We start from the raw sequence: 144,179 nt of genomic DNA on the forward strand, positions 1-144,179 counted from the left end.
TACCATTGTCATAATGGGTATTATTATGTATGAGCTCATACAGGAGTGGGTTGGAGGAAGTCTTTTTCCCGCAGATGTGGCTTATGACTTTATGTATAATTGGCTCATGTATTACTCTGGAGAGATTATTTGCAAAATTATTCCAGTATTTATATTTAGCATCTATTATAGTCCTATTTAGATTAGATTCTGCTTTTAATTTTTTTATATATGTGGTAGATGATGGTTTTTTTTATGAATTCTGTCCTAGCTGCCTTTTTTATCCTCCATTTATTTAGGCACTCATTTGTCCACCATGCCTTAGGAATTTGTTTAGGGAATGTTTCCTTAGGTGTTGTCCTGGGGATAGCATGATTAGCTGTATTTATTAGTAAAGATGTCAAGGCTTCAGCATGTGTGTCAACTGTTGTGTTTGAAATGCATGAACTTTGGGTGAAACTTGTAATTTGATCATTTAGCTTATTTCGGAAAATAGACCAATATGCTTTGGTCTTTATATATTTGGAGGTATGCGAATAAGTTTCAGCAGGTTTATTTAGGGAGGAAACTAAAGTAATGATGTCTGTACATAGACCATCCATTCTATTTATGTAAATTTTGTTAGAGAAAATTAATGACACAATTCGTAGGTCAATTGTGGCGACTTTACTACATTTGGGGTTGAAATGTTTATTCAGGTCTGTAGGTTTAGCAACAGCTAATTCATCATTATTTGAAGTCATATGCTCAATAAATTTACCAGCTTTATTTACTGGTTTATTCCCCCACAAAAGGCTGTGGGCATTGAAATCACCACAAATAATGATATTATTTAACATATTAGAATTAGTCATATAATTAAAGAAATTCTTGGCATCTGTGGTTTGACCATTAGGGTTATAAAAGCTTATTATGTAGGTTTTTAAATTATTCAGCCAAATACTGATACCAATTACATCAACATCATTTTCAAAATCTGGAAAATTGATGCCACAAAATTTTATATTATTATTTACTAATAAAGCTACCTCACCTTCTTTTCTCTCTGAAGGTCTATCCTTTCTCAGGATAGTATATCCCAGAGATTTAATTTTTTGATTTTGGGTTAACTGAGTTTCCTGGAGGCAAGCAATATTAATCGAATTATCATTCATAAATGATATTAGTTCATTTAGCTTATTTCCTGTGAGTGATCTTACATTCCATTGGAGTATTGATAAATGTTGTGTTGTTGATTTATTCTTCATATGACTGTGTATCAATGTTCAGCTTTGTTAAAAGTAAAGCAAGATCTTTTTTGCTCTAATGAGCATATCATCTGGGATGTAGATTTTTGCCAATTCTGCAATAATTTTTGTTTTCTGTAGTTGATGTATGTTAATGGCCTGAACTGCATTACAGTTTAGAATGAATAAGCATATATTTGGGGATTGCATTTTTGGTTGTGCATCCTGTTTGTTGGTTAAGGGATTGATACCTGGTAGTGTTTCTGGTTTGTTTCTTCTTGGGAGGGGGGGCCAGGCTGACCTCATCTCACCGGACAAGAAGGCTTGTTGGGTTGGTGAGTCCTTCTGATAGGGAATTATCTAGGGGGCTTAGAAGATGGTGTTTTATATGGGGTGCTTGATGCATTGGGGGCATTTGACTTGGGGGTTTTGGTTGGTTTCATTACAGGCTTTATTTGGTATCGTTGGGCAGCATTTGCTTCCATTGCTGCAAAGGGGTACAGGATGGCCTATTCTGTTGATATTTGGAGTGTTAGAGCTCTTTTCTTGTATGCAGGGCATAATGATTTATTTGTAGATTCATGTGGGCCTTTGCAATTGATGCATGTAGGCTGAGTGTTGTTGCAAGTTGTCAGCTCTTTAGGATAGAAAACTTTACAATTACTACACTCTCGGAGAATTTCATTACATTTGTTTGTTGTGTGTCCCAGTTTGAAACACTTCTGACACTGGATAGGCTTAGGTTTGTATTCCTTGTGTGGTTTGATTTGCCCAAATAGGAATAATTTTTCTGGGATATCAATTTTATCCTTCAGTATGAATAAGAAGGATCTACTAGTTTTTAGGCCATTGGAGTTAGGTTTTCCAAGTTGAATAACATCCCCAACTGGGGTTGTATTTCCTGCCCTAGCTGAAAGCCCCTCTTTTAACTCCTGAGTAGACATTTCTGGGGCGCCATTATAAACTACTATTTTTGTGGAGGATTGTTTTCGGTTCCAATTATATGCACTGATAAGAGTATTCAGAAGGAAGCTTAGATTAATAATTGTATCTGCTGATTTCTGATCTTCTACAGCTATTAGTAGAGATCCAGCACGGTTAATATTAAGAGAGAACATTGATTTTATCAATTTAAAAATTACAACTCTTATTGCAGTGATCATTTTTATTTCAAACTGGGTAGTGGGATTAATTTTAAGTTAAATTCCCAAGTCTTAGGAGGGAGGATCTTAGGCAGGGAGAGGGGAAATGCTTTAAATTGGGGAGATTTTTTTCCTTTTTTTAGAGCTTCTAGAGAAGACCTCTTGAAACTCATCATTATCATCATTTATGGTTACATTAGCCCCTACACTTATCATTGTCCTATTCTCCAAATTGGAGCTATCATTAGAACTTTCAGATAATGTGCTTGACCAGCCAGGATGGGTATCTTTCACTATGACACATTCAGTGGAATTTGATTTGGGATCTGGGGGGACTTTTTTTTGGAGGACTTCTAAACATTGCCTATTGGAAAAAGCTTTAAACACAAAAATAAAACTAAAAAAAAGAAGGGAAAAATAGAATGATACCAAACCGTCTGCACTATACTCTGGGGAGGATAAACACCACAGTATAGCCCTGAGGATGAGTTGAGCAGGATTGGTTTGGTACAACTGCTGATTAGAAGCGATAATATACACAAGAAAATATATTTTAATTTTCTTATAAGGTTGCTGTTGAGCAAAATTGCTGTTCTGCCTTTCAAGTGGGGCCATTTCTTCCACATCCATTTCTTCTATTGGTTCATCAATAGTATTGAATTCTCTTTCCACTTCATCTGCAAATTTATCAAAAATTTTTATGCAAATTTTAGTGATTCCTCCCGAGATAAGATCAAGAAATAATGAATCCTCGTCATCCATTTTTTGCAAGCAGGTTGTTGTTGTTGTGCAAGCGGGTTAAGTTGCCAATATTCTTCTTCTTCTATTTAAACAGCAGGCGGGCTTTTCAGTGATACTCACTTTAATTGTTGCCTCTCAATAGGCCTGCTTTTTCACTCATCAATGTGCTAAGATCTTACATCTTTTGTCAGCAAACGCTTAAAAGTGAAATCTTTAAACAAAGATCTAACATCTTTGGTCGTGTTTTTGCAAACGTCTTTCATCATTCTGCTCTGATCAGCGGTCTGACAACAATGATGAGTAGATCATCAAAGTTCTCTCATCAGTGTTCTATATTGCAGAACAGTGGCGGTCTTCACACTTTTTGCTAACATCAGTGAGCTGTAAGATCTTAGAAGAAAGATGAGTTAAAAAACGATAATCTTTGCAGAAAGATGTAAGATCTTAGTGCTAAAAAACGGGCCTAATTACTTGGACTATAGGCCCGTTTTTTCACTCATCAATGTGCTAAGATCTTACATCTTTTGTCAGAAAACGCTTAAAAGTGAAATCTTTGAACAAAGATCTTACATCTTTGGTCGTTTTTGTGCAAACGTCTCTTAGTGCTAAAAAACGGGCCTTATCTGTCTTGGCTTTTCTCTGTCTACAATTACCCAGCCCAGTCTTGATGCAACCTATTGCAAAATACTTGATAACTTCAATTCAAAATCAATTGATAACTTCAATTTTTACCTCATGCATCTAGAAACTTCTATGCGTCAACCAGTTTTTTAAAAACCTTTAAGGAATTTGCTATAGGATTTTTTCAAAATCCTATGCGTCTGAACATAGCATATGACAAATCTTCCATTTCTGAATCCGTATCCATTTTCCTACTTTTCAGTAGAAAAAAAAAAAGATCTGCTATAAAGGAAGATTGTCTGTTCTTTTTTAGATTGAAGCTGAGTTGTATTAATTATTGTTGTATTGAAAGTATTTGCAGCTAATGGCATTGTGCTGAGAAGGAAGAAAATTAGTCATATTGAAAGGAGTCTCAACTGACATTGCTGTCAAGAGGAGACTCAAATCTCTCAGATCAGAGCAGATGACAAAAAAATATTATTGCGACTACTGTGAAAAGTCTATACCTGATAATAGAGAAGCCCGTCTTCGGCATAACAATGGACAAGTTCATAAATTAAATAAACAGATGTATTGGAACAAACCTGGCACCCATCAAAAAGTGCATCACTCAGGTAGGCCAAGGGAAGTAGTTCTAGTCAAGCTTGGGGGTAAATACTAAATATATTTATCATTCCATCAAGAATTCACTTTGGTACTTAGGCTAGCCTAGAGCTATATTTTTCTGGTAAAAATTTGCCAGATTTAATTATGCCTAGCCTACTGAAATAGGCCTAGGCTAGAGACAAGGTTAATGCACTACTTGATTCTACTTTTGCACTCTTTCTAAATAAAATAATTTGCCTACATGACAGGTACCTATTGAAATTTTAACAAAACAACATTTCACCTAAATTTTCAGTTGTCAGTTTCTTTTTCTCTGCCTTTAGTTCTGAAAATCTAATTCCTGTTATTTGAGCAGAATTTTAAGCCATAGCCTATTGATGTTTTTTTTTTTTAAGTTTAAGAAATGTATTTGCATATCTGTAAAACCTTAAAAATTGGGATTGAGCAAAGTTGTGAAGGTGACTTTTGACTTTTCTGTTCATAGTAGCCTATTGACTTACAAATAAAGTGAACATACCACTTGATACCTTTTTTATGCTCTTTACAAATATAATAATTGCTTTTCTTGCAAATTCAGATTTAGATAAAATTCTTCTTTAGCTACTTTTGGCTATCTTAGAAAGGGGTTAGGAAAATGAAACTTTCAGGGATGGGTGTATAGGCTAAAGCATGTCCTGGGAAGGTGTTTTGAAGTACCTACCTCCAGTCCTTCTCCCTCTAGAGGATCCTGACCTTTGATGACCTTTAAGAATCTTTGAGCTATAAAAGTGAAACCTTGCAAAATAGATCTTCTGCTTAAATGATGTAGATGTGACCCCAAAGCTGATGGGACAGCAATAGGATCTGGGGTTGAAATTAAGGGGGGTGAAGCTGAGGGTGAATTTTGATGTTCTGGAGAAACAGAGGAATCCCTTTCAATGCATGTAAAAATTAATTTGTAAAATTAATATTGTCTGCAACACATGGAAAGAGCCCAGTTGCACAAAACGCATTTTTACAAGTACTTTCTTTCATTATTTTCCAAATTATTCATGGATGAGCTTTGAAATTTTTTTTTTATTTCTCTTGGATGGTCACCAACTCTTTCCAATAGTGCAATCCCATTCTTGTCACAAATACCAGTCTTATATTCACTAATATGGTGTTTCCATGCTCCTTTCAAGGGGCCAAAAATACTAGCATCAGCTGGTTGTAATATATGGGTTGCATTTGGAAAGAAGCACAGCAATTAAATTTTATTCTCTAAACTGAATCTGGACAATTCATAATTTATGTGTGACCTGTGTCCATCAAAAGTTAAGACAACTTTGTTGTTGTTTAGGCCCTTTTCTTGTAACCATGGCACAAATATATCTCGGATATACCTTAGTAAGGCTGAGGCCTGCATCCAACCTGAGTTGGTGAAGTCTACTGCCAACTCTTGCGGTACAGAGTTTGCTAAAGCACAGTTTCTTGTTTGCCTTTAAAAAGAATGAGGGGTTGTGGACACTCCTTTTGAATTAAAACAGTGGAGGAGTGTGACCCCACTTTTTTCATTATTTGCCTAAAGGTAGACAACTTGGCTACAACTTAGCAAGTACTTTGTTTTTTTGGCTGCATTGGGGTTAAAATATAACATGGTTTTGTCTAAGTTAAACCACCAACTCTGGTTATCAAATACTTCTCAGGGAAGTACCCCTTCCAATTGCAATTTGGCATTTGTATGCCAATTCCTTAGATTGGTCTTGCTCACAGCAGTAGCACCAGCATCAATTATTTTGACAGCTCTTTTGGAAATAGTCTGGCTGTGCCTTTTCTTGAACTGCCAAGCACACTTTCTGCTTGGGATACTGCCATTCAAAGATCTTGCTGATACATCAGTACCAGCCATACTAGCAAGCTGAGTGGCAGTCTTTTGTAAGTTCAATGTAGTTATTGGGAACCCCCTTACCTGGCTTGAATGAATGAAATTTATTAGTGCTGCTTTGATTTCTACTCCCAGTGCTGGATGAGGCCCTGTGTTCAGAGCCTCCCAGGTGCCAGGCAATAAGCATTGTATAATGTTGACCTGGGGATCCCATATTTGATTGATGTTGCATTAACAGTTTGGCCTTGGCATATCTCTGCCATGGCTTGCTCCTTTTGCAAAGGATTCATACGGAAAAAAAGAAAAGAATAAGTTTCTGCTATAAAGACCAAATTGAAACAAAAAAAGACAGTGTCTTTAAGTTAATTAGATAAATTATGTGCAGTAAAGGCGTTTTACACTAAATTGTATACCCTTTTACAGTAGCATAATGCTAAGAAATTCAAAGTTCGGAAAGAAGTGTGTCCGTAACATACTCAACCAAGCCACCAATTCTTGTTTAGGGAGGGGAAGGGGTACTAAGATTTTTTTAGTTTGGACAGGGTTTTGAGAGTTTTCCAACCCTTAATTACTTGGTTAAATGTTTTCTGGAAACCCTTCTCTAGCTCTACAAATAATTTTGCACTACATGGTTTACCCTTTAGTTTATAATACAGGGTTTTTAAAAAGCCTGCAATAGGAACAAGAAAACTGCTTATTATATTTGAGTGATTTTTTTCACATCATGGACCACCAAAATCTCAGTTTGAAAAAATGGTTGGTTTTCTGTTTATGAACTGTTAGTTTAATAAACAATGTTGTCAACCAGAAACAATTTAGCTACCAAGGCTATGGATTACTTGTGAATGGAAGTGGCCTAAACATTGATTTTTGGTCAGGCATGTGTCTAGACATGGCGTTTTAGCTACATATGCATGTTAATGCCACTTGATAGTAACTGGAGCTCTAATAAAATTAAGTTTTGATTGAAATATATACATAAAATATCTACTTTTATGTTAATGCTAATATTTAAAAGTCATTAAGTTTAAGGTTACATGTCAAAAATAATAATCCTCATAAAATTTGCATGATTTACTGGAAAAGGGAAAACATCACTAAGTATCTAGGATTAATGAAAAAAAACCATCATACTCAGCACATCAGAGAACCTTGATTGGGGAATTTCAAGTTCTCATCTACCATAATACCAAATTTTGCATTATTTTTCTTGACTTTTTGAGAAGACAATTTATAAGAGTATGTATTCGTTTTTATTTTTATCCCAGAGCCTATCACAATAAACCACTGGTCCTAGAAAATCAAGAGAAGGCTCATCTGAATAGAAAACAAAAGTTCTAGCTTCCTTCTAAGTATGCCTAGCTTAGGCAAAAAGATTGCACCTCAGTAAAGTGGCGTTTTCTGTCTTTTTGTTGCACCAAACTACACTTTTGTCCCAAATAGGGTAAAGGTGATACCAATTGAAAATTCTGAGGAAGTCAATAGATTTAAAATGATTAACAAATCATATAATAAGATTTGTTGTTTCCAGTTACGTATTTACTTAGAGTATAAACTTAGCTTGTAACTTATAAACTTAAGTAGCTATGAACTTAGCCCAAGGAATTGAATAGTCCAGTCAGCAATTATTCAAGATTAAACACTTGATATTATTCGTTTATTAATATACTAATAAAACTTACTGAGAGAATTGCATGTCTTACATGGAACAGTACTGGTTCTTTAAAGTTTAATGTCACTCTTTAATTAAAAAAAAAAAAAAAAAAAAAAAAAAAAAAAAGGAAAAAGATAGATTTATCAGACATCCTGATAACAAGTGTATTTTTGCAAAGGTTGTGAGTAAAGGCAATTCAAGGTCAATATATTAAGCAGACTAGGGGCAGAGGAATGCCCAATGGAAGCAAGAGGAAATTTGCAATGACAAAAGACTTGAGTTGACAACTTAGGGGAGCTGGGGGAGCAGGCCGGATGGTGCGCTAACAAGCGTATATAAAGGTACATTTTCCAAGGTAGATGGCCAAAGTTATCAACCAAATGAAGGGGAGGATACAATGTCAATCAACATTTACAACAAATGATAGGCACATGTGACTTGGTGGTCTGTACATGGCCTTACAATACCACGGGTCCCTTTTTTGAGCAGGGACAGTAATTCAGGTTTATTTTCACCTTGACCAAATTTTTAATTTTTCATTTCGTTTTTTTTTGCCTATATTTTAGTCAGGAGGAGGGTGCTGAATTTAATCCTTCCCTGGGTACCACAAAAGCTAGTGACAGTCTTGTTGGATCTATGCACAATAAGCAGATGTGCTAGGCTCATGTGACCTGTGCATCTGCACAGGTTTTTGTACCACCACAGGCCCTGTATTTAAGCAGGGCCATTAATTTGTGAAAATGTCATCACTAAAAACCACAATAACATGTATTTTGAGTAAAGAGCTATAAATTAGTTTTGAACCCCTGATACTCCCTATTATTTGGCACCCTCTTTATGCCAATAATACTGACATGGTTGTTCTGCAATCTGATTGGAGCAAATAAAAGACAAAATAACTTAAGTTATATCTAGATATAATTAATTCTCTTACCTCAAACAAGTTGTCTGTCTCCTGAACTTAAGGACTTGTATCTCTCCTTGCTCTGCCTAGAGTCTTGTCTTGCTCTCAAATGTCAAAGAAAAAGTTAATCTTTAAAAAGACAAAACTTTAAATCTCTGCTCCTAGAGTGTTAAAAAATTGAGATAACAACCTAATCTTTAAAAAGACAAAGATTTAAATCAATTGAGTATTATATTTCTTCACTGGTTGATAATCTTCACTGGTAATTTTGATAATTTTTATTACAGTGGTTCGTTTTGCAGTTGCAGGTTCATATATAGATCAGCAACCGCCATACCCATGTTAACATTTCTTTCATGAGCTTACAGGGTGAAAATGAACAAATCTGTGTTTGTTGCTGGCGGTTTAAATAGACATTTGAAAATGAAGGAGAACTGAGATTTTTGATTTGAAACCTAATTAATGCTCTAGAAAATTTTTGCTGTGTGCTCATATTTTTTTCAGATCCAACAATTGTTCAGGGGTCCTTCAAATTGGAAAATTTGGCCTCATCTACATCTTTCAAATTATTCATGAAAGCTCTATTAGAGCTTTAGATATATATACTTTAGATATATATCTAAAGCTCTATTAGATATACATATATTGCTATTTTCTAATGTGTAGCCTATATTTTGAATATTTGTTAAGTTTTTACTGTGGATAATTGAATTATGAATACACTTCTCAATTTGTAAACTTTTCCTTGTTTCTTTTTTTTAATTCTTTTAGTACATACTAATTTTATAACTGCTGCAAAAGTTGGAAAAAAAAGAAATACGCTATTCATTTCAATATTGAATGCTCTTTCCAATCATGTTTTTTTTTTCAAATGCCTTATATTCTCAGGGATCATGGTATGCTGCCAACTGAAGTAATTTGTCCCTGCTGTCAGACCCCCTGTTTGCACTTATGTGTAATAGCTCAGTTGCAATCCCAAAAACAAAAAAGAGGAAACAATACAACTTCTCTGTAAGTGATAGGAAGAAAAGTTTTATACATGGCACCAGGCTTCCACCAAACATAGACATTATGTTCATTACATTCTATTTGATTGGCATGTGGGAGGATTGTTCTATAATGCTAGAACTGGGGATTAGCATAAGAACAAGTGTGGACTGGAGGTCAATGTATATTGAGGTGCTTGAACATTGGATTGGACACTAGCAGCCAATAGGAGTTGAGGGTATTGTTGTTGAAATAGACAAAAGTATATTGGCCTGATAGAAATATAATAGGGGGAGACCTCTTAGCCAGGTTTGGGTATATGGAGGAACTGAGAGGGTCAGCAAGAGATAGTTTGTAATTCTTCTCTTGGATGGTGGTGAGACTCTGAGAAGGGATAAAGAAACTCTAATCCCTCTCATACAAAGATACACAAGGCTGGGTTCAAAAATTATGAACAACTGCTGGGCAGCATACTCTAGTCTGTCAGAACTTGGCTTTACTCACCACCACATAAATCACTTGAACAACTTTGTTGACCCTGAGGATGTTACCATCCATATCCTATGTATGGGAAAGCGTCAGGACATCAACACATCAGGCCCACTACCATCAGGATATCAACAAAATTTGTCATAAAATTGACAAAAAATCTGTCAGAACATCAACACATCAGGAGATTGACAGTCATAACATTGACACATCAGGACATCAACAGTCGCAATTGCTACCTGTCAGAACATCAACTTGTCTGTTCATCAACAGTCACAATCACTACCTGTCAGAACATCAACAGTCATAACATCAACATGTCAGTTTGTTGACAGTCAATCACTACCCATCAGAATGTTGACAGTCATAACATCAGCACGTCATAACATCAAAAATTTTTCATAATGAAAATCTGTCAGAACATTGACAGTCATAACATTGACACATCATAACATTTAAAATTTTTTTATAACATCTAAAATTTTAAAACTTTAGTTTTTTGGGGTTTAGGGGGGAAAGGTACCTAGGTTAGGTTACATATTTAATATTTGCTATGCTTTACCTGTACCCCCCTGATGTGCAAATATATGGCCGAAATTTGTTTCTAAACTATTATATCCTTATTACTATTATATAAACTTATAATTTTTTTTTACATAATGAAAAATCCATCAGAACCACTAACCATCAGAAAACGTCAACAGTCATAACATCAACACATCATAACATCTACATTTTTTTAGATGTTATGACGTGTTGATGTTATGACTGTCGACGTTCTGACGGGTAGCAATTGTGACTGTCAATGAACTGACGTGTCAATGTTACGACTGTCGACGTTCTGACGGGTAGCAATTGTGACTGTAGATGAACTGATGTGTCAATGTCCTGATATGTCAATATTATGACTGTCAATGTTCTGATGGATTTTCCTTGTCGACAAAATGATGTTTAGTGCTTGTGATGGTTAAATGAAATGGTAGCACCCCTATGTATTGAGAGGCTATACTGCTCCCTGAAGAAATATTGCAAAAGGTTGGGGATGAAGAGTCTGTACTTGAGGCAGTACATTGCTAGATTTCTCTTCCCTGAAACCTATGAGCTAGAAGGGAGCCTACATCATTTTTTTTATTGAAGCTAGAAAGCTTTACCCCCCTGAGTCAGAGCCCTCACCTCCCAGAGCAATGGAGGCTGAAGCCACACAAGTAGTATATTCTAATGAAGATTCAAATGAAGGGGATGTCTAGCTGGTTTTGGTTTCTGAGGTTTTCAACTGCAATAATAAAGGTATTATGTTTTCTGTTTTCATGAAATAACATTCAATGTTTTAATGTTTTTCTGCATTAACTATTGTTATGTTAAACAAATTTTGACACTGAGAAAACATAGTACTTTATTTTACAAAAATGCACACTTCAATAGAACATTTAGCATCAAGGAAGAAGAAAAGCTATAACTTTACCAAAATTATTTATCCAACTTAATTGTAGAAAATCAGTGCTTGTTGATTATAAAACTTAAAAAAATGTATTTATAATCAAATAGTAAGTTTGAGCCAATGTTTTAAGCCTTTTTTGTACTCAAAAACTAGAAATTGTTTGTCATTTTCTGTGGTTCAAAAAGGGCTTAAATTGGAATTTCTTCACTTTGAACAATAAGCTAAATAACAATGCTCCAGCAAGAAAAGCGATTATTATATTTGTAACATGTTTCCTTATATACTGCTGGAATCCTAGGCTTGTACCATGCAGACTACTTCACTTTACCCCCTAATGTGCAAACATATAGTCCAAATTATATAAGCTTATTGAACTTTCTTTAGTGCAACTCCTTTCTTCTGATGATTGTTTACCTTCTTATCAAATTAGAAAGAAAAGAGTTGCAAAATTGGAAATTCATAAGCCTATAGTGTATTATATAATTTGGGCTATTTGTTTGCCCATAATGATTATGGAGAGGGGTTTTAAAGTAAGCAGTCTACTTTCAGAAATAATATTAGTATGTACTTTTAGAATATTTTCAAGTAGCTTCCAGAATGATGATGTCACCATAGGGTCCGGTTAAGGCATTTAAATTTTATTTGCAAATGAAAAAATTATTATATTGAGAAAGAGATAAAGTAGGGTAAGGTAAGGTACATAGTAATCAGAAATCTAATCACTGCTTCAAGGCTTAAATCAGTGTATTTTTTTAAACACAATAATAAAAAGAAGGCCTAAAAGGGCACTTGTCTATTACATAAAATACACTCAAGAAGTGAAGTATGGCGAATGCTATTGAAATAAAACTAAATTATGATGAAAATATAATAGTTTAGAAACAAATTTGGGCTGTATATTTGCACACTAAGGGGGGGGGGGTGAAGCATAGACTATGTTAAATACATAACCTAAACAAACATATTTTAACCTAAATAAACATATTTTAACCTAATCAAACCTATTTAACATAATGAAAAAAAATGATGAAAATAGAATACTTTATTAGCAAAACTGTGAAAGCTACAGCTTGCAAATGTGCTCCCATAATGCAGAAATGTCCTCAAGAATCACGTTAAAATGAACTCTGCCTTCTGTTTTTACTGCTGCATGCGACATGTACTCTACCAAGTATGAATGTAAATGATGGTGGGATGTACCTTGGAGCCATTTGTTTCTCCACTTTGCAGAACCCCACATTCGCTCTATTTTTTTGGGTAGAGGTGCTGGTTTCTGGGTTGACAGAATTATTTTTATGGTTCTCTTTCAAATGAGTAAATCCTGCTTGTTCCAGCTCAGTTGTGTTGTAGTCCTTCCAGAAATCTGCAAATGATTCTGGAACATCCATGGTGAGACACTATATTCTATCATTAGTCAAAGCAAACTAAGCGGTGTCCTCAAGAATCGCAGTAATAATGAACTAAAATAAACTAGGTCAAGAATCGTGTTAATAATGAACTTTTCTTTGTCTTTAAGACAGCCAGCCGACGCCAAAGCTCACAATTTAATAATTCACAAATGGCCTTCACAATTTTGCTAATAAAGTATTCTATAAGAATTCCAAATAGGGATAGGTCCTTTTATTAGACAGTGAAACGAAAATATAAAACAAAGACTCTAAATATTTCGATGACACAGCTTTGACCCTTGCTTTGACCCGGTACTGCTTTGGTAACTTGCTTTGACCCGGAAGTGATTATTTTGTTTAGTATAAAAGCAGTTTGTTTTAATTTTGATAAATTAGTATCTCTACTGATGATGATGACCGACTGTGTCATCGAAATATTTAGAGTCTTTGTTTTATATTTTCGTTTCACTGTCTAATAAAAGGACCTATCCCTATTTGGAATTCTTATTGATTTCATCGTAGAAAAGGCAGTGTGGTCATGGAGAATAATAGTAACGTCGTATATATGGGGATGACAGACCAACTTCAGAATCAGCAACATTTGTTTTGCTATTAGAAGAATAAAATGATAAATTTAGCACCTGTAAATTCAGCATTATTTCATTTTTAATTAGAAGAATATTCAACGCAGTATTACAAAATTCAAGAACAGTTAGTGAACTTTCTAAGTTAATGGACCGGTAACCTGCTTTGACCTGCAATTTCGAAGAAACTTGTACCACCTTTACTCAACGCAGTATTAAAAAATTCAAGAACAGTTAGTGAACTTTTTAAGTCAATGGACCGGTAACTTGCTTTGACCCGGAAGTGATTATTTTGTTTAGTATAAAAGCAGTTTGTTTTAATTTTGATAAATTAGTATCTCTACTGATGATGATGACCGACTGTGTCATCGAAATATTTAGAGTCTTTGTTTTATATTTTCGTTTCGCTGTCTAATAAAAGGACCTATCCCTATTTGGAATTCTTCTTGATTTCGTCATAGAAAAGGCAGTGTGGTCATGGAGAATAATAGTAAAGTATTCTATATTCATCATATTTTATTGTCACCAAACTTCACTTCTTGACTGTGTTTTATATAATGGACAAGTACCCCTAAAAGTATTAACTTAAAGTAATAAAAAGTAAAAGTAATAACAAGTAGCTTTAACTTGGAAACAAATTTAAAGCTTAAACTTTATCTTGGAAAAAGCAGTCTTATCTTGAACACAGGGTCTTAAAGCTAGAACAAAGTATCTAAATTATAGACACACTCAAACTTGGACAGATTGAATCTAAAGCTGTGTTTCTCTTAAAGTTCGCGCGGATGACCGACCTATTGCGGAGCTCCAAAAAGTTGTTTTTCTTGCAGCGTCTAGTACCATAGCGTTCGTCAGCCTACGGTATTAGAAAACGCCAAGCAGCGGCGGACTAAGCGGACTATTCAAATCCAAGAAAACGCTGAAAGGTTTAAGTAAATACTTGTAAGCATGAAATTATTCAACGACGAAGACTGTTCAAATGTTCCTTAATAATTTATCGTTAAATCACCCTATAAAATACATTTCTGTAAGGGTACTAGCCTTGGTCTACATGCGTGTATACCTTTAAAATATAATACATGAAACTTTCAATATTTTAAGAAAACTCGGATTAGTTTTCTGTAAAACCAAGCTAATCTTTAAGGATAAATGGACAAGATTTTCAATTGTCAGCTTTAATAGGTTTTGAATTAAGCGCTTCTTTCCTTTGATCTGACGAGGGTCTGCACCTTTGTCTGCGGAGAAAAAATTAGCAGGCCAGTGGACGACATAGGGAGGCAGAATCAAGAAAAACGACTTCAGAGATCCGACGGACAAAAGAAAAACGATATTTATCTCCAAAGTAGTCTGCACGTGGGTTCGCTGAGACAAGAGAAACACAGCTTAAGACAAGTGTTGTAAAGCAGAATATTTAGGCTACATTTAAATAGGCTACGCTATAGGGATAACTTTTGTCTAAATTTAAATGTAGAAAAACAAAGTTTTGCAAGACTATAATCAGCCAACTCTTAACTAGCCTAGGTCTAGTCCCAATTATCAGCCAATCCTGACCATCTAAACCTACATACATAATGTTCAAGGTTAGAAGTATATTGTCCAGATTCTGAAAGATAAAACTACATTTTAATCAGAGCTGTTCAATGTTCAAGGGGGGGGGGCAACTAGGGCGTGCAGCCCCATGTGCCATGGCTGGTGTCCAGCAGCCGGGGGTTTGCCCTGTTGAACTAAATCAAAACATGTTATGTATATACGGATTGCCAAAAGGGTGACACAGGAATAATTGAGTATATTAATTTGGAAAATTCAGGAAATGATAAGGGAGATGATCAGAAAGGCAATATTTACACGCTACCAATACTACTACTACCACACTGCTCCATTTACAGTATTGAGGGGAAATTTAATTAATTCTTAACATTGTAGGTGTATACTCATTGTCGAAATTGCGTATCTCAAGAATTTATTTGGGTATTCAGTTGGAACTTTCAGAGAAAGCTTAAAGGGAAGATCTTCTTACCAAAAGGCAATATATGCACACTACCGCTAATACTACAGTTACTGCAACATTTACTACTATTAATACTACTACTACTAATTCTACTCCTGCTTCTGTTGCAACTACTTGTAGGGCTAAGAGCATTGACCAAAATTTCTATAACTATATGAACATACAGGTTATCAAAAGGACATATCTTTAATATCATAGCAATGGCTAAATGTATTAAGTTGAAACTCCTAGGACTTGATGAGAAGGATGTTCTACTGACCAAAAGACAATATGTTAATACCACTGCTGCTAGTTGTACTACTGCTATTCAATACTATTACTACTGTTGTTACTATTACAACTATGCCTAAGGGGTATGAAGGTGAAACTTTCAAGGAATTTTGAGGGGGGAAGGTGAACTGAAAAGCGAAACGCTGTCTGTATGCAGATTGTCCAAAGGTTGTAACAGCAATATTAGGAACAGTTTGGTACATGAAGTTGAAACTAACAGGGCTTGTTGTGAGGGATGTTGAACTAACCACAAGAAAATATTTGCATACTAATGCTACTGCTTCTACTCATACTTATTACTACATACTTATTAATAAGTATATACATAATTATTAAGGTTACTATTATTACTACTACTGTCACTAAAGCTAAGGTACTACAATTCATTCTACTGCTACTACTACTACTGCTATTAAAACTAAGGATATTAAGATGAAAAACTTGGGATATATAGAAACTGTAGGGAATTAATTCCAAACACACTATGCCCACATAGGTTGTCTAGTGGACGGATCAGAAGTGCTTCAGGAATGGTTGATAGTATTAAGCTGAAACTTTCAGTGTGTGTTGAAAGGGATGTTGAAGAAACCAAAGGTGTTCTGTACATACTGCTACTAATGCTGCTACAACTATTGCTACTTTGCAAGCTGAGGGTATTAAAGTGAAGTTTTTAAGGAGTATTTAGGCAGATGCTGAACAAACTATGAGTATGTGGGCTTTCAAAAAGGTGACAAAGCAATATCTGAAGAACAACTTATATTATTAAGTTAGACCTTTAAAGGTAAGTTGTGGGGATTTTGAACTAGCCAGAAGGTACGGTACTATGTGTATACTTTAAATACTACCACTACATATAATGTAACTAATGATGCTATGGATAGTAAGGTTATACTTTTAGGGAAAGCTTAGGAGATTCAATTAATCAAAAAAGTTGTATACATGTAGGCATTCAGAAGGGCATATAAGCAATATCATACGCAGCACCACTCTATAATAGCTACAGATATCATTGAAAAATTTAAAAGAGCTAATTCGATTCAAAATTAAAAGTTTTGGTGCCCTTTTTAAGAGTAAAAAGAGATTGAAGGGGAAGTCCTTCTCTCAAGCCCATTCATTTTCCAAGCACACCCAGTCAAACTTTTATGACAGCTATTTTGTTCAGCATAGTAGAACAGGCCAGTAAGTATGTCTTCAGGGATATTGGGCATTTCAACCCTCCCGTCCCCCCCCCACAATTATGCAATTTGCCTATTATTCTTATACCGTATGTACAGAACGACTGGGGGTATTAAGTTGAAACTTTTAGGGCTACTTCTATTACAGGGCTGCCACAAAGTCCTTAAAATCGAGTGAAGGTCGCTATTGGTCCCTTAAATTGATAAAGGTCACTAAAATCCCTTTTCTTGCTTTGGTTTAAAGCTCTGTATCTTGAAGGCTACCAATACCTGTGAGTATACAGTTTTTTGTATTTTTTTTTCAATTGAGATTCTTGGAACCTTTTTTGGCTTGTCTAAGAAAGACAAAATATGTTGTTACATAGCCTACAGCGCTACTGTCTGGATAGAGCAAACAGACTAGTAATGAAAAGGGGTGACCCCCTTTTGCCTCTGGAGTCAATAGGCAAGGATGTGGCAGGGTTTGGTTGGCTTTGTTAATTACTTAGAAAACTCTTTTCTGGGTGTCACTGTTACACACAGAGAGAAAAAAATTAAGAGAATGGGTCCAAGCACAAAATACGAAGGAGACGGTGTTAATCAGGTTTCTTGCACGATTTTAAGCTTACATACATTTCTTGAACAATTAGATTACTTCCTAGCGTCCTTTTTTATTTGAATGCATTTCTGGTAATGGCCTATATATTTTTCTACTATCTTCTTTTGTTATTTTAAGGTTTAGGGTTTGACTGTTCTATCTTCAATACATCGCTTGTCTGCCATAAGGGTTCCTACGCTTTACTGCAGCACGCCAGAACTGCTGAACATAAGAAGGGTGTTACATAAAGCTAACGCTGAATCAGCTTCGTCTCTCGGTAGCATCTTCCATGGAGAGTGGTTAAATGGCAAAACTGATCATGCTCTTAGGTGCTTATCTAGAGCGGGATGAAACAACAGTTGCATAAATTACATGGGCTCTAAAGATGATTGAGTCTGACTATTCTGGGGAATCCGCGGACGGAATAGCAGATTTACTAGGACAAATTTTCAGAGATACAGTGTTCAAAAACTTCTTCTTCGGGAGAACTAAGTTCGCTTACTGTTCCCCATTTCCGGAAGATGACTCTTGATGAAGTCGGCAACAGTTATTATGTTGTCAAGTTTAGCGAAACCACAAACTCAGAAAGTATGAAACAGCTTCACATGAGGATCGGATTCTGGTCCGAAAAGAATGAAACGAGTGGTAGATAGACATCTGAAAACTGCGTTTATCGGACATGCCACAGCTGAAGTCAGAAATAGCCATAACAATCGATGAATGTGGTTTTTCTATCTCTAAAATATTAGTGTTAATTTGTGATGCTCCGAGCGTGAACAAAAACTTCTCCGACTGATTGACAGTGAAAAAGTGAATTGACAGGTAGCGAAGGTCTCCATGATATTGGTACCTGCAAAATACCTTTGGTACCCAAAGCTTTTCCGAAGAGTTTGCAGGAAATAGACGAAAATTGTTCCAATCTGATCATCAAAGGGTAGTACTTGTTTAGTGGCTGGCCGACTAGACAAGAAGACTAGGGGAAGATTCAAGAGAAAACTGGCGTTCCTAAGACGTGCTTGAAAGACGTGCCCAGCAGATGGTTAACAATAGGACATGCTGCTTCGACGCTAAGGTAACAGATGCTAGCTCTGTCTGAGTACTTCGTTGTCTATATTCCGAAGAAAAACCCTAGTCTCAAAAAATCAAATGTGTACAAAGAGATAATCTGGCTGATCAAACAACCGACCATGAAAGCAGAGGGTCAGTTTGTTGTTGATAGTTCGAACCTCCTCATACGTTTCACCAAAAATTTTTAACAGGAAGAGCTCCTAGTGCATGAACTCCAACGGAGCTGAGTCTGCCGTTCTTGACATTGGCTGGACGAATTTTAAAACCCGAAGTGACCGAAGAGCTTAGGGATGAACTAACGCTTGAACCATTCGGAGATGAAAAGAACTTTGTGCCACTGCTACGGACAGTTGTGAGTGACAAGAATGTCGACTGTCTCGAGTCAGTAGACGAGCTTCCAAAACACTCGTTCATGCAGCGTCTTTAGAAGTATTATTCTGGGGCCGCAAGATATGTCCTAAGGCAAACACTGGGCGGAGATTTTTGCAGTTGCTGGAAGCGTTAACTTTTCTGCATCCCATTGAAGTTTCAAAGCCTGTTTCTGCTCAGAATTTATTACATGTTGCCAGGAAGTTATCCATCGTGACGCAAAAGGACATGCTAGTTGAAGAGTTTAAGCTAGTCCAATTATCCGGACTTCCACTGGAGCCAGGAAGGATCTACGACAAGTGGAACAACGTGATTCAGGGAGGGAAATATTCAAACTTATCTAAAGTTGTAAAAAGTACTTTGATCATTACACACGGGTCTGACAGTATTGAGCAGGGTTGACCATTACACACGGGTCTGCCAGTATTGAGCGGTGTTTCTACCTTCCGGGCGAGTTCTCAGTGAAGAAAGAGCTTCGATGAATGAACGAACTTTGAATGCAAAACTGTTTGTGAAAGACGGGTTGGGCAGATTTGGAGGACGTGCGCAAAATGTTGCTGTCACAGAAGACTTGATAAAACTATCCAAATCTGCTAGAAAGAGCCATGATTTATGCCTACTGCAGGAAAAAGTCATGAAAGAAAAAAACGAGATAGAGCGACAGGATTTGGAGGAAAGAGAACAGCTGAGAGAGCTGCAGCTCGCTGAAACCTATTTGAAAAGACAGACAATAGAGACTCTTGAAAAATATTTCAAAGGAAAAAAAAAGAAGTGTTTGGTTCCAAGGAACAGCCCGCAGATGAGATGCTGAAAGAAGCCCATAACCGGCTGGAAAAAGGCACTGAAAAGAAGGACATGGGCGAGATACAGCTAGCGCAGGCCATGATAGATAGGACTCTGTCGATGCATAATGAACAAAAAGAGGGTAGCTGCTACTTTTGAAACCGCCCAGGAGCAGTTAGAGTAAAAAAAAAAAAAAAACAGTTTCTGATCTCATCTCAGTTCAAGCAGAAGGCAGTGCAGAAAAGGGAAACAAATAGGCCGTGTCTCCTAGTTACCGTATCCTTATCTCTTTTATCATATTTTTAAATCTAATTTTTGTATTCGAAAGTGAAGCGTTCAGAAAAAGCTCCTTCCATGACGTGATGAATCTCATGTGGTGATCTGTTTCTTAATTATCACTTAGCCTCAGATCATGGAGAGATGTCTGCAAATGATACTTCCCATCTTGTTTTCTTTGTCAAGTGTCATTTGCTGTTGTGTCACTGCTTTTTCTTTCAAAAGCTTTCTCAAAATTGAGTTTTGAGGTCGATTTTGCGTCCGGAATGGTCCCTAGAGAGGTCCCTTTTTCGGCTAAAAAGAGGTCCCAGAGTCCGTATTTTTTACCATTTGAACCCGTGGCAGCCCTGCTATGACTGCTTCTGCTCTTATAATTTAAGTAAATAAAAAGACTGGAGGTGTGTCCAGGTTGTCAAAGAGCATAGATAGAATCCTTTGAGAATAATATTAAGTTTTATTTTTCAGGTCAACTTCAAGAGGTATAAAATAAAATTAAAAAATGCTATTTGTGTCAGGATTAAAAATTGTTGAAAAGGTTTCTCCAACCTACAAATAGCCACTCAAACTATGGATTTTTACAGAAAAAACTGAAAAAATATAAAATATTATTTTTTCCATGAAAAAGACTATGTTAATAAAAAACGAACAGAAATTAATTTAAAAAGCTCTCTGCACAAAAGAAGATTTTAAAAGAAGAGTAAAGAGCTCCATTAAGCCAAAATAAGCAGAAACAATGTCAAATAATCTTCCAAGCATAAAACTACCACAAATCACTATCAATAAATAAATGAAACTCAAAATGAACGGAAATTTAAATAAATAGCCGAGTTAAACTCAAAAACGAGCAAAAATTAACATGAGTAGGGCTAATAACCCCCACGCCTTCTCAAGACCAGAACATAATTTGCGTTTTTCTCTAAAAAAAAAAAAAAAAAAAAAATTAATGTGGATTGTAAGTTTAATTGACATACTGATATTTATTACTTAAAGTTTTGACACTTTTTTGTTTATGAAAGTAAAAAAAGTGAAAAGATTTAAAATGTATTTTTTTTTTCAGTAAAGCGCAAATTATGTTCTGCTCTTGAGAAGGTGTGGGGGCTTTTTGTTTTGACCATTTTTGACCATTTGACCATTTTGACCATTTTTGCTCGTTTTGAGTTTGACTCGGCTATTTAATGCAATTTCTGTTCGTTTTGAGTTTCATTTATTTATTGATAGTGATTTGTCGTAGTTTTACGCTTGGAAGATTATTTGACTTTATTTCTGCTCATTTTTGGCTTAATGGAGCTCTTTACTTTTCTTTGAAAACTTTTTTTATGGAAAAAGTTTTGTAAATTAATTATTAGTAAAGATGGTGGGAACAGTGAAGATGTTAAAAGTAGAATAGCCATGGCTCAGGGTGTCTTTTGACAGTTAAAAAAGGTTTGAACAAATAGAAAGATAAATCTGCTAACCAAGATTAGATTATTCGAAGCTGCAGTGATGACAGTGGTCACGTATGGTTCTGAAGCATGGGCGCTTTGAAAAACGGACGAAGATTTGTTAGATGTTTTCCAGAGAAATTGCCTACGGATTGATTTGGGTACCCAGCTGACTGACTTAATTTCAGACAGTAGGCTGTACGAAAAGTATGGTTCAATCCCAATTTCCAGAGCGATAATGAGAGAAAGGCTGAGATGGCTAGGGCACGTTCTGCCGACGACGGATTGCCGAATATTGTCCTTTTCGGCCAACCGCCTAGGACTAAACGGAAAGATGGTCGTGTGCGCTTGGGGTGGGAGCATGTCGCAAAGAAAGATTTAAGGGAAATGGGAACTTCCTGGGAGGATGCAAAGAGGAGGCTTTGAATAGTTTAGGATGGAGGAGATGTGTAGGTGTGTTGGTCTCAGGCGGATTGGTGCTGCGGTGAGCTTTTAGTAGTTATAATATGAAATTATTTCCCGCCATAGAATTTTGGGCTACGACATTTTCGATTTTCTGCAAACATCGAAGAAACTACAGTCATTTTAGGTCGATTAACTATTTTTTTAATGAACCACTAAAAAAAAATATTTAGACGTTAGAAAGGTGAGGGAAATTCGTCAAAATGACAAAAAATGTGACAATTATTGATAGAAACCATAGAAATCACAAAATTTCAGGCGCGAGTTCCCCAACTGGAACACTGGGAAATTAGTAATTATTTGTTAGTCTTGCTAACATGCACATTAGCTTTAGGATTGTAACAGGAAAATTGTAATTCGTTTTTTTCCTTTTTTTTGTAGTATTAGGAGAAGAAATATCGTCTTTTATGCATAAAGGTCGCATCAGGCATTTTAAAACATTTAAGATAATTGCCATAATTTTTATTGTGATGCCTTTGTCTTAATCTCTTATGCTTAACTTCGTCCACATCAGTTTTCTTCTTATTTTAGCTTTTAATTGCTTTGGAAGTTACTGTAAGTGTGGTTTTTATTTGCTTTTGTTTGTGCTCTGTCCTCTTTTCTTGTTATGATGGGTTTTCAATAAACACTTCTTTTTGGTTTATTTCTATTTAGTTTTCTTGATCCTCTTTCTTTTTTTTTCATTCTTGCTGATCTCAACCTGTAATTTGTTTTTTGATGATAATGTCATGTAGAATTTTAGCCGTACTATCCAGCATATTGGGAGGGCCATTGTCTCACCACACACCTTATGCAACTTATTTAGAAAAATAAGCTAAATTTCAACTATTACTCTATATTAAGCTTTTGGGGTATTTTCACTGCTTTATTTAAATTTGGATATATCAAAACCTTGCTTCTTTTTTTTTCAAAACATCTATGTTTTGCCTCATAGGCTCATAATTCCTATCGTATAAGAAAGTATAATGCTGTTAATCTCATTATTTATTTTTAATTAATTAAAAAAACTTTTTCCACAAAATAAGTTTTTCAAGAAAAGTAAAGAACTCCATTAAACAAAAAATGAGCAAAAATAAAATCAAATAATCTACCAAGCGTGAAACTACCACAAATCAGCATCGATAAATAAATGAAACCCAAAACGAACAGAAATTACAATAAATAACCGAGTCAAACTCAGAACGATCAGAGATTAACATAAGTTGGGCGCAAAACCCCTATGCCTTCCCAGGGCCAGAACAAAATTTGCACTTTACTGGAAAAAATATAAATGTTTTTACTTCTATAAATTTAATAAATCAAGTAATATTAACATTTTGATTACTAAACATCAGTATATTTATATTAAACTGACAATGCACATTCATTTGTATTTTTTCAGTAAAGTGCAAATTTTGTTCTGGCCTTGGGAAGGCATAGGGGTTTTGCGCCCAACTTATGTTAATTTCTTAAACTTATGTTAATTGCTTTTTCATAGGCAGCGCTAGCGCGCTGCCTATGAAAAAGCATCTCTTTAGAATGCCCATGACCCTCAAATACTTTTAAACCATTATAGAACTATCCCCATACAAAAATTGATCTGTAGTTGAGTGCTTGACGTGTAGAAGAATCCTTTAAATCCACTCCTGAAAGACCTATGAGGACCCGTGGTGTTAACTTTGAGTGTCATATCAGCGTTGCTGCCCGTGTCAAGAGATTCCCCGAGTGTTGACACTCACGCCGAGTCATCCTAATTTCATCTACCCATACAATGGGTTTAGGTTGACCCCCCTTCATTTCTTAGTACTTTGTACTCGCCCTTTACTCTCGATACACGATTCCTTACGACCAACACTGAATTCATTCAAGTGAATTTGGGAGAGCAAGTATTAAATGAGTCTGAACCTTTAAACGACGTGCTAAAATGGCCAGATATTACAAACTTCATACAGTGCGAACTCCCCTAAAGGTAATCAGTATAAAGCTGGTGTTTTGTTGGCTTTTTCAGTCGGCCCCATAGTTATCTTCTTTTTTAAAAGCAACTATTGTGAAGATTATCCCCTGGTTTTACAAATTTATAATATAAAAATTACATTGTTATTTCTGTCCTTATCCGAATTGCTAAGATTATTTAAATTTTTATCCTATTCTTTTTTTTTGGCAAGCCGTGTTCTGAGCCCTGAAGAGCTGTACCATTTGCAGAAAGTTACACTATGCCACAAAGAAGTTTTGTAAATAATAACATGTGGTTCTGTGTATTATAATGGCTAGGTTATTTCGGGAAGTCAATTTCAGAAAAAGAAGTTAGAAAATTGAATAGATTTCTCAGTTTAAAAAATTATATACAACAAAAAAGTTGTCCATATAATCCTATGTTATGTAAATTATGTCGGTTGATAAATTTGGTATTTCAGAGAGAAATGGGAAAGTTATATTGCCTAAGGTTTGCTTAAAAAAGCAAACCTTTTTATAAACAAAGTTTAAAACAAATGTACACACATACCCTATGTGTTGTTCGGGTAAACTTAGGTTTTTTTTTCAAACTTAGGTTATTTCACCCAATGTAAAGCAAAATTAAAAAGAGACATGTAAAATAAAGACATTAAAATATATTTATTCAGATCTTTATAATTAACTCCATGCATATTGTTATAAATATCTTAAACAAATACAGTATCAGGGTAAAATCTTGCATGTTCAATTCAGGTAAATTAGACTTTGGGATGTGGGTGATTAATTTTTAGCACAGATTCCAGACGATATAGGCCTTATTGGTATTAAATTGTCTCTTAAATTCGAACAAAATTTTTAATTGACCCTCAAATTTTTATAGAAAAAAAAGCTAAAAAAATATTCTCAACAGTGAAGTGCCGTAAAACCAATTTTTATGCCACTTTTTCAATTAAAAAAATATAATGCTATTAACTTACCAGTTTTTTATTACAGATCTTCCATCACAATTATCTGCAAAAATACAACACTCAGAGCTAAATAGGCAAGTTCTACCAACAACAGCTACAACTGTGTCTAAAGAATCACAACTGAAAAAACTGCTGTCGCAATGGGAGACAACATGGAATACTCCTCCTCAGCCTTCAAACCTGTCATTGCCACCTTCTATGATTTCTCCTTCAGTGGATGATTTTTTGTCACATGAAGGCATCTCCTGGGGATAGTTTTAGACATTCTATCAGTTTCTATTTTTGTTGTTCAAAGACTAATAAAGCGGCTATATTTTGTTTTTCACATGGATTCTTTTGATATTTTCTTTTTCACATGGGGTCTTTTTATATTTTTGTTTTGCAATTTACTTAATACCATTTCACCAGCACTTTGTTGATGGCGTTTTTTCATCGGTAGTCGACAAATTTCCAAGCCAAAACAGTAGATAATGACTTTGATTATTTTTGCCGTCAAAACCAGCGCCAGTTGTAACTTGTAAGTTACCTGAGAACATCCTCTTTGGGGCAATTAAAAATCCGAATGGAATATTGTTTACATAGAAACTATACATTTTCCAAATTCTGTAGTGCATATGTTACAGTGGATGTCCGAAATCTGGTTAATGTCGACCTTCACCGGTGAATGTTCAAAATCCCTTTTTCTCTGCTTCGATTCAATTAGCTTTGCGAGTCAGCTTTTCCAGTCATATGCAACCTATGATGGTAAAAGTTAGGTTGGATTATGCTAGTTTCGATTAGGTTAAATTTGATTCTAAATATCAGAAATGGGTTAAAACCTAACTTAAGCTAAACTAAACCAACCTAACCACGTCGAATCTAATCTAGAATGTCGACATTAACCAATTTGTTGACATTCACCGTAACATTTACACTTCATAGTGATGTATTATATTTAATTAATTAAAATTCGTACTGAATATAAAACATAATATAACTATAATTAAATTAGTATGAAATACAACATAATAAGATTAGTTTATCATGTGTGTTTTGGTAAGTTCATTACATTCTAAAATAATAGTTTTATATGAACTAGTGAAAATTGGATCCCATTGATATCTATATTCTCAAATTTTTCGAAAGCAGAATCAGAATATATTTCCAGATGGGTATGTTATAAAAAGAATGTGTTTTTAATGCCTTTATTTGTGATGCTTTTTAGTATATTTATCAAAAGCTCCTTGGAAACCTTGTCACCAATCCTCAAGATTGCTGACCTTACTCTTCAAATCTGCGTTGATACAAGCGTCAATAGCTTTAGAGAAAGAGCGAAAAAATTTTATGTTAGTCAACAACCAGGGAGACATACACACTAGAACCTTAAAAATCTTTTGGCCTCATTTCATTATCGAAAGTATCATAATGTTGCCATTGATATGAGTATACACTGGATTTAGCTCAAACCTGCGAAACATCACGGTGTTCAAATTGTTATGCTTGACACCAAAAAAAAATCCGAATATATAAATAAAGATACCAAAATCAGCAACAAAAAAAGCACAAGAAAGCACTAATAAGGTTAAGAACATAGAAAGATACAAAACTGTCTGCTTAAATCGGTTTTGAACAAGTCCTCTAAAATTTAGATATATTTAGGCTAGAAATACATGAAGGTTGAAAAGTGATCAGGCCTAGGCCCCAGGGCCGCATGCTTGACCCTCTATTTCTACAGACTAAGATTCTTTGCACAATTGTCATTTAAATAAGCTTATAATGCCCACCTTTTTGTTAAACCAGAGGTCATGGTAGCAGTGATGTAATTTCGTCAAAATCCTGGGGGGGGGGGGGAGGAAGACAAATTCAGTCCTTTAACCCAAATCAAGCGAAAGCTGAAAAACGAGCCATATAGTGGCAAAAAAAGGTAGGGATATATTAAAGAACACTGACCCTTCTCTATGGGCGGTTGAATTATGCAGGCTTATGCATAAGATTTTTGAGTTTGAAAGTATTATTGAAGAAACTAAATTTCCGCGGGGGGGGGGGAGGGACAAACCAAGGCTTGAGAGGAGAAGTTGCTTCCTGCCCCATAGCTCCTGCATGGCAGTAGAAATTGTATTGGTAGGTCTGTATGGATTCTTCAAAGATAACTTTCTCAAATGTTACACTGTACTATGTAATTAATTTACTTATATAGTTCATTTATTACTACAAATATTATTTAATGGTTTGCTGAAGTGGCTGAAGTTTCCCGAAGTGCATTTACAGGTCAATTTCCAATGCACTCTTTAAGACAGCCCTAGTCCAGATGATTATTTATGTACAAAGCTTTTTACCAAAATTTGGATTTATTTATACAAATACAGTTCACTTTGCAGAGGATCAAAAATACTTTATAGAAAACCCTATAATTTAAAGTTCTGAAGGAACAGAATTTACGTACAAGAAGTAAATAAGACAAAAAGAATAGGTTCACTCCTGTTCCTAAGACAGCCCTCAAGCAGATAAACAACGGAAAACGTTTACTAGATACATTCAGACTTTTGATAAGTACCTTAATTTTCTATCTTGTGAAAGACAAAAAATTTATCAACATGATAAAATATTTTGGTAAGTAAATGACCATTTGATAAGTATCTTAATCTTCTATATTTTAAATATGACAAGTGAATTACGAGCTGATTAAAACTAAAAATTGCCAACAAAATAGACAGATTTTGGTGAATAACTGGGAATTTGCTAAGCAACTTAATATTCTATAATATAAATATGGCAAATATATTAAAGTTGACTAAAAGTAAGAATAAGCAACAAAATAAATACATATTTCGGTAGATAAATGGCATTTTTAAAGTAACTTACGCAGCGTTCAGTAAACTTACCGTAATTACCGTTCAGTAAACTTACCGTAATTGATTTTTACCGTTCAATAGGCAAACACAATTATTGTATTGCGTTCAAAAGGTCTAATTGAAACATATTGCATTTAATTATTTGCCTATTGTGCTTCAAGGTTTATAAGCTGCAAGTCGTTCTTTGACAGATAGAAGTTTATTTCGTATATTTATCTATCAGTATAAGCTAACAGTAGTTTTCGCTAGTTTCAAAGATTATATGAATTGGAAAAAAACACTTTGTTTTAATTTATTTTCAAAACTCCATTTTGATGTTCAATTATAATTCGGCTCACTCAATAAGTTATTGCAATTAGCTCTGTTGAACGTGGTGTTAATCGTATCGAATCAAGAGTTAAGCAAAGTTACGTTCTATCCAGTGGCATAATTTCGTCAAAATCCTGGGGGGGGGGGGGGCGCTAAGCAAAGATAGAGCCAGTTTTCCCAAATCAAGTGAAAATGAAAGTGAAAACTGAAAAATGATTCATATATTACCATAAAAGCCAAGATATACCAAAGGAAACAGATCTGTTTCTCTGGATACTTGAATTATACATGCTTATCTTAGTTTTGACAAAATTTTTAGCAGAAACTAAATTTCAGCTGGGAGGGGGGCGGGGGGGCAAACTGATGTCTGGGGGGTGGCAAACTTGGGTCTGGAGGAGGCAGTTCCCCCTCCTGCCCCTTAGCAAATTATACCCCTGGTTCTATCCCCATTTACACGGATCATTTTGACGAACTTTGTCCTAAGGAACACGGGGAATGCTGTGAAAGACCACGAAATCATATGGGTAAGAAAACTCCTAGATTTGGATTATGCTGATAATTTTAGCATACTGGATAAAAATGTTAGAAAAATGAATGATGTTTAAGGTTTTGAGAGTTCAGGGTGGAAAAAAAGGTTCGAAAATTAATGTTAGGAGGATTAAACCACAGACTAGGACCAAGTAAAGGTGAAGAAGTGATGCTGGGTAACGAGAAGTTTGATGAACTGGATAGCTCCATTTACCAAAGTAGCATTATTAGCAAAGATGGTTGATGCAGTGAATATGTTAAAGTAGAACAGCCAAGGCCCAGGTTTTTTTTTTTACAGTTGAAAATTTTTTGGAAGAATAAGAAGATAAGCTTCCGAATCAGGATTAGAATACTGGAAGCTACAGTGATCAAACGCGGTTTTGAGACGTGCGGAATTGTCTGCCCTTTTTTTGGATGCCCATCTGGCTGACCGTGTTTTGAACAGTAAGCTGAAAGAAAAGTGTTGTTTTATCTGGCTTTCTAGGGATATGATGAGAGAAAGGTTGAGATGGACAGGACAAGTTCTGAGGATGAAGGATAACAGATTGCCAAAGATCGTCCTTTTCAACCAACTATCTAGGGCCAAACGACAAGCAGGTCGTTCCCAACTGGGGTGGGAGGAGGTTATAATGAATAATTTAAGGGAAGTTGAAACTTCTTGGGAGAGTGTAAAGAGGGAGTCTTTGAATAAATTGGGACGGAGGAGGAGCATGCGTAGCTGTATTGACCTCAGGTGGCTCTGGGCTGCAGAGTTGCTAGTAGTGGCATTTTAAACAGATTTCGCTTTTCTTTGAAGGTGTAGATGCACGTCAAGATATAAAATATAACCGAAGGCCAACGCTCGCCATTTAAGATTGAAACCTTTGCACAGAAGAAATTTGCTTGAGCTGGTCTTTCAGGAAGGTTCACACTAGCAATGTTAGCTTAAGATGGATTCGGAATGACGAAGTTTTCTTATAATAAATAAATTTAATGAACAGCCAAGGATCGTTAATGTTTATTCGCAAAGTGAAGCAATGCAACGAAGTGTAGCAAATATACAGAGCTATCCTTGTAATAGACCACGAGAGACTAAGGATATATATATGTATATATATATACAATCCTATACATATTTTATACATTTTAGCAAAATGCAATTTGATACATCTGGCACTAGATTTTTCTTGGGGAGGGTACTGGCAGTTCAGTTGAATCCCTTTTTTGGCTGTGAATAAAAGTGATGAACTGAAGACACTTCAAAGATCTTGTTTATTTGAAACCTGTAAAATGGCTAGCCAGATTTTCCATCAGAATTCTTATACCATATAACACAACCGTACTTCACCATTTTAGTATGAGTAAATTCTTCAAATTTTAGCGGAAAATGCACGCTTTTCTTAACAGTAACCTTAAAAACTGGCGATTTGAGAAAAAGCGCATCGGTGCGTCAAAAACACGTGATTAGCACTTCATTTTATTGATAAACTCTTTGATAGATTGCTAATATTCGAATTTTTACGGACGAAAATCGTTGTCAAATTACTATTTGGTTTTGCTGATTTACTTTCAACACGACAACATTGACGAAAATGTGGTACTACCCTAAAAATTTTATTACTGTTGAAACAACAGCAAAACAATTAGAACATCACGGCCTTAAGGTGTGGGTAGACCTATGATGTTTTTTTTTTATTATTTATGTGTCGTCGGGACTTATGTGACAGTAGAATCAAAATGACGCTACAAAAGGCAATCCAAGTAAGAGCACTGAAGAGCATCATTAAATAGATTCAACCAAGTCAAAACATAAAAGATGATATTAACAAAAAAGAAAATTTACACTACACAACTAATCAAGTCTCAAACATCCAAAAGAATTGACGAAAATAGCGTTAGTAAGACCTAATAAAAGAGCCAAACCGGTTTCAGAAAATAAGATACATTAGGTTTTAGATCAGACTGGAATATATAGTAAAATCCGGAATTATTAAGTTGTGGCAGCCGACATTTTTTTATCTTCAACCCTGCGATAGGTTAGTACTGAAACTGTTCCATTATATTTAATATTAAATGGGCAATTAATTTAATTAGTTAATATTTTCTCCAAATTTGACGCTCCAAAAAGACGAATCATTACACTTACCGCCCTTTGCCTTATGCCAATCATACCCCCCTTTAATTTTGAGATTTTAAGCATTTTTTTTACATGATTCCCTATGTTAACCATAGAATTCGCATTCTCTGGTATTTTGTTTTCGAATTCTTGGCAATGCTTTTTATCAGATCTTTTTTTCCATTTATAGGCTTAACAAAAAATTTTGTGCGAATTTATTAATTAAAAAACTGATTAATTCCTTTTCGTAGGTTGAAATAGGCCAAAGTTAAAAGGGTAAAACAAGTTTTGGAAAGGATAAAGGTGAGCAATTTTTCACCTAGTTTTTACGATTAGGATTACTAGAAATACTCGTTGTAGCGGTTTAGGCTTATCAAATCTCAAAATTGATGGCGGTTGTCGCAAAAATCATTCCATCAACCTCCGTGTTATACAAATTCAAAAATTTTGCCAGGAACACACTGTTTTTTGGAAAGTCAGCTTTGCACGTGAAAGCTGATAAAATGCTAGCCCATATGTCCTGTGATCGCTAAATGCTACTCAAGGGATTATAAATAATATTGTTCCTACTATTAATATTTAAGTCAAATGACTCAATGGAATAGAATTTTATGCTTTTTCAAAAAGTATATAGATTGTCCTTTTACATTTTGCCTATTTTCGCACGTGCCCATTGCATAATTGGCATTGCCAAGAAAATTGTGTAAGTGTAACGATTTTTTGTTTCAATTATTCCGCTTAGTTCCATATTTTTAGCGAACTCAAAGTTAATATCTTTAAACCTCCGTATCTATGATCAGGGGCGTCCCGGGGGGGGGGGGGGGAAGGAGGGGCTTGCCGCCCACCAACTTTTTTACATTCGGTAAAAATTTCGCCGAAGGCGAAAATTTCGGCTGAAATTTAGCAAAATTGCCCGAAATTTAGCAAAATTCTTGATTTCTGCAGAAAATTCGGCATAAATCAGGTAGGGATTCGGTAAAATTTATGGAGATCGCCCCCCGAATAAAACGAGCCTCGGTACGCCCCTGTCTATGATACCATAATTAAACAAGTCTTATCTATTAAAACTGTAACAGTCAATTTCTATAAGCCTTGAATTTAACAGTTTATCAGCCCAGTATATAAACAAAAAATGAGATCATTCACTTTATATTCTACTAGTTGGCTTCTAATTTCACTACTTTCAATGTTTTGGGAATTAAGAAATTTCCAACTTCTTCATCCTTTCACTTTTTCCATTTCATTTTTCTTTATTAAGCTCTGCTTGCTAGCTCCCACATTCACCACTTATAGTGTTTGGAGTATCGACAGATTTTGACATTTCAGCTTTTTCATCTCTTTTCTCTTCTTTGCCTTTTCCCCATTTCATTTTCTCACGAAGAGACTTGAGAAATTTCTTTCCTTTGCTTTCTTTCGGCAAACGTTTTACAAATCTAAGAAGAAAACGAAGAAGCAATTAAAAATTATAAAAATACCGGTAAAAAAAATATCGAAGAGAAAACAAATACCAATCATAAAAAGACCGACAAAAATCAAAGTTAACTGAAATATATAAGTTAACCAGATAACTAAGCAATAGTTCAACAGCGGACCGATACCAAACATAAAAAAAATATACGAAAACGTTACCCTAGAGGTTATAATATATATATATATATATATATATATATATATATATATATATATATATATATATGTTACGGTGAATGTCCGAAATTGGTGAATGGCGACTTTCACCTGTGAATGTATCATATATATATATATATATTTATATATACTATATATATAACAGTTAATACCAAGGACATCAGAAAACATAAAAAAATAGAATTAGCCTCTAGGCCAATCTAAGGTCTCTTCATACCCCGAAACCACAATTCTCGAAGACTTTTGTTGTAGTTGTTTCAAAATTAAAAGTTCTAAGGGCAGTACAAAATTTTCGTTAGCATTCGCACGTTGAATCGGGAAAACAACGTAAGAAAACTATCAGCTGAATTTGGCACCGCTTTACGTTCATAAAAATTCGAACGTTTATAATCTATTGTTGCTAAGGACAACTAAGATTTCCTAAGCTGTTTGGTGGCATTTATTAAAAGATTTTTTGCTGATTTTTTGCTGATTTTCCACTCAAGGTTCTTTTTTTTTAAGTTAGTATCAAAAACTGCATAACTGCATATGGGGATCTTTTTGTAAAAATATGGGGGACCCTTTTGTAAAAATCTTTCGAGTTCCCGATTTTTCCTGTTTATAGTTGTGTAAGTTTCCATTTAACCATTCTAACAATAAGGGTTTCATTTTCACTGTCCTTGGTAAAATATAGTGTAGGATAAAGAGCATGTGCAGCTTATAGGAATGGAAACAGGCGATAGTGCCGACAAAAATTACCAAAGCCATCTAGCGTTTGGCGTTTCTTGGCATTTTTTAAAGCTTCATTATCAAACTGACAAAAAAGCCAAGAAATGCTAGATGGTGTTGAAGATTTTTGTCTACAATAGCGCCAGTATCCACTCTGGGGAGCTACTTGAATTTCAGCGCGTTTGGGGTTAAATTCGATTGATTATACAAGTCTAATATCCTACCTAAGTTAACAGCACTACTATAGCTGTTTACTTGATTAATGCACATCACTAATGTTAGGAAATATGTTTCATTATTTGAGTTTTTCCTTTTTTTAAAAAAAGACGAAAAATAGACAAATAAAGATTCTTTTTGTTAAATACTTACAGAAGAAAATTTATTTTAAAATGAAATTCTTCGATTTTAATTATGAAAATAAAAAAAATTGTCTGGGAATACCTTAATCCTACCGTGTATTTCTAATCTTCGTTCGGATTAGAAAAATATGAGCATTTTCGGTGTAATGAGGTGCAGGTAGCCAGTTTCTAATCTAAAACTATGAAGTAATGCTACAGAATCGGTGGTACCACTGGAAAGTGGAGGTTAGAAAGCGGAAAGCAGTTGGTTTTCGGATACTCACAAGAGAATATACTTTTATTTTGCCTAAAGGCAAGCAACTATACCTGATTATAAAGTCTGTAAGGAGTCAGTAAGTTTAATTAATATATGACAATTTTATTGTAAGTATACACTGTTTTGTCTCGGAGATCGAGTTGGAACTTTCGGAAAAAGTCTACCATTTAGAGGAAAGGTTGCAAGAGCACTTAAAATTTGGGGAGGGAAGGAGGCAAATTATTTTTCCTCCGGTTCTCATGAAGCTGTAAATGCTACGTTCTTTTTTTTCCCTGTGGTTCGACAGGCTCTTTCTAATATTTTTAATATGGCTTTATAATATTTCTAGTATTTTTCTAATATTTCCACTTTCTCATGAAAACCGTACAACGAAAGTTCCCCTGCTTCCCAATAATTTTAATCCCAAAGACGTCTCCTTCAACCCAAAGATAAGCGGATCAAGGTCCACTTTTTCTCGAAAAATGACAACACAAACGAGACACACTGTCGAACCAACATTTGCAATCACAAACGCAGTGCTAACGAATAATGAAAATGTACCGAACACCCTTCCCCAGAAAAATAAAATACCAAATAATGGCCTAAAACGGATTTTAATCCTGCTTCGAGCCTTCCCTTCTTGTGTCCTCTCGTAGAAGAAGCCTCTAATCCCCTCCCCTGGTCCAAACCTGTGCTAATCTATGCGTGGTATAAAGTAGGACGAAAACTTTTGACACAGGGTCTTAACATTTTAAAACGTAATTATTACTGAACTGATTTTTCCAGATCTTTGCTTTTTGCCTGATTTTCGTTCCTAACCTGATTTTTGTTCCCCTTTCCCCAACCAAATTATTTCACACTTACTTATATACTTGGCGTTCTGATCTATTTTTCACTTTGTTGGTTGAACACCTTCAGTATAACTAGAGTCTATTAAGGTTCTACAAAAGTAAACAGTAAATGTAAATAGCAAAAATTATAATGTTTAGAGTATCATCATTAAAATAGTTTATTTGTTGGGCAAATTGTCTTTTGTTTAAATTAACTGAGATCAGATACTTTTTGCTAGACTAATTTTACCAACTATACAAAATAAGTTAATCATTCTCATTGCTGCACTGAAAAAAAAAATGCTAAGTTTCGCCAAACACTAGATGGCATTGATTTTTTTTGTCAATACTTGCATTAGTTCCCACGCTTTTAAGTTAACCCCTTGGACCAAACTGCCTTTCCATCATGCAAAAAACAAGACATTAACGAGGTGAAGATAACAGAAGTTAACGACCACCTTTTGCACGCAAATTTAACAACGAATTATTTAATAAAATAAAATTATTAAATAATATTGAATTAAAATTAAATAGTATATAAAAATAAAATTAAATAAAAATAAAATATAAAAATATATATATATATATATATATATATATATATATATATATATTTTATAAATAAAATATATATAAAAAAAAATTAAATAATAAAATAAAATAAATATTACTTAATAAAATATAAAGTAAAATCAAAGGTCAATCAAAGCGAACCTGTATCGTATAAGGCGTATATGGCTACAAGCGTACAAGGCTAGCTGCCAAAAAAGAAAGCATTACAAAAACGAAATGTTTACATTCTTAGTAAACATTATGATATGAATCAATGACCTTTTTCTCCGGCTTTGATGAAGTTCTGTGAGGCAATGAAGCTAAGGCTCTGAAATTTTTGATTTTTTAGACATTCAATTAATTTCATTTAAGTTAAATTATTTTATACAATTTCTCGTTAAATTATCGAAGAACTTTTGAGTAAGTTAAGTTTATATTGGTTTCTTTGTTTAAGTTTTTTGCCTAAAATTTCGCGTTTAAGACTACTTTTAATCAAATTACCAAAATATTCGCTTAGGTTATATTTTAATCAGTCTTCAGAACATTCCTCATTGACTTATTTTTTGTATCACTGATTATAGTATTATCATAAATCATATTATCAATTCCTATAAGGCTGATATAAAGTGTATGCATGACAAATTAAAATAGTGGCCTTTGTTTGACTAAAAATAGCATATATTAAATACGGGTACTGTTCTATTAACCAGGCTCTTTTATATAGTGCTAGTTTGGTTAATCCTAATGAAATATGAATATATAATATATCTGCGGATGAAGGATGACAGATTACCAAAGTTTGTCCTTTTTGGCCAACCGTCTAGGGCAGAACGGAAAGCGGGTCGTCCATGGTTGGGGTGGTAAGATATCATACATAAAGATTTAAGGGAAACACGAGCTTCCTGGGAGGGTGTAAAGAGGGAGGCTTTGAATAGATTGGGCTAGTGGTGGAGCGCGCGTACCTATGTTGGCCTCAGGTGGCTTGGTACTACGGTGATTTGTTAGTACTAATAGTAGTATAGTTGTGGAAGTTCTGATTTGGTTACGTGAAATCTGATTTGGGTCAGTTATGTGAAATCAGATTTAATTTTCAATGCCCTCGATATTGTAAAACCGACCATAGGCAATTGAAGACTTTGGTTACGTTGAGCAATGAGCTTACACTAAAAGCTTGGTAATTATGCCCAATATCATTGTATATAAATATGATTGGATTGGCCGAGTGGATTGGTGCGCTGAATTTAGGATTCTTTGTCCAAAAGGGTGAAGGTTCGAATCCTAATATATCCAATTATTTGGTTTGGAACGGGGGTCAGTGGCGTGATTCTGTAAACTTATCCAGAGTCGACCCAGCTCTAAATGGGTACCTGGAGAAATCTGGGGAAGGTAAACAGGAAGGATATGCGAAAGCACAGGATGGTTAACCCCTAACCCCCCAGGGACGAGTCCAATGCCGTATTCTTTTTTTTATATATGATTATTATATATGCCATATATATGACAAATTGGACCACTTGGAAATATGGACTTACAATCCACCTTTTTTCTCTTCCCTGTCTAAAACTTATGACTCCCCAGACAGACCCCCCTCCCCTCCTCTACCAGGGTTAGCTAAGCACATATCGCATTCCAGTTAAGTACCATCATGGGAGTTAATTTCAATTTATACTCTGTTCCTCATCATCATCAATAGTTGCATAGATATTATCATCAATAAGAATATAGTATAATATTTACAAACATTATTTTACTATTGTACCAAGACCAACTGGTAAAAAAAAATTAGAAAAAATAAACCAGTCTTTGTTTAGAAAAACTAAACTTTCTTGCCATCATTTGCCATAATCAAATTATTAATGGTGGTGAGCAAATTTGGGGGAAGGGGGTTCATATCCTAAAGGATAAATGAGTAATGGTGACCTCGTCTAGAGTCAAACCTAGCTAATATTTACATACCTTTTAGTAGTATAGTTATGAAGAGGTCCAAACGCCAAAGCTACAACAGTACACGTAAGACATATAACATTGTAAGGCATACTGAAGTCAGGGGTTGCCATGGTTACCACCAGGGTTTCACTGTGCATTTTTAGGGCATATCCTTTCGTAGACGATACATTCATACTAGAAAATAGAGAGAAATTGTAATGTACTCGTAAAGCAACTTGTGATAACTTCTTGTGAGTAACTTCTGATGAAACATATTTCGAAATATATATCCAAATTCTATTTGGATATAATTCTATAATAAACATATATCCAAATTCTATACTTTTCAACAGATTTTGTTCCACGAGGAAATAGGGGGGGGGGTAGCTTTTGAGAGGTGGCACAAATCAGCAGTTCGCTTTGGGTGCGGTGAGCACATGGTGCACTTGAAAAGGCTTCGTTCAACAGTTTCATCGGCTGCATTGCATAGTGGAGATGAATGGAGCCCATGTCGACAGGGATTGGGGAGAGGAAAGCCTTTACCATTTTTGATAGTATTGTTAATCTCATTATAGAAATATGCGCATCTCTTTACAACATCCATTTATCAAATTTAAGATCTCCAGCGATTAGTGCTTAACCAATATTTTTCTGATTTAAAGTGATCACTGTCTTTCTTAGTGTTTTATTGTTGTTCGTTTTTAATGATAGTTTTATAATGGCTCGTAATGTTATGTCTACTTTATTGCATAACCATTCATTGTATTACTACCAATGTAATGTCTATTAACGTTAGTATTACCATCCTTCTCAGTGTTGTGAGTTGTGCGGATTTTTTATTTGCCTATTTTTTTTTCCATACTCCGTCTTTCTGTTTTGTATTGCAGGTTTTCAAATAAATAAATCGACTATTAATGGCATTAAGTATTTCTTATTACACAGGGGATATTACAGCGGGGGCATGTAAAAACTCTAGATATTGACTTGCTATTCTGGGACTGTCTATTGCACGAAAGCACACAAGGGGGGCGGGGTCTCACCCCCTTTATATTCTGATTTTTCTTGAATTTCTCGGCAGCCCTTATTAAAATTATGAAACAATTTTTTTTTCTTATCCCCCCCCCCTGATTACTTTTGTAATACCCCCCCCCCCCCAAATAAAAAAAACATGTATGCGTGCGTGGTCTGTTGCGTTTTACTTGAGTTTCGCTTGACGAGCCCTTGTTCTTGTATGTTGAGAAAACCTTGTTAGTTGTTCCGTCTCTTCTTTTGCGAATTAAAGTGGTTACTGTCCGAACGTGCGAGTAAAACTTTTCAGTTTTTTTCATTTTATTTTCGTTTTTTATTATTTTTTTTCGTTTTGCGCATTTTTTTCCGGTTGCCAATGAAACAAGAGTCTAGAGGTGGTCTCATTTTCTGTGGTTTTAAATTTTTTCCTTTCTTCAAATTTACCACTCTTTTTAAGAAAATTATCAGGCCCTCAAATGCAGAATATTGTATAGCAATAAAAAAGTAATTATTTTAAGATAATTTAGCAGAAATAAAATAGTAAAACAAAAAAAGTTAAACTAAAAAATTGACTTCATCCAACTCTCTATGGTAACAACGAAAGAAAGCCTAAGACGGTAAGTCACGTTTTACATGAATTACCGTCTTCGCGGAAGAAAGGAAAGAGTGAAGTTATGGAGGAGCTTTGAAGCCTTAGTGTTGGCGTCAAGCAGAGCAGTCCGGCGATGAGTTTTTAGTAGTAGTAGTACTACATAGCCAATTCTCAACGGAATATCTCAGGATGGTCACTTACCCAAAGAGTTTTAAAACAAATAGACTGTCAATGCCCATATTAAAATATTACTGAGACTATGACCTTCTAAAATATTTCTTGGAGTATGAAGTTTTTGTTGCAGTAGTAATTTTTCTTCATTTTCAGCAATTCCCCATCATACGCAAAACGAATCAGCTAGATTTAACTACTCTTTTCGTCCGAAAAAATTCAAATATCAACAACCCGTTGATTCCCAAAAACCATTATACTTTTTTTTCTTTTTTATTTATTACAGGCTTCGCGGCTTCATCACAGATGATGATATGCCGCTAGTCCAGGTAATTACCTTATTTTCCAACACTGAGGTATTTGTTATACCTTCTCTTTAACGCGCCAAGAGAAGTATTTTCTAGGAATACCTCTGCCGGCAGGCTATTCCAAGCGGCAATCGATCGCCGGGTGAAACTCGTTTTCAGATATTCTTGGCGGGGAATACCCTGTTCAAGGTAGACCTGACGAACTGTATTTCAGCGAGTTGATCACAAGGGCTTTGCTCTCTTAGGAACGAGCTTCGATAGCTCCTCTGATGGAGGATTATACATGTACTTGTGGAAAACCGATATCGACGCCACGTTGAAGCGTTCCTGGATCAACTGTGGGGTTTTAGCTTTCGTTTTGCCAGAGGCTGCATCACGAACTGCTCGGTTTTGACTCCGTTGGAGTGGAGCGATGCGGATATTTGGTGCACCAGCGAAGAGAGGACATGCATATTCCATGACAGGTCTGATGCACGAAATAGATAGTGGCAGAATAGACTCACCAGGGAGGAGACTTTGGCATCTTACGATAACTCGTAGCTCCTTGGAGCAAGAGGATCTAATTTTACTGAGATGCTCAGTCCATGAAAGATCCGAAGAAAAGTTAACTTCAAGTAGGCGTAGTGTATCAACTCGTGTTATTGCCTCTCCTATGAAGATGAAATCCGGATGAGCCCTCACATTATGCGCCTTAGAAATTAGAAGGTCTTTCGGTTCCGATGAGTTAAAACTGACAAGCCATGCATCAGCCCACGCTTCAATTCTCTCCAAGTCAGCCTGAAGACCCTTATGGGGTTCGCTGGGATCTCCGTCTTTTGCAATTGATGTTTTTGTTGTCGTATCATTAGCAAAGTGGAGAAGTTTGTTCACAAGGTTGTCCCCTGAGTCGTGTATGAATATCAAGAAAAAAGTTGGCCCAAGAATGCTTACTCCTGATAAGACTGGGTGTTCTTTTGATATGAAACCGTCGAGGAAAACTTGCAATGAACGTTGACGGGGAAAGTCAGCAAGCACCTCAAATAGTCAACCATAAATTCCCTAAGCTTTCAGTTTACAAAGAAGTCCCTTGTGCCATACACAATCAAAGGCTTTTGTGATGTCAAAGGAGAGAATGCAAATATCGTACCCCTGAGAAAGGTATGAGCGTACCCACTCTTGATACTGCGCAATCAGACTAATGCAGTCTAATGTAGACCATTTTCTGCGAAAGCCGTATTGCGTGTCTACTAACAAAGGTGTGACTCGAGGTATTGGTAAAGGGTCTTAATAATTACGCTTTCATGAACTTTACCTACGTAGGACAGCAGACTTATTGGACGATACAATCCTACATTAGTAAGGTCGGACTCTGCCTTTGGAACAGGGACCACATGCTTTGGGAATGATCCCACTGCGAAGCATTTTCAATACAGAGAGGCAACAGGACCAGCAAGTTCAGGGGCACGTCTTTTGAGGATAAGATTGGGAATCGTGTCAGGTTCTGAAGCTTTTGTGACATCCAGCTGGCTTAGCGTCCTGAGCACTTTACTAATAGTCATGTTAATGCTGGTAATTTTCGCAGCTGTTTGTGGCAGAAGGGGGGGAGGGGAGACTCCGGCGTCGTCAAGTTGGAAGACCTTTGAATAGGCTTGTGCAAGACCATCTGCCTTTTCCTGGCCTGACAGGATCATCGTCCTTTCAAGGAAAGTCCCTTCACCTTCTTAAGCTATTCAGTCGCACTTGTTATTGCCCTTTTTTACGGATTTTTCAAAGACGTTTTTATTCTTAAATTCGACGCCCTCTGCCAATAAAAACTGGATTAACTACACATAGAAGCCTCTAATATTAAAAAAAAAAAAATTCCCGATTTTTCGTGTTTTTTTTTAATATACACGTGGCTATGCAAGTTTCCACTTCACCGAGTCAAAAAAGCAGATTTCATTTTCACTATCGTGCTTTAAGTAACTGGTGCTTTAAATAGCTTTAAGTAACCAAATTCAGTAATAGTAATTAAACTAATGTAATTAAATTAATTTTAATTGAATTAACGTAATTAAATTAATGGTACGTTAAATAACTAAACTCAGAAAAAATTCAGATTCTAACCTGGATTCAAATGTACTTGATTCTTGTGACAAGGCAGTGTAATTGCGAGGAATGAAAAGATACGCACTGATAATTGCAGCTGGAATATCAAATCCGTGATTCGCATCTGGAGGATATTCGTGCCATTTCAAAAAGGCCTTTTCAAATTCGAACTGAATTTCCACAGTAGAATATGACGGGACTTCAAGGACTATTTCAAGGTGGTGAGGCCTTACCCGGTCTCGTCCAGGTACAAAATGGAAATGGTCTGAAATTAACTTCTTTAAAGTAATATTGACGTCGAGTTACTCCAGGGTATTATTTAAATATTGCTATTCTAATGGTATGTAATTCTGCCTCCAGTGAGTGGGGCCAACATTGTTCCCTGAAGGTTTATGACTTTATTTTCAAGGATTTATTCATTTATTTTTGTTTAAGGTTTAGTATTATTGCAGTAGTTGTAGATGGTTTATTCTTTTTTTGTCTTTATTCATTTTTTTTTGTATTATTTTAGTAGTTGCAGTAATAGTTGTAGATGACTTGTCTTTCTTTTGGGGAGTACTAATAACAGGCCTGAGTATTAGGCTATTAGTTTAATTTAATTTTTAGAACGAACGAAAAGGGTTGCCTGATTTAATTAATTAGTCTCGCAAATTCCTTTTCAAGGTTCAGTGTGGCAACATTGAACCCTATTTTTACAATCCTATTTTTGCTTATACTTTCACCTTGCCAATCCTTATAACATAAACTACTACTACTACTAGTACTACTACTAACAACTCACCGCAGCACCAAGCCGCCTGAGGCCAACACAGCTACGCACGCTCCTCCTCCACCCCAATCTATTCAAAGCCTCCCTTTTTACACCCGCCCACGAAGTTCCCATTTCCTTTAAATCCTTCTTTATGACGTCCTCCCACCTCAGACGGGGACGCCCTGCTTTCCGTTTAGCCCTAGATGGTTGGCTGAAAAGAACAATCTTCGGCAATCTGTCATCCTTCATCCGCAAAACGTGCCCTAACCACCTCAACCTTTCTTTCATTATAGCCCTAGAGAGCGGTATTGAACAACATTTTTCGTAGAGCTTATTGTTTGATATACGGTCAGTCAGCCGGGTACCCAGAACAATCCTTAAGCAATTTCTCTGGAAAACATCTTCATCAAATCTTCATCCGCTTTTCGGAGTGTCCATGCTTCAGAGCCATATTTGAGCACTGTCATCACTGTAGCTTCTAATATTCTAATCTTGGTTTGCAGACTTATCTTCCAATTCTTCCAAACGTTTTTTAACAGTGAAAAAACACCGTGAGCCTTGGTTATTCGATTTTTAACATCTTCACTGATCCTATTATATTTACTACTAATACTACCAAGGTAAGTGAAGCTGCCCACCTGATCAATCTTTCCATTACCCAACGTCACCTTTTCATCTTCACTTATTCCTAGCCTTAGTGACTTAGTCTTCCTAACATTAATTTTCAAACCAATTCTAGCACCCTGAACTCGCAAAACCTCCAAAACTTCATTCATTTTGCGCAAACTTTCATCTAGGATGCTTAAATCATCAGCATAATCCAAGTCCAGGAGACTTTTTCCTCCCCATTTGATTCTGTGGTCTCCCATCGCCTTTCCCGTGCTCCTTAAAACAAAGTCCATCAAAATAATCCATATAAAGGGGATACAACACAGCCCTGCTTAACTCCTGATTTAAAACAAAACCAGCTGCTAACCTCATTTCCTACCTTAACCGCAGCAGTGTTTTTCTCGTACATAGCACTAATCACATTAATGTATTTGTCTGGTATACCATACAAGGATAAAACCTTTACTAAAGCTCTTCTATCAACAGAATCGAACGCTTGCTCATAATCTATAAAACTGAGGACCAATGGTGTTTGAAAACTCGGGCACTTCTCAGTTATTAACCTAAGAGTGAAAATTTAGTCGACACATCTTCTACCTTTTCAAAAGCTGCACTCTCTGTCTCTTACAACTTTGTCTACGGCATCTCTCAGTCTAAAAAGTATAATGTTACTAAGTAATTTGCTACCTACAGAGACCAGACTAATGCCTCGATAATTACCACACTGACTTTTATCACCTGTCTTATAAAGTGGTTTAATTAAGGTTTTCCTAAAACCGTTAGGTACTTCCCCTTTTTCAAAAATCATATTCATAATCTTCAGTAACTTATTTCTAACCTCAGAGCCACCCTATTTAAGAAACTCATTTACCACCCTATCAGCACATGGAGCCTTATGATTCTTTAATCCTTTTAGTAATGTTGCTAATTCCTCCTCACAAAACAAATCTTCCTTCACATCCAAGGTATCACAAACTTTTTCATTTTCCTCTATATTTTTTCATGCAACTCTATCTAGGTTAAGCAAATTCTCAAAATGTTCGGCACATCTCTCTTTAGTTTTTTCCTTATCGCTAATGGCGACCCCATTCCTATCTTTAGCTGGGACAAGTCCGGATTGACTACTCCCTCTCAATTTATTAACATGCCAGTACAATATTTTACTATTATCCCGTCTAGCTGCATCTTCCAGATCCTCGGCAATTTTATCCATGGCCTCCACTTCACACCTCTTTAGTTCATATTTTAATGCTTTCTCCACTTACTTTACATTTCTTTTGTTTTCATACGATTTTGTTTACAATCCTTATAATATAAACTAAGCTAAAAAATCCTTTCAAGTACAGAAGAGAATGGTTTAGGACCCAATCAAAGCGCTCACTTTTCCGGCGTAAAAATAAAAGAGTTTAATGAAACCAAAAACTAACACCCGAGAACTAGCTCAGAACAAGCTTTTTTGTCTTTTGTCACTGGAGAAGTAACAGTTCGGTAGTTAAACAACCAAAAAAACGGCCAAAAAAACGTCAAAAAAGGATTTTACCATCCTCCAATGAACCAAGATACGAATCCAAGGATTGAGATGTACCTTTTTAGTAACTGAATTTTTTAGTAACACCTTTTTAGTAACAAATTACCAGTTTTTTTTTACCAAAATATGTGTCTTTATTCAGGAGTAAATTTTAAGTTTTGCTCACATTACAATAACCTTGTTATAAATGGTTGTCAATAAACTCATATCAAATTTAGAATACAAAGTAGTTTGTCAAATTACCAGTTTTTTACCAAAATATGTGTATTTATTCAGGAGTAAATTTTAAGTTTTGCTCACCTTACAATAACCTTGTTATAAACGGTTGTCAATAAACTTATCAAATTTGGAATACAAAGTAGTTTTATTACCAGTTTTTACCAAAATATGTGTCTTTATTCAGGAGTAAATTTTAAGTTTTGCTCACCTTACAATAACCTTGTTATAAATGGTTGTCAATAAACTCATATCAAATTTAGAATACAAAGTAGATTGTCAAATTACCAGTTTTTTACCAAAATATGTGTATTTATTCAGGAGTAAATTTTAAGTTTTGCTCACCTTACAATAACCTTGTTATAAACGGTTGTCAATAAACTTATCAAATTTGGAATACAAAGTAGTTTTATTACCAGTTTTTACCAAAATATGTGTCTTTATTCAGGAGTAAATTTTAAGTTTTGCTCACCTTACAATAACCTTGTTATAAATGGTTGTCAATAAACTCATATCAAATTTAGAATACAAAGTAGTTTGTCAAATTACCAGTTTTTACCAAAATGTGTCTATTCAGGAGTAAATTTTAAGTTCTGCTCACCTTACAATAACCTTGTTATAAATGGTTGTCAATAAACTTATCTAATTTAGAATACTAAGTAGTTTGTCAAACTACGAGTTTTTTACCAAAATATATGTTTTTATTTAGGAGTAAATTTTACGTTTTGCTCACCTTACAATAGACTTGTTTTAAATGGGTTCTCAATAAACTTATCTAATTTGATATTATTAATATCTATCAGCATGCAGTTCCAATATACATTTCAGTAAGCAGAAAAACAACTTCGAAATAATGGCAGGGTATCAAATTAAAATTTTGTTTACCCCCTGGAACCATAGTGTCTCTATTAATTCCTGGAACCACGATTCTTTCTAATCTTTATAATTATAAAGTTTTAAATTAATAAAACTAATTTTTTAATTAATAGAAGATTTTTTCTAAAACATAATTAATAAAATTAAACTTGTCTAATTTGATATTATTATTATCTATCAGCATGCAGTTCCGATATAGATTTCAGTAAGTACATTAGTCCAGAAAAACAGCTTCGAGATAATGAATCCTCAAGTTAGAGTGCCAGAGCGTCAAAAAAAAAAAAAATTTGCATCTGGATCCATATTGGCTCTATTAATTCCGGGAGCCACAATTTTTTCTAAGATTTTTCTTTTGGATGTTTCAAAATTATAATTTTTTTTACGGCACCACATTGTTCTTAAGGAGGCCTTAGACGGTCAATCATTTTGATCAAAAATTTCTGTCAATTGATTGGCGTTTACTTCAATCGAGCCTTCAATCTCGACCAAAGCTAATCTAATACACTGCTTTTGATCAAAATGATTGAGCCATTCAAACTTTCTATCAATCACCGTCAACGCTTGACTAAAGAGTCAAATAGGTTCCTAGACGGTCAATCATGCTCGAATCAATCAATTAAAGGAAGCTTTTAATCAAAATGATTGATCGTCTAGGGTATCCTTTAGTGTCGCCATATTAGGCTATTAAGATAGACGGGCAAAATTAATTAGTTACGTTAAAATAACACTTAATAGGTAAAACCGATTAATAGGCAAAATTAAATTAATAGACAAAATTAATTAGTTAAAAATAACGCTGTTCGTCCGTAAAATTTAGATATTGACAATTTAAGGATTTCAAAAGAAGGAGTTTGGTGCCAAATGATTTTGGCGATTTTTAGCTGATCTTCCAGCAATGATTCCTTTTGTTTGGCATCCCTAACGACCAAAAAGGGCATAACTACATAAGGAGTTCCTGTTCATTTGAAATTAAATTCCCGATTCTTCTTAGTTTTTTTTAGACATATATGGTTGTGTAAATCCCCAGTTAATAAATTCAAACTGTCAGGTTGCGCTTTCACTGCCCTTGGTACGTTAAATGAAGCAGCCTTGTTGGTCAAAAATAGTAATTGTTGAATCAATATACACTTTCAAGGGTTGCCAGCTCCACTTACTGCTCCGACGGGTTTGTAGTAGTTTATTTTCTATTTTTATACCATTTTGTTATTTTCATTTCTAATTATACCTTCCTTTTATTCAATTTTATTTTCTATTTTTATACCATTTTGTTATTTTTATTTCTAATTATATCTTCCTTTTATTCAATTTTATTTTCTATTTTTATACCATTTTGTTATTTTTATTTCTAATTATACCTTCCTTTTATTCAATTTTATTTTCTATTTTTATACCATTTTGTTATTTTTATTTCTAATTATACCTTCCTTTTATTCAATTTTATTTTCTATTTCTATACCATTTTGTTATTTTTATTTCTAATTATACCTTCCTTTTATTCAATTTTATTTTCTGTTTTTATACCATTTTGTTATTTTTATTTCTAATTATACCTTCCTTTTATTCAATTTTATTTTCTATTTTTATACCATTTTGTTATTTTTATTTCTAGTTGTACCTTCCTTTTATTCAATTTTATTTTCTATTTTTATACCATTTTGTTATTTTTATTTCTAATTATACCTTCCTTTTATTCAATTTTATTTTCTATTTTTATACCATTTTGTTATTTTTATTTCTAATTATACCTTCCTTTTATTCAATTTTATTTTCTATTTTTATACCATTTTGTTATTTTTATTTCTAGTTATACCTTCCTTTTATTCAATTTTATTTTCTATTTTTATACCATTTTGTTATTTTTATTTCTAATTATACCTTCCTTTTATTCAATTACTGCGCATTCAGTTTACTTGTTTTGTTTCATCATTAAAAAAATGTTTTCTAATTTTATGGTTTTTAAAAAATTTGACAAATTTTCCTCAGAATAGTTTTTTTTTTGTATTTTCTAATTAAATCTTAGTAATACAAGGATAAATAAACAACCCCGATTTAGCATTTTGGTTTAAACGTAGAACGTTCTAGCCGCATTCAAAAATTCAGAAACGTCTTCTTGTTATTATTTCCCATGCCACGGGAATTCCATACACTGATATTTAGTTTGATTTAGTTTCAATGGAGCAAAGAAGGCTGAACATCTGTATAGATTTTGCAAAAAAAAAGGCAGACATCCATTAACAACATGATACCCTTAGATTTTATCCCTAAACGACCTCCAAGGTTTGTTGCGGGGCCAATCTTGAAGATGGCATAAATACACCCAACACATATGCGGTAGGAAAGAACGTTTGTCCCGGGTTTTGTGGATTTGTACCATAGTAACCTTAATTAGATTGTTTTTTAATTGTTTTCTTTTGACATACTTGTTATATTGACTCTTTGTAATTATTGACGTAAACCGTAATATTGCCATGTCCATGATAGTAATTGTTTTTGAATGATTTGATTTGAGAACTAAAAGTTATTCATCAAACCCAAAAAATATTTATTTGCACAGCCTACTAAGTTTTCTACAGAAAAACTCAATAAACAAAAAAGGAACACATTTTTATTAAGACGTTCAACTGTTTCCAAAGAAATTTAATGATTTATATTTCAAAATCATTTAACGCGTTTGATATGAAAAATTAAGGAAATTAGCATGTTAATACGAAGGGAAAATGTTCCAATTTTGTAACTTAGTACCTAAAATAACGTCCTAAAAGAATGTCCAATTTTACAACTTATAAAATAAAATACAACTTGATCAGTTGGTATTATCAGCGCTCAAAGACATAGTAAAAACACAGGATTAAACGCAAGCAATTTGTAATTTGATCTGTAATTTGTAACTGTAATTTGCTGGAATAAGTTAATTAAGGAAGAAGTAAAAGAATAATAAGTTAATAATGAATACGTCAAAGAATAATAAGTTAATAAGGAATAAATCAAAGAATAATAATTTAATAAGGAAAAAGTTAAAGAATAACAAGTTCATAAGAAATAAGTTAATAGGTCAAAAAAAAAATGGGGATTTGTGTGTACCGAATAGTAACCTACAAGATGCAGGACAATATAAGAAAAAGAAGGTATGTTTACCAATTTGTTAGCTTTGGGTAGCCCTAGGTCAATTCGAAATGAGATTTTACTAATACGGGTATTTATACCAGGATTTATCCAGCGCTAATTTCAGGAAATGGCTGAAACGAAATCTTTGCACAAGAGAGATTTAGCTAGCGCCCAGATCTGGATCGAGCTAAAACTGAAGTTCAATTGATTTGAACTTACTTTAGGCCAATGCAATCAGAATTTGTCAATACATTTTCTAATTGGCAAATAACCGAACCTTATTCAGATAGAGAAAGACAACAAACAAAAATAAATAGTAAAATCCTGTAGTGACCCAGTGGGATTGATCCCAGCTGCAGCACGGCACAGCCGGACTCGGAAGTTGATTTCAATGATGGACTATGCAAAAATAGCTCCATACTAACCCAGAACAAGAAGAAGAAGAAAATAAATGAAAAAGTAGACTAAAAAAGAAGCGAAATATGGGGAGCGAGATCCTGGATTTTACTACCTGCAGCTTACTAAAATCTTACCATCTGCGCCAGTTAATACCATGTTTCGGAACCTGAATTTCAGTATTGATCAAATCTAATCTTCAATGAGCTTTTAACACTACGACAGGTTTGTAGAAGCTTATTTTCCTAACTTGAGATTTTTTGTAACTTTTATTTTTATTCTGTTTTCTGCTGTTACTTCCCTTATTATTTGACGTTTTTCTATCAATTTCTTTTGCATCATCATTCTTTAAATTCACCAAATATTCCCAAATTTAACTTTTATAATAGTCCAGAGCTTTTTTATATTTATTTTGATCAAGGTTTTTTTACTTTGCTTATTATTTCACGTTTTTTTTATCTAATTCTTTTGCATCATCATTCTTAAAATTCAAGAAATATTCTTAAATGTGACTTATATAGTATTCTAGTGTTTTTACCCCAATATTCAAACGCTATATTTATTATTTTACCATGAATTCCCGCCCTATCCCATATTTTCCAATAAACTGATTGAAAAAGTTTCCACAATCTTAGTTGCAAGACTTTCAACTTAAAACTGATTATGGTTGACATTCAAGGTTCTAAAAAACAAAAAATACATCATTTATGAAAACTTTAATTACGATTATTAAAGAAAACAAAAATAGTGCCTTTTATAGAATGAGAAATATGAAACAAATATTTTTAATTATTAAATAATATCATGCGTATTTTCCAGATAACCACTTGCATAGCTGGCATATAGGCTACTAAAAAACAGTTAACGGCCGGATCAAAATATATCCCTGACAAAAAAAATATTCACCATTTAAGAAAAAAATAAGAAATAATGAAAGTAGTAGTAGTAGTAGTATTACTAAATAATGTCATACATATTTTCCATACATATTGGCATACAGGCCCCTAAAAAATTGTTAGTGGCCGGATCATGCACTATTGACAAAAAAATTAGTCACCATTTAAAAATATATTAACAAAATTTTACAAAAATAGATTTACAAAATTTCAAGCACGAGCTTATGAACAAATAAGGTTTCCCACTCAGGTGGTAATTACAGATTTGCTACTAATATGAAAGCAACTCTTCCTTTCTATTCAAAGAAATTACATTTAAAAAGAAGATTGTAAAAAAAGAAGTTAAAACAAAAAGATAAATATATATATATATATATATATATATATATATATATATATAAGTGAAAAAGAATAAATAGGATGAAAGATATAATAAACACTAAAAACATTTTTCAATATTTGTAATAAATCTATTTTTTTTGTAAATTGACAAAAAAATTAGTCACCATTTAAAAATAGATTTACAAAATTTCAAGGTCGAGCTCATGAACAAATAAGCTTTCCCACTCCTGTGGTAATTACAGATTTGATTTCCTACTAAGATGAAAGCAACTCTTCCTTTTTATTCAAAGAAATTACATTTAAAAAGAAGTTCGTAAAAAAAGAAGTTAAAAATAAAAAGATAAATAGATATATAACTGAAAAAGAATAAATAGGATGAAATAAACACTAAAAATATTTTTCAATATTTATAATAAATCTATTTTTTCGTAAATTAACAAAAAAAAAAAACATATGACTAGTGATACAAACCGAACTTTTATAGTAGATTTGCTTCATTTTAGCTCATAATCATAAGAACCTACCACTCTCCTATATTAGTTAACAGAGTAGCTACTAAGCCGGGAATAGCTTTTCTTCAAAGAAATTATATTTAGGGTCGTAAAAACAGAAGAAAAAAAAACTTTTATAATAAATTTGCTTGATTTTAGATCGAAATCATAAGCAGCTAAACCACTATTGTATTAGTTGAAAGAGTGGCTACTAACCTGGGAACAGATTTTCCTTTGTATTCAAGGATATTACACTAAGGGTATGACCATAAACACGAAGATACCAGGGTAGAGCTTCTAAATAAACGACCTTGATGGCATCTGAAGCACGCGTATTTGTTATTTGAGTTACTACCGTGCCTCTTTCATTTCCGTGACCTAAAAAAGTTATGCCAATAAATTTACAACTTTATCATATGTTTATGGTGGTAAAATTTTAGAATCGCAAATATTAGGTGTGGAATGGGCGAAGACAAACACGTTAACAAATTAAATTACGTTTACACAATTTAATTATTTTAATTTATTTAATTAACAATACAATTCAAACCTAATTAAATTTATATAAACTTAAATTTGAAGTTAAATACATCCTTACAAGGTCAAATAAATACCCGCTTTCTGGTCCTACATGATAGTGTTCATTTCTGATGTCGGGTGCTGAGCTTGATGCTATAGTTTTCAACAAAATCACGCTCCTTTCTGAGGATGTACTCTCCTTTTGCCTTATCAGCCATTATCAGGCTCAAAATTTTTAATATGATTATTTTTACACTCAGTGCACATCAAGCTCTGCTCTCCGTTGGCTATTATTGAAATTTTGTTTTAACTATTTCTATTAATAAAGAATTACTAAATGAATTTTATACATTTGGAATCACCATAAATAGCAAATTGTTTTGATGTATGTATTCTTATTGAAATTCCTGCTTCAAGCTTCAATGACTAGTAGCGCGAGTCGTTCTTTACTCATAATTAATTAAAAAAAAATTTTTCCACAAAATAAGTTTTTCAAAGAAAAGTAAAGAACTCCATTAAACAAAAAATGAGCAAAAAACAAAATCAAACACTCTACCAAGCGTGAAACTACCACAAAACAGCATCGATAAATAAATGAAACCCAAAACGAACAGAAATTACAATAAATAACCGAGTCAAACTCAAAACGAGCAGAAATTAACATAAGTTGGGCTGAAAACGCCTATCCCTTCCCTGACTTTACTGAAAAAATACAAATGAATGTGCATTGTCAGTTTAATGTACATATACTGATATTTAGTAATCAAAATGTTAACATTATTTGATTTATTAAAGTTATAAAAGTAAAATCATTTATATTTTTTTCCGTAAAGTGCAAATTATGCTCTGGCCTTGGGAAGGCATAGGGGTTTTGAGCCAAACTTAAGTTAATTTCTGCTCGTTTTGAGTTTGAATCGGTTATTTATTGTAATTTCTGTTCGTTTTGGGTTTCATTTATTTATCGATGCTGATTTGTGGTAGTTTCACGCTTGGTAGAATATTTGATTTTATTTTTGCTCATTTTTTGTTTAATGGTGTTCTTTACTTTTCTTTGAAAAACTTATTTTATGGAAAAAGATTTTTTTAATTAATTTCTGTTCATTTTATATTGACATAGTCTTTTTAGGGAAAAAGAAAATAATACTTAAACTCTTTTCGTTTTTTAAGAATTTATAGTTTGGCCTGCTTTTTGTATGCTGGAAATGGAAAATGGTGGGCGTGAGAGGGGCGTTAGTCACTCTCCAATCACTTTCAACTTTTAAAAAAGGCACTGGCCCTTTCAATTTCCAATTGAATGAGCCCTTTTGAAGTTTCTACGCTTTCAATAAAAACCTTACACCCCCCCCCCCCAGGGCATAACTTACAACCCTTGCTCTGAGGGCGGGGGGGGGGGGCGGGGTTGTCATCCTTATAAACCTAATTTCCAAAACTTTCAACTACGTTAAATAAAATAGATATCGAAAATAGGGAGTGTATGTTTTACGAGAAAAGATGGGTGCAAGAGGGGGGTTAGTTGCCCTCAAATCACTTTCGACTATTAAAAAGGGCACTAGCCCTTTGAATTTCTAATCGAATGTGCCCTTTTCCAAGTTTCTACGACAACGCCTTCTATAAAAACATTATATGCCCCCAGGGCATAACTTAAAACCCTTGCCCTAAGGGTTGTGGGAGAGTGTCCTCCTCTTTACTTAGTCCCCGTTTCTTGTATCGTTTTCGAGTGTCCTCGTCCTTTACTTAGGCAGCGCAATCGCGCTGCCCATGATTTATACAACAAATTTCTATATAAACCTTATATGCCCCCAGGGAAGAATTTACAACCCTTGCACTGAGGGCTCTGAGGGGATTATCATCCTAGAAGACCTAATTTTCAGAACGTTCAACTACGTTGAACAAAATGAATATCTCAAAATTTTGATTGGATGCGTATGGGATATTGATGGGTGTGAGAGGGGCGTCAGTCGCTCCAGTCACTTTCAACTATTAAAAAAGGCACTAGCCCTTTCAATTTCCAATTGAATGAGCCTTTTTGAAGTTTCTACGACAACGCTTTCAATAAAAAAGGCATAACTTACAACCCTTGCACTGAGGAGTCTGAGGGGGTTATCATCCTAAAAGACAAAATTTCTAGAACTTTCAACTACGTTGAACAAAATGGATATCTCAAAATTTTAATTCGATGTGTTTGGGGAAATGGTGGGCATGAGAGGGGCGTTAGTCGCTATCCAATCACTTTCAACTATTAAAAAAGGCACTAGCCCTTTCAGTTTCCAATTGAATGAGCCCTTTTGAAGTTTGTACGACAACGCTTTTCAATAAAAACTTAATATGCCCCCAGGGCATAACTTACAACCCTTGCCCTGAGGGCTGTGGGGGGAGGGGTTATCATCCTTAAAGACCTAGTTTCCAAAACTTTCAACTAAGTTTAATAAAATGGCTATCTAAAAATTTTGTTTGGATGTATTTGGGGGAATGATGAGTGTGGGGGGGGGGGGGCTATTTGCCCTCCAATTACTTTCGACTATTAAAAAGGGCACTAGTCCTTTGAATTTCCAATCTAATGAGCCTTTTTTGAAGTTTCTACGACAACGCCTTCTATAAAAACCTTGCCCCCAGGGCATTACTTAAAATCCTTGCCCTGAGGGCTCTGGGGGAGTGTCCTCCTCAAAAACATACTTTCTACCGAGAAATCAACTACGCTGAACAAAATGGCTATCTCAAATTTCTGATTGGATGTGTTTGGGGAAATGATGGGCATGGTGGGGGGGGGGGCTCGTTGCCCTTCAATCACTTTCGACTATTAAAAAGGGCACTAGCCATTTGAATTTCCAATCGAATGAGCCTTTTTTTAATTTTCTACGACAACGCCTTCTATGAAAACATTATATGTCCCCAGCGCATAACTTAAAACCCTTGCCCTGAGGGTTGTGGGGGAGTGTCCTCCCCATAAACATATTTTCTACGAGGAAATCAACTACGCTGAACAAAATGGCTATCTCAAAATTTTGATTGGATGTGTTTGGAGAAATGATGGGTGTGGGAGGGGGTAGTTGCCCTCCAATCACTTTTAACAATTAAAACGATTACTAGCCCTTTCTACTTACAACCCAAAGAGCCTTGTCTGAAGTTTCTACGACAACGCTTTCTATAAAAACCGAATATGCCCCCAGGGCATAACTTAAAACCCTTGCCCTGAGGGTTGTGTCCTCCTCAAAAACATATTTTCTATCTGGAAATCAACTACGCTGAACAAAATGGCTATCTCAAAATTTTGATTGAATGTGTTTAGGGGAATGATGGGCGTGAGGGGGGGGGGGGCTAGTTGCCCTCCAATCACTTTCGACTATTGAAAAGGGCACTAGAACTCTCAATTTCCAATCGAATGAGCCCCTTTTGAAGTTTCTACAACGACCCCTTCCATATGAAGTGCCCTGCTCTAAAGGAAAAAATAATAAATAGTACATTGTGCCGACATGGTTCTTATATGCCCTCAGGGCATAACTTAAAACCCTTGCCCCGAGGGTTGTGGGGGAGTGTCCTCCTCAAAAACCTATTTTCTATCTGGAAATCAACTACGCTGAACAAAATGGCTATCTCAAAATTTTGATTTGATGTGTTTGGGGGAATGATGGGCGTGGGAAGGGCTAGTTGCCCTCCAATCACTATCGACTATTAAAAAGGGCACTAGCCATTTGAATTTCCAATCGAATGAGCCTTTTTTGAAGTTTCTACGACAACGCCTTCTATAAAAACCTTATATGCCCTCAGGGCATAACTTAAAACACTTGCCCTGAGGGCTGTGGGGGATTATCCTCCTCAAAAACATATTTTCTCTCTGGAAATCAACTACGCTGAACAAAATGGCTATCTCACAAAATTTTGATTGGATGTGTTTGGGGAAATGATGGGCGTGGGGGGATAGTTTCCCTCCAATCACTTTCGACAATTAAAAAGGGCACTAGCCCTTCGAATTTCCAATCGAATGAGCCTTTTTTGAAGTTTCTACGACAACTCCTTCGATACGAATTGCCCGAGTATGGAGGAAAAAAAAAACACACATTGCGTGCCCACATCGTTCTTTACTTAGGCAGCGATAGCGCGCTGCCTATGATTCATAACGATGAACTTTTCAATCATGGTTTTAAGATGTGAACAGTTCGATGTGCGACAGGCAAATAATAGCATGTCACGATGTTCCAATTTGTCCTGTTATTTCCTGAAGTTTTTCTAAAATTTTTCTGATTTGCCGAATTCTCCTCAACACACTCCTCAATAATTCTCTGACTAAGATGACACTGGCTCAGACATTAAGACCATATGTGTCTCCTGAAGTACCCAGGCTATCAAGAAGGAGCTACCAATCATCCCTCGGGTTTGCTGCTGCAATAATATCTTTACATTCTTATTGAACGGAGGTGTACAGGATGTGTAGATCCTTCTGGTAGATCCGGCGCAATGCTTTTCTTGATATTCCCCGGGTACAACTTCCTGGTGGTTGCCAATGTAAAGGTCGCCTATGCCAATGCCGATATTCGTGCATACGGAGGATGTATGCCAAACATCTCCACCACCGAATTCGGTTGATACCCGTTACAAGAAGTTGTCACTTCATTTCTCGGAGGAAGTGGTTTGTCATCTGTGACCAAAAGATATTCAAAGTTTTGCGGTGGCATGAGTTTTCAAAAGCACCTGTCTAAGAACTATGGTTCACAATGTCTACTCCAAAATTCAAAAATTTTATTTTAGCTACAGTGTCTGTGCATCACCCCAACCCTAACCTAATTACTTTGCAAATAAAATAACATTAAAAAAAAACTTTGCCTTTTCCTACCAATTGATAATCAATCTGAAAATAATCTTCTTCTTCTAGAACTTGAACAGTCTTCATTCCTCTGATTTGCCTTTTATTATGCAAAACAAACAACTTTTTTTAAAGCTCTTTTTCCCATAGCTATTTCACGATTTTTAATATCCTCAACCAAAGGATTTTAGGACAAAAGATTCTGATAGAATAAAATCGCCAAGTGCTGAAAACCATGTTGTGACCAAGATGGGCCCAGGATTGCACAAAGCCTCCATTCATGGAGGTCCCAGAGACTTCTTGCTGTCCGGTTCTAAGCGGGCTTAAGCACTTCGGTGTAGACTTGAGAGGATAGGTGATCCCCGTCCTGCACTGGTATCCGAGATCATTGCTTTTCCTGAGGCCAAAATAATTTCAATGATTTAAAGAACATGAAAATTGGAACTTGCAATGTTACGACATTAAAAAATGACCATCGTATCGACATTTTGACAGACGAATTCAGACGATTCGAACTGGACTTATTAGGAGTTTCAGAAACTCGTATCCCAGGGATAGGAAGCACGAAATTAGGTGATATAGAATTTGTTTACTCAGGCAGGAAGGATGGGGTACATAGACAGGTGGTAGGGCTCATGATGAATACGGAAGCTGCTAAGTCTGTTTTAGGGTGGAAAGGTATTAATAATAGAATACTAATTACTCATTTTATGACTAAAAACTTCAGGGTATCAACTAAAGTATTGTATACCCCTGTAGAACCAACTGATGGAGACACTAGTGACTCAGAGAAGTTTTACTTACAGGATCAAATGAACCGGATTCAGGGAAGAAATATGATGTTTTTACTGGGGGATTTTATTTCCCCGGTTGATAAAAACAGGGATATATAGTATTCTAACCTCGGTAAATTTGGTGTTTGAATAGAAAACCGTGATAGATACAGACTTCTGCAATTTTGTAGGTACAACATTCTGGTTATAACCAACACGGTGTTTGGTCATAAAATGGCTCATAAGTTAACATAGTATTCACGTGATGGTAAGACAGCAAATCTTATTGATTATATTATAGTAAACCGAAGACTGGCAGGATCAATACAAGATGCTAGGGTTTATAGGAGTGCTGTTATCTATGTTAAAAGTAAAGATCACCATCTAGTAGTGTCAAGGGTTAATTTAAAGCTGAAATTTCCGAAGGGTAACTACCTCCCCAAAGGTTATGATGTTGGTAGACTCCATGATGAGAATTTGAGAGAAAATTTCCAGGAACAGTTAAATACTAAACTTCAGAGTTTAAGATTTGAAAATGTGGAAGATGGTTGGAATAATTTTTGAAAAATAATTTGTGAAGTTGCTGAAGGTGTCTTAGGAAAGAAAGCTAGGACTGCAGCTAAGAATATTAGTGAAAAAGCTTTATGGTTAATAGAAAGGAGAAAGAACTTCTACAAGAATTATCTGAGTGATGGATCATATGAAAATAAAAGGAATGTAAAGAAAGTGGAGAAAGCATTAAAATATGAACTATGGAGGTGTGAAGTGGAGGCCATGGATAAAATTGCCGAGGATCTACAAGATGCAGCTAGACGGCATAATGGTAAAATATTGTACTGGCATGTTAATAAATTGAGAGGGAGTAGTCAATCCGGATTTGGCCCAGTTAAAGATAGGAATGGGGCCACAATTAATAATAAGGAAAGAGTTAAGAAGAGATGGGCAGAACATTTTGAGAGTTTGTTAAACCAAGATAGAGTTGCAGGAAAAGATATAGAGGAAAATGAAAAAGTTTGTGATACCTTGGATGTGAAGGAAGATTTTTTTTTTTGTGAGTAATAATTAGCGACAGTACTAAAAGGATTAAAAAATAATACGGTTCCAGGTGCTGATAGGGCTGTAAATGAATTTCTTAAATATGGTGGCTCAGAGGTTAGAAATAAGTTACTGAAGATTCTGAATATGATTTTTGAAAAAGGGGAAGTACCTAAAGATTTTAGGAAAACCTTAATTAAGCCACTTTATAAGAAAGGTGATAAAAGTGGGCAGCTTCACTTACCTTGGTAGTTTTATTAGTAAAGATGGTGGAGCAGTGAAGATGTTAAAAGTAGAATAGCCAAGGCTCAGGGTGTTTTTTCACAGTTAAAAAAAAGTTTGGAAGAATAAAAAGATAAGTCTGCAAACCAAGATTAAAATATTAGAAGCTACAGAGATGACAGTGGTCAAATATGGCTCTGAAGATTGAGTGCTCCAAAAAGCGGATGAAGATTTGCTAGATGTTTTCCAGAGAAATTGCTTAAGGATTGTTCTAGGTACCCGGCTGATTGACCGCATTTCAAACAATAGGCTGTACGAAAAATGTGGTTCTATCCCGCTCTCTAGGGCTATAATGAAAGAAAGGTTGAGGTGGCTGGGGAACGTTGTGCGGATGAAGGATGACAGATTGCCGAAGATTGTTCTTTTCGGCCAACCGTCTAGGGCTAAACGGAAAGCAGGTCGTCCTCGTCTGGGTTGGGAGGACGTCATACAGAAAGATTTAAGGGAAATGGGAACTTCGTAGGAGGGTGTAAAAAGGAAGGCTTTGATTAGATTGGGGTGGAGGAGTGTGAGTGGCTGTATTGGCCTCAGGCGGCTTGGTGCTGCAGTTTACTTAAGGTTTGTTCCCCTATACAAGTTTCAACTATTTCGTAAGATGACAATTTTACTATGAACTCAGTAGCTGAAAATCAGTTAGACCCAATTACTGAATTACATTTTAAAAATTTGCATTGCATTTTTTTTTTTTTTTAATAAAAGCATTCCAAAACAGGAAAAATTCCCTATTTTAAAGCAAATTTATATCATTCTAAAAAAAAAATGCTAATTAATATTATACTTCTGGCTTTATATGAGACTAATGAATATAAACGTCAACAACAAGAAGAACAATAGGGAAATCTTTTCACAACACAGTGGAATTTTGTATTTGAATGAATAATTCAAATAATTCAACCTTATGTCGAAGGGCCGCCCTCAGCAAAACATAAATATATAAAAGAAAATAGACTTACAGTACCAGTCTCTTTACTTCAGTGTTGTTCCACCAGGACTCAAGTCCTAAAGTTGAACTTTGCTGAAGTAAGAATGCTTGGACAGGTTTAAAAATTTTCATTTTAGTTTTAATCGTTGCATTTTATTGTAAGTCTCTTTTCTTTTATATATTTAATTTTTTGGTGAGGACGGCCCTTGTACATAGGGTCAGAATATTCATTCAAATACAAAATTCCACTTTCTTGCGAAAAGATTTTCCCATTGTTCTACTTGTTGTTGATGTTTATCATGGAAAGGTAGTGTGGTCTTCGTCCCTATTTACTAATGAATATAAAGTATGAAACTAATGGTTACAATTATATAAATATCTTGTTCTTCTTGTACAAGTTACTGCTGTACGCTAATTCCAAATTTGCAAGTTCCACTGGGAGCACAAGAATAAAAAAAATAAGTGACCCACAAGAAACTGTATTAGGCAGTCTTGTTAGGAATAGCAGTAGCAGTCTGCACAAAGTAAGCCTAGGTCCGCTAGTGAAAATCTTGGCAGTTTAAATATAGAAAATCTTAAGTATATGAAAGTATAGAAAATATAGGCTTCTTGAAATTCAGTTGGTATCCCTACCAGGGACAGAATTCTGCTTCATTTACTCTGACGGAAACACATAGAAAGTCACATGGAACGACAAGAATGTACATGGAAAGCATATGGAAATACTAGTATTATCCAGTTTTTGGCTGAAAGTTGCTCAACGCTAGATGGCGTTGGTTATATTTGTTGTCGACAATAGCACCAGTTTCCCTTCTTAAAATACTATTTGGGCTATATGTTTTTAGAAAAACTACATTCATTCAAATCTGATACTGTAATCTAAAATACGAACTCAAATAATTTTTAAATTAATATCATTCAATCAGGACTACTCTCTAAACAGCCCCTGAATCATTAATAGTCGACAGAAAAGCTGCAAAACGAATTAGACTATAGTCGGAATCTTCATTGTTACTTATTTTATTGACAATTAGATTCTATTAATATCTTATCTTTTTTATTTAACTTAAATTATTTAATCTTTCAGTAAATTATCAATAATCATTTTCTTGAGAAGTGAGCAACTGCAAATTCCTTCTTTATAAGGACAAACCAAATGCTAATGCACAGGAATCGGAGCGACGTGATCGGGCGACGTGAAATCCGGTAACCGGAGAGGCTTTTAATTTCTGTTCTTTTTAAGTTGTTTTGAAGTACTCCTTACTTTCAGTTGAAAGACTTGTTTTTTTTTATTTAATTTCTGATCTTTTATTAAATAATGCTGGGAAATACGGTGCCCCCTTAATAGCAATTCCCCCGATGGAAAGATCCTTCCAAGTAACCCCCATCGGGCGACGTGAAATCCGGTAACCGGAGAGGCTTTTAATTTCTGTTCTTTTTAAGTTGTTTTGAAGTGCTCCTTACTTTCAGTTGAAAGACTTGTTTTTTTATTTAATTTCTGATCTTTTTTTAAATAATGCTGGAAAATACGGTGCCCCCTTAATAGCAATGTCCTTTCCCCGATGGAAAGATCCTTCCAAGTAACCCCCATCGGGCGACGTGAAATCCGGTAACCGGAGAGGCTTTTAATTTCTGTTCTTTTTAAGTTGTTTTGAAGTGCTCCTTACTTTCAGTTGAAAGACTTGTTTTTTTATTTAATTTCTGATCTTTTTTTAAATAATGCTGGTAAATACGGTGCCCCCTTAATAGCAATATCCTTTCCCCGATGGAAAGATCCTTCCAAGTAACCCCCCTCGGGCGACGTGAAATCCGGTAACCGGAGAGGCTTTAAATTTCTGTTCTTTTTAAGTTGTTTTGAAGTGCTCCTTACTTTCAGTTGAAAGACTTGTTTTTTTATTTAATTTCTGATCTTTTTTTAAATAATGCTGGGAAATAAGGTGCCCCCTTAATAGCAATGTCCTTTCCCCAATGGAAAGATCCTACCAAGTAACCCCCTTCGGGCGACGTGAAATCCGGTAACCGGAGAGGCTTTAAATTTCTGTTCTTTTTAAGTTGTTTTGAAGTGCTCCTTACTTTCAGTTGAAAGACTTGTTTTTTTATTTAATTTCTGATCTTTTTTTAAATAATGCTGGGAAATACGGTGCCACCTTAATAGCTATATCCTTTCCCCCATGGAAAGATCCTACCAAGTAACCCCCATCGGGCGACGTGAAATCCGGTAACCGGAGAGGCTTTTAATTTCTGTTCTTTTTAAGTTGTTTTGAAGTACTCCTTACTTTCAGTTGAAAGACTTGTTTTTTTATATTTAATTTCTGATCTTTTTTTAAATAATGCTGGAAAATACGGTGCCCCCTTAATAGCAATGTCCTGTCCCCGATGGAAAGATCCTTCCAAGAAACCCCCTTCGGGCGACGTGAAATCCGGTAACCGGAGAGGCTTTTAATTTCTCTTCTTTTTAAGTTGTTTTGAAGTGCTTCTTACTTTCAGTTGAAAGACTTGTTTTTTTATTTAATTTCTGATCTTTTTTTAAATAATGCTGGGAAATACGGTGCCCCCTTAATAGCAATGTCCTTTCCCCGATGGAAAGATCCTTCCAAGAAACCCCCATCGGGCGACGTGAAATCCGGTAACCGGAGAGGCTGAATAACGGTTCTTCACTTTTAAAAAACAAAAGAGCAAAACCTCTTCCATCTTTGGTGCACGATTATTCTAATACGAGTCATTCTAGGTTCACACACATGATCACACAAAATCAATGTTCGCTTAATATTGCAATTCAGTTGCCGACTTCTGAAATTTTGCAGGTTAGTATAAAAATTCATTAAGTTGAAAAAAATTTAGATTTATTTAGGCAACTAGGCAATTTTTTAAGCATCTTTTCTATGCAACAGCAACAACCTCGTAAAGTATTGCTTAGATTTTTTCTTAACAACAGCAACTGTCATAGAAAGAAAATCTTGCGTGAACATGACGGCAATTAAAATTGCTCATTAATGCATTAACCAATTTTTCATATTACAGCACATTTTTTGTACGAGACTAGAGTAAGTACTAAATCTTAAAAAACCAATGACACTGAAAATGAAATTTGAGCTTTGAATTAGTTAAATGGAAACTTACACAATCACTTATTTCTTGAAAAAATTATAAAACAAAAAACCGGAATCCGATAGTTCAATGAAGAGTGCCTCTATGTGCAGTTATGCAGTTTTTTGCAGTAGCGGATGCCAAATTAAAAAAAAGAAACGCAAGTGAAACATCAGAAAAAAAGCTAAAACGCTAAAGGCTAAAGAGCTAAAGAGGCTAAAAACGCAGGCCGCCAAAGAGCTTAAGAAGATAGAACTTTCCTTTGAAGTTGTTTTTGGGAATCAACAGATTGCTAATGTTTAAATTTTTATCGACAAAAAGCGTTGACAAGTTAAACTAATTAAATTACTTATTTATTTTCACGATTCGACATGGCAACACTGACGAAAGTGTGGTAATGCCCTAAAAACGTCGCAATTTTGAAATAACAAAAAGAGAAATCTTCGAATGTCGTGATTCTTAGGCATGGACATACGTAAGATAGGTCTAATGGCACAAAATGATTTTATCTTAATGTCATTGGTACTTTAGTGGTTCAGATTCTTTATAAAAAGATGATTTCAAAACTTCTCACATAACAGGAGTTATTACACCATGCTCAATGCCATACTCACCAGCTACAAATCGAGTCGCATACAATGGAGGGGGTGGAATGACACCGTAAACAATAGGCTTTTCATATATAGCTCTGATATTCAAACGTCCGTCGTCAGTAGATTGTTGAACATCGTAGACAGCAAAATATGACTTTAACCCGTTTCTAGTACTGGTCAAAACTTGAGTCTCTGGTAGCAATTGGAATTGTCTTCCCGTCTGAAAATATATAAATCAACGGTAAATCAAGACACATCGGTCAAATAGTTTCTTGGTCAGTGAAAAAGGTATGGTGTTCCCATCATAGTGAGGGAACATTTGAAATTAAAATTGGGTACACTGTAGAGGCATGTATATATTACCGTGAATGTTCGAGATTCGTGATTTTCGAAATTCACCAGTGAATGTCCGAAAAACTTTTTTTTCCTTGGATTTAGTCAGCGTTGCCAGTCAACTTTTTCAATTTAATGCAGGGTTTGATGATGACAGGTTAGGTTGGGTTAGCTTAGGTTTTTAACCCATTTCTAATATTTATAACCAAATTTAACCTAACCTAAACTAACATAATCTAACTTAACTTTAAAATTTACCATCATAGCTTGCATAAGACTGAAAAAGTTCACTCGCAAAGCTAAATGAATCCAAGCAGAGAAAAAGGAATTTCGGACATTCACCGGTGAATGTCGACATTAAACGGATTTCGGATATACACGGTAACATATATATTACACCACATGCATGACTTCTAACGCACTTAGATTGTTTACAGCTCCTCACTCCTCGCCACTTGTTTCTGTTCGTTTTATATATTTTTAGAAGAGAACTGTTCGTTTTAAAAGAGAACTGATGACCGGTTAGCTGTACCTTTTTTTCTAACTGAAAAACCGTTAAACAGATGTTTTTTTTTCTTTTTTTTTAGGTAGAGCAACTATATTTTTTATAGTTAATTTATTTTAAATAGACTTAATATTTATTTTAAATTAATTATATAGTTATTTTAAACAGAGGCAACTGTTTTTCAAGTACGTCTCAACTTACTATAAATGATTGCTTGAAGAACTGGATTCGTCTTCACAAATCTAAGTAATTTAATTGATATTTTGCTTAACTATTTATCGCTAGAAGTGGCAATGCTGCAGACTTATTTCGCCCTAAGCTTTTCTAAACTTTATGAGAACCATCACCTTGTACTTCATTTACTAACTATTTCACGTTTTATGTCAGCCGTGAGTAACACCAGAAAATGTCCCAGGTGAGGGACACCCCGTTTTCCTCTATCATTTTCAACACGATGTTTACAAAATTTGAAAATTCAAACCCAATAAACAAGAAACTGAACATTTCATATCAACGAATGCTACGAATGCTACTAAAGAAATTTACCATGATGGGGGGGGGGGGAATTCAAGAACTACCAAGAGCTTTGCTTTTTTTAACATTTAAATGAAAATATTTCTCAATATACTATTTTCATATTTATTTAATGTCTTCTTACATCCCAGGAAGGGAGGGGGGAGGGCATTGTCTCTCTGAAATTAAGATATCAGGTTAATGTTGAAAGGCTCATTTGAGTATATTTGTACATGAGATACATGTGATGATATATTAATAGATGCTCTACCACAAGAAGGAGCAGGTTCTTGTAGAGAACTTCTACTTGTGGATTTTGGTGATGTTTCACTACTTTTACGTTTCAAGTTTTTCGTCTTTTCGTCCAACATTTGTTGGATTCCATTCATATCTGGGAAGTGCAATGGCATTCCGGGAGACAGGCCAAATGGATTAAGAGTTCCCATGCCCAAAGAACTATACAATAAAGCCGGATTACTCATTAGTAACGAGTTTAAGTCGGCAACTGGTGGTGTACCTCGACAGTGCCCTCGCTAGAGGAGCCTTTCTTTCATCTTTTTCTCCAGCCTCCGTGCTTCCACGTCATTGCTTATTTCTGGAAAAACAGACAATCTAAGCACAAACTTCATAGATGTAAATGAGAAAGCAAAATGAAAGAACTGAAGGCTATATCACGTGAGTTATAATAAAATTTGAAAATTTAGGCAATTTTTATCCCTTAGCAAGCATCGATCATAGATCCAGCGACTAATTTACTGATAAAATAAATTAGCCTGAGTTATGGATTATGAGCAACCGTTTGATTCTGTTGATAGAAGAGCTTTAGTAAAGGTTTTATCCTTGTATGGTATACCAGACAAATACATTAAAGTGATTAGTGCTATGTACGAGAATAACACTACTGCGGTTAAGGTAGGAAATGAGGATAGCAGCTGTTTTTGTATTAAATCAGGAGTTAAGCAGGGTTGTTTTCTATCCCCCTTTATATGGATTATTTTGATGGACCTTGTCTTAAGGAGCACAGGAAAGGCAATGGGAGACCACGGAATCAAATGGGGAAGAAAATGTCTCCTGGCCTTAGATTATACTGATGATTTAATCATCCTAAAAGGAAGGATGAGCAAAATGAATGAAGTTTTAGAGGTTTTGCGAGTTCAGGGTGCTAGAATAGGTTTGAAAATTAATGTTAAGAAGACTGCCACTAAGGGTAGGAATAAGTGAAGACGAAAAGGTGACGTTGGGTAATGAAAAGATTGACCATGTGGGCAGCTTCACTTACCTTGGCAGTATTATTAGTAAAGATGGTGGGAGCAGTGAAGATGTTAAAAGTAGAATACCAAGCTCAGGATGTTTTTTCACAGTTAAAAAAAGTTTGGAAGAGTAGAAAGATAAGTGCAAACCAAGATTAGAATATTAGAAGCTACAGTGATGACAGTGGTCAAACATGGCTCTGAAGCATGGGTGCTCTGAAAAACGGTTGAAGGTTTGCTAGATATTTTCCACATAAATTGCCTACGGATTGTTCTGGGTGCCTGGCTGACTGACCGTGTTTCAAACAATAGGCTGTGCGAAAAATGTGGTTCAATACCGCTTTCTAGGGCGACAATGAAAGAAAGGTTAAGGTGGCTAGGGCACATTGTGCGGATGAAGGATGACAGATTGCCGAAGATTGTTCTTTTCGGCCAACCGTCTAGGGCTAAGCGGGAAGCAGGTCGTCCCCGTCAGGGGTGTTAGGACGTCATATAGAAAGATTTAAAGGAAATGGGAACTTCGTGGGCGGGCGTAAAAAGGGAGGCTTTGAATAGATTGGGGTGGAGGAGGAGCGTGCGTAGCTGTGTTGGCCTCAGGCGACTTGGTGCTGCGGTGAGTTGTTAGTAGCAGTAATAGTAGTAGAAGTAATACGAAGAGAAGAAACAGATGATGAATAGATTAAAGGAAGAAAAGAACTCACCTGATTCTGTGTTACATCAATATAAACCTTACTAATTTGAGTCAAGGGACAATGAGAATAGAGACCGCTACCAAATGTTGATATCAGTGACCAGTCCTGTTTTCCGAGGGATGCAACGTTCATTACGGGTGGCTCAGTGACCAACGTTAGGGACAAAACCAACTCCCATTTCTTACCCATGCATTCGGCCGTCTATAAAGGATATTTGTAATTATTACAATTTTTTATTGTTTCTTTCCTTAATTAATTTAAAGAGTATAATATAAAGAGGAATTGTTGCAAAAGCAGACAAGGGCTATAATGATGTTGATATTGTATTTTATAAAAGTACATTTTGGGGTAATACATAACCCAAAAAGACTAGAGTATAATTTTTATCGTCCTTTTTGTGGATTTCATAAGAAAAACATTGTTTGGAGAGTCCAAAATAAGGGAAATAGGGGCTTCGGAAGCATGCTCCTTGTTTTGTAATGTAACGACTAAACGACTTATACAAATCCTGTCAACTTACATAAATCATTACTAATTCTGAAAGGTTTGTTATAATAGCCAAAACATATTTTCGCCTTGTTTTTATTCTATGTCACATCTACTAGTAGAAAATTATTGCGGCACCACGGCACTTGAGAAAAAATACAGCTGAATACATTTCCTTTTCACTCCGATCGATCCACTATTTACCCATTCTCCTGAGCTTCCTAGTTCCTTTAAATTTTTTTACGAAGGGCATGTCGTTCATGAACCACCTTCTTTTAGCCCCAGTTGGATTGCAAGTTGGATTGCAAAGTACGGTTTCTGGCAAACAATCATCCTCCATTAATAAAAAGCAACCCTACCATCTTAACCTGAATTTCCTTATAGAATTGAAAAAGCATTAAAAACTTTTTATAATGTCAACCAGATTGACTGAAAAACACAATATCAACACTATTATAGCTCTTGTCTGTATTTGCAATAATTCCTCTTAATAGTTCCAACACGAAACCAATTTTCACATAAACTCCAAGTCTTTACTAGCCTTTCACCTTTTTGCAAACTTTTTATATGGAGTTGACTTACCCACCATGCGTGGCTAAGATTTCAAAAAAATTGAATTCAAGGAAAATTACCCTCTGCTGAAAACTCCCGATCCACGAATAATTCTCCTCCTAGGAAAATCCCCCCTGCGTCGTATTTTCAAACTTAAAGGAATTTGAAAAACTCTCCCTAAGGACAATTCTCCCTCTGGAAAATTCTACCCTATGCGGGTCCCCCCCCCCTAATTTCCCCGTAGAAAATTTTACCCACTTGTAAAATAACGATAGCATTCTTAAATTTGAAAAGTATTAAGCTGAATACCCAATTAATGAAAGTGATGAATAACAAATTCAGACAAATTAATGGAAAAGAAACTTTATAATTTCGGAAGTTTGTTAAATGATAAAATGTCCAAAAATGTGAATAATATGACCCAAAGGGACTGTCAATTATTTTTGTTGAGGGTCTCTAATTTCAGTCTAATTTCATGATGTGTAGCACTGTAGCACGTGCTCGGGGTTGCTAAAATAGTACTAAAATACCACGAAAGTGCTATTTTGGCACTGTTACAGTCAGTTTTTTCTTTTTACTATAGCACCGAAAATTAGTGTGTAGCACGCAAATTGTAGCACTTTAAGAACTGACCGTAGCGGCAATCCTGGAAATAATATACACAATAGTAAGCGAATACGACCTAACACAAATCTTGACAGTATAGAGCCTCTGACATGTGGCTCAGCATAGAGCCTCCGCTTCCAAAGGCTGAGGAAGATTTGAGAAATGTGTCTCAGAGGAATTGCCCAAGGACAGCATTAGGTACTCTAGACAGATCGTATATCAAACAGTAAGCAGTACGAAAAAATGTGGTTCGATCCCGCTTTTTGGGCTATAGTAAAATAACGATTAACTTGGCCAGGCCACATTTTACGGATGAAGGATAAACAGTGTGCTTTTTAGCCATCCCACTTTCTCTTAGCCACAAATTCGATCCCACTTTCTGGGTTATAACGAAAGAACGTTTAAGATGGCCAGGACACATTTTAAGGATGAAGGATAAAAAATGTACTTTTTAGCCATCTCACTTTTTCTTAGCGACAAGTTCGATCCCATGTTCTGGGCTATAACGAAAGAACGTTTAAGATAACCAGACCACATTTTAAAGATGAAGGATAAAAAAAAATGTGCTTTTTAGCCATCCCATTTTCTCTTAGCCACAAGTTCGATCCCATGTTCTGGGCTATAACGAAAGAACGTTAAAGATAACCAGACCATATTTTAAAGATGAAGGAAAAAATGTGCTTTTTAGCCATAAGTTCGATCGCACTTTCTGGGCTATAACGGAAGAACGTTTAAGATGGCCAGGTCACATTTTAAGGATGAAGGATAAAAAATGCGTTTTTAGCCATTCCACTTTCTCTTAGCCACAAGTTCGATCCCACTACCTGGGCTATAGCGAAAGAACGTTTAAGATGGCCAGGCCACATTTTAAGGATGAAGGATAAAGAATGTGCTTTTTAGCCATCCCACTTTTTCTTAGCCACAAGTTCGATCCCATGTTCTGGGCTATAACGAAAGAACGTTTAAGATAACCAGACCATATTTTAAAGATGAAGGATAAAAAATGTTCTTTTTAACCATCCCACTTTCTCTTAGCCATAAGTTCGATCCCACTTTCTGGGCTATAGCGGAAGAACGTTTAAGATGGCCAGGTAAGATTTTAAGGATGAAGGATAAAAAATGCGTTTTTTAGCCATTCTACTTTCTCTTAGCCACAAGTTCGATCCCACTACCTGGGCTATAGCGAAAGAACATTTAAGATGGCCAGGCCACATTTTAAGGATGAAGGATAAAGAATGTGCTTTTTAGCCATCCCACTTTTTCTTAGCCACAAGTTCGATCCCACTTTCTAGGCTATAACGAAAGAACGTCTAAGATCATCAGGCCAAATTTTAAGGATGAAGGATACAAAAATGTGCTTTTTAGCCATCCCACTTTCTCTTAGCCACAACTTTGATCTCACTATCTGGGCTATAACAAAAGAACGTTTAAGATGGCCAGGCCAAATTTTAAGCATAAAGGATAAAAAATGCGCTTTTTAGCCATCCGACTTTCTCTTAGCCACAAGTTCGATCCCACTTTCTCGGCTATAACGAAAGAACGTTTAAGATTGCCAGGCCACATTTTAAGGATGAAGGATAAAAAAATCTGCTTTTCATCAATTCCACTTTCTCTTAGCCACAAGTTCGATCCCACTTTATGGGCTATAGCTAAAGAACGTTTAAGATGACCAGGCCATATTTTAGGGATGAAGGATAAAAAAGACGCTTTTTAGCCATCCCACTTTCTCTTAGCTACAAGTTCGATCTCACTTTCTGGGCCATAACGAAAGAACGTTTAAGATAACCAGACCACATTTTAAGAATGAAGGATAAATAAAATGTGCTTTTTAGACATCCCACTTTCTCTTAGCCATAAGTTCAATCCCAGTTTCTGGGCTATAACGAAAGAACGTTTAAGGTGGCCAGGCAACATTTTAAGGATGACGGAAAAAAATTTTGCTTTTTAGCCGTCCATCTGAAGCCAAACGAAAAGCACGTCGTCCATGAAAGGGGGGAAGGTCATAAGAAAGGCTTTAAAGCAAATTGGAACTTGAGGGGGTAAAGGGTGAAGCTTTAAGTAAACTGGGATAGATAGGATTTATAATAGAATCTTAATCACTTTAAATAAAAACAACCATTTGTTTAACAAAACTTCGTTCAGCAAAAATCAGCTAATTTAACATCAACTTTAAATAATCCTTAGTTAACAATATGCCTAGGAATTTAAATATAAAACTGAAAAATAAAATACCACTACAATCTACTAAAATACCACAATACCACCATACCACATACCACTAAAATACACAATACCACAATACCACTAAAATACCACAATCCCAAGGTAAATACCCCATTTTTTCTTATCCACAGCAAATCTTCTAGCTTGTATTCAAAAAATTTTACAGTTTTATCCAAGGTGTTTCTTGGATTTAAGTTTACGTATTGCGCATGTCCATGATCACTAGAAAACTATTTCTAACATGCTAAAAACTATTTCTTATCATTCTTCTGCAGATCTTAAACTACTCAACATTAAGAGGTGCGGAGGTGCCGACCATGCAAACCTGTATGGCAGATAAGATTTCATTTTCAGTAAAGACAAAAAGAGCTTCAGCATATCTGCAATCATTATTCACTCTATATGAGTTGAGCACTATTAGCAGATTAGTGCCTTATTTGATCACCATTACCAGAAACCACAAAATAATGGCACAAAAAATTTACACTTTACGAAAAGTCTGCTCAGAAATTTCATTATCCTTCCATTATTAAATTAAATTAAAAATATACTGGGTAAATTTTTAATCATGGGAGTGAAAAATAAACAAGAAAATGGCTGAATATCGTGGCTTCAAGTCAGACAACTTATGTCAAAGAAAAAACAACTGGACCAAACAGCTAAAACACACGAACAAATAACATAAAAAAATGAAAAATGCAAAATACAATTATGAAAAAAGAGGAAAAATATGAAAAAAAACTATTTATTAATTAGTCTAAAATTATTTTAATTAGTCTAATATTAATTAAACTAATTAATATTAGTCTTTATTTGTTATTATTTATTTGTTATTATTATGTTATTGTTATTAATATCAGTATTTACAATATTAGTCTTTATAAATAATTAGACTAACTTATTAAAATAAAATATTAATTAGTCTAAAGTTAATTTTAAAAAAAATATTATTATTCCCGTTTGCAAAAGTTATAAACAAACTCCTTACAATATCAAAACTCAGTATATGATTCCAATCAAATAATAAAGAATTTGCGAAACAATAACAAGAGTTTTTAGACAGTCCCATTTCAGAAGACTCGTTCTTTTGGACCTGTACGTTATATGCTTCAATTAGATTGGAACTGTGTACAATGTTAAAATTATTTAAATAAGTTTAATAATTAGTTTTTAAGTTTAGATTTATAAACTTTAATTTTAAACTAGATTCAAATCTCAAATATCGTTATTCGGAGCAGTGGCGATGCATAAAATACCAATCGAGTTCTACTTTTCGATTTTGCCACATTCGACTTTTTTTGCCACATTCGATTTTCCGACTGCACTTTTAAGTTAATGAAATCAAATTAGTTACATTCAAGCAATTTTAAATGAGTTTTCGAATTAATAAACAAAATGGGGCAGACCTACTTACCGAACAAACTGGCCTCCAATCAACAGCCAAGCTGTGGTAGTTCGAGTTGAAAATTTTCTTGGGGTCCAACAATGAAGCAAGACCTCTCTAAGAAATAAAAATAGTCCATTTTTGTAAATATAAAATAGCTTCAGACATAGTACAGTTAAGCTAAATATTCAAATCAAACTAAAATTAAATGTAATTATAGTAGTAGACATGATATATGAAATAATTAATAATAATGACAAAAGATGTCCAGGCAAATACTATCCAACGACTCGGCCAAACAAAGATAATAGCCACAAAAATACTACTACTATTATTACTAATGAATCACTGCATCACCAAGCCGCCAACAAACCAAAATAGCTGCACATGCCCTACTCCCTCCCAATCTGTACATAGCTTCACCCATTCTAAAAGAAGTTTTGGTACTTACAAGTTGTAACAACCACACCCAAGTGAAGTTAATCCCAATGAAATATACCAAAATGTGAAGAAAATATAATACTCTAGTAACAAAATTATGGAAACTACAACAGGGAATTATGGAAAGCAGGCCACCCAGAAAACAATATATTAAATACCTGACCTAATCTAACCACCTCTATATATTAAACATTTAATTAAAATATACCTGCACAGATACTATTTATCTCGCTTAGGCTAAGCTGACTATCTCAAAGCGGACCCAGAAAACGGCTTCGTTACAGATCAAGAACAAAGTGTGGTCGCTATAACACGCAAGTACCGAAGTTTCGATATCTTTTAAAAATTTGAAAGATTTTTAACCATATTAACCACCCGCAATTTATTTAACAACAATATAATTAACAACGTCAGACGGTTTTCAACAAATGCGGAATCACGAACAAAAGTTAGATAATACAGATGCCAAACTAGTCTTTGCTGTAATGTTAAAAAGCTATTGAGTGTTAAGCAAGCTTTGAAGCTATTATTGATGATGGTGATGTACATTTAAAAACGGCGGTGATTTGTTTACCGAACGGTTAATTTACTCAAATGATCACTTCATGTTTATTAAACAATATTTATCTAAAGATCATAGATTTAAAACTAATAAGGAAACAGAAATACATTTATGATTATTTAATAAGTTATCCTAATCTAATTAAGTAACTAATCTAATTCTCCCCAATTTTTTCTGAAAAGATTAAGTATGCTTAAGCTGTAAGCAAGCTTAAATAAGCTTGCTTTTAAGAAGCAACAATCTTTGAAAACCTTTTTAGAAGAAACTGAAGACAGCACAAGCACTCAAAATGTCACGACAGAAAGGACAACAGTAGCTTAGCAGCTATTGGTGCTACATTATTGTATTCAGGGAGGGGAAGGATAAGGCAACGGGTTTAATTGGCCTGAGCCTCAGCACAGATGGTTTATTATATTAATAATAAACCATCTTCTATACTCAAAACCCAGATTGACTGCGGTAATAGTTTATATATTAAATCTACTCGTTATTTAATTAGATTAGTTGTTATCTAAATATCAGATATTTATTAACCTAACCTATTGAAACGATTTTGTTGATTTAATTTCATGCATGGGAGTCAAACTCATCTATTGAAATGACTATCCTAAAATACAATTTATTTATTTATCTCCCTCGAAATTGAGGACCAACACATAATGCTGCAACACATAAATGAAATTGCAAAAATACACCAACAAATGAAACACAGCAACGATTTACAATAAGTTAATAAATATAACTGAATAAAATACGTAAAAAAAATATAAGAGATTAATTAAATTCTAGAAAAAAACGGAAAAGTAATGTATAGAGAGAGAATTTCAAATATTAATAATCAAATTAAAAGATTCAAATTAATTTTGAAGTATACATCACATTCAAATGGCAAGAATTGCAATAAAGAAAAAACAGCAAAATCTTTCGAAAGATACAGACACAATATTTGCACCCTCAATATGCAACTAGATTTAACACTATAGAGACTCCATTGACTTTTATATTTGGCTAAAAACAGTCATTTATAAGTAAAAAAAAAAGAAGAATATCAACCTTTTCAACCCTAAAAACACGTTTTTGAGCTTTCTAAGGATTCCAAGACTCCTGGAGACGTTTATTTTTATCAGGTCAATATGATGCTTGAAGGAAAGATTTTCGTCAAGCAAGATGCCTAGGAATCGAACGTAACGATCCTTAGGTCTACTTAGAGAACCTCTTGATACGTGTATTTCATTTAAGTCATGGCAAGCCTTTGAGATTCTGGAAAAATAGGAAAACATGACTTTCCGACGTTTAAGGCAAGATGATTTACATCAAACCACTGGATAACTCTTTCAAAAAGAACTATCATCTTTGAAGAAAGATCAGAGTCAGTTCTACCAGCTGTGCTAAGAGTACTGTCATCAGCAAAAGCAATAAGTGCATCCGGTAATGACGAACTCCTGTCACAATTAGTGACGAATGCTGGTTGACAAAGACGACAGCAAATGGTAGGTTTTAAATTTCAAACCGCATTAATAAATAAGTCATTGACGTAGATAAAAAAGAGTATCGGTCCAATGACAGATCCTTGTGGAACGCCAAATTCTATTCAAGAAGGGTTAGAAAAGTGCGGATCAACCGAGGCGACTCGACCAGATAAATATGATAGAAACCAAGAATAAGCATTCCCTCTTATATCAATATGGGACAGTTTCCAAAGAAGAATCTTGTGTGTTAATGAGTCAAATGCTTTTCGTACATCGAGAAAAGGAGCAGCAGGTATCAGACCAGAGTCAAAAGCTGAATGTAAATGATTCAAGGGAGTTGCACATGCATGCTCATTTGAGTGCTTCGCCCTAAAACCAAACTTAAAGTCATGAAAAAATTGTTTAGAATTAAGAAAATCAAGAAGTCAAGAAAGCATAGCTTTTTCAAAAATTTGACTAAATACTGATAAAAAGATATGGGATGATAATTTGCAGGGTCATTCCTTGATCCACCTTTAAAAAGAATAATAACACGAGCACGCTTTAAAGCACTTGGGAAGCCACCCTTTTCAGAAGAAAGATCAACAAGTGTCGTGAGGGCAGAACAATGACAGGCAGAATGAACTTGACAACCTTAGTCGTAGTACGGTCTGGGCCAGAAGATAAAGAACCCCTCAAATCGTTGACAATTCTGGCTATTTCAGCTTCAGAGACAGGTTTCAACGCCATTGATTTAGGACAAGGCGGTCCAAGATAAGACCTAAAATCAGGCAGAAAAGAAGACGGATTTACAGAAGAGGCTGTAGTTTTGCCAATATTAGCAAAATAGGAAGTAAACGCATCTTGAACTTTTAGCTCACCCTTTACATTATCGCCGTCAATCACAACATTTGATCAGACTGAAGGAGGCAAAGAAGATGGCCTGATAACAGAATTGACTACTTGCCATATCTTCCTAATGTCTTAACCGGACACAGAGAATTTTCTGTAATAAAATAATGATTTAGCCTTTCGGCAAAGCGAATTGAAAACTCTTCTATAAGCTTTGAAAAGTTGAAGTTGAGAATCACGCAAAGGTGGCTTAGAGGATCTGTAAGCCTTCCAAAGTTTGTTTTTCTTCCTCCAACTTTTAAGGAATCCAAAGGTCATTCAAGGATAAAAAAGGCTGTTCTTTTCGAGGCCGGATTCGACTGGGGTACATCACATGTATCCAAGGTAACTTCTTCCAAAGAATGATAAAACGAATTAAACAAAGAATCTATATCAGATTCAATTTCAAATATACTCCACGAACGGCCCGCCAACCGTGACCTAAGAAGATGCAAACCCTGATCATTAAATTTTAAAGAGGAAAAACCAGCTCCCTGGCTCCTCCTAGGCAACGAATCGGAAAAATCATACACGAAAAAAAAACAGGAAAATGGTGTGAGATATCACTCATCAATACAAAATTTTGCACCAAGGTCAACGAGGAAAAATTATTATCAAGCAAAGAAGCAGTAGTGTTAGTTATGCGAGTTGGAATGCATGCAGAAGGTAGTGTTCCACAAGCCAGCATTGTTGAAAGAAAATCCAAAGACGAGGATGACCTCCGGTCATACAAATGAAGGTTGAAGTCACCCATAATGATAAGTTCACATGAATGATTAGGATTGTTTCCAAAACCTCATCAAGAATCTGAAGGAAAGAGGGAACAGACCCACTAGGAGACCCGTATATATTACCAACAATCAAAGTTTTAGCATGGGTTTTAATCTCAATAAATTTGGATTCAAAAATTTATTCTTCATTTCTTGACAGGTCACGTATAACAGAGTACGGAAGATATTCGGAAACATAAACAGCAAGGCCACCTTTAGCCATCCTACTTCGATTCAAATATTCCATCTCGTACCCAGGGAAATGCAATAGAGATTCATTTTTCGAATCAAGGAAAGTCTCACAAATACCAATATAATCAGGGTGGCCACAACGAACTATTTTATTCAACTAATCAAACGAAGACCAAAGACACTGAACATTAAGCTGAAGCACAGAGGAACTACCATCTCGCTCGGATACTCGATCTAAATCCGATACATTCTTACTACTAACTGAAAAATGGGGATTTGATGGTGATTTATAAGACTGATCTACTGAATTATTTATCATAATTCAGAGCTCCCTCGTCTCTGAGGCCACATCCAAAACTTTATAATAAAGCAAGGACTCTTATTCAGGAAACTAACCGATCTTCACTTAAACCCTTGCTTGATGTGAAATCTCTCTATTTTCTTTCTTGTTCTTCTTTCATTTTTTTTTTTTTTTACAGTTGCATGTACATCTTCCTGCTGCCCTATGCAATAATATATGTTTTGTTTCTGATCAATCGACTTATCATCTCCGCCCTTCCAACAATTTGCAGATACTTCATGCTCCATCAATGAGGTTTAACTTCAACCTTCTGACAGCTTGCAACAGGATCTGGAATACGTTCCCAGTGTCTGCAAGAAGCTGCCACTCGTTTGGTATGTTCAAAAATTATGTTAGAGAATTTGTAGCTAGTAATTAAGTTTTTTCCGGTTTCGCTTGGAGTTGATGTCACTGAATTGAGTTGGATATTTGATTGAGTTCGTGAAATCCTGCGCTACCTCCTGCCTAGCTAGTCATTTTCGGGGTTATTAAGGTGGGTGACTGGATTTTTTTGGATTTTGTTTATATTTTTTGTGTGTTGGTATTTTTTTCTCCCCTGTTCTTTCCCGGCCATGGAGCCTTATGGGGGAGATTGGGTTGAAGTAGTTTTTTGTTTATGATTTTTATTGTTAAATAAAGAACTCGGAACTCAGAAGCTTGAGGCTATAAATCCAAAAGAAACAGTCTAATGTTCTGCCATCCAAGCCAGCTATGCTTGATTTTTGATTTTACACTTTTGCTACTTACTTACGGCGGGAACCAGACGAAGAACTGTTCTGCCCGGAACCATTGGACTTTGGAATTACGTCCAACGACCACTTCAATCTGTCAGTCGCAGCTTCCCAGCGACCTTCAGCCAGTCTCTGTCCCATCACCTACCATTCTTACGGAAGCCTCCCCATGGTTCAAGATCCTCTTTGAATTTTTGCCAAATATTTTTCATCTGTCCTACCCGATGTCGTCTCCAGTATGGTACTGGCTCGCAGATTAAGACGTTTCAATATATCTTAACTTTGGGTCCGTGCAGGGTGTGGTCGAGAAGTTTAATGTGACGCCTTTTGACTGTAGAGGATAGCTCTTCAGTCTGGCCACAGCGGCTTCTTACTTCGCTATTAGAAATTCTAGACCATCTGCTAGTTCAGAGTATATAGCGAAGACAGTGGTGATCAAACGCGTCCAGAGATCTAACTTGTGCAGTCTTTAGGGGCCATGTCTCGCAGACATATAGCAGCACAATTCGCATGGACACTATTTAGATTCTGACTTGGGTCTTTGTCGAGACTCACGTCTGGCCCATAGCACCTTTTTCAGACTAGTAAAGACTCCCAAGCCCTTAATATCCGGGCAGAAATGTCTCTACCAGCTCCGACATCTGGCGTTAAAATGGACCCAAGGTCCTTGAATTCGTCAACGTTTCCAATAGATTTGTCGTCCACGAAGACAGTCTAGTTCACCATCGAAAACTCCCCTGTGGTTGGACTGTAAGCTTTGGAAGTAGGTTTTTCCGGGCTGAAACCTATAATTAAATTCTTAGTATCTGTCAAAAGTCCATTTCCTAGATAAAGCCCATTTCCTTGATAACTTTATTAATTCTGAATATTTGTTATATTCCTAGAAGTTGAAAGGCTAAAAGGAAAGTATTGTCAAATGTCCTGATGTGTATCTGCAGGTTGTGCAAAATATAAGTTACCAATTTAGATTACTTGAGTCAGTTCGAATTCTGTATCTGTCCCCGCCATATGTACATTCACTGTATTATATGTATAAATAAACATTTTATACTCTAAACATAAACTATGTGATGATTAGAGACTCTAGACATCCTCCACCAGTCGAACTCAGACAATAGACCAAGGCTACCATAAGACTCCAAAGAGAAGAAGTCACACGTTACGAAGTAGTACACAATTTTACAGAGAAGTAGACCATTCACAGAGAGGTGAAGCCAAACCTTTACAGGACAGAGCATAATTCATTATCCAGTCTTTTACGTAGTTGAATAATGTGGGCGATAGAGGGTAACCCTGCTTGACAGCAGACTCAACTGTAAACTTGATAGTATTGTTACCCGAGATGCGGACACATGTATCAGTATCCATGTATCCACTACGGAGTATGTCGATGAGATTTTGTGGCGCTCGATCTTCAGCCATGTTCCTCCATAGTTCTTCTCTGACAAGGGAATCAAAAGCAGCAGTGAAATCAATGAAACCGATGAGTAATGGTAGGTGATACCTGTTGTACTGTTGCTGGATGACCCGGATCGTGAGTGTCTCCTCCGGACAGCCCCTCAATGGTCTGAAGCCCACCTGTTCAGGACGGATTAGCTTGTCACGCACGTCTTTAAATCTATTCAAGAGAATAACGCAGAAGATTTTCATTGCATAGTCAATTAAGGAAATGTCCCTATAATTTCCCCCGAACAGTCTTGTCCTCTTTTTTGTAGACTGGAACGAGGACTGGATACTTTCCAGTCTTTTGGGAAAATCTTTGTCGCTCAGACCTGTACAAACAGGTTGGTAAGGCGGCATAAAAGGGTTGGCAAGGCCTTGTACATTTCAGATAGAATTCCATCCTCTCCTGTGGTCTTGTTACTCTTCATTCACTTAAGCGCTTTTAATACTTCTGCGATACTCGGGTGGTCCGGATTTATATTGTAAGGTTCCCTAGCAGTACCTGAGAAAGGAGGCAGATCACATGAGGCTTTGAAGGGGTTCAGTAGCTCAGAAAAGTGTTCTCGCCAGCGTTCCAATTGTCCTTTCCTCGGATAGGATGATTCCCCACACTTGTCTTTCAGAGTATCAGCTGTTGAAGGGGTCTTTCTCGTTGCTTCTTTTAGCAATTCAAATATTTTCTTGCTATTACGATGTTTAGACGCATGCTCGAGTTCATTTGCAATACTTGACCAGTACTGTTCTCGGTCCTGTTTCACTGATAGTTTAGCTGCTTTTCGGACTGCTTTTAAGGGTTCTTTTGCACCACCTACGAGAGAACGCTTCATTTTAACTAGCTCTAAGGTGCGGTCAAAAATCCAGATTCGTTTCTTCCGGTTGGTGCTGCCAAGGATTTCTTGTATACTCAGGTATCTAAGCAGGAGCTTCTCAATCGCCTGCTCACTAGAATGTGATCAATCTGAGCTTTGTTCTGCCGTCGTTCGAGCGTTATGTAACGAGATACAGTTTCTTGTGTTCAAAGAGAGCGTTAGTAGCACATAGATTTTGATCCTGGCTAGCTGAAAAAGCCTTTCTCTATTAATGCATCTTTCACCAACGGTACAGCGCTCAATTACTGTGGCTGCATCAGGGTCTGCTCAGCCAAGTCGAGCGTTCCAATTTCTGGCAAAGAAGAGAATGTCTAGCCTCGATGTCCTGTCGATATTCCTTTGGAGTTCGTAGTAGAAGGCATCCTTTATTGCATCTCTGCTGTCCCTTGTTGGGGCATAAACGACGATGATGGTTATGTGGCTTATGCGGCCTCTGAGTCTAATTGTCGCGATACGAGATGATACTGACTCCAAGGCCAGCACAAAGTTTGCAGTAGGAGCATCTACAAAGAATCTGACTCCCTGTAGGCCCGAGCCATCAGTTGGGCCCAAGTTGTAAAACTGGAATGAAGAAGTATTCTTGATGATGAGCCTTTTGGACAGAACGTCATTCATTCGTGTTTCAAATGCACAGCAAATATTGGCTTTATAGTTCAGGAGCTCCCGTGCAAGGAGTAGCTGCGCAGATTCCAGCTTGCACCTTTGAACATTCCATGCGCCAATATTCAGCGGCTTAATTGGTCGGGCGGCTTGCATGCTTGTCGAACCAGGCACCCCCACGACCTGGCCCGCGTCGGCTACCGCGAATGCCGTAATAGTGTTATTCTGTAATTGTTCTTCAATATCCATTAATGTTTCACGGGATTTTTCTTGGCCAATGGTTCCCCGGACCCTTGGCACCCCGACAGGGTCGCGGAAACCATTTGCCGAGGTCGTTGTCCATAAAAATTGGATCCTACGCCCGGCCGCAGTTGTCCTCCTATAGAGGATAACTCGAAATCAGATGCCAATCGGAGTATCGCACTTGGTGATTCTATTGTTGAGATCGTGGGTGATATTGTGCATCTGGGTCAGGGACGTACGCCGGGGGGGGGGCGCCTCCGGGCCCGGGCCCCCCCCCCGAAATCTCACGATTTTTTTCATTTTCCCATAATTTTCTGATTTTTCTCACACAATAATGGGTTTGAAGGATTTGCCCCCCCCCCGAAACAAATTGCCCCCCCCCCCCCGAAACAAATTCCTGCGTACGTGCCTGATCTGGGTCTCCCTATTGGACAGTCAATTCTAGAGACGTGGTGGTTACTGTTTTCTCATTTTCAGAAGCGGTCTTCTTTTACGTATAGCTGTATAGTGGCAAATAAGCGGAAGTTTGATCGTCGTCTGTTTGCCCAGGTCACTATCTGCACCTTAACCCATTTTAGCGCAATTTTTACCGCTGCAGATAAACAGAATTACGTTCACTGGACTACAAGTAAGCAAAGTTTATGCTGCGGTTACCACCGTTGACAAGCAATATGTATGCTACGTGCCAGTGCAGTGTTACCAACCCTGAAGAAGCGGTTCTGTCGCAAATTGATCGATATAATTCATCTGTCAAGATCGACCCGTGGGCCAATGTTTTGCAGCAGTAGTCGGCATCTGTTTCTAGTTGTTTTGTTTTTGTCAGACGTTATAGTGTCTTGTGTTTTTTTTTGGTTCTGTTTTTCGTTGTTGTACTACATCTACTTTTCCATCGATGGGTATTAAATACATTCATCCATTCATTCATAAGTCCTCCCAAATAATTGAGATACGATCAGAATCGATGTTCGTAGTTGTATTGATTTTTAATTTAATGAACAAAACGTTTCAAATTTCGATTATTCTTAAAACTTATTATTGAAAATCAGAGTGACGACCGAACATATTTTGGAGGACGCTCAGGGCCCAGAGGCTATGCCCCAATCATCCCTGATTCCATGCCTAGCAATAGTAGTTTATACCCTGTCTGTCACTGTCTCGTCAACTATTAAAATTTTTGTATTTGACCAACTGTAAGCCCGTTTTTGACAGAAAAAAGAAACACAGAAACATTCAAAATATTAAAAATAGAAAAATAAATAAAATGAAAAATGTAAAATTATTTACCCTAGTGTCACAGGGCAACATCTTCTTCCATGGTGTCAAATTTTCCGTGCAAACAATTTCACTTGGCAGGGCTGCATAGCGAACAAAACTATTATTAAACCTATCGTCGACTAATCCATCCGGTCCAAACGAGAATAGAGGTTGGATTGTTCTGGCACCATTCACAAAATTCAAAGAAGAACAAAAGAGACCCGAAAGGCCGTTTGTCAATAGCTCCCAATTCTTGTCCACGCTATAAAAAAAAAAAAAAAAAAAAAAAAAAAAAAAAAAAAAAAAACAACTAACAGATTGACAGCGTCTTACGTAAGAGTCCTTTTAAACAGTCTTTTCACAATCTATGTTTAAACCTTGGTCTTTTAATTGCATTAGAAGGTTTATTACATTTCAATGTTTTTATTCTTTTTGTTTTGTGCTTCTTAGGAAACATAACATTAGCGCAAATATCCCGAACAAACGTTGTCTTGATAAATTTAAAAATCTATAAAGCGTCTGCTATGCAAATTTAACGATTGCTTATGCGATCTGATGTAGCATAAAACTATCTGTGATTAAATTTGGATTAAATTTTTAATAACTATGGCGTTAGTAATTTCTCGTTTGCTTACTACAGTTGAAGTCACAATAATTGGTTAGCCAAAAAAATTAGCCAGCAGAAGTGGAAAACTTCAGACCAAGCTCAATATTCATCATTAAATTTATGATTTTTAAATTAGGTTGAGGATTCTTTGTATCTTATCTGCAATTGTCTGAAGTGAAGCAGATTATTTTATATTCAAACCTTTTCTTCATTTTAAATAGCTAGGGGTTACTTACGTAAAAAATAGGGCATTTATTTTTAATTATTTTTTTTAATTATTTTAATGATTATTTCGTTAGTAATATCTGTTATACTCTCCACAGTTGAAGTTACAATAATTGGTCAGCCAAAAACATAAGCCAGCAGAAATGTAAAACTTCAAAGCAAGCTTAATCTTGATTATAAAATTTGTGATTTTTAATTAAGGTTGAGGATTCTTTGGATCTAAATCTGCAATTGTCTGAAGTAAAGAAGATTGATTTATTTTTTTTTTTAAACTCGTCATACAAAAGCAAGAAGACAGAGCAGTAAAAGAAAACAAAATAATAAAACATTAAAGGAAACAATTAAACAATACAACACAATTCAACACAAGAAAATATACGAAAGATACTAGAAAAAAAACTTTTAAGCGAACGAGTACCGTATAAACACAAACATTTACCTTCCAATGTGGCCATTATCTTACCACTGCAAGATGCAAATGTTCCAGTCGTGTGACAGTTTAATCATTAAAATTCACAATGCTTGTTGAAACGGCAATACATGGATCATTTATATTATAACTAATAAACACAAACGAGTTTCAGGTCCAAAGCGGGAGCCTTGTCTTTCGGGAGATTATTCTGTTTTCAAACCTTTTCTTCATATTAAGTAGCTAGGGGTTGGCAAAAAAATGGGAAAAAACAATCTTCCTATTCTTCCAAACTTTTTTTAAGCTGTGAAAAAAATTCCCTGAGCCTTGGTTATTCTACTTTCAACTTTTTCACTGCTCCCACAATATTTACTAATAATGCTACCAAGGTAATTGAAGCTCCCCACTTGATAATTCTTTTCATTACCCAATATCACCTCTTCATCTTCACTTATTCCTACCCTTAGTGATTTAGTCTTCTTAACATTAACTTTCAAACCTCTTCTAGCACCCTGAAATCGCAAAATCTCAATAACACCCCTCATTTTACTCACACTTTCTTCTAGGATGCTTAAATCGTTATCATAATCTAAGGCAAGTAAAGGTATTCTTCCCCATTGTAGTCTGTATCCTCCACTTGTTGTTCCGTCAATCTTTAAGCCAGAATCCATAACAATGATCCATATAAAGGGGGAAAGAACGCAACCCTGCTTAACTGCTGATTTAATACCAAACCAGCTGCTAACCTCATTTCCTACCTTAACCGCAGCGGTGTTATTCTCGTACATAGCACTAATCACTTTAATGCATTTGTCTGCTATACCATACAAGGATAAGACCTTTTCTAAAGCTCTTCTATCAACAGGATCAAATGCTTGCTCATAGTCTATAAAATTGAGGCCTAAAGGTTGTTGAAAACTCAGGCACTTCTCAATTATTAGCCTAAGAGTGAAAATTTGGGAGTGAGCTTATTTACTAGTAAATAAGCTCACGTAATTACGCCAGTATACTTTCTTCGTATCTCTGATGGTTCAAAAGAAAAACAAAATTTAGAGATTTCTTTATACAGTCCTTGTAAAAAGACTTACTTGTACACATCATGCTGAAACCATGCATAAATCTCAGCTCCAGTAGGAGCGGATCTTGGTGGAAATCCCCATTTTTTTGTCTTCCAGTACCCTTGTGTCAAGGAGAAATGCAACTCTTGTACTCCGTGAAGCTGAACAATTTCCCAAAACGGACGAGGAAAAGTACGGAAATTTGAATAATCTGGAAGAGGAAATCTATCTAAAATTCAGACTGAATGGTCCGTGCTCTCTGCCGTACCCTTTAATTTCCAGTACACATGTTGAAGAAAGTTTCATTTCTTAGTAGATTCACAAATGGGAGTTTTTTCACTAAGAAGTTACAGGTTAGTGAATTTGATTAAGTTCAGGAAAACCATTGTTAAGATGCTACAAGTGAGGCTACTTAAATCAGCATATTTAAAAGCACTTAGAGATGAATATCCAAGTTCATGGTTGTACCAGGTAAGGAGAATTTTACAAAATTATAAAGTGGGGGAAATATGGAATAATAGATTTGGCTCATATAATGAGGTAACACGATATAGATGAAACGATGGGCCCATATGATGGGCGAGTGGGAAGAATTGAGTTAGGTACAAAAAGAAGTGTATAGAAACTGTATGTTTGATGAGGGAAGTGTTTTGTGAGAGTGAAAATTCAGGACGATTTCCCAAGCTAGCAAGGGAGCATAGAAAGTTTTTTTTTTGTAATCGGTGTAAATTTTTTCTCTATATAGTTTTTTTCTTATGTAGTCTTTATGTTAGTTTTATTTATGTTAATTAGAGTTGATTTTTTCATTCTATACTGCCATTGCCCAAGGGCGTTTAGAGCAATAAAATAAATACTATTACTACTATTGGCCTACGTTTTTTACTATTATATGCGTTTTTGATACAATGTATTGAAAAGAAGTCATATTATTCATCTGCTATATCTAATTTTACGTTAATTTCTATTTCATTCCTTAAATGAAAAGCTTAGATAACTAGTTTTTTCAAAGTTCTAAAATGCCAAACGTCTTGTTACATTCTTTACCCATACAAACTACATTTTTTTTTTTTTGTTCTTCTATTAAAATCCTTCGACAAAAAGTTAGAATAGACAGGAGAATAGACTACAGCCAAACTTTTTAGGTTCTAGAATTTGAAACATGTTTAAAAGAGAAATCAAACATACACAGACGAGAAGAAAACAGAAAAGAAGAGAAAACGGAGAAAGAAAGGAGAGAGACAGTGACAGGGAGAGATGAAGAGAAAGAGATTTAGACACAGAGTGAGGGGAAGAGAAGGAAAGATATGCAGATAAAGAGAGAGAGGAAAGAGAGGGAGAGGGGATAGAGAAAGGCAGAAATAGAGCTATAAATAAAAGTTCAAATAGGGATAAAATCCTTTTAATAGACAGTAATGATGATAACAGTGATAGAAAATTCACAAAAAATACTAGATATTTTGGTCACATACGCAGTGACCGTCATCAGTTTAGTTTTACTACTGATGATGGTCACTGCATATGTGACCGAAATATCTGGTATTTTTGTGAATTTCTATCACTGTTATCATCATTACTGTCTATTCAAAGGATTTTATCATTATTTGAACTTTTATTTATTGTCATGGAAAGGCAGTGCGGTCTCCGAAACTTTCTACAGAAATAGAGCATCATCATTTACGTTCTTGAACATTAAAACATGAGTAAAAACATTGAGCATTAAAACTAGAAAGAAGCTGCAATTTTAATTAAATCAATTATATATGAATCTCACAAAAAATTTATTATAGTTTACTGACCGAGTCACGACATAGGTAATAATGCTCCTAAACTAATGACATACATCGCTTATGCTTAACACAGAAGTATAGGACAAGGAAAGTGTGCAGTACTAATTTATTTACTTACTTTACTTACTTTCGGTGGGAACCAGACGATGAACTGTCCTGCCCGGCACCAAAGGATCTTGGGATGACTTCCGACGACCACTTGGACCTGTCGGCTGCAGCTTCTCCGGCGATCTTCAGCCAGTCTTTGTCCCATCTCCGACCGTGTCTCCTGAATCCTCCCCACGGTTCCAGGTCCTCCTTGAATTTTTGCCATAGGTTCTTCTTTTGTCCTCCTGGTTTACGTTTCCAGGAGGGGGCTGGTTCGCAGACAAGGACGTCTCGACATATCGTGCCTTCGGGACGGCGCAGTGTGTGGCCGAGGAGCTTCAGGCGAGGTCTTTTAATGATAAGCGATAGCTCTTCTGATTGGCCACAGAGACTCCTTACTTCACTATTGGATTCTAATTTATTTGCTATAAGGCAACTTCAGTCTCTTAGACAATTGATCAGTAATCCAAAATGAAAGTTAAACTTTTAACAACATGGGTATAGAAGAATTATTTCTTAAGATGCATAAATGTCCACTTACAGTTAAGGTACTAGAGGAGATAAATGTCTAATGCACTATGTATGTACTACAATAAAATTTACTCCAATTGCTTCAGCAGATTCAAACATAATTTGATATGAGTTGAAAGTCAAGTTGATTGACTTTCTTAGCAATGTCTTAGCAATGATATTGTTGTTCATTGTTGCGTGACATGCTTTTTTTTTTTATTGTGTGTCATGTCGATTATGATATTGTTGGTCTGGTATGAGATGTAAATATGGTTTGATTATGATATTGTATGATATTGTTGTGTTAGTTTTTTCTTCTATTACTCTGCAGTGTCATATTCTATGTTCATTAAATAAACAAATAAATAAATTAAAACTTTGTCAGATTTTTCATATCTTGAAGTTCAAATCCCATTTTTTTTTCTTTCAATCTAAAGCATTGACATTAATTGACAACTCTGTCAAAGCTTTCCAACATATTTCTACTTTATTGAAAACATTCAGAAACCCAAAGAGTACCAATAGTGGAACAGAAAAAGTACCAATATCATAAAAACATAATTAAAAGAATAAGTTAAGTTTGCAATAAGGAATATCTCACAAATATCTACAGGGGCTATGGAATACCCATGTGCCTAATATCAGTAATTCAAGAAAATGTCAGCTCTGTTATTGAACATTTTAATGAAACCTCTACTATGTTTTCTTAGAGAATATTCTTTAGTATATTCTGGTACTCTCCTTGGTATTATTGGTATTTTTCTCATATTCTTGATATTCCTCTCACATTCTTGGTATTATTTGTATTCTTCTCATATTCTTGGTATTCTTCCCCATTCTTCAGTACTCTTGGATCATGTTTGAGTTATAACTCTTAAAAAATCATCAGAGGACGAGATTAAATACAAGACCTTAGAGAGCTGCAGCAATAGTAGCAAACAATAGAATTGTTTCGCAACAGATAAACTAACATCATATCTATTTTATATTATCCAGTTGCTCTGGTGTCCTCATCGAAGTAACTCTATAAGCTTCTGTAACCTATGTGGATCAGCCACAACAATTGTAGATATTTATATTGGTTGTTTTTATTCTTTGCTTTTAGGTTATCTTAGTTTTTAGCTTTGTTTCATCAGGATTGAAGATGTATTATTTTCATGCAGGCGAAATATCCGCGTCATTTTAGTTTTTACCTTTTCTTTCTAGTGGCTGTAGTCCTGATTGTTTATTTCTTTGCTGATAGTTCTCTCTTTGTTTGTTCTTTATAACTTTTGTCCTAGAGAACAAAGTCAGCATACCCTTGATGGTTTTAAGATGGAAACCACTCTCAAACTCCTCACAAAAATCAATCTCTAAATCATGAGGGAGAGGGAGAAAATGAGGATCAATTGTTTAAATCTTGATAAGAGTAACTTAAGAAAGACATATAAACTAACCTGAAAAAAGCTTACTCACCATTCCTTTCTTGCAATAGAGTATGAACAAATCTGAAGTGGCTCATTAAATGCCCAGATTCAAGAGGTTTTATCACAAGCTCTTCTGAAAAGGTTTCATGACAATTTGCCAATTTCAGGAGAGCTAATACAGCGCAGATAAACATTGTAAATTTTGCAAATAGCTCTGCAAGCCCTGTAAAACCAAATGCATTAGGAACTTGTCAAAGAATTTCTTAGCAAGAGAAATAAAACATAAACTTTTTTATGGAATGTAAACATGAATTGAGAACAACAAAATATTTTATGCCCAAGAAAATCAATTGTCATTGGTACTTGATAATCTAAGGTTGTATAGTTTGAAATTATGAACGTCTTTCAACCTGTGGTCCCAAGGGAGGAAAGCTTGTTTCCAAAATTGCCAATAGCAAAACTCCAATTACTTTTTTCATGATTGTACAAGATATAAAAAAGGGATCTTATCTGCAATCATTGGTCTTTTAGCCTCCAAGGGCAATCCAATCTGATGTCCTTCTTGAGGCCAAGGACACCAGTTCTACTACAATTATCATTCTGGGATGGAGCCCAACTGCTAGTACTTAAAGGTACATGAAAAATCATGCTTCATGTAAAAAAAATCAACTGGAACGCTGACGATATTGCTTCGAAACGCATTAAATTCGACAGTTATGCAACACAGGTGAGCAATGGTTCCTTTGACAAAAATCGGGCAGAATTTTATGTACTTACCTTCTCAAAAGGGATGGTGCTTCACCACGGACAAGGACAAGAGATCTTCACCACGTTTGAGCTCATGGACACAGCTAAGACTTCTGGTCAAGCTATATGGATATACTGATGAAAATGAGATGTGAGAAACAAGACACTATTTGAAGTGCCAAATCCTAGACTGCAGGAGAAATTTTTGGGAATTGTTGACAGTCTCTCACTTACCCAGGCTGACACAATCAGTTATAGACATGAGTAAATCCAAGCATAACTTAAAAGGTTTGAACAGATAGAAATAAATCAAAAAGGAAGTGCAATCTTGAAAAACAAATATTATCTGTAGCATCATTTATTATATTAGCTTGTGTTTGCTCTTGCTTGTGATGCTTGCTTGTGCTTATTCATGATATTATTATAGATGCTTGGGTCCAAATTAAAAGGTTCAATTGAAGAATTATACATGGTGTCAGAAGTCATGGATATAAGTCAACCATCAATCAACTGAAATGCAGATGATCTTGCTTCTGAATGGACCAAGTTTGAGAGTCAAGCAACACTGATTTGTGAAGGTTTCCTTGCTGAAAAGACTGGGAAAGTGTTGTGTGCCTACCTTTTCATATGGGTTGGTACTTAAAGACGAGAGATATTCAGCACATTTGAGCTTACAGAATCAGGTTAAGACAAAGTCATGGTGTGTTTGAAAAATTTCAGAGAATATGCAGCTCCAAGAAAAACCAATTGTTCTTGCACTATATCTTTTAAAAGAGAGACGAAAGAGACACTGAAAATATTGAGATATATATAACAGAGCTAAAAATTCTAGTCAAGCCATGTGGATACACTGATGAAAGTGAGATGGTGAGGGACAAGATAGTATATAGAGTTACAATTTCTAGACTGTATGAGAAACTCTTAGGAATTGGTGGCAGTCTCAAACTTATCCAAGCCGTCATGATTTGTTGTGCACATGAATGAACCCAAGCATAAGTCAAAACATCTGATCAGAAAGAAATAAAGCAAGAAGTGGATGCCATTTCAAAAAACAAATACTATCTGCCTCACAAGAAAGCAGAGTGCTACTTTTGTGGTGGCACCTACTCTCCCCAACACATATGAAAAGGATACATCTGCAATATCTCATGAGGCTAAGGGGGTATCTACTACTGAAACTTTCAGGGCTACTTCTATTACTACTATTACTGCTGCAACTATGATTTTTACAACCACTACTATGACTATGACCACAATTACTACTGCTACAACTATATCTACTACTACTAAGGCTACTAGCCCCATAACTAATTCTAACACAACAACTACTACTTTGACTACTGCTGCTTCTGTAACTATGACTACTACTACTATGGCTAATATTACCATGACTACATCTACTATTGCTATTACTCGCACTATTACAACTACAACTTTTAAGACTACCACTACTACTAAGACTTATACTGCAATTACAATGAATAGTACCATGACTAAAACTACTATAACTACTATTACTATGACTTCTACTGCCACAACTACCAGGACCACTGCTACCTCTACTTCTATGACAACTACAACCACTATAGCCACTACTGCTACAACCACTACTACAAACCCTTAAACTACTATTACTATGACTTCTACTACTGCTACTAAAACCACTACTGCTACCACTACTATAACTACTATCACTGCTACAGATACAATTACTACTTCTATGACTAAAACTACTAAATCTACTGCTACAACCAGCATACTACTATGACTACTCCTAAAATTACTACAGCTACTACTACTGCCACTATTATCACTGCTATTACTACCACTAATATTATAACTTATACTGCTACTACTGCCATTACACCTACTACTACTACAACTACTATTAATACTACTACTACTATAACTACTGAGTTTTAGTACAATGACAGCTGCAACTATTGAATACAATAGCTTTTAGTCAGCACAAAAAATCAAAGATAACCCTCATTTCCTTTGGTCAACCCTCCATCCAAGAATCCCCAAAACCTCCCTTTCAACTGCTGGTGTTCCTCTATCTGAGTGGTATTCTTTCTACAAGGCCAAATTCTCTCCACCAGACCCCAAACTTGAACACAAATATTCTGAAGATCTTGACCAACTTGTGTATGCACTCTCTGACTCTGATTTTACAATGTCTTTAATGTCTGTGGCTGATGCTATTATGTGCCTTAAGCCAAAGATGACATGAGGCATAGATGGAATCCATGCTCTATATATCAAAAATGGCAATCCTTTGCTTTTAGAGCATCTCATGTTACTGCTGCAGATGATTTTTACACAAGGTTAGGTTCTGTCAACATTCTGTGTGGGAGACCTTTCTCCTGTTTCAAAAAAGTGAAAAACCTCCAATCAATGCTTGTCCTTGAGGCCTGTACTGTTTCAACCATTTTATGGAAGCTTTATGAACAGATTGTTATACTGTTTATAAAAGAGATTGAAGAAAAATGTTACACACCTCCACATCAATTTGTCTTTCAACATGGCATTAGATGTGTAGACGCCCTTGCAGTTGTTGCTAATGCTCTGCTTGATGCTTCTTCTACAGGTAGTTCACTTGCCTTGGCAAGTCATGATGTTTGCCATGCCTTTGACTCCCTGACCCACTCCCTTATGCCTTTAAGGGCTGTTAAAAGATGAGTAAATCTGGCTATCATTAGATCTCAAAGGGAATATGTATGCTAAGCTACAAGTCCATCCTAAGATCCCTCTTAAGCAAGATAAAATGGCAATGCCACTGGATAGAACTATACCAGTTAAGAGAGGAGCCAGGCAAGGTGCAATTGCCTCACCTCATTATTTCAATAATTATGTCCTCAAAGCTCAGGATCAGTGTGAGATATCTTGCATTCTTTTAATTGGACAAAAACATTCACTCATTGAACAAAATTTCTGAAACTTTCCAAAAACTGCAAGCAGAATATTTAAAATCTGGTCTTGAATTTAATGCTGCAAAGTCTGATATCATGTTTTTGGATTGGAAAGGCACACTGCCTCATGAAATTGTACTTGGGAATTCAAAGATTTGTCCATCTGACCAAATCATTTATCTTGGTATTGCCATGGGAAATATCATTTCGCATACTTGCCATCTCCTAACAGAAGTCACCAAATGCTGCATATCAGCTGCCTATGCTTCCATAGTCTCTTCTAAGCTTTGTTTCAATTGCTGTTATCTTACAATGCTATACAACACTGTTGCTCTCCCCCATATCCCCTACATTGCACCCTTCTGGAAGATTCTTACAAATGTGGGTAAATTGAAATCTGCACCACTTTTTTCCATTTTGCAAAATACCTACTGAGATATCAAACTTGGACACACAATTCAAAACTCATCAACAGTCTTCACATAACAGATCTTACTATAGCTGTGTTAAACTTACAGAGAAACACAACCACAAGATTTCAAGACATGCTTGGGCCAACTTCTTTAACTATAGTTACCTTGTCATAGTTGTATAGATATTTTGCTATAGATGGTTGTATAGATATAGTTACCTTGTCATAGTTGTACAGATATTTTGCTTTTTTTTATTTGTAGTGCTCTGTCATTTTCTTTTTCTACAAAGAATAGATAATAATAATACTACAACTACAATACAACAATTAAACTACTGCTATTTACTACTACTATTTACTCCTATTACATCTACTACAACTATGACTACTATTACTGTGGCTAATATTATTATGACTACTACAACCAGGGGTTTAAGTGCATTCAGGGAGTCAAAATGGTATAGATACAATATCTTAGGAACAGAATAATGCATTAAGTTGAAACTTTCAGGGAAAGTTGTAGAGGTGTAAAAGTAAATCAAAAGACACTATGTGCATCCAAAATTATCACAAAGGCATATTTGCAATAGCCTATCTACAGAACAGCTAAGTTTATTAAGTTGTAACTCTTAGGGCATGTCAAAGAAATATTGAACTAAATCAAAAGAAAATATGTGCATCCAGGTTGTCTAAAGGGTATATCTGTATGATAAACAAAACCCAACAACACTATGTGCATCCAGATGGCCAAAAGGACATATCTGCAATATCTCAGGAATAGCTAAGGGTATTAACATAAAACTTTCAGGGCATGTTGAGGGGGATGTTCAATTAAAATTTGTCTATATTCACAGTTGTTACATGATGGTGGTCAGAATGGCCTTAGCCCTATAAAAGCCCAAAGACAATGATGATTTTCAATCCATTTGTTTGAATTTCCACAGATCCAAAGTTCTATAGTACAATTACTGTTAAAATATGTAGCAATACCTTGCCCAAAACATAAATGGTAAAGCAAAATCCTGATTTTTAAAGAAAAAAAAAGAAAAGCTTTACAAATATTCCTTTTATTAACCAATAAAAAAAAAGTATGTCAATTAAAAACAAACAGAAATCAAGTCTAAAGAAACTTTTTTCCACAAAAGAAGTTTCCCAAAAAATTATAAAGAGCTATACTAAGACTAAGACATGCAAAAACCAAGTCAAATAATAAGTAAAGCATAAAAGAAATATTTAACAACATCAATAAAAAAAAGAAAGCCAAAACAAAACAAAATTATAATGAAAATAAAGTTAAATTTAAAACAAACTACCACAAACAGGAGTTGGGCTGATTCACCCTATGCCTTTTAAAGACCATAACATCATTTGTCCTTTACTGAAAACAAATTATATTTTAAATGTTTCCTCTATTGTAATGATACTAAATTCAAACTTAATGATACTTTAAGGAATTATTTCAGTATATAGTAAATTGCCAATCTGTGTTTCATTATTCATTTTATTAATATTTGTTATTATGATGATATTCTGTATTTTCTATTTCTTTTTTGATGTTATGACAAACAAAAACCTACCAATCAAAATAAAAATTGTTCTCAGCAAAGTACAAATGATGTTCTTTTGTTGAAAAATAAATAAGTTTAATAGGGATAAATCCTTTTATTAGACAGTGAAAACAGTGACAAAATCCAGTCATATGCAGAGTGAATGTCATAAGCAGATAAACAATTTCAGTTTGTCTGACCAAAATATCTTACATTCCAAATAAAGTTTGAGTTTCATCACTTTGAATCTTTAGTTCTTTATATAGCCTGTGGCTGTAACTAGGGCAATTAGGGAGGGGGAGAATTGTCAAAAACACAAAGAGCATAAAATTAGAACTTAAAAGATACTACTCTTTTCTGTTTTAAATTGTAAACTTGAAAAGAGCTAATCTCTAACAGTGTTATCAAAGACCAGCCAAACTTGAAAAACCCAGACAAAAGGCATGTTCTTTTGTGCTAAGATCTCACATTTTTCTGCAAAGATTTCTGTTCATTTAACTCATCTTTGTTCTAAGATCTTACAGCTCACTGATGTTAGCAAATTCTATGAAAGACACCATCTTTCTGCCATATAGAATGATGATGAGAGAACTTTGATGATATACTCATCATTGTTTGGTCAATATATACAAAATCATATTATTGAGTTAGGACTAAAGTGAATACACCATTCGATGCCTTTTTTTATGCTGATTATGAAAATCATATGCTAAGCATTTCTATCGGAAATGAATTTCAGCCTCCCCCCCCCATATATATGCCAATTCAGGGTTAGGTTGGGTTATGTATAGCCTATATAGGGGGGGGGGATGAAATTCATAATATGATTTTGTATATATTGACCCATTGTTCTTGGACCACTGATCAGAGCAGAATGATGAGACATTTGCAAAAAAATGCTATAAGATGTAAGATCTTAGTGGCAAGATTTCACTTTTAAGCATTCTTTGATAAAAGATGTGAAATCTTAGCACAAAGATGACTAAAAAACAGCCCTAAATTGCAGTTGGCCTAATCTAGATTTGAGATAAGGACATAGCCCTCATACTATTAGGATACCATTTCACAAACACTATTTTATTTGTATCATTTAAGCTTACATAAATTGCTGGCAGTCCTTGTTTTTTTCATTGCTTTTAGCCTAGACAGGCTAGTTTTTGAACATAAGTTTTTGTGTTGTTGGATAACAGACAAAACTTAAGGTCTTAATGGTTTACTTTTAATTAGCCATACAAAAAGTATTTAGCAGGTCAGTCTAGATCCTATTTGGTTCAAAATGTATGTTAGCCTGTTCGCGCCATGTAATTTTAAACTTTTGTGCGGTTACCAGATATCGCTGTGTGACGACTTTTAAAATTCGGGACAAGTCTCCTTATTTCAAGTAGAAAAAAAATAATTTGTTATTTAATTTCTGATCGTTTTTTATATAATCCTGGGAAATCCGGCGCCCCCTTCATAGAAATGTCCCTTCCCCCGTGAAAACGTCCTCCATGGAAAAATCCTCCGACGTAACCCCCTCCTCCGAACCCCGTCCCTCACGAGAAAAAATCCCTCATGAAAACGCCTGTATACTTCCCAATAACCAATACTATATGTTAACAATGGGCAAAGTTCATAACTACCAGCCCTTCCCCCGGGAGGTGTGGGAGATGAAGTCATCCATAACGACATATTTATTAGATTTCCGACAATAGTGAACAAAATGGCTATTCCAAAACTTCGTTCAGAAGACTTCGGGAAAAAAATGAGCGTGGGGGGCCTAGTTGCTCTCCATTTATTTGATCACTTAAAAAGGGCACTACAACTTCTAATTTCTGTTCGAATGAGCCCTCTCACGATATTTTAAGACCACTGGATTGATATGATCACTCCTAGAGGGGAAAAAAATGAAAGATAAAAAAAATAAACACGCATCGGTGATCTTTCTTCTGGCAAAAGATATTAAATTCCAAATTTTTGTAGATAGGAGCTTGAAACCCCTACAGTAGGGTTTTCTGATACCCTGAATCTGATGGTGTGATTTTCATTAGGATTGTATCACTCTTAGGGGATGTTTCCCCCTTGTTTCGAAAATAAGGCTATTTCTTCAGGCTCGTAACTTTTGATAGATAAGACTGAACTTGATGAAACTAATATATATTAGAAATCAGCATAAAAACTCGATTCTTTTGATGTATCTATTGGTATCAAAATTCCGTTTTTTAGAGTTTCGGTTACTATTGAGCCGGGTCGCTCCTTACTTAAAGTTCTCTACAACGAAATTTTTTAATTGTTGAAAAATAATACACAAAACAAATTTTTCAAAGAAAATAAAAGAATTCCATTTGACCGTAAGTGATCAAACATAAATTCAAATAGCCCTTCAAGCGTAAAACAACCACAAATCACCATCAATAAATAAATGAGACACAAAACGAGCAGACAATAAAAAAAAACCGACAACAAGAACCGAGTCAAACTCAAAACAAGCAAAAATTAATAGGATTAGGCTCAAAAGTCTCATGCCTTCTCAAGACCAGAACATAATTTGCACTTTACTGAGAACAAAATACATTTTAAATGTCTTTACTTTTCTAAACTAGATAAAAAAATATAAAACTGTTAGGAATAAATATCAATATATGTGTACTAAACTAACAATCCATGGTAATTTGTTGTTTTTTTTCAGTAAAGTGCAAATTATGTTCTGGTCTTAAGAAGACAAAGGGGTTTTCAGCCCTACCCCTGCTAATTTTTTTTGTTTTTAATTTTACTCGGTTATTTATTTTAATTTCCACTCGTTTTTGTGTTTTATTTATTTATTTATTGTAATTTATGGTAGTTTTACGCTTCGAAGATTATTTGACTGTATTTCTGCTCATTTTTGGTTTAGTCGAACTTTTGATTTTTCTTTGAAAAACTTGTTTTGTTGGGAAAAGTTTTTTAAATTAATTTCTGTTCATTTTTTATTAACATAATCTTTTTCATATAAAAATTATATCTTTTCGGTTTTCAAACAGTTCATGGTAACGAACTGTAAGTAAGGAGCGACCCGGCTCAATAGTAACTGAAACTACAAAAAAACGGAATTTTGATACCAATAGATGCATCAAAAGATTCCAGTTCTTATGCTGATTTCAAATATATAAGTTTGATAAAGTTTAGTCTTATCCATCAAAAGTTACGCACCAGAGAATATTTGCCTTATTTTCGAAAAAAGGGGGAAACATACCCTAAAATTCATATAACTTTAATGAAAATAACACCATCAGATTTAGCGTATCAAAGAACACTACTATAGAAGTTTTAAGCTCCTATCTGCAAAAATGGAGGATTTTGTATTTTTTGCCAGGAGAGAGATCACGGATGCGTGTTTATTTGTTCTGTTTCCCAGGGGTGACTGTATCGACCCATTGGTCCTAGAAAATCACGAGAGGGCTCATTCGAATGGAAATTAAAAGTTCTAGTGCCCTTTTTAATTGACCAGAAATTATGGCAAGCAGCTAGGCCCCCTCCTACGCCAATTTTTTCCCAAAATCACCCGATCAAAATTTTGAGATAGCCATTTTGTTCAGCATGGTCGAAAAATACAATAACTATATCTTTGAGGATGACTCAATCCCCTACAGTCCCCGGGGGAAGTTCTGTAAGTTATGGAATTTGCCCAATGCTTACACATATTATTTATTAATTATAAGTATACAGTATTTTTTTTATTTGGGGGGGGGGGATTTTTTCTGGTAGTTGGGGGGGTTGTTACGTGGGATGATTTCCATGGAGGACGTTTTCATGGAAGAAGGTATATTGCTATGAAGGGCGTGTCGGATTTCCCAGCATTATTAAAAAAACGATCAGAAATTAAATAAAAACAAACAATTTTTTCAACCAAAAGTAAGGAGCAACATTAAAACTTAAAACTAACATAAATTATAACGTATATGTTGGGTTCACCATCTTTTCATTACCTCGCTCTTTACAGTAAAGTTGTTTGTGTGCTATTATCAGAGCTATTTGTTCTAATTAACGGCCTTTGTGATTAAAGGGTCATTCTTAAGGAATTGGAACAAAATTTGAACTTTAGAGTAAAAAGGGAGGTATTGACTTGGGGACGATTCCCCTAATACACATAATAAAAATTCAAAATTTAAAAATTTACGAATATAGAAGTTCTTTACGTCAGTTAATTCGCAAAATACGTCAGATCAAAATTTCGAGAAAGCCATATAGCCAAAAAAGTAAAATTAATATGCAAATTTCGTCTAAATTATTCATGTACGGTGAGCCAAAATCAAATATGCAATAATTCAAAAACGTTCAGAAATTAAATAAAAAAAACAAGTTTTTTTAACTGAATGTAAGGAGCGACATTGAAACCTAAAACGAACAGAAATTATTCCTTATATGAAAGGGGCTGTCCCCTCCTCAACGCCTCACTCTTTACGCTAATGTTTGACTCTGTCTCACAAGCTTATTTTTTATAACAATAAAAAACTTTAGCGTAAAGAGCGAGGCGTTGAGTAGGGACTGCCCCTTTCATATACGGAATAATTTCTGTTCGTTTTAAGTTTTAATGTCGCTCCTTACTTTCAATTAAAAAAAAACTTGTTTTTTTTATTTAATTTAAATAAGAATCCAAAGTTTGGCTTGCTATTTGTCTGTTGGAGAAACTTTTCCAATAATCTTTAATCCTGACTCAAATAGTATTGTTTAATTTAATTTTAGACATTCTTCAAGTTTACCTGAAAAAAAAACTTAATACCATTCCCAGAAAATTCTATTTATGCTCTTTAACAACCTGGATACACTTACACTCTTTTCATTAATTCAAATTATAAGAGCAGAAGTATTAACAGTTGTAGCCCCGAAATTTCAACATAATACCCCCTGTCATTTTCAATATATTGATGTGGTGTCTTATTGGCAACCATACCTACAGTACATTTTTGATTTAGCTTAAAAAAATATATTTAGTTTGAAAGCATAGTGGGCCAATTATATAATGGTGGTTGACATGCCCAATATCCCTAGAGACATAGTTAATGCATCATTATACTATGCAAAACAAAGTGGCTGTCTCAAAGTTTCTACTGGATATGTTAAAAAAACGAACAGGCTTGAGAGGAAGGTTGTTTACCCTTCAATCTCTTTTGACTCTCAAAAAGGGCACTAGAACTTTTAATTTCCAATCAAATTAGCTCCTTTTAAAGTTTCAATGATAATTCTGGCTATTATAGAGTGGTTCTGTCTGTGATATTGCTTCTATGCCCTTTTGAAAACATGCATACATATACTCGTATTTTTTTTCCTATAATCGAAATTCCCTCAAAACATTCCCTAAATGTTTCACCTTAATACTCTTAGTGTCATTAGCTACAGTAACTGTAGTGGTGGCATTAATAGCATTCATATAATGCCTTCTGGCTAGTTCAATATCCACCACAACTTACCCTTAAAGGTCTAACTTAATATTGCAAGCTGTTCTTGAGACATTGCTTTGTCATCTTTTTGAAAAACTTCATACTCGAATTTCGTTTTGATTTAGTTCAACATCGGCCTAAATGTTCTTTGACACCTTCACCCTAATACTCTCAGCTTGCGTAGTAGCAATAGCAGTAGCAGTATTAGTAGAATTATGCGCAAAATCTCCTTCAACACACGCAATAAGTTTTAACTTAAAACCATCTACCGTTCTTGAAGCATTTCTGTTATGCCCTTTTGACAGCCTGTATGGGCTTAGTGTGTTTCTATTTAGTTCTATACCATTTAAATATTTCCCAAATTTTTTGGGTTAATACCCTTAGTTTTAAAAGCAGCAGTAGCAAACAAATTCCCTGAAAATTTTATTGTAAAATCCTTTGGCATAGTTTTAATAGCAGTTACAGTAATATTCATATTACTAGTAGTAGTATTATTAGTAACAGTGATAGTACTAGTAGCGGCCGCAACATTACAGTACTGTCTATTGGTCCGTACAACACCCCTCTCGTCAAGTCTTGGAATTTGCAACTTAATACAATTGGCCGATGCTATGACATTGCCGGTTTTTCCTATTGATAACCTGCTTTTATACATGTAATTCTTGAAATTTTCATCTTAATGTCCTTAGTCTTACAGGTAGTTGCGATGGAAGTAGTATTTAAAGTGTCAGTAGTAGCATTAAATCTAGCAGTGATAGTAGTATTAGCAGTAGCGTATCGTTAACATAATACATTTTGGTCAGATGATCTTCCCATTTAGGCACTCTCTGAAAGTTCCAACTTAATACCCGAATCAGTCTTGAGATACAATCTTTTGACAATGTGCATGCACGCTGTGTCTTTTGATTTAGTCATAGTTTCCCCTCAAAATTGTAAATGGAGTAGTGTGGGCATAGTCGTTGTAGTAGTACTGGCAACATAGTAGTGGTGGTAGCTGTAGTAGTACAGGTAGCATTAAAGTATTGCCTTTTTAAGATAAGATAAGTTTTATTACTGAAAAACGACAATCAAAAGCCCAAGTAGGCCAAATTCGCACTTTAGCGTCAATAAACAAAAAAAAATAAAGAAAACAAACAACAATCAAATAAAAAATGGCTGGTCGGGGAAAATAAAATTAAAAAAAAAATATTAAAAGGTCAATGTCAATTAGTAAAAATGTAAAAAGAAAATTAAACTCGTAAAATTAACAGGGCAATATTATACAGTAGGCTAAAATGTCAAATGATTAAAACTCGTAAATATAAAACGTGAGTATAACAATTAAAACATAAGACAATTTAATTTGCAAAATGAGCATTAAAATTATAGGCTAAAAAGGGAGTCAGGGGGGATATACTGACTTGGTGTGTCAATTATATACGGGCTAAAACTTCTTCCATATCTTTCAGTCGAAACTTTTATTTTGGCAAGAAGGGTTTTTTTGCTGAAGCAGACCGCTTGAGGCAAAGTTGAAGGAGCGAATATTGGTTAGGGAAAAAGGAATTTTTCCGAGGACTATGGAGGGCATTTTAGTAGTGAGGGGGTTCCAGGTCCGACAGTCGCCCCTTGTGGTCTTTACAGGTCAGATGGTTGCCTCCCTCTCCGAAGTCTCTAGAGGCCTGAAGATAACCCCATCCCCAGGGTCTCTAAACGTCCGACGGTCACTCCTACCCGGGGTCTTTACAGGTCGAACGGTTGTCCCCAGCTCGGGGTTTCTATCTGTCCTACAGTTGCCCCTGGGTGTCTCAATGCGTCCGATAGTTGCCCCACCCTGAGGCCTTTATCTGTCCGACGGTCACCCTACCTCAGGAACTCTCTTATTACGGCTACCCCACCCTAGAGCTCCAACAACTACAATGAAATCTTAATTGACTAGTTATCACAATTTCTGTTTTTCTACCTTACTATGTTAACGGAATTTCTGGTAGATTTTTTTTCAATGGTGGCCCACTCTAAAGTTCTCAAATGTTCACTGCCCCGCCAATATTGGTTTTTCTATTTTATTTTTTACGAAGTATTAGGTTGCTGTAGGATTTGAATTAAACACTCCCACGCATAAAATGGATGATATGCCATTCGTCAGAACCATTCATGTTCAAAATAGACTGAAGATCATATAACAAAAACTCAGGGATTTACACAACCCTCCAGGACCCGGGGCAAGTGTTGTAAATTATGCCCCGGGGCATATAAGGTTTTTTTGGAAGGGGCGGTCTTATAACCTTCGGAGGGGGCATCTTCGGGATTGACACTTGGGGATTGACACAGCCCCGGGGGCAAGAGCCAGGGGGCAAGTATTATGAATTATGTCCTGAGGGCGTATAAGGTTTTTATGCAAGGTTTTTAAAATAGTTCAAAGATCAAATCAGCCTGACCCCCACCCAACTAAAAAAATATTTATTAACGATATTTTATTCCAAGGCTTAAGGGAACTGACCCCTGCCCCACCTCCATGCCCCTCAAAATAAATATCGACAATATTTTATTCCAAAGCTTATGGGAGCTTACCCCTGACCCTGCATGGCCTAATTCCTTCCCCCCAAAAATAATTATGAAAGATAAATCATTCGAGCTGACCCCTGGACCTCCTTCTATGGCCCGAAGCCCTCCCCCCTCCAAGAAAAGAAAAAAATAGCAAAAAACGTATTAACGATATTTTATTCCGAAAATCATGAGAGCTGACCCCTTGGTCCTTCCTCCATGGCCCGACCTCTATCCCCGGAAAAAAACTTATTAATGATACTTTATTCCAAAGATGATGGGAGCGGGAGCTGACCCTTTGTCCTCCCTCAATGGCCCCCCCCCAACCACCAAAAAAAAATTACCAACGATATTTTATTCGAAAAAATCATGGCAGCTGACCCCTGGTCCTCCTTCCATCCTACCCCCTAACAAAAAACTATATTAAAATAGTTTATTCTAAAAATTATGGGAGCTGACCCCCTGCCCTCTCTCTATGGACTAACGCCTAACACCCCTCCCCCTCCCCCCAAAAAATATTAAAGATATTTTATTGTAAAAATCATGGGAGCTGACATTTGTCCTTCCCTTCATGGCCCGACACCCCAACCCCAAAAACTTATTAAAGATATTTTACTGTCAAAATTATGAGATCTGACCCCTGGCCCTCCCTTCATGGTCTAAAGCCCCCTATCCCCTTAAAAAAACTTAATAACAATATTTTGTTACGAAAATAATGGTAACTGACCTCTGGCCCTCCTTTTATGGCCCAACACCCCCCCCCCCCAAAAAAAAAAAAATATTATAAACGATACTTGATTCCGAAAATCATGGGAATTCTGTTTAATTTTATTAGCTCTTTACAAGATTATTCAAGAAATTGTTACCAGATGTTTGGTTTAAAGTTGCGCCAACATAAAAGAGAAAATGTGCCAAAACTTTCATTTTTATAATGAAAATGCACCGAATGAACGATCCCCCCCCCCTCAAAAAAAAAATGCGCCGGTTTAGAAAATTTTAATGCACATACGCCTCAGTAAAGTGCCAAAATGGAGCAAATGCGGCCTATCTGGCCACTCTGGTTCAAGACACCTACAGTTTTCACTACAAACAAGAGTTTGGCTACTGCCCGTTTCCCCTACGGCAAACGCATTAGCCTACTGTGTATTTGGCACTTTACTAAACCGAATTATATTACAAATATTTTCTTTTATACTTGTTACAACTTTAAAATAAAATAAAGTTTTAGTGAAATAAAACATTGAGCTGATGAGCTTTCAGCAATTAATATCAACGACATTTTATTCTAAAAACAATGGAAGCTGACCATTGGCCCTCTAACTGTAGCCCTTACCCCCCACCCCTACAAAAAAACTTATTAACTATATTTTATTTTAAAAGTCATGGAAACTGACCCCAGGCCCTCCCACCAGGGTCCAACCCAGAACCCCCCCCCCCAAAAAAAAAAAAATAACTTGCTAATAATATTTTATTTCCAAAATCATGGAAGTTGACCACTGGCCCTCCCTCCATGTCCAACCCCCCACACAAAAAAAAAATATTAACGGTAGTTTATTCCAAAAACCATGGGAGGTGACCCTCTTTCCCTCGTTCCAAGGCCCGAACCCCCTCCCCTCACCCCCCCCCCCCAAAAAAAAATTAAATAATAACGATAATTTTTTCTAAAAATCATGGGAATTTGGTTTAGTCTTATTAGCTCTTTCCAAGATTGTTTGAGACACCTATAGTTTCCACTACAACAAGAGTTCGGTTACTGCCCTTTTCCTTAACGGTAAAAGCATAAGGCATACTGTATATTTGGCACTTTACTAAAACGAGTTATATTACAAATATATTCTTTTTTACTTTTTACAACATTGAAAATAAAATGAAAAATTGCAGTGAAATAAAATCTGGAGCTGATGAGCTATCGGCATCTAATATTACTATACATCAACTATTCTTCTTATCAAAAACTTGAAACTTTTGAAATAAAACGAACTGAAATTAATTAAAAATTGTTTTAATTAAAAAGGCCATATTGAACTTAAGATTAGGAGAAATAAAAAACCTACAATAACTCAAACTCAAAACGACGATAAATTACTATTAAAGAGTGAACGAAACCCAAAACAAGCAAAAATAAAATAAAAAATCATAGCAAAAAAAACATACAACAGGTACTACTATGTGTGAATCCATAAATATTAAAACGAGTAGAGCTTAAATTGAATATGCTACTGCTGTGAGTTGTTAGTAGTAGCAGCAGGAGTAGTAGTATAAGTTCAGAGACTTGAATGTTGTCCTAGTAATGTGAAGGACACATGTTTAATTATCATATTAGTCATTTTGGTGTACATTTATTAAGTTTTAGGGAAAATAAAAAAAAAAGAAGATACAAGTCAGTAATCTTGATAATAAAAAATTTTGTTCCCATTACTGAGACCGACTGATATAGGGTGAATCCAATCTTGAAGGAATGCCTATTATTTTACCACTGTTCAAAAAAATGTAGTTCAAAGACAAGGAGGTGCACAGGCGACATTTATATAGGCCTCAGGTATTTCATTTCTCCAATGGCCCCGTCCTCGTCCTTACTACTAACATCCACCTGCCACCGTCCATAATGGCTGATTAATAATTGTGCACCACCGTACATATTATTTTCAAATCTCAAATCAACAAACGTAGTAAATTAACCTTTCAAATATACATCCACATTTGCTGTTTTTTTTTTAATGGACTACTTCTGTCGTTAGGAATGAATGCGCCACCAAGGCATTACTGCCTCTGGAACTGGAAAGTTTTAAGTTTAAATTTCTTCAAAAATTTCCAAATAAAATGGCAATCTGAGACTTTTTATTCAATGGTCTTTTCATGGTGTTTTTATCATTGGGAAAGGGAGAATTTTTGTTCATGAGTGGGTCGAAAAGGGCCAAGGATAATAAAATGAAACTTCAGGAAATGTTGAACTAATCCAATGCACTGTATGTGCATCAAGATTATAAGAAGGGTGTATCTGCATCATCTTAGGAGTACCTAAGAGTAATAACTTGAAATTTTCAGGGCTGCTACTACTGCGACTGCACCTTTGACTTTGGCTGCGTCTACGACGAATTGTGCCTGCATATACTGTGATTTCTGTTGCGACGTAGTGAAAACGCGCTTGTGGCTTATTGCGACTACTTCCAACTGCAATTTATTGGGACTCTGATTACTTGTGACTGTAATTACTTGAGACAGTGAATGCAACTACTTGTGACTGTGACTACAGTTACTTGCAATGGAGATCGTGGCTACTTCTGACTATGATTATTTGTGACTGCAACTTCTTGCAACTGTGACTTGTTACAACTGCGACTACTTTATTACTACTCTGGTTTTTATTGTGACTGTAAGTACAACTGCTTCTGCAACTAAAACTGCAATTACTTCTTTTAGTGAATAAAAAAAATAAAACTCAATTGTATCCAGATTGTTAAAAGGGCTTTTCTACACTATCTTAAAACGGTTAAGGCTAATAAATTGAAAATTTCTGAGAATCGTTAGGGTGATGTTAAACTAAATCATAAGACTATAGATTAATTCTCTCGAAAATAATCTATAGATTAAGATAAATCTATAGATTAAGACTCAACTTAAATCTAAGCACTCAGAGGTGCGTATCTGGAACAACTCAAGAACTGCCAGTGGAGTCGTGTCCTTTCCCTTTTTTTCCCCCTAATATTTTTGAGAACAAACCATTATATTTAATGCACCTTGACTCTCCGGATGCGGACCCCTCTTGCCCTCACCCCATAAAAGACTGGAGCTACGGCCCTGGAAACTGTTAAGGGTATTTATTTGAAACTTTTAAAGAATGTGCTTGTTTGTTGTTTTGTGGCAATTTTTTTTTGGGGGGTGGGGGCACTGGCAATACTTAAATTGCTTAAGCAAGTATTTATTAATTATTTTTTTAATGAAAAATGTCTATAATAACGTGTCTGTAAAATGTCTGTCTTTAATAACGTCGCTGTTACACCCAAAGGTCACATCTGCCATTTCCAAAACTTCGGAAATAACTGACAAAAACCGTTTGCTGAAGCGTATTCTAAGAGAGAATCGACGAGGAAATATGGCAAAGTGTCGAAACCGAGGTCGAAACCTATTTTTGTTACGCACGTTATTTTGGAAACCACTGTCAGAAACATTTTTTTTTTTGCCAACTCAACACTGACAGTAGGCTATTTTCGAGGAAGAAACAGAAGGAAAACGCCGAAACCATTTGGTAGGCAAGAAGAATAAAGTAGGCTTTTTATCTTTTTTGTTGGTACTATTCACCCCAAATAGGATTTTGTTCGATGTTTAATTGTATATTCCAAAAAATGTTCTGATTTTGAATTTCTGAATGAACGGATTTTTTCTATTTTGAAAAGTAGGCTTAGCTGATAAAACTTTCAGGAATGAGTTTCAGAGTCTAAACTAGGCTAGTTGTGTACTGTTGTTAGGGGTTTTCAAGGTCCTATTTCTTATTTGTTAAGGTTTAAAAGATTCAATAGATGAGAGGTCCTATAGTTATTTTTTGTCAAACTTTGACAAAGCAGCAAATTTTTTTCCTTTTTTTTCTGTTAGGCTACTAAGAAGAAAGTGAACACACCACTTGGTGTCTTTTTCATGTTCTTTCCAAATATAATAATTGCTTCTAGGGTAAATGCAATTTTGAGCCCTTAGAGACACTACAAGTTAGCCTATTATCCTACCTTGTCCATAGGCTACTTTTTAAACTAGGCTATGATTTAAGATAAAAAAGGTAAATATTAAGCACTTCATATTATGAACCTATAATTGAAGTGAGCAAACCCCTAGTTTCCAATTTTTATGCTCTTTCTGAGTATAATAACTGTTTTTCTTGCAGATTCAGTTTTAAGCCTTGTTTGGACCCTTGAAAATGATAATTTCTTTTCATGTTTTTTGGTTCAAAAAGGATGGTTTCAAACTTACTATTTCAGTATAAAATCCATTTTATTAAAGTTATAGGCTATAATCTGACAGCATTGATTTATCACAATTAAGTTGAATAAAAAATTCAAAATGATTTCTCCATTTTTCTGTCAGCTTTGATATTTTCCAACATATAGATGAAATGGCAGTTTTTTAGCAGCCTAACATAATAAGAAGAAAATATGGTGGATTTGTTTTGATTTTTTTTTATTTCAACTTAATCTTGACAAATCAATGTTTATTGATTATACAGCTTTTACAAAATGGATTATAATCAAATAGTAAGTTCAAAACTAAGGTTACAACCCCTTATTATATCTAAAAACATAGGATGAAATTATTATTAACCCTCTTCTGATTTCCAGTCTTAGAAAATTACCTACTTGATAGGTCTATACCCTTTGAAATCATGGCAAAACAACATTTTACTGTAGTTTTCAGTAATAAGTTTCTTTTTCTCTGGTGTTAGTTCTTAAAATGCAATTCCTGTTATTTGAGTAGAACAAAGCTGTATCAATGGTTAAGCCTTATCAATGGTTGTTTTTTTTCTTCTAAATTTAGGAAATATATTTGCAAATCTTTGATACCTCTTAAATTGGGCTTGAGCATAATTGTGAAGCTAAAAATAATTTTCTTTTTTCTTTATTAAAGCAAAAGATCTATTTTGCAAGGTTTCACTTTTATAGAACAAAGATTTTTAAAGGTCACCAAAAGTCACTGTCCTCTAGAGAGAGAAGGAGTAGAGGTAGGTACTTCAAAATACCTTCCCACAACATACTTTAGTCTGTAGGCCCATCCCTGAAAAATTCATTTTCCCAATCTAACCCCTTTCCAAGAGAAAATGTTTGACATCTTAGAATAATATTAACAAATTCAAACCTTTGTAGAATTAGGTAAAATTCTTCCTAATTTCATAATATTAGCAAGTTCAAATAATTGTAAAATAACCTAATGTTTCTTCTCAAAAGTATAATTCTCATCAGGCTATGGTAAGTTTGTTTATATCTGCTCGGCTAAAAACTTGTTGAGGATGTATCCTGGGCCAATGGAGAAACACAATTAATTTTTGACAACTGGGCATAATGGCCCATTCAGACACATGGGGAAACACTAAAAAACCTGTCAGTACCATGGAAAACTGGTAGGTTTCCCCTATAATACTGATCGGTTTTCAGGCTAAAATTTTTTTCTAATCTTCCTGTGGTACCAATCAACTTTTTGTGTGTTGTCAAGTAAAAATGAGCAAGCATTTTGGAAAGTGGAAAACATAACAACAGTTAAGCACATGAAAGTTTGAGATTTGATGGTTCTTATCTAGAACCATCAGCTCTTATCCAACACAAGAAATCCTTTATATGAAATGAACAGAAAGAGGAAGATACTTGGCCTAGATACTTGGTGTTTACAAGTGAATGTGATCTGTGCTTGTTAGGGAAAATTTTGCATCTATTGTTTGAACACTTTTCCTGCCAAGGGGACTTCAAAACACATAAAAAGTTAAAAGCTAGGCATCAGACTTCTTTTATGTTGAGCTTTATTTAATAGAAAATCAGAAGAAGATGAAATTGGTAAAAATATCCAGTTGCTAGCTCAGCTCATTCCTCAACTGCCTGGCTTCAAGAACATTTGGAGCTTAATATTATTTTATGAGGCTTTTGAGGGGACAATAGCCCCACCCCTATTTTATTATTTTCTGTTTGTTTTAGGTATCATGTACTTGTTCCTCTAAATTCAGGTTGTGTAATATTTATTTATTCATAAAAAATAAATTTTGTTTGTTTTAAGTTTGACTTTATTTTTCCTTATTTAGATTTTAACATTATTCCTAACTTTTCTTTGAAAGACTTGTTTAAAAAAATTGTTAAAATTATTGTTATTTATTACTATGTAAATCAATGCTGAAGAGTTAACCAACTTGCTGAATAACAAGCAGGGCCTCATGGTTGCACAAAAGAAATGACTGCATAGTTGTTGAAGCAGAAAACAAAACACTGAGGCAATAATAAATTATCTATTTAACCTATAAGTTAAGATTGCTTTTATTAGATAGATAGAATTGGAAATGATTTTTTTAATTGACAAATATATTTTGAAATAGTTAGTTATTGGTGGAAAAGGTGAATTATTTTTAGATATCAACCTATTGATTAACAGCTGAATAGGTCATTGATGAGTTGGAGTAAATTATTTACTTTGTTACTTATTAATTACTTTATTTTATTACTTTATTTCTTTAGTAAATTTATTACTTTGATTCAGATTTAAAATGGTTGTGCTCTTTTAAATTTTTACAATTATAATACTTCTTTTCAATCAATATCAATATGAGGCAATGTAGAACAATGGAAAAAGAAGCAAGATAATTCAGACCCTATGAAAAAAAAAGTAAATATTTCAGCCAAGACTTCTGTCTATTTGTATTCAGTGCAAAAAAAAAAAAAATATATAATAAAAGTAGATAAAAGCTCACAAAAGAAAATAAGACAAAACACCTTAAAACAAAGTATAAGTTGTTATCTACTTTTTTTTGCAGTGAGGACAACTGAGCAGACAACTGAGACAACTTGGCTAGATTAGTTACATTTCCTCTTTTTTTTAGTGGCTGTGAATTTTCTTGCTTTTTTTTTACCAGTTTTCTTAGCCAGTGTTGTTTCAGAACTCCTTTTCAGTTAATATTTAAAGTTTTGGACCATTTATCCATTTTTAGGAAAAAAATTAACTACATTTCTACAATAAAAAAAACAAAAACAGTCTATTTAGTGAGATGATTTGAAATGTGAAAAACAACGGAAGGAAATTTGATAATCTGATTATTGGAAACATGCTGCATATTGTAAGAATTTTATGATTTTAGTGTTTTCCTTTAGTTCTATATATAGCCTATGGCCATATACAGGACTATCAGGCAGAGGGGGGGGGGTGTATTTTTAGAAAAGCGACCATAATATTTGGAAAGAGCATAAAGTGAGAAATCTAATTGTGTTACTCTTCATTTTTATTTTAATGTTTCCTTCAGAGAGCAGTGGCTCTGCAATGTTACCTTTAAATGTCTAATATCAGTATAACAATGATGTATTTGGGGTGTATTATTTTTATTGGACATGGATATCATCTGCTTACTTGGGCTGAATATTAAAAGAGTAATTCTCAATTTATTTTTAGAATTCAAATTTGGAGGTTCAGAATGTCTGGTGAAGTACCTACTAGAAAAAGGAAAGACAGAAAGAAAAGAAAAGGTAAGTTTGTAGAAGTTGCAGGTTAAATGTATTTAACAGTTGAGTTCCTTTGCTCTTTGTGGGCTAAAAACTTTGCAAAGCTTTAATTTTTCCTGTTTAAGGCATAATTTCAATGCAGAGACTTGTTTCCATGTGGAAGACAAATGACTTTTCTAAATTAACCACTAGATTTACAGTTAATTATTATTGTAATATTTTTTCCTGCCTTTTTTGATTGTGTTTTTCTTCCTTCTTTTCACTTTCATAAGTTCAGTTGTAAAAAAAAAAAAAAAAAAAAAAAAAAAAGTAGTAACTGGAAATATTTTTTTTTTGGACTGGAAATGTAAAAATTTTGAAAGAAATATTTATTAGCTCAGACCTAGATTCAAATAACATATTTGGAATCAGCAAAAATGAGCAGTTTTTCACCCTATATGCTATTTCTGGGGCTCAAGATCTATTTTCTTGTTTTGCAAGAAACACAAGTTAAGACTGTTTAAGACTAGATATTAGGTCAGACATAGTCCAAATTGAAACTTAAGTACTTAAGCAACATGCCCTCCTGAGACTTAAGCACTAAAGTATTGATATCATCATATATATTTTAAACTGTTCTAAAAGCAAAATATGTACCAACAAAAACAACATGATGTCACACTGAAAGTTTTTGTAATCAGATAATTATCAGCTTTTGTGCAGTAGACACAAATTCTTTCAATGTAACATTGCTCCTTAAGGTATGTTTTTTACTAGGTTGCAGTTACTGCTGCAACCATGACAAAACAGCTGATCATAGTCAATACATGGTATTGACTTCACATAAAGTAATTTGTCTCCCATATACTGTTAGATAAAAAAGTCTTTCAAATGAAAGTAAAGAGTCGTATTAAAAATTAAAAGGAATATAAATCAGTAAGTCCTTCTGCTCTTCAGACATTGTGAAAAAAGCATGTTTTTATTATATATCTCATATGTTTGTAGTATTTTCCCTATAAATATGGAGCGCTGTAAGTGCTAGCCCCTACACATGTACAGGATAATTTTTTTTTGTCATAAGCTTAAATGGTGCTCTTTACTATCATTTCATAAAAACCTGTTATTTTTTTACTTAATTTGTGTTCGTTTTTGAAACCCTTTTTAGGGTTATTTAAACTTCTGCTTTTATGCTATAGTAAAATTTTTGCAGAATAATGCTTCAAGAAAAAGGTCCTGTTTAGATGTGTTTGCTTAAAATGAAGCAGGAATTCTTAAATAAAAAGGGGTCAAACACCTAGTCATTACACTTGAGTTGAAATTTTTATCCAAATACTTTGACATTAAAAAACTAAAGTTTTTTGTTGTTCTCAGAATAATAAGGGACCCGCCACCCCCTCAGAACCATGTAAGTGCTTAGTTCACATATACTCCTACAAATAAATAAAGCTCAGAGGTTGCCCCCCCCCCACCCTAAATCTTCACCCGATGTATCTCTCATAGAAATTTTGAAAATGTGTGCCTAAAACTTCAGCCTTTGAAGTTTTAAGTAATGCCTTCACATATTATAAACGCTCTTGCTCCTGCCAATGCTTCAAGCGTAATAGTTTATTTCTTTCCCAATAAAATACCAGGGGTTAAAATCTCCCCTCCCTCTTTGAATATTTTTTGAATGGCCTCAATGAAAATTAGAGAATATGGGCTTCCTGTTGCTCACAGATTTTAACCCCTGTGAGCAACAGATTGTTGCTCACAGAAGTTTAATGAGCCTTCTCTATGTAACTTCAACTTCCTTAATCTATAAATCAAGCCCCTCTGTGATAGATCTCTTTCGAATCAGGATCATTTGTGTAATAATCTATGGTTGGTTTTGACTAACAGGAACAGAAATGACGTAAAATCTGAGACAAAGGGGGTTGCCGCCTCCTCAGCCAGTACTGCTTTTGGGTTAAAGTCAGCCTTTTAATGTCAAATCCTTTGAGAGCAAAATGGTTTGCTTATCTAGACAAATGTTGAACTGTAGTTTAAAAAAATACGAGGAGTTGAGGGGAGTGATAGCTCTTTCCTACCCATTGAAAAGTCAATTGACCTATCCAATAGCTGGTGCAAATTTATACACCATTACCTAAAGTAAAGACCCATCTAATAAATGAACCTGGTTCGATGAAGCTTTTAAAGAATTGTCTATTCTCAAGGAAAATACAAGATTTGTTTTTTGGTAGATCAGGGCTTGTAACCTCTCCTATGAATCTCTTTAATAGGCTGAATTTGCTGGTGTAATTTTCATAGGGATTATTCCCCTTTTGGAGGATGTTTCCCTAATTTTTTTAAACTAGGCAAATTTTATCAGGATAATAGTTTTATTGGATGAGTTTAAACTTAATGAGTTTAAAGTATTCTGGAATCAACACGGAAAATAGACTCTTTTGATGTATATATTGTTATCAAAATTCCTTTTTTAGAATTTTTGTTAATGCTGGCATAGATTGTTCTTTAGTAGCAGTTCGTTGCTACGAATTGTTTGATGAAATCAATTCTAATGTTTCACAAATTATTCACTGGACGTGAAAATTATCTAATGACATATTTTGAAAGTGTCTGGAAATTCCTTAAAATATCAAAAAAGGCAGAGTGGTTGAAGTTCCTTTTAAGAGTCACTATATAGAACGAATGGTTGTGTAAAGTTGGGGGAAGAGCTTGTTAGATTGCATATTCGAAGTTTTTGTGAAATTTGAATTTTTTGAGCTTTTATTATCTATATCGCTTGAAGACATCACCCCAAATAGTTTAAATATACGGATTACGTCCCTTTCGAATCAGAACTATTTAGATAATGATCTCTGGTTGATTTTAATTAAAAAGATTAACTAAAATTGCGCTTAATCTAAGGGGAGAAGTCTGCCATGCCCTCAACCACCAACGCTTTTTGTTTAAAACTTCATGTCACAACTCTATGCGGATAAAAGGGTTTATATGTTCAATTGCTTGTTAAACTATAGTGCAAAAGAACGTAGGTTGAGACGAGTGATACCCCCCCCCCCCATCCGAAGAGAAATATACAAAGAAGGATTTTTTCTACCATGATAGTGAAAAGTAACGTTCTACGTTAAAGTTTCACAAAGGCATAGTAGACCTTGTCAAAGACATCACCCCAAATAGTTTAAATATACGGATTACGTCTCTTTCGAATCAGAACTATTTAGATAATGATTTCTGGTTGATTTTAATTAAAAAGATTAACTAAAATTGGGCTTAATCTAAAAGGAGAAGTCTGCCATGCCCTCAACCACCGACGCTTTTCGTTTAAAACTTTATGTCACAACTCTATGCGGATAAAAGGGTTTATATGTTCAATTGCTTGTTAAACTATAGTGCAAAAGAACGTAGGTTGAGACGAGTGATACCCCCCCCCCCATCCGAAGAGAATTATACAAAGAAGGATTTTTTTACCATGATAGTGAAAAGTAACGTTCTACGTTAAAGTTTCACGAAGGCATAGTAGACCTTGTCAATTTGATATGTTACTTTTTAGGGGAACTAGGTAAAGACCCATCCTATCTGCACCAATAGATGACAGACTTCTATAGCGATCTCTTAGAAACAGCTTCTTCTGCAATCTTCAGCCAATCCTTATCCCAACAACACCATGTAAACGGAAGTCACGTCAAGAATCCAAGAAATTTCTGGTTGTGTGCCTGAGAATCTTTTTCTGCTGCTAGGGCTCCATTTCCAAGTTTGAAAGTGGTTTCTTTAATAGTTGAGGACATCTTGGGATATAGTGTCGGTTGTTCATCGTAGCGTTTGGCCAAGGAATTTCAGTGGTCGTTTTTTATGGCTTCCAATAGCTCTTTTTCAGTTCAGTGCCTTTGAACCCCACTTTAATACCCTCAGCTGACACAGAGTATACATCATGTAGTGGTGGTCGAATTCTTCAGTGAACGAGTTTTTTGGTCGTAAGAGGCTATATTTCAAGGAGACAGAAGAATAGATTGGACAGTTGCCTCGTGCATGTTTATCATAATTCTTATGCCAGTCTCCCCCCACACTCCTTTCTCCAAAAGGACTTTTTCATGCTTGTGATGATTTATAATACACTTAGTAACAGGAAAGTGAGACTTCAGCGGAAAGAGGAAAGGGGATGAGGTGGATGGGATTCCTCAGACCCTATGATAAGTCCATGCATCTAACTAATAAAGAATATGTACTAAATTGAACCCAAATTTAATTAAACGTTTTTTTAATTACAGTAAAGATCAGCATTAACATTTAAGGTAGGCAGGGGTTATGAAATCGAAAAACCGTATGGAAAACTATGAAAAATTCTGATTGATTTGGCCTCAGCTAAGTTCAAATCGATGAACTTTAGTTCTAGCCAGAACTAGTTCTGGACGCTAGCTAGATTTCTATTGTCAAAAAGGTTTGATTAAACTAATTCCTGAAATTAGTGGTAGCTGTGTTGGCCTCAGGCGGCTTGGTGCTGCGATGAGTTGTTAGTAGTAGTAGTAGTGGTAGCTAAGTCTTGGTATTAGTAAAATCTAATTCTAAATGGGCGTTTAGAATAGAAGCGATGGCGTTACAGTACATTGAATGGAGAGTACATAGATTAACGCTGAAGCAATTTAATGAGCACTCTCATCTCGAAAATAGCGACGAGGACCACACTGCCTTTCTATCACAAACAACAAAATACAATATCTTAGAAAACAATAGGGAAAATTTTCTAAAGACAGTGGAATTCAATTCAGTGAATATTTGGGCCCTATGCCCAAGGGCCGTCCTCAGCACAACACAGGGAAATGCTAAAAAAGGGAACGGTACTTATCTGTTATTACGCCTATGTATACAGAAGCTGAGTTGAAACGGTTTCATTTAGTTTGCGAAAGAGAATAGTATTGAAAGAGAATTGTGTCTGATTATGGATGTTAAAATGAAGAAGAAGAATATGACTGAAGAAGAGGCAATTAAATTTTATGACTGAGACTGATTAAATTTATATGACTGAAGAAGCATAGAAATCGACATCTATCATCTTATATTTGAACTCCTAGAGTCGAAAGATCTGCTGAAAGATATCTGATTATATCTAATAAATATGAGGCAATCAAGCCAGTAGCTCTGTAGCCCACAGAGTGAAGCAGAAGGAAAAGGGCTAAATAGTTTTACTGAAAAGCCCGCCTGCTGTCAAATAGAAGAAGAAATTTTTCCAGGATAAGGGTTTGTTGCCCAAAGAATGTGGGATTCCGCAAAGTGGAGGAATGATGGCACCAAGGTACAGCCTGCCACCATCTGAAATTATATCTAGCCGAAAAAATACATGTGTGCGGCAGTGAGGTCAGAAGGCAGAGATCCTTTAAACGCGATTCTTAATTACATCAATCCGTTCAGGGTGCCCTGCATTCTATAAGTTTCTTCTTTAGTTTCCATAATTTTGTTAATAAATTATTATATTTTGATCATATTTTGTGATATTTCGTTAGGAATGAGCGTCAGTGAAATAGATTCTACATTGCTTCTATATAAATAGGCGCTATAACAGATAAGTTGCAAGGTAACTTACATTAAAATGCGCACTGTAAAATTAAAATGTTTTAAAAAACTTTTAAAACAACCCTAGCATCATTACTTCAACAAAGTTCAACCGAGGCTGATGGATATAGTGAGGTGAGATGATAAAATTCATTCAAACAAAATAACAATAATTATATACACGCTTTCAAAGCTAATCTTGTTTTGAGTATTCCCCTAAGTTCCTATTTAAAGAAATATTATGATTTATTTTGAGTCTAATTTCAATTGATTCCCGAACCACCTGTTTCATGCCCTAATCATTACTAATGAGAGAGGATTTTTTAAAAAGCATTGTGTGGCTGGGGTTATCAAAAATATGGCTACCTAAAGCAGAATCAAAGGAGTTATTAGAACTATTAGAAATGAATGCTTTGTCTATGTCTGCTTTATGCTGATGTAGGCATTTTTCTAGATTCTGATGAGTTCTGCCAACATAAGGCCCGTTCTTTTGCTCTAAGATCTCACATCTTTCTGCAAATATTTCCGTTCTTTTAACTCATCTTTGTTCTAAGATCTTACAGCTCACTGATGTTGGCAAAAAGTGTGAAATACGCCATCTTTCTGCCATATAGAACAATGATGAGAGAGCTTTGATGATATACTCATCATTGTTCTTAGACCACTGATCAGAGCAGAATAATGATAGGTTCGCAAAAGAACGCTATAAGATGTAAGATCTTAGTGCTAAGATTTCACTTTTAAGCGTTCTTTGTCAAAAGATGTAAGATCTTTGCACAAAGATGAGTAAAAGAACAGCCCTATAGTAATTGCCCCAGTCATATGGTATTTGATAAACCCCTCTCTGACGAGTTACCGGGGTTTCATCTATACCAGGGTTTAAGAAATTTGGGATTTTAAAATTATTAGTGAAAACCACATAGCATACAGATTATTTTTTGTGCCAACACTTTTTAATTTTGTTGTGATTTTTGGGATAGAAGATAGACTATATTTTTGAGGCTTATCAGGAGCCTCACATTGTGAAAGATCTTTGATTTTACGGGAGTGTCTTTTTAGTCTACGGCTAATTGATAAAAACAATGGGATATCTGTTATTAAAAAGAACATCTCTGCTAAAAATTTATTTTTGCTGTTATGTGCAAATCGGAGCAAATGGTCAAGGCACGATCAATGAGAGAAGTTCCAACTGTTCTTTTAACTTGTGGGGGGTGATTGGATTTACAATAAAGACATCTATTGTTTTACTTTGGTTTTCTGAAGATATTAAAATCCAGCTTATCAATACTACAATAATTAACACATCTACAAACGGTATTTTATTTTCAAATTCAATTTCTAGGGTAAACCGTAAATTTCTATCATAAGTATTAAGATGATATAAAAAAAAATAAAACAAAAAAAACACACAAATTTCAGTTAAAGAATGGAAAGTTGAGGGTAATTAGGATAATTTCTGTTCGTTCCAACCTTTAATTTTGTTCCTTTTCTGCATTTGAAAAAAACAAAAACTTGTTAAAACAACTCTTAGAAGCAGACTAATATATTCATCAAAAATAGGGGGTGGAGTTCAGTGTTTGTTCTAGTTATTTAGACAGAACATATTTACATTGTGATAATTAGAATTCGTAATTTTGTTAATACTGTGGATAGGAACGTACGGAGAATTTTTTGCAGTGGTGGCAATTACAAAAAAAAAAAACTGTGTGATAATTTGAATAAGAAGGCTCCAGCAGTTCGGAAAACCTAAAAAAAGCTTTTGAGGAGACGAGCCCCGAGGACCCACCACCCTTGTGTACGTCCCTACTGGCGTACTCTTTATTTGTTTCTTCTGCAGGCTAAGCCCTTTTAGATTTTTCTAATCCACTTCTGAGTTGTGTTATGCTGGCACTATCCTGTTTAATGTTTCTATTATCTGGAATTTTTAATTACAATATATTTCTAAGGATTCTTTCCATTGCCAAGGAGAAGAATGTCAGGTGTGGAACTTGTTGGAATCAAATGATTTTTCTAAAGGCGGGGACTCTGAGAGAAAAATTTGTCTTTGAGCCAGGCTCAGGTGGGCTATGTCTTTCTCGCTAATAATCACATGTGTTATTTATTTCATTTATTGATGGCTTGATTCCTTAATTTCTATTAAGGGAAGACATTAGTTTTTTGCAATTTTTTTGGACGCTTTTCACTATTAGCATGTGGTATGTGTAAAATCGCTAACGTATTATATCAGCAAGTGGGTGGGATAAGGGGAACACGAACCTTGGGTTAGTTCAAAAGGAAAGATTAAAAAAATGTGGCAAATAGTAAATACCATTATGAGGCATTATTACCAACCGTTTCCCGTGGGTACTCAAATGACCGAGAACTTAATATTTTAGTTATTTAAGGCTCTTAAAAAAATTGAAACGTTGAAAAACCGCAAATTTGCTTCCCCAGAATCTGTATGAGTGATTTGTTGTTTTGCTCGAAAGGTTTACAGAAATATACGCACGTCCCTGGCCTTTCCGAACAAATTATGGGTCTTATCCTAATGTATTTTAATGTATGTTGTTGGCACAGCCATAGTTTTTTTTTTTTTTTTTTTTTTTTTTTTTTTTTTTTTTTTTTTGGGAAACCCAATTAGTCATGAATCATGAAGAAGTCCTGTTAAAAAAAAAATTATTCTGCCAGAAGATAAAAACTGACTGTTTTGGCATTTTTAGCTTGATGTCAATAATTACGAAATTGAAAACCATAACTTTTGAAAATTGAAAAATTTGTCTTTGAGCCAGGCTCAGATTGGCTATGTCTTTCTCGCTAATAATCACATTTGTAATTCATTTCATTTATTGATGGCTTGATTCCTTAATTTGTATTAGGGAAGACTATTTTTTGCAATTTTTTTGGACGCTTTTCACTATTAGCATATGGTATGTGTAAAATCGCTAACGAATTATATCAGCAAGTGGGTGGGATAAGGGGAGCTCGAACCTTGGGTTAGTTCAAAAGGAAAGATTAAAAAAATGTGGCAAATAGTAAATACCATTATGAGGCATTATTACCAACCGTCCCTTGTGGATACCCAAATGACCGAGAACTTAATATTTTAGTTATTTAAGGCTTTTAAAAAAATTGAAACGTTGAAAAACCGCAAATTTGCTTCCCCAGAATCTGTATGAGAGATTTGTTGTTTTGCTCGAAAGATTTACAGAAATATACGCACGTACCTGGCCCCTCCGAACAAATTATGGGTCTTATCCTAATGTATTTTAATGTATGTTGTTGGCACAGCCATAGTTTTTTTTTAGTTTTTTTTTAGGAAACCCAACTAGTCATGAATCATGAAGAAGTCCTGTTTAAAAAAAAATTATTGTGCCAGACGATAAAAATTGACTGTTTTGGTATTTTTAGCTTGATGTCAATAATTACGAAATTGAAAACCGTAACATTTAAGTTAGGTTTTACCCATGGCCTTCATGCCCCTGAATTTTCACCTACAATATGACCTTAACAAGGGTTTAGTTTCGCTTTGGCATATGGATCATAGGCTGGTTGATGAAAGTGTTTTTTGATCAGAGCGGAAATACTTGGTTCTCCAGCAGATGAAATTGTGTTTAAAATTAATAAGAACTTCCTGTTTATGTCATGACAATAATTTGCTATGTGTATTTTGTAGATAGTTGTTCAAAGTTTTTTTTTTATGAAATTTCCTAGAAGAATTGCAGAGAATTTCACTTTCATTCTTGCTTTCGAGCCGAAATTCACATAGCAACGTCGTTTGAGTCCTTTTGCTGGACGAAAATTACTGTCTACTGTCAGAGATTAGTTTTAGATACGACAAGTATACTGGGAAAGTTTGTGTTATGGGCCCCCCTCCCACCCCATTCTGGCTATTCCATCCTTTCTGATGTTACTAACATCTAATTCTGTCCATGGGCGCTCATAAGCTGAATTCCACGGGGGGGGGGGCAAACCTCGTCTAATTGGCACTTTTAATGCTATATAATAGAAATCTCAGAACAAAATATAAACATAAGGCAACATCATTAAACCAGGGGGCGGGCCCCCCCCCCCTTATGGACACCCATGATTCTGTCCCATATGGTTCCAATGACTTTTCATTAATGTATTGTTGTTTTAATGTTTAGCGAATCTGGAACAGCTTCAAAAAGAAGAGTATTTAGATGAAAGAACTAGAATTAATCTACCACCTGATGACGATGATGATATTGTATTTAGGCCTTCCAGAGCTAATCGTAAAGGTTCTTTGTTTATTTCATGTGTCGCATGATATATTTATTTCGTTTTGTTTTTGGTTACTTGTTGCATTGTCTTACTCAGCTGTCGCGTTACTCCTACCCAAGCAAATAACTTTAAAGAGATAGGGTTGTTTTGATAGCAACAGAGCGATCTTTTATTTTTGCTATTCGCCCGTCTTGCAAATATGTCGATTACTACCGAACGCAGACATTTTACTGGATATTGGACAGTCATTAAAAAAAAAAAAAAAAAAAAAAAAAAAAAAAAAAAAAAAAAAAAAAAAAAAACGCTTAATAGTGAATTACGTGGTAGCAAAATCACTTGATGTATAGGGAGACATATAGTAGCCTAATGGAACTTATTGCAAATTTAGCATTTTGTTAACTGAAGAACATGTGTTTTGTGCTATTTGTGATTAACCTTGTTTTTACCAAAACAGACTGTTTATAGTTGTGACTGTATTCCTCTTTCGTAAGCCGCTTTGATGAAGCAGGTAGAAATATTTCTACCAGTGTCATTAGTTTTATATGTTACTTAGTTCTTGTAAAATTCTTAATAAGTTTTATAGACTTGGAGTACCGTCCTCGAAAAGAATACGGGAACTGTTTTGTCTCTGAGTTTACAGACAGCCTATCATACCCCCCCCCCCCAATTAACTGGACTCGTAATTCCCTTGGTTCAATAGTGGAGAAGCAAAAGGGATGTTGTAACACTTCATTTTTTTTAAATACAAATCATTTTTGGATGCGTTTGTGCATGATGTTATGTTTTTAATTTTTTTTGACGTGGCCAGCTACTGTCTTATCAAGGTGCATTTGTCTTCAGTAGCTTGAATCCTGCTTTTGTCATTGTTTACGGAACGTCTGCATGTAGTACAACTTGCATCCAATAGAACAAAAAATAAAACGCACTTATCATTCGTGTGTTTGCGCAACAGAGGATGGGGTTTCCACCTTGTGCCCCGTAGCTTCCACCCCTTTCGTCCCCCTTCCCCCAATCTGCTTTTTCCCAGGATCCATGGTTTTGTTAAATTATTTGTGAATAATTTTTATTTCAAAATGTCTCTGGACCCGGATTATTTAATATCAAGTTTGTCACAATTTCTCCCCTAATCTCCAGCATTTTTCGTATAATTTGCCTGTTCAGTGATCTTTTCTATTTACTTTTCATTTACCCCCCCGCCCCCGCAAATTCATCCTAGTGTGTGTCCCTGGTATCGCCATTTGATATCCCAACTTGGATTAGTATCATTTTGTCATCTTTATTAATTAAAATTAATGCAATCATTGTAGTGGATTTACCACAACAATAATATTTAAAAAAAGCCTTAATGTTTTATTCAGTAGTAATGCGTTTCTAGTTACGAGAAGTTGACTAAAATAGTAAAACAAGATGGGCAAATCTTTTTATAGTAGACAAACAAAATGTTTCTAAATATATCTAAAATTTTAAATTTCTATTCGTGGCTTTTGATTCTCTATATAGGGTTTGCTATTTAAAGATTTGTGAATTTAATGGACAGACTCCTTAACATAGTGACCAAAATTGACCAAAATTGACCAAAAGTGACCAAAGACTCCTTAACATAGTGACAAACCTGACCAAAATTTGATATTATTTATTGTTTGGTAAGTTTGATATTTCCTTTTACTGAATTCTGTCCTTTTTTTATCATATAAGGTAAATAGTGCTAATGGCAACACCATTGTAATATATTATTCTTATGTGGCCTATATACTAATTTCTGCTGATTTTATTTAATTTTTTCTTAGAACAGCAGTAATACTGTAGTATCCTAATTAGTTTTTCATTTGCCTTATTTTCTTTCGACGTTTCGCGTCAATAAGAGACGAATACTGCACTGTTGACGTTAATATATTATATATATTTATATATATTAGTTAGTTGACATTTATATATATTAGCGCTTAAAAATTATTTACAGAAGTCTCTCGCGAGTGTATAAAACGAAAAAGTTTAATTTAGACAATTAATTGTTTTGAAAGTACCAATGACTGAGAAAATGAAACATGATTATGAATTGGTTTAGCGGAAGGTTAAACAACGATACGTATCTCAAACAAGGGCTTATCCAGGTTTTTTGTTCGGGTGGGGGTTATTTTTTTTCGGGGTGGGTGGGGGTATACAAAAAACTTTAATTACCGCTTCAAAAATTTGTTTGTATGCATCTTTTACGATTTGGAGAAAAATTTCGGTGGTGGGGGGGGGAGGTTCTATCGGCAACCCCTTCCCCCGTGGATACGGCCTTGATCTTAAACATGTAGAAAAGGCCAAAAATTCAAATTAAAAATGAACTTTACGTGAAGTTTTTGGTGGTAGCGGGTGCCAAATTTAAAAAGAAAAGGAAAATGGATAAGAAATCAACAAAAAATAAGCTTTGTATTTTGATACCCTTGGTGCTCTAAGACCGTTTCACTTTTTTTTTGTGGAAAGTGTAGAAATTGTTTGCGCTTGTCATAAATTCTTTTTGGGTATGAGTAGACCTAAGACTGGTCTAGGGGATAACAACTTTTTTTTTATTTAATAGCCTTGGTACTTTAAGAAAGTTTCTCCTTTTTGTGAAAACTACGCAAAGAGAAGGAATTTATTTGCACTCGTCAAAGATGTTAAAGTAATCTCGCTTTATTTAAAAACAAAAATCAACCTTCTTGGAAGTCCGAAATTGTTCTTCCGAAATTGTTCTTCTTTTTTCCGAAATTGTTCTTGCGATTTTCAAAGTCGCATCTAGGATTTTGATCGAGAGGGCGTAGGAAGTCCGTTATGCAAAATGCAATGTTTCTGTTCGTTTTTTTTCCAAGTTTATGTAACTCAAAGGGACAGTTTTTTTGTGATTTTGCGAGGAGGGGAAGTTCAGACCTAGCAGTCCTGCTTTCAAGGCACGACATTGACTCTCTTGACTAAGTATATATTAAAATTAATTTATTTTTTGTTTTGTTTTGCAGAAGATGAAACCTTGCTATTGAACTCCAGTGAAGACAATCGAGGGAGCGGATGGTGTTCTAAATTAGTGTTTTTAATTCTGATCGGTTCAATTGGTCTCGCAATTGGCGTTGTATTTCTTGAAATAGATGCCAACCAGCAGTGTAAGTATATTTTTGTCACTCAATGTCTGACGAAGTCTCATGTTGTTTCCGAGGAATAGAGTTTGTAGGACATTTGCATATCTAACTTCTGGCATTCTAATTTAATTTTGACATTGACCAGGTGAATTTTTTTTTTAATACATTTGAATTTTTGCAGAATATTAAACTTCTATTCTATGGCTCTGCTTGTTGATAGAAAAAGAAATTGAAGGGGAAAACCAATAAATGTTCTTACTACTACTACTACTATTACTACTAACAACTCACCGCAGCACCAAGCCGCCTGAGGCCAACACAGCTACGCATGCTCCTCCTCCATCCCAAACAATTCAAAGCCTCCCTCTTTACACCCTCCCAGGAAGTTCCGATTTCCTTTAAATCTTTCTTTATGACGTCCTCCCACCCCAGACGAGGACGACGACCTGCTTTCCGTTTAACCCTAGACGGTTGACTGAAAAGAACAATCTTCGGCAATCTGTCATCCTTTATCCGCACAACGTGCCCTAGCCACCTCAACCTTTCTTTCATTATAGTCCTAGAGAGCGGTATTGAACCACTTTTTTCGTACAGCCTATTGTTTGAAATACAGTCAGTCAACCGGGTATCCAGAACAATCCTTAAGCAATTTCTCTGGAAAACGTCTAGCAAATCTTCATCCGCTTTTCGGAGTGCCCATTCTTCAGAGCCATATTTGACTACTGTCATCACTGTAGCTGCTAATATTCTAATATTGATTTGCTGACTTATCTTCCTATCCTTCTAAACTTTTTTTTAACTGTGAAAAAACACCCTGAGCCTTGGATATTCTACTTTTAATATCTTCACTGATTCCACCATCTTTACTAACAATACTACCAAGATCAGTGAAGCTGCCCACCTGATCATTCTTTTCATTACCCAACGTCACCTTTTCATCTTCACTTATTCCTAGCCTTAGTGAATTAGTCTTCTTAACATTAATTTTCAAACGTATTCTAGCAACCTGAACTCGCAAAAGCTCTAAAACTTCATTCATTTTGCTCACACTTTCATCTAGGATGCTTAAATCATCAGCATAATCTAAGTTCAGGACACTTTTTCCTCCCCATTTGGTTCCGTGGTCTCTCATTGCCTTCCCTGCGCTCCTTGACACAAAATCCATCAAAACAATCCATATAAAGGGGGACAGAACACAACCCTGCTTAACTCCTGATTTAATACGAAACCAACTACTAGCCTCATTTCCTACCTTAACCGCTGCAGTGTTATTCTCGTACATAGCACTAACCACTTTATTGTATTTGTCTGGTATACCATACAAGGATAAAACCTTTATTAAAGCTCTTCTATCAACAGAATCGAACGCTTGCTCATAATCTATAAAACTGAGGACCAAAGGTGTTTGAAAACTCGGGCAGTTCTCAATTATTGGCCTAAGAGTGAAAATTTGGTCGACACTATTTGTCCTTAAATACAACAAAACCATAGATAACCTTCAAAAGGTCTTGATAACTCTTAAAAAGACACGAGAGCGATGAAAAACATGAATAGCGGAAAATCAGCCAGAGATTTTAAGCTAAAAACAGTCTGATTTTGACCCAAAGTTCTTCTACATCAGGAATATATAGGATTACTTTTATAACCTTCGATTTATTAGTTATTCATTTGCGGTTTATTATATATATATATATATATATATATATATATATATATATATATATATATATATATATATATATATATATATATATATATATATATATATATATATATATATATATATATATATATATATATATATATATATATATATATATATATATATATATATATATATATATATATATATATATATATATATATATATATATATATATATATATATATTAAGCCTTGCTACAGAAACGTTCAGCGAGAGCCACATGATACAAAATATGCAACCTGATGACAACCATGGACCGCCCTCGGACCCCTTTATGACAACTTCAGACCTCTCCCGAACACGATTCATAAAAGCAAACTGCCAATTAAAACTTGGTTTCTGGAACATAAGGACCATGGCTCAGCCCTCGAAGACAGAACAGGTCCTAGAAGAAATGGAAAGTTATGGTTTAGACATTCTGGCTCTGTCGGAGGTCCGTTGGACTGGTGCAGGAAATCAGAACCTCAAAAAAGGATGCAAAATCCTGCACAGTGGCACCGACAAAAAGAAAGAGGCAGGCTTTGCCATGATGCTGTCAAAATCGGAGTCTCGAGCCCTCATGAAATGGACTCCTATAAATGAAAGAATCATCGTAGCACGTTTCGCAGGTAGCGAGGCAAAACTAGCAGTAGTCGCATGCTATGCGCCAAATAATGATGCAGACGAAACCTCAAAAGACGACTTGTACAACACCCTGCAAGCTGTTGTCAAAGATATCCCCCGTCACGATATCGTGTGTTTTGTTGGTGACTTCAATGCCAAAGTGGGGAGAGACAAGTCATACTGTCCTGAAGTTCTTGGGAGACAAGGTCTCGGCGAAGTAAACGAGAACGGGACACCGTTAGTTGATTTTACGATAACGAACGACCTTATCATAGGAGGAACCTTTTTTCAACACAAAATCATACATAAGTATTCGAGGAACTCCCCAGACGGAAGAACACATAACCAGATTGACCATATCTTGATCAACAAAAAGTGGAAATCGAGCCTCCAAGATGTAAGAGCCTATAGAGGAGCTGACGTTGCTACAGACAATGCTTTGATGATTGCAAAGCTAGCTGTGAAGTTGAAAGCCATACAGAAAACCCAAACCGAAGAAAGTCCTGTATATGATTCAGCCAATCCTTCCAATACAAAATTGCGACACGAGTTTATTTAACAGCCCATAAACCGGTCTAAGAGCCCGATCTTAGGTCTGGACAACGCTGCCAGCGTGTAAACAACCTGGACCGCCTTAAAGGAAGCCTATAACCAGGTAGCCAAAGAAACAATTGGGCACAAAAAGCGACCTAAAGACGAGTGGCTATCTGATCAGACGTGGACCCTTATTGAAGAACGTCGAAAATTAAAACATCGTTTGTTAGATGGTGGGGACAACAGTGACACAGTACTGAAAAATCAACTAGACCGAGACGAAGAAAGGCTAGTGAAAAAGAGTGCAAGAAGGGATAAATGGTATTTTTTGGAAAAAAAGGCAGCTATGGCGGAAGAAGCAGCCAATCGGGGTGATTCTCAAGCCGCCTACAGAATCACTTATAAAATTATCGGAAAACGTCGTAACCTTTATGGACCAGTGAAAGACGTAAATGGGAAGACAGTCACAGCCCCCGATGAAATATCTGAAGTTTGGGCCTTGCACTTCAAGGAAGTTCTCAACAGACCCATCCCCCCCCCCGACACAGCTAATATTCCCACAACACCTTTCCTGGAGCTTCAAATCAATACCGCGGAACCATCGACCGAGGAATTGACACAAGCCGCTCGTAAATTAAAAAATGGCAGAGCGCCAGGAAACAATCGGATATCAGAAGAAATGATCAAAACCTCGTTAGGTGTCTGCATGACTGTGTGGACTGCACTCTTCTCTTGCATTTGGAAATCAGAGAAAGTCCCCGAAGAATAGAGGAAAAGCACACTGATTAAACTTTTTAAGAAAGGACACCCATCAAAGGGCGATGACTAGAGGGGCATTAGTCTCTTTTCAATTCCTGGGAAAATTTTCTCGCAGATAATCCTCAGCTGTATTCAACCATCCCTAAATTATCACATACGAGATTAAGAACATGGCTTCCCTCCATCTCGCTCCTGCTCCGACCTTATATACGTCATGCGCATGATGATCGAGGAATGCAACTAATAGAGGCAAAAGATGTACCGTGTCTTTATGGGTTTTATAAAAGCATTTGTACTAATTACATCAAAAGTCACTTTGGAAAATCCTAAGCTATTACAGCATCCCTTAGAAACTTTCATACATGCACACTGCTCTGTATGAAAATACCGAAAGTTGCGTTCGGATCAATGAAGGAAGTACAAGGTATTTCCATATTATGTCCGGTGTCAAACAGGGGATTGTCCTCTCTCACCTCTTTTTTGTCCTTGTATTTGATTATGTGCTCCGAGATTGCATGGGGTTGGTATTCAACACCGCGAAAATAAACAACTAGCAGATCTCGATTTCGCCGACGACATCACCCTGATGGAGGCAAACAAGAAAAGGCTCCAGGACCTTCTCGATGCCATCCAAGAGAAGGCGAGACTTTTAGGATTGAAGATCAACTCGGGAAAGACAAAAAGCATGGCAATAAGGGACTCGTCACTGGACAAAAGGTGCGGGGATACCGCAGTAGAGCAGGTGGTGGAGTTTAAATACCTTGGAAATACAGTTGAACGAACGGGATCTAGTGAAAAAGAGGTGCAGTCGAGGATTGGACAAGTCAGTGGAGCTTATAATCGACTAAAGCCAGTTTGGCGATCGAAAAAGTACTCCACCAAACTGAAACTAAGGCTTTTTAACAGTAACGTCCTGTTGGCCCTCCTGTATAGTAGCGAGTACTGGAAACTTAACCAACAACAGGAAAAGAGGATTCTTGCATTCGAGAACAACTGTCTTCGAAGAATATGAAACATCGATTGGAACGCAAATGTAATAAGCCAATCAATTCAATATACATCTTGCTAGCCCCTGGTAACAGACGTCAACTACCAGAAAAGATGTAGATAATTGGGGCACATTATTCGTATGACAGAGGATGGACCTCCTAGAACCGTACTCGAATGGCAGCTGAAGGGATCCGTTAGAAGATAACGACCAAAAAATACACTTTGTCACACCTACCAGTTGGAAATCAAACAAATCAATACGACGATCCAGTCCCAGTGGGAAGATATATGACTAGTAGTGCATACGGAGGAGGATTTGTGGCTCTTTCTGGATGCCCTGGGTGCCTCTGGTTGCACAAAAGGAACTGGGGTCCAAGGTAATATATATATATATATATATATATATATATATATATATATATATATATATATATATATATATATATATATATATATATACCTCATATATAATGAGATATATATGTCATTATATAATTATAATGACACGCATTGAATAGATTGGGATAAAGGAGGAGAAGCGTTTGTAGCTGTGTTGGTCTCAGGGGGTTAGTGCTGCAGTGAGTTGTTAGTAGTAATAGTTGTTTTCTGTTAAGGTTTTCCGTTTGCTGATGTTTGCGTTGTAAACATTTGAATTTGAATTTTTAGTGTCAAATATTGTTGCTGATTCAGTTACCAAAGTATCGTCATTGTTGCAAGATACAAGTGAAACAGTTACATCATTATGGAGTGAGCATGGAGAATCAGCCTCAGAGATCTATGAGACAGTGAAGAAAACTATTGGCCTAGAAGGAGAGCCTGAAGAGGATAAGGTGCCCCTAGAAGACTTAGAAGAGCCAAAACGTAAGTCAGATGGGTAGTCTTAATGTTCTGTCTCAATATGAAATACCTTTTGGACAAAAGTTTTCCAGAAAAATCGATTAATTCGGTTGATTCTGGATTTCGAATATAACGACACACTCTGATTTTTTTTTTCTATCTTTTTGTCAAACTCGCTTTCAAAAATCTATTCTGCGTGACAATCCCGTTTCCAGGCGTTGTTTTGGGAATCAGTTTTGGGCCAAACGTAAAGCAGGATGCCCTTGAAAGGGAAGGGGGGAGGCAGGCTCATAAAGAAAGATTTAAAGGAAGCGTGATTGAAGAGTTCAAACGCAAGTCAAATTGATAGCCTTGATATTCTGCCTCAACATGAAATACCTTTCGGACAAAAGTTTTCCAGAGAAATCGGTAAGTTCGTTTGATTCTGGATTTCAAAAATTTATCCTGCATGACAATCCATTTTCCTGCCTTTGTTTTGGTAATCAATATTTGGCCAAACAAAAAGCAGGATGTCCTTGAACGGGGAGGGGGGGGGGGGTGCCGTCAGGAAAAGATTTAAAGGATGTGTGATTGAAGAGCCGCAATGCAAGTCAAATTGATAGTTTTAATGTTCTGTCTCAATGGAATTTCTTTTGGACAAAATCTTCTACAGAAATTGATTAATCCGATTGAATCTGGACCTGAAAATAGCGGCACAATTAAAAGATTTTATAAAGAAAACGGTACAAATAAAGAAAAGATTTAAAGGAAGTGTGAATATCACGGCAGGGAGTAAAGAGCGAATTTTTGTATATAATGCGATGGGGCAGGAGTGTGCGTATTTTTATTAGCCTTAATTTGCATAATGGAGGGATTAATTGTTAACAGGAATGGTATGCCTTGTGACTGGATGAGACGAAAAGCGCAGCATTAAAGCTAAATGAAATCTATTTATATTAGGAAAATTATTTAGTAATAAATTTAGTAAAAAATGAAAATAAATAAATAAAGTAATAAATCCAGCTGAAAGTTGGATCAATAAAGTTAATTAACCATAAGGCCTATCAGCACCACTTGCAGGTTAGTTCGGACCTTCATTCGTTCGTTCGTGCGTTCGAGATAAACAAACTCTAATTACAACATTCTGTGCCAAAAGGCACGTTGAGACCCATAAACATAAAATATTCTTTTACCAACATGAACTGCAGCTCCCACTTCACTCTTCGACATAACTACACGGCTCCTCAATAAATGGAAACCATTAGTCTTAGCACCAGGGGTCCTCCTATCCTCTTCAAACGTGCAACTACCCTACCTAAATAAAGTAAAAAAAAAAAATAATAATAAAAGAATAATGTAAGACTTCATCTGATTTAAATTAGCATAGGGATGAGTCCGTATTTTCTTACTGTCATCAATAAGCTTGCTATAAACTTCGGAAATGCAGTCTGACTTACAATGGCACATTCTTCACTCTTACTAAGATAAATCGAGAACTAAATACTATACTAGAATAAATGGGGAAAATGCCAATAGACCAGTGGTTCCCAAAGTTAACTGGGCCCCGCCCCATCGACCAATTTACACGATTTTCATATGAAAAATACGCATTTTCAAGCATTTCCCATCATAACTTTTACCATCAAAACAGGCCTTGTGACATAAGAAATTGATATATATTTTATATTCAATATTTTTCCTATACTACTAATAAAATTTAATAATTTAATATTTAGTGGACAGTTCAGTTTCAATATCTAAATAATTTATATTATCTTTATTTCTTCTTTCAATAACCTTTAAAATCATACCTTTATCTAATTTTTAAAAATTTGTTTTCAAGATCAGCTGCTTTAGAATCAAAACGCTTATGTGGAGATAGAACAACCATTTCACCTTTAAAATCAATAATGATAACGAGTTTATTTTCATATTTAGTTTTTACACATTTCGTCCCTTTAATCAAGCACTCCATCTCAATGTCTAAATTTTCTTTCTTAATAGTTTGATTGAATTTATTTTCCATTTTCATTTCGCTTAAAAGTTTCTCTATTTATTAGTTGATTATTCTTTTAAACTAATTTCCAAATCAAAATTAATTTATTTATTAAAATATAATTTACTATCAATGACTTTCATGATTGCTTTTCTTTCTGAAAATATAACGCAGTAAATGTTGTATGGATCAGCAGGTACTTGATCATAGGCAGCGCAATAGCGCTGCATAAGTAAAGAACGATGTTGGCACAATGTTTTATTTATTTAGACCAGGGCACTTCGTATCGAAGGAGTTGTCGTAGAAACTTCAAAAAGAGCTCATTCGATTGGAACGGGAGTCATAGATGAAGATAGGCTATTCTTGAATAGGCTATCCAAAGTCTGTTTACTTCATTTCTTTGCCAACCATTTTCTCGTTTTTAACTGAAATTTTTTTTAGATACTTTTTGTCTCAAAAGTGTCTCAACTGTGGACACAAGGTTGCTATAAGTAAGTAAGTAAGTTTGGACTCTCAAGGTCCAAACTGGCGGTGCTAATCTCCGTTTTTTGGCCCTTCAGTCAGGAAGTGTGTTGGGAGGCTGACGGCCAGCCATCCTGTACTTTCGCACACCCTTCCTGCTTACAGTCCCCAGATTTTTCCAGGTACCCATTTAGAGCTAGTTTGACTTTGACTGAACTTATAGATTCACGCCACTGACCCCCGTCTCAAACCAAATAGCTGGTCATGTCAGGAATCGAACCCGGGCCCCTCTGACAAAAGGATTTCCAACCCAGCGCGCCAACCTCCTAGCCAGGACCACTTAGCTAGGTTGCTGTAGATGATAGGTTTTGACCGAGGACACCCGTTTAGATCGAACCATCATGATAGTTAGGCTTCAATTAAATGTGGAGGTAATAGGCTACTCTTATGCTTTTTAACTACTGGAACATTGTCAGAATCAAAAGCCGGATTCTCCTGGAATTTGATGAGCCAGATTTACCTAAAATATTATTAAATAAATTCGTTTTTTCTTTGTCGAAAACTTGTGACTAGCCCTGCAGATAATCTATAGGCGTGCTGCATGCTGCATTCAATATTACTAACTAGTTTAAATAAGGATTTTGGAACTTTTCATTTAACAGTTTTTAAACTTCAAACAACCCAATCCATTTTTTTCCTCCATTTTTGTGTGCTTAATTTCCATCTGCCTTTGAGATGGTTTCACAACCCTTGTTTTTTTCTAAGCTTCAGAGGAATCTAAAGAAGCTGTAGAACAGGATGAAGAATTCTTTGACGAAGGTGGGGAAATGTTTGAAGAAGAAGAAGAAAGTGGCCTACCGATTGAGACTCCTGAGGGTAATGTTATCCCTGAACCTGTTCAACCTGGTGACGTCTATGAGGAAATTCAGGTACGGTATTTATTATCATTTCATTAACGTTCTAGTTTTTAAGATTTAAATAATTTTATTTTTTTAGTTACCTTCTGTGGTATTTTGGCACTAGAAGCCCTTATATCCATGATTCTTACTCGTAAAATAAATTGAATAATTCTGTAACATTTTAAAACTTCCTAATTAATCTTATTTTTATTGAATGCTTAAGCCTTACTATCAGGGTTACCAATTCGGGGGGGGGGGCAGTAGCCCCCCTCATAGAGAGGTATTGTCGTTAAAAAAAAGTGTGCTGGACTTCAGATTTCTAAAAATTATTTTGTATATCTTATTTGAAAGCAATTCGAAAAAGCCCTTGTCCATCCCCTCCCCCCTTTTACAGTTTTTTGAATTGGTGCCCCTGCGGAGTATGGTCACAACTACCGATAAAAATAAAATACCCGCTATTCTACCGTCGATAATGTCTCCATGCTTTATTCTGGTGAGTTCTGCTATGTTCAGCTTTCAACTGTAACTTTCAATGATTTATCATTCGATGGACAATTTTTTTTTCTTCTTAATCCGAAGAAATAGAAGCTTAGAACAACAAGTTTTATTGCTATGTACTAATTTTTGATATGCAAAATTTTTGATAGACCTATTATTCGTGGGAAGAAATAGCCTAAGTTATTCCTGTGTCGTTTGGTTGAACAAATGAGTTGAAACTGTAAAAAACGTGAATTCCCAGACTTACATATTCTCACCGTTTAAATTGCGCTTCTTTTATAGCGGAAAAATGACTGAAATTTATGAAGAACACGTACCGTTCATAAATTTTAACTTTTTTTCGAAAGTTGCAACAAGTGTAACACCGGTATAAATTCGAAAGCTACCTATCCAAGGAATGGTTTCGTTGGTACACTAGAGCTAGTGTCATAGACTCTCTTGTTACTCTTGAGTGGGTTTCCTTATAAAACAGTTTGATGGGATTTTAGCCAAACGGAAATATAAGCAACCTTGGCCTTTAGGTACGGCATTGTAATTGCTAAAGTATAGTATTTGATATGTAACTTAGTAAAGATTTCTCAAACTCTGCATTTGTTTGATGGAATCGTTGATGGTCACTCAATTCGTTTTCACTAGTCGGCTATTACTGTTGGGAATCTTGGTTTGGACAAGTGCCAAGTTAGTAGGTTGATCCTTAACATCCTGCTACGCGTTTTGCTTCAAAATGTGTGCTTCAAATTGTAAATTTGTAGTGTCACCCTGGTTTAAACGTTGAAGAGCAGGCGACAACTTTCTCTATCTCTCATAAAGTATAGCGGGTCTGCATACCTGATATGTTAGGTACAATTATTCTGCATATTATGTAGTAAGAACTGTTTTTTAACTTCACATTGTCTAAATACAAAAAGGTTGATCCTTAACATCCTGCAACGCGTTTTGCTTCAAAGTTTGTGCTTCAAATTGTAAATTCGTAGTATCACCCTTGTTTGAACGTTAAAGAGCAGGCGACAACTTTCTCTTTCTCTATATCTTCCTCTCTATCCCTCTCTCTCTCCCTTTCTCTTTCTCTCTCTAACTCCTTTTTTGTCTTACAATCTGCGGATTTACCAACCATTTAGCCTTGTTGGGGTTGCATTGGACTCATTTTTTGGCTGTATTTTATTGTTTATTGAAAAACTAGAGACGAAAAGACTGACTTATGAGCTTAGAATTCTTAATACGGCATTCAAGAAATGTTTTTATTGACGTATTTTGACTGTTGATATCCAATATCCTGCAAGAGAACAAGGGAGAGATCTGTCTTTGGACATCAGGCTGGAATAAGATTCTAAAAACGATTTAAAACCTTCTGGGATTTTGTTGTAGATGTCCTAAGCAGTAATTTTAATAAAGCAGCAAGGAGGAAAGAGTGTATCACTCACAAGCTGCCTAACGATGGCAATACTGGGTATAGTAATGGCATTATTTATTGAATCATACAGATAATGTGCATAATTAGCTTTCCTTTTTTAAGACAAATCAAGAAAGCAGGGAAGAGTCAATTCCTGAGGTAGAGGGAGATGCACCCGACGATGTCGTTTCAACGCCAGTTGAATCACCAGACGAGGTATGTCTTTTTCTTTTTTAATATTTACTTAATATTTTTAATTAAATTATTAAATTAAATATATTAAATTATTATTATTAACTATTTTTATATTATTATTATTTTATTATTTATAATTTATTTTATTATTAAATATTTATATAATATTATTATTATATTATTAACTTATTATTATTAATCATTATTTAAATAAATTAAATATATTAAATTAAATTAAAATATATTATATATTAAATTAAATATTAAAATATAATTTACATAATATTTAATTTTTATACTTTTCAGTTGCCCTTCGAAAAAAATTGTTTTACTAAAACTCCCGTTTTTTGTTTTTGTTTTTTCATCCGGTGGTCCTTCTAAAAGGACATCCCCTTCTCTTGATTTGGATTCAGTTTATTTTTGTACTTTTTTCTCTTGCATTCATAGAAAAACTTAAAAAAAGACGATAATTAATATAACTGAGAACCACCCTCTGTCCCTCTTCTGAAATTCGGGACCCTAGACTGATTTTACCTCGAATTTAGCCTAAGGAAGAATTATCTCTTTGCATTGAGATGTACTGAAGGAATAATGTTTTTTTTGCTATAACGCTATTTTTCTTATTCACAAGTAGCACAAAAACTGGCTTGTCAATTGGGTTCGGTCTTCATTATCTGAATGTTTTTATTTTCCCTTTTTTAACTTTTAAGAAATATGAGTGTTACTTTTATTTATATGAAACCCAGTCATACAAAAAAGAAAGAAAGACGGAACATATAAAAAAACAATATCAAACACTTCCAAAAATCACTGTAATAAGATGAGAAACCTAGGATGGTTCCATGGGTATACGTAGCTTCTTCTCTAGGGGGGAGGGGGGAGGGCAGCCGATTTTGTGATAAAGGGTGGGGGCTGAAGTTATATTGGCAGTTCACAAAAGCTTACATTGCCAGCAAGTTCTATCATACCTATTAAATCTTTTTTAATAAGTAATCACCAAAAATCATCAATAAGCTTCAGCATTAATCAATCTTCTTGGAATAGAGCCAAATCTTTCCAAGACATTATGCATAATTACTTCTTGTATGACTTTTCTTCTGTTATTCCAGCTGTTTATTTCCAGCTTTTTCGCCCATCCACCTTTTATCAACTGCTTTTTCAGCCATATCTAGTGTAAATTTGAAGTTCTAAGTAGGGAGGGGGTGGGCAGCTGCCCTCCTCTGCCCCCCTTTCGTACGCCCATGGAAGGTTCAGCTTCAAAAGACGCATAATATATAGAGATACTTGCTTTTCAACAAATATAACAGAATCAGCTAAGGTGAATTTGCAACTAGGTAAGAGTTGTGAGTCCATGGGGGGAAACGTGGAAGATTTTTCGCGAAACGAAAGAAAACTGAATGAAGTTCCAACTTATCTGTTATAGTAAATATTTTCCAAAACGTTGCTAAGTATAATAATACATAGAAAAGAATGCTATGTATAAATAATAAGAAATATTTTAAGGAAAGAAAATTTTTAATATAAATATAGAAAATATTCTTTTTTAAGAAAAGAATATTTGCTTTTTCTTGGTGGAGACCGTTCTTTTTTGTAAGTCAGATATGTAGTAAAAACTAAAAAAAGGGGATAGAGGAAAATCAATAAAAATATTTCAAGGGATTAATTTGGTAAACTGAATAGCTGCTGCTGCTTTTTTGGCATATCTATTGAGCCGTTAAGGGGCAGGGAGGGGGGGGATGGCCTAGGCCTAAATGCTAAATATGGCTATGATACTACCTGCCGACCTATTTAATGAAAGGTAAAGCATAGCATATATTAAATACATCACCTAACCAAAGTTCCTCCCCCCCCCCCTAAACCCCAAAAAACAACCGTCTAATATCGTATACGCAATGAAAACCTCGCTATCATTGCCTGCTCTATAACAGTTAAGACGTCAAAACCGGGTTTTATCATTGCCTACTCTATAGTGGTTAACCCGAGAGGCCCGCATAATGGGAAAGTACCTAAATACGTAACGTAACCTAACCTAACCTAGTTACCTCCCCCCCCCCCCTAAATAACCTAAGTAAATCATGGTTTCTATGGAATAAGTATTTAAAGCTTTAAATCTCTTAAAAGTATTTAAAGCTTTAATAAGTATTTAAAACTCTTTAAAGCTTGGCTTTTCATAAACTAAATTTTCAAAATTCGTTTCGGGGAGAGAATTCGGAAGAAATCGTATCGAATTAAATGACAGCATTTTTGGAAATTAAGAAAAGAAAATTAGTCTAGAAAAAAAAGAAAACTGCATACAGCAAAAAGGAAAAGAAAAAAAGGCAAAAATATTAATGATCTGCGGCTATTACGTGGGTGATTAACACCCAGAATAGCCTAAATATTTAAAAAAAATGCTCAAATCTAGCCAATAAGCTGTCGCCATAGTATACAAAATTTTCTGTAAATGTTTTTGACATATTTCGCAGAAAATGCTAAATCGGATTAATGCCACTTCAGACGTTGTAATTCTAAATGTTATCTGGTTGTAAATTTTTGTGTTAGCCTAGTTGCTAACTAATTGTGTCGTTGCACAGATATTGCGCAGATACAGGGAGTGGAGTTATTCTCTTAGTAAATCCCAATGAGCGTTGTTCTTGTTTTGAGTCAGTTTTTTTTGCATACCATTGATTCCAGTTCACTGGTTAGCATAATATACACTTGGCAACGCTGTTTGGAGTCGAAACTAAAAAGAATTAAAGAATATTAGTGTTATAACAACTAACGTTTTAAAATATATAGACCGCCAAAACTTTAGAAGAATCAGACCCTTTTTTCTTTTCTTTTGTCCGAAAAAGACTTGAAGCTAAGTACTAGCGTTATGGATCTTGTCTTTTTTAATTTGGTTGTCTCAGAAGCTTTCAATGGTGGTTCTCGAATGAATTTGGGAGGAGTACTCCCTTCCCCCTCCCTGTTTGTAAGTGTAACTAATTTTTTTGAATTGTTAAGCGTATCCTTTCTTAAATACTCTGTACACTATCTTTTATACGATTATCTAAGCCTAATTTATAGCAGTAGGAACGAGATTAAGTTCATGTTTGTCAATTGTTCTTTTTCCAATTTTTTTTTTTTTGTAGGCATGTACAAACTTTCCCGAGATTTTTTTCCTAAAAAAAATTTTTTCTGGCAAACTTGCTAGATGAAATGTTTCATTAAACGGGGTTCTTTTTATTAGATTTAAAAGTTGAAAAGTTCAACTTTTGTTTTGCCGCACACGCTTGTACCTCAAAGTTTTTCTGTTTATGCCTAGGAAACGAGAACCTTGACGTCTTGAATTTTCCAACAACTCGAAATCTATGTAGTTAATCTTGTAAATGCTTGGCCGTGCTAACTTTTATTCATTTTTAAATGCATTATTACAGGCTCAGTCTATATCTCAGGACGCATCCAATCTAGAAAACTCTGCTAAAGAAGAAAAAGAAGAAGTAGTCCCGGAGATAATTGAAGATGCGCCACAAGATTTTGTTTCGTCTCCAGTCGATGAACCAGATAAAGTTAGTTTGAATTTTTTTTGTTTCATTTTCTCTTGCATATGGTTTTTTTTGGGGAGGGGGCACATTCTGGGAAAACCACAAAAAAAACAGCCAAATTTTCCGGGAAATATAGTAAAATTTTAGGGGAATTGAAAAGAAAAAATCTGTATATTTGGAACACATCCCCTTTACTTGCATACGTACTCAAGTTTTGCCTTTCGGCCAGGAATATGGTGTAATATTGTATTGAAGAAATTGTAATATTTCATTGAATTGGCGATAATGTCGGCATCTATCAAATGTAGGAATAAAGATTTTTGTCCTTACGGATAAACAAAAGAAATATTGTTTTCAACTAAACTGGCATCGATTATAAAATAATGTCAACACTTTTTTGGATTTTACAAAATGCATTTACTTGGATTTTACAAAATGCATTTTGCATTTCAAAAATGATCCTTAGTATCGGAAGCGTTTACAGCAGCCCTGTTATACTTTTTTTTTTTTTTTTTTTTTAAGTGGTCCTTAGACGTTTTATAAGAAAAACTGTAAACAGTAATATTCCCCCCTGGCCAAGCAACGGTTCTTACTGGTTGAAAAACCAGAGTGTCCTAAATAACCATATTGGGAAGTTCAGACACACTGTTGAAACTGTCTTTTAGCCTGTAAAAATGGTCATGGAACAGGGCAGTGCGGTGCCGCTTAATTGAGGAAATATTTTGACATATATAATTGAGGTAGATGCATTTTTCACTGCGAAAATGATCCTCAACATCATTGGGTTATTTACAACAGCCCTGTTGTACCTTTTTTAAAACATTTTCTTCGAGAAGAAAATGTTGAATTAAGCTAAATAGACTTGTCTACTAAAAAATGAGGAAACAATAAGTAGCATTTTTATATACCTAAAAAAATGGTTGTGAGTGCTTTTTGGCAGCACTAGTAGTTTGGCACCAAGAAAAACGGTTGTTGGTGCACTTCTTGATTTTTAGGTCAACAGCAACGCTCCCAGAGGCTGACAGGCCGCTTAAATGATTGAATTTCTTGTAGAGTGATTGAACATATATAGTAGAGATAGATGTATTTTTCACTGCGAAAATGATCCTCAACATCATTGGGTTATTTACAGCGGCTCTGTTGTACCTTTTTTGAAACACTTTCTTAGAGAAGAAAGCGTTGAATAAAGCTAAAAAGACTTGTCTACTAAAAAATGAAGAAACAATAAGCAGCATTTTTATATACCTAAAAAAAAAATGTTTGTTGGTGCTTTTGGCAGCTCTAGTTCTTTGGCACCAAGAAAAACGGTTGTTGGTGCACTTATTGCTTTTTTAGGTCAACAGCAATGCTACCAGATGTTGGCAGACCGTTTTTCAGTGTGTTTGAAGTTATGATATTGACAATTTCAGAGACACGGTCTTTCAGTCTGTAAATGATAATGTAAAAAGGTTGTAGTGCTAAGGTTACAGTGAGGGAATATTAGATAAATATAATAGTGTATTGTAGATGCATTTTCTCAGCAAAAATGATCATCTTTGGATTGTCTACAACAGTCCCGTCATATTTTTCTGAAAGTGTTTTCAAGAAGAAACCTTCAAATGAATCTAGAAATAGGACAAAAAACAGACCGGTAGATCTTTTCTACTTAAAAAAAAAGTAAGCAGATCCTTTTTCAGGGTCAGGTCAAGTGTTTTTACAGGCTGGAAGATTATTATTCTAGTGTGTCTAAATTTGCCTTACGAAAGAATGATTTCATAGGCATTGTTCTGTGTACAATTTGGATTACTATAGATAATCGTAATTTGGACCTGACCGCATTCCGGCGCTATGTATGAACATTTCGTACCAGGGCTAGAATCAGTTTTACGGTTAAGTTATTAAATGGTGTTACTGCATTTCGGGCAATGGGGAAAATATATGATTGGAAAGTATCAATGCTTCCCAGGAGCATTTATTCATTGATATAATACCGCTGAGAACCGATATTTTGTGGTATCGTATCGAGTATCAGGTATCGTATGTGGTACCGATATTTTGTGATATCGTACCGAGTATCAGGTATCGTGTGTGGTATCGTACCATTAGTCCGCAGTAGCCACTAAATCATTTTTCGGGTATTATTGAGTTAGAAAGTTGTTTAATTTGTTAAAAGTGATAGAGGCTAACTTTTTATCATTATAGTGGATATTAGGGGGTTACAACAATGAGGGGTGCGTATCCCTCGTTGTATCCTCATGTAGGGTGTGTATCCTCATATTTTTTTTCAATTCGTTCTCTCTGGTCGCCTGTGTAAGTTTGATTAAACATTATATACAATCTGAGAAGTGATTATTTACCCTTAACAATTCGCGAACTCCATAGGTTTTGTCTTTTTTCGTGCAAGTTATTTTTTTTTCACAACTGTAATAAGTCCGGAATAGTTGCTAAATTATTTTTCAAGTGTTATTGAATTAGAAAGTAGTTTAATTTGTTAAAAGTGATAAAGGCTAACGTTTTCACATTATAGTGGATATTAGAGGCTATAGCAATGAGGGGGGTGTATCCCTCATTCTATCCTCATGTAACTGATAAGGGTTTTTATTTAAATCAAACAAATAAATAAATCAACCACCAGAAGCAAACTTGTTTAGGCTATACACCCTTCAAAAAAAAACCTGATATATACATCGCTATCAACAACGTAAAACAATAAATAAAAAAAGAAAAGAGAGAAAAAAAAGTACGGAACAAGCTCCTCCAACTTAGGGCAGCCCCCCCAAAAAAAACAAAAAAAAACATAACTAATTATCACTGTTTTCTCACTACCACCCTCACACAACCACAATAAAAAATATTCAAAATACAACTGAGAGACCCCTCAAGAGAAAATCGCTAAGAAATATTATACTCACCAAAAACACAGAGATTTTAACCTACTTCTAAAACTAGCAATATTATCATCAACTAATAATTCATTTGGTAAACTATTATAAAACCCTGGTCCCACATGACGGATAGAGAAGAATGATCTTCGAGCTAAAGCCTGAGGTCGTCTTATCTGGGATGCTGTTCTGGTTGAGTATTCATGGACATTACATCCAGCCACGAACATTTGACCGAAACATTGTGGCAATAATCCACGCTCATACTTAAACAAAAACAAAGCTGAATAAAATTTAGAAACTCCGTGTAAAGGCAGAATATGTCGTTCGACATATCGCCTTCTCACTGATGCACCTTTTTTATCACCACAAAGCACTCTTATAGCTGAGTTCTGCATCGCACGAAGCGGAAGTAGAGGTGTTGGGAAAGTACTCGACCAAACGACATTACAGTACAAAAGGTACGGGTGAACAGTAGAAAAATACAAAGACCTTATTACATCATAGGGGAAAAATTTCTTCAGCTTTCTCATAATCCCAACCTTCCTTGCAATCTTACTACTTAACAACTCTATATGGGGCCTATAACTTAAACATTCATCTATCAGTACACCAAGGTACTTGACAGTCTTTAGTCGCTGGATTGTAGTATCAACAAATCTAAGCTCATTAATCCATGGATAGTAATTGGGGTTTCTTCCGTAAACTAGAAACTGTGATTTGTTATTTTTTAACCTCAGTTTGTTAGCTCTAGTCCATTTCCCAATTTGGTTCATACCTGTAATAAGCTTCTCCATGAGTTGCAGTTCCGTCTTCACTGCCACTGTAAAATGCGCATCATCTGCAAGTAGCGCAATAATTAACTTTATGGTTTCACTAACGGAAAATTTCAGGTCAAACGACAAACCCTCCACAGCTCCGCACAAATCATTAATGAAGATTAAAAACGAGTGTAGGCCCGAGCACAGACCCTTGTGGCACACCCTATTCCATTTTCTTTGTACCCGATACGGCACCTCCAACACTCACATACAAAGAACGATTATGAAGGAAAGACCTTAAAGGCCTAAGAACGCACCACGAAATCCACAATTATCAAGTTTTGCAAGCAGAATACCATGATCAACCGAATCGAAGGCCTTCACAATATCGAGGAAAACTGAGGCCGCTTTCCAACCAGCATCCAGGGCATCATTTACGAACGTTACCAAAAACAGAACGGCCTGATCCGTCGACATTTCTTTTCGGAATCCAAACTGGGTTGGAATTAAAAGTCTCCATGATTCCAGAAACTCAATCATTCTAGCATTTATCATCTTTTCAAACACTTTACATAACACTGAGAGAAGAGATATAGGTCTATAATCATGGAAAGAATTCTTATCACCACCTTTAAATAACGGAATAACTTCAGCTGACTTAAAGCAATCTGGAAAAATACCACATTTCATACACTGATCAAATAGGTACACCAAATGCTCTGATGCAACTGGAAATACATGTTTCAAAACTTTCAGGGAAAAATAATCACTACCTGCGGCATTACTCTTCATGCTCCAAACTGTATTTCGGAGCTCCTCAACATTAATCGGACGCAAAAAAGCAGAAACATCACTAGCCATAGGTAAAAACGGAACAAGATAATCTTCAACAGAGGACGAGGATCCTGTATCTGCCATAGTTTTTCCAATATTCGCAAAGTGGTCACACATCTGATCAGCTGCTTCCTCCGGTGATGAGGTACAAACTGTGGCAACAGAACTCTGGGTTGGGTGGATTACCGAGTTGGTTGTTTTCCAGGTCTTCGCAGGATTTCCTTCCAACTTCTTAAATTCTTCTCTGAAATATTCTATTTTAGCTTTTCGAAGTTGCTTATTCAATTTGTTGTTATATTTTCTTTACCTCTCTTCGGCAGATGGAGATGCATTAGAATACTTAAATAACCACCTCCTTTTCATTATCGCAGCTATCAGTACTATAGAAATCCAAGGTTTAACTGGTGTCTCGGTTTGAACAGACTGCCTTGACATTTTACAACATGACTTCAATATTTCATTGACTTTACCATACCATAAACAAAACTTCATATTTACATCAAGTTCACTATCTTAAGTAAGAAACTGAAACTTGTATATGTAAGGTTTACATATCCCCCATTCGTTCTCTCTGGTCTCCTTGTGGAGTTTGATTGAATATTTTATAAAGTCTGAGAAGTGATTATTTGCCGTTAACAATTCGCAAACTCCATAGGTTTGTCTTTTTCATCCAATTTTTTTTTTTGTCACAACTGTAATAGGTCTGGAGTAATTGCTCAATTATTTTTCAAGTATTATTGAATTAGAAAGTAGTTTAATTTGTTAAAAGTGATAGAGGCTAACGTCTTATCATTATAGTGGATATTGGAGGCTATCGCAAGGAGGGGTGTTTATCCCTCATTGTATGCTGGTGAGGCATGTTGTTCTTTCTAGTTTCTGGTACAAGTTTGATTAAATATTATAGAAAGCTATTAAAGTGAGTTCGTGTCGTACTCATGCGAATTTCTTTTATAGGCCCAATCCCTCCCACAAGAAGAAGTTGACATCTCTGAAGTACCGAAGGGTATGCATGAAGATGCTGTTTCTACACCTATCATTAAGGAACAGGTATAATAACAATATTTAGTAAACTCTGCTATCATATTGGTGTAATAAATAAGTAAATAAATAGATAATTTATAACGAATAAGTAACTGTAACTAGTAATTGCCAGTTAACTATAATTAATTACTACCTATCCCCTGATCTATTGAAATAAGATATTAAATTAAATTTGGATGCCTTTCTGGGGATAATGTCAATAAGTGCTCGAGTTCGTTTCCAATACTTATTTCACTCGCCAAGGTGTTTTTTTTTTTTTTTTTTTTTTTTTTTTTTTTTTTTTTTTTTTTAATTTAACTACTATATGGCTTTTTTATGATTTGTTTTGTTTTGACCAATGGGTACATGACAAATAAATTCCAGCTTGAGATATGGTCTAAAATAATCTAAAACGACGATATTAACATGTTTTTCATGGATTATGAGTCGAACGAAAACTAAGGGCTCTTACATAAAAAATTACAAATAGAAAATTTGTATTTTTTTTTCTTTTTCTTTTTCTGAAAGCAAAGAATAATGCAATCTGTAAACTTCTATTTATGTTTAATGTTGTATTTAGGACACTTTAAGACAAATTAATTAAAAAAAATACTTTTCCAGAAAAGAAGTCTTTCAAAGAAAAGTAAAGAGCTACATGAAACCAAAAACGAGCAGAAATCAAGTCAAATAATATTTTCAACTTAAAACGACTACAAATAACTATCAATAATTAATGAAACCCAAAAGGAACAGATATTATAATAAGTTACAAAGTCAAACTTAAAACGAGCAGAAACTACCACAAAGAGGAATAATTACTAACGGCCTTTGGGCCCTCTAAAAACCAGAATGTAGTTTGAACTTTACTGAAAACACTTCTTACTTCGAGATATGTTTTTTATTTCTCATAACATCAAAAAGAAATCACCATAATAAGCAAGGTTACTGAAAAGAACAAATGGATTTGGATTTAAAGTTTTATATATAATATAGTTCATTATTTTTTATATAGTTCAACATCCTCCTCAATATTTCCTGGAATTTTCACCTTAATTTAATACCCTTAGTTTTTGTAGTGCTAATGGTCGTAATAATAGTAGTGGTAGTAGTAGTAATAGTAGTAACAGCAGTAGTAACACCTTTTGATCAGTTCGATATCCTACTCAACAAGTCCTGAAACTCCCAGCTTAATACCCTAAGCCGTTCTTAGAATATTGATGATAAGCCCTTTTGGCAGCTTTCATGTACATATTGCGTTTTCATCTGACCTCAGCCTTAGCAATAGTAATACTAGTAGCTGTAGTAGTATTACTACACAACAAGTCCTACTCAACAAGTCCTGAAACTTCCAGCTGAATACCCTAAGCCGTTCTTAGAATATTGCTGATAAGCCCTTTTGGCAGCTTTCATGTACATATTGCGTTTTCATCTGACCTCAGCCTTAGCAATAGTTATACTAGTAGCTGTAGTAGTATTACTACACAACAAGTCCTACTCAACAAGTCCTGAAACTTCCAGCTGAATACCCCAAGCCGTTATTAGAATATTGATGATAAGCCCTTTTGGCAGCTTTCATGTACATATTTCGTTTTCATCTGACCTCAGCCTTAGCAATAGAAATACTAGTAGCTGTAGTAGTATTACTACACAACAAGTCCTACTCAACAAGTCCTGAAACTTCCAGCTGAATACCCTAAGCCGTTCTTAGAATATTGCTAATAAGCCCTTTTGGCAGCTTTCATGTACATATTGCGTTTTCATCTGACCTCAGCCTTAGCAATAGCAATACTAGTAGCTGTAGTACTATTACTACACAACAAGTCCTACTCAACAAGTCCTGAAACTTCCAGCTGAATTCCCTAAGCCGTTCTTAGAATATTGCTTATAAGCCCTTTTGGCAGCTTTCATGTACATATTGCGTTTTCATCTGACCTCAGCCTTCGCAATAGTAATACTAGTAGCTGTAGTAGTAGTAGTAGTACTACTACTAGTAGTAGTGTGTGCATAGTGCCTTTTCGTTAATTCAGAATCCCTCATGCCCTGAAAGCTTTACCTTAATAACCTTAACCTCGGTTGTAGTAGTAGTTTAATTGTTGAAAGATCCATCAGTTCAAGAATTTTTTTCAATGTAATTTTATTTTTATTTTCAATGCTGTAAGAACTGGAAAATAAAATATTTGTACTATTACTCGTTTTCAGTTAAGCGCCAATGACGCAGTAGGCTTTTGGTTTTTATTTACAGTTAAGGGAAGGGCAGTATCCAAACTCTTGTTTGTAGTGAAACTATGTTCGTCTTGAACAACTTTAGAAAGAGTTAATAAATTAAACTGAATATTTAATGGATAATGATATTAATTGCTGAAAGCTCATCAGACTTTTAGACTGTTAGGTTTTAGACTTTTACAGTGAGAGAAGGTGGTGATACCCAAACTCTTGTTTGTAGTGATTTTTGTTCGTTTCAAGCTTGATTTGAATATTCAATTTAAGTTTCACTCGTTTTAAGATTTATTTATTCATTTACATTAATATCTATTTTATGTTTGTTTGCATTGATTGTTTATTTAATTTCTGTTCGTTTTAAGTTTCATTTATACTTCAATAGCAAAATATTTTTTTTCGTATTAAGCTAGATTTTCATATTCAATCTAGCATTACTCGCTTTAAGATCTATTTATTCCTTTATATTAAAACTTGTTGTATGTTTTTGCTATGATTGTTTACTTAATTTCTGTTCGTCTTGGGTTTCATTTATTCTTTAATAGTAATTTCTGGTCGTTTTTAGTTTGAATTTTAACAGGTATTTGTATCTGCTGAGCTTAGGTTTAAAATGGCCTTTAATTTTCTTTGAAAAACTTATTTTTCGGGTAGTTTTTTTTTTTTAATCAATTAGATGTAATATCAATATTTAAGGTGTAATTTTTAGGTAAGTTTTTTTTTAAGTTGCAATTTCCAATATTTTAGTGTTGTAATTATCCAGATATTTAAGAGGTAATTGAAATTAGGGGGAAATTGAAATAAGGGTGTAATTTCCAATTTTTTAGGGATGCCCATGACAAGATTTTTTTTTTTTTTTTTTTTTTTTTTTTTTTTTTTTTTTTTGTATTTGTAAACCTA

At 35.2% G+C, this 144,179-nt stretch overlaps 3 protein-coding genes across 5 annotated transcripts in view; 2 read left to right on the forward strand and 1 right to left on the reverse strand.

Annotated features, from left to right (window-relative positions):
• The first annotated feature begins 3,854 nt into the window (after window positions 1-3,854).
• Window positions 3,855-25,252, forward strand: LOC148951756 (uncharacterized). The gene is made up of 2 exons (XM_089088708.1): window positions 3,855-4,323; window positions 24,937-25,252. Exons 1-2 carry the CDS (start codon window positions 4,173-4,175, stop codon window positions 25,164-25,166), a joined length of 381 nt encoding a protein of 126 aa, XP_088944834.1. The 5' UTR covers window positions 3,855-4,172; the 3' UTR covers window positions 25,167-25,252.
• Window positions 25,253-29,813: 4,561 nt separating this feature from the next.
• LOC148951757 (GPI-anchor transamidase component PIGT-like) lies at window positions 29,814-93,628 on the reverse strand. Of its 3 annotated transcripts, none has more exons than XM_089089320.1 (11): window positions 93,565-93,628; window positions 86,763-86,936; window positions 82,954-83,134; window positions 80,655-80,886; window positions 70,871-70,957; window positions 65,599-65,790; window positions 62,318-62,516; window positions 50,504-50,665; window positions 41,096-41,342; window positions 36,962-37,126; window positions 29,814-32,107 (listed from the first exon to the last, which is right to left on the reverse strand). In XM_089089320.1, the coding sequence occupies exons 2-11, from the start codon at window positions 86,905-86,907 to the stop codon at window positions 31,942-31,944; spliced, it is 1,776 nt and encodes a 591-aa protein (XP_088945446.1). In that variant the 5' UTR covers window positions 86,908-86,936; window positions 93,565-93,628; the 3' UTR covers window positions 29,814-31,941. The 3 variants fall into 3 exon arrangements, with proteins under 3 accessions (XP_088945446.1, XP_088945445.1, XP_088945444.1); XM_089089319.1 differs by having other exon boundaries at window positions 93,549-93,628; XM_089089318.1 differs by having other exon boundaries at window positions 93,432-93,567.
• A 10,779-nt stretch (window positions 93,629-104,407) lies between these two features.
• The window catches only part of LOC148951758 (uncharacterized), an 80,395-nt gene continuing 40,623 nt past the window's right edge, over window positions 104,408-144,179 (forward strand). Inside the window, exons 1-9 of the mRNA XM_089088665.1 lie at window positions 104,408-104,511; window positions 108,369-108,442; window positions 118,045-118,152; window positions 121,120-121,260; window positions 126,494-126,688; window positions 129,867-130,030; window positions 132,012-132,104; window positions 135,482-135,613; window positions 141,000-141,092. Of these exons, the coding sequence (XP_088944791.1) occupies window positions 108,391-108,442; window positions 118,045-118,152; window positions 121,120-121,260; window positions 126,494-126,688; window positions 129,867-130,030; window positions 132,012-132,104; window positions 135,482-135,613; window positions 141,000-141,092 (978 nt within the window). The 5' untranslated portion in view covers window positions 104,408-104,511; window positions 108,369-108,390. The remainder of the gene's footprint in view (window positions 104,512-108,368; window positions 108,443-118,044; window positions 118,153-121,119; window positions 121,261-126,493; window positions 126,689-129,866; window positions 130,031-132,011; window positions 132,105-135,481; window positions 135,614-140,999; window positions 141,093-144,179) is intronic.

The sequence above is a fragment of the Artemia sp. Qi Xiang Cuo genome, chromosome 5, assembly GCF_049724085.1.
Source record: "Artemia sp. Qi Xiang Cuo chromosome 5, ASM4972408v1, whole genome shotgun sequence".
Classification (NCBI taxonomy): Eukaryota; Metazoa; Arthropoda; class Branchiopoda; order Anostraca; family Artemiidae; genus Artemia; species Artemia sp. Qi Xiang Cuo.

Excerpts from the sequence above, each read along its gene's own strand:
- LOC148951756 (XM_089088708.1), top strand. The coding sequence starts at position 4,173 with ATGACAAAAAAATATTATTGCGACTACTGTGAAAAGTCTATACCTGAT. Across the intron at positions 4,324-24,936 it reads TCAAAAAGTGCATCACTCAG|ATCTTCCATCACAATTATCT; the intron begins GTAGGCCAAGGG and ends TTTTTATTACAG.
- LOC148951757 (XM_089089318.1), bottom strand. The coding sequence starts at position 93,462 with ATGAAAAAAACAAGGACTGCCAGCAATTTAT. Across the intron at positions 70,958-80,654 it reads TGTTGCCCTGTGACACTAGG|AGAGGTCTTGCTTCATTGTT; the intron begins GTAAATAATTTT and ends TTTATTTCTTAG. Across the intron at positions 41,343-50,503 it reads AAAGGAAAATCTGTTCCCAG|ACCATTTCCATTTTGTACCT; the intron begins GTTAGTAGCCAC and ends AGTTAATTTCAG.